Source organism: Polyodon spathula, chromosome 2, assembly GCF_017654505.1.
Source record: "Polyodon spathula isolate WHYD16114869_AA chromosome 2, ASM1765450v1, whole genome shotgun sequence".
Lineage (NCBI taxonomy): Eukaryota > Metazoa > Chordata > Actinopteri > Acipenseriformes > Polyodontidae > Polyodon > Polyodon spathula.
Window position 1 is genome coordinate 85546184 of NC_054535.1, and position 133726 is coordinate 85679909.

Below are 133726 nucleotides of genomic sequence, written 5' to 3' on the forward strand. Positions count from 1 at the left end.
TAATTGTTCTATCGCCATTTTGTTTATATCTTGATTTGTCTACTTTTGGGATGTAATTGTGTTGAAAGCATCCTTTTTCTGTGGATGTTTTCTCTATTTTTCTCCAGTCTACTTCTATTAGTCTCTGTTTCATTCCTTCCTAAAATTGTAAACCTTAGCTTTAGTTACTACTTTTGGAGTTTTAACTAGCACTTCAAATGAGACCATGTTGTGATCTGAGTTTGCCAATTGTTCTCTAACCTCTGTTTTAGTTATTCTGTCTTCGTTATTTGAAAAGACTAAATCAAGGCAAGCCTCCCCTCTAGTTGGTGCATTGACAAATTGAGTTAGGAAGCAGCCATTTATCATTTCTACCATTTGAATTTCATTTGTCGTTCTCCCCACCAGGTTTTCTCATTTTACATAGGGGAAGTTCAAATCCCCCATTAGTATGGCTTCTCCTTTGCTACATGCATTTCTAACGTCATTGTATAACAGATTATTTTGTTTGTCTCTGAATTTGCCAGTCTATAGCATGCTTCTATTATTATGCCCTTTAAATTTTTACCCATATTGATTCTGGGTCGTTTATTTCTTCCAAATTTTTCTTCCTGGGCTTCAAGACTACTTTTGTTGTTAAATGCTACCCCTCCACCTCTTCTGTACTGCCTGTCTTTCCTATGCAGTGTATACCCACTAATATTATATTCGTCACTCTCAGATAACTAAGTTTCTGTAACACCTATCACATTGTTCTAACATTTTGTTTTTGAGACTTCTAACATTTAGATAAATACATTTAATTCTGTCTTACCTGAGTTGTTGCCCTTGTTTTGATGTAGTCTCCCTTCTGTTTTTTTGTTGATTCCTTCCCCCTTCCTTTCTACTTTAAAAGCTTTTGAACCTCCTCGAAGATCCTTTTTCCGAGTAGATTTTCCCCATTTTATTTAAGTGATGTCTGCCCTGCCTATATAGCTAGTCCTTGTTGTAGAATGTGGTCCAATGTTCAGAAGGTGAAGCCTTCCTGTGTGCACCACGATTACAGCCATGCCTTTAGATTATTTACTTCCAGCTGTTCGTATTGTCTTTTGCAAAGTACCGGCAGTATCCAAGAAAATAACACAGTTTTGGTCTTGTCTTTTAATTTCCTTCCTAGCTCTCTGAATTTGTTTTGCAGGGAACAGATGTGGATGACTACTACCGGGCTGTCTCCTGTTCTTTCTAAGGTCTTCAGTTTTCAGTGATGTGCGTGACAAAGGCTCCTGGAAGGCAGCACACTGTGTTGTAAAGGGGTCCAGACTGCACTCTGAACTTGCTGTGTTTCTCAATATGGAGTCCCCCACAATCATGACCTCCTTTTTTTTGCTGCCTGGCCAGCACCGTTTATGGGGTTGCATTAACTTTTATTACTATATGCAGCTAACTTCTGTAAAACATATAACATGAAAATAATGTAATAGGGCTATTCCTATCCCCGGTAACACTGTAGCACATATTTTATATTGTTGAAAATGAAAAGTACTAAAACTATGGTTTGAATGTTTTATTTTTTGTTTCTTTGTTTGTTTGTTTTAATTGAGTCATTCCAACTGAGTTAGGAATAGTCAATGCTGTGCATTACTTTAATGCAGAGTGAAAAGACTGGGGCAGCCAGATTACATTTTTGTTTTATTCATGAGCAGTGAAAACTAGCAGTAGGATCAACAAAGATTAGAAATATGCACATTTACATGAATGCTGGTAGATTTTTAAATAATGCTGATTAAAATTCTGTAATTTTGACAAGACAAATGTGGCTTCATAATGTGTTACAGTTATTTAGTTAGTATTTATTGCACATTAGAAAGCTATTTCAGTTGATGGCAAGATGGTGCTTGGCATTGCATAAAAGGGAACTGTGATACATATTAATTTATATAAACACACCCGTAATAAAAGAAAACAGATAAAGGGGGAAAATGCAGACTATATACATGTCTTATAATTATATATAATGTGGTGAAAGCTGTTTGTTGTGTTGCTTAGTAATACATATTGTAGTTGCACAATGTGTGATTGTGTAGAAATTAGTTCTGGTTCATGTCGTATGTACTTCTCAAACACAAGTGGCAATTTAATTGCCATATTGTAATCTCAAAACACACCTCATTTAGAAGTATTGTGGGGTGCATCTTATGAAGTAGGATGCTCAGACATTAATTGACATTTATTTGGAAGGTATAACATTGTCCCAAAGTATGTTAACAAAAGCATGCCCAAATTATTATTCAGCCACCAATGGCCTGGACAGCTTAAAGAACAAAACAAAGTCAAGACAAAGGGATCTATGACTACTTTCATACTTTGTAATTAATCGTAAACAAGGTCAATTCATCAAACCACATAATGCTTTTACAGTCATCTGAAATCCATTGATGCTGTCCTTTGCACCACTGAAGACTATAACTGCCAAGTAATGTTCTGTTACAAGAGGTTACCTGAGTGGTTTACAGCTATGAATATTCATCCTGCCTAATTTTCCATGTACTGTTCTGTTGGATATTGGCAGTTCATTCCTTTCATTAATAGAACGTGTCAATGTTTGTAATGTCTGGCGCCAATCAAACCTGAACAATTATCTGGAGATATTGTTTTACTGTTGGTTAAGTGCTGCTTCTGCAAAACATATACAGACCACTCAGCAGCAGATATGTGTTTAGAGGTGTGCACAGGAGTACGTCTGATAGAATCCCAGCAGATTGATGTGCTCGCTGCACTTCATTATAAACCAGCTTGTCATTAGCTGAAAGTCAGTGAGGGATTAGTGCTTTGAACAACAAAAGGCATAGCATAGAGAAACCTTATTTTAGATAGGAAAACATTAAAAAAAAAACAGGAAGGGGGAAATAAAGCCTGGTCAAATTAGAGGACTTGTAATATAAGATATTAATTTACAGAAAGAACAATATAATAACTTCTTTGAAGCGCTGTCATTTTCTGAAACTGAAGTACCACTGCTAAAGCTCCAAGTGACAGCCCTTGCATGAAATGCCATTGAAGAGCAGCTTCAGACTGTAATATTGTAAGTAAAGGCTATTAAGCCTTGGGAACAGGTGGTTGTTACAAAGAGATAAAGCACTTTGAAGTCAACCTTCAGGCACAGTCCAAAGTGGCTTTGAGAAGTTTTCTGATACAGAGTTCAGGATCTTGTAATCTGGCTTTAATTACTCTGTGTATTTAAGCAACTGCTGAGCACAGCACAAAAGTCATTTTTTATTAAAAAAAAAGTGTCAGTAATGGCACTAAACCATTAATTCAATCAATCTTTGGCTGATGTGTTAAGTTGCATTGAGAATGGCCCTTCATGTGTCTTGGTCTGTGCATTACGGAGCGAAGTTAATTGTCATGCATAGTGCAGTTGTCTGGTTTAATAAGGTAATGTTAAGTGCAATGTTAAATGTTCTGGTTCAAGGCTAATATGTGAGAAATCCAAAATTTATGGACAATTCATTTTAAAAAAGATAATAACGGGCAAAAAATAAAGTGAAGTCGACAGACTATTTTCTTTGGCATTGGCGCTGTCTACAGTAATCTAACTGTTTTGATTTACTGATGCCACTAAATGTACTGTTAATCTACCTAAGCTTGGTTATGCTGTCTGGTTGTAATAAAAAAACAAACAAAAATAAAAGCAAGGCACCCACATAAAAGACTTTGATTTGAAAGTCTGAAATACCTGAAAAGAGCAATAACACCCGAGCAATGCAAAATCCCAGAGGTGCCTTCATCCTTTAAAAAAATGTTGAAGGAATGGATGCCATGGCCCCTAAATAGACTTCAGAAACTTTAGAAACTTCTACTGTCGCTAAACTGCTTTGTGTCTGCATTTCAAGGGTGTGGGTCTCTGTTAAAAAATTAGGAATATCTGTTGAAACAATCAAATATAGTTTTTAGGGTTGTGGAACCTATATTATGGAAAAACACATATGAACAGTGTCAGCAGTGGATAAATATTTTATTGGTGGTAGGTTTTTTAAAAGTGAACAGTAAATAAAAGATTATATCAAACCCCTAGTCATTTTATAACCCACATTGTATAATTTAATATCATATGCTTATTCACAGGAATGTTTCCAAAGGTATTGTTACGCCATCACAATATAAGTACAAAATGAGTACCTGTCTGGCTAAGTAAATCCAACTTGGTAGGAACAGACCTTGCCCCAGAATTATTTGTAGAAGAGATGGGTGTTGCCAGCAAGCATAGGGATGTTCTGATGTGCTGGTTAACAAACTGAGCTTTTAATCAACAACAATCTTGTAACTTTTATACAATTTGAGTATCTTAACCACTTCAGTTGTTTTACAAGAGATTAACAACTGAAACAAAGTCATATGTCATAAACTCTTGAATAAATCGAGTTATGGGAGAAAAGGCATTTTAGTCTGGTCCTCATCCAATCTGTGTAAAGTTGCACTATTGTTTGTAACTAATACATTTAAGCATGACATTAAATGAGAGTACTGGATGACAAATGATCTAAATAATATTTCAAGCTGGCATGCCAATATGCAATCTATTATGTACATGACGTTCATACTGTGCTTGTAATTTCTAAAAGGATTGATGTCTTGTTATTTAACTGCTCTGATTAATGGGTATGATACCAACTATAATCTGTGTTCCTGTGATTCTGCCAACCTGATCGTTCCAAAGGTTGGCACATGTTTGGGTAAAACTTCGAACTCTTTTAACTGCAATATAAGGAGTACATTTGATAGTATCTATTTTAAATGTTTTAAAAATGATCTCTGTGAATTGTTTAGGGCCTCATGTAAATGTTTTGATCCTGATTAAGGATCTGCACATGTTTGGGTGAGCGTCCTTTGCTTATGGCTCCTATAATGATGAAGTCAGCACCTCACATGATATTGTGTTGTTTTATTGTATGTTTGTTGACAGGATCTCCTTGTAAATGAGATCTAGGTCATAATGGGTTAAATTCCTGTAGAAATAAATACATAAAAAAAAAACATTGCTATTATAGGATAACAGGCTTTTTTTTTTTTTTTATCAATCTGATGCACAAACATTATGAGAGATATTAGACATAGCAGTTTTGTAATCAAACCCAAAGAGATGTTATTCAGCTACTGACAAACTAAACAGAATACCACCTCTCATTCCATGGTAAAAAAAAGCCATTTGTACCATTGTGGTACATATATAATTATAATTATGAATTATTTTTCATTTTCACAAAGTATTTCTAATGATTAATGAGGATTCTGTTGGATTCTGATTCTGATATAGAGCTATTTCTGTTTTGAATCCTTTCTAGATTTCCATGGGTTGTACTTACTGTCATCAGTGTTTTCTGAAGTACAATACATGGCTGAAAAATCATTTATCAGATGATCCACTGCAGTTCCTTTGTGCATCTGTATTTTAAACCGCCTCTGCGCTCTTCATTGGTGCATTAGGAGAAACAGTAGAAAGTGAGATGATACCTCGTCAACGGTACTGCAACGATTAAAAGGATGTATCTACTGTAGACCATTATCAATTTGGATTCTTCTCACATTGCATGAAATAAACATTCACATTGGAGAAATGCACCCCTGTAAAGAAGGTATTTCATGAATGTACTTTCCATACAGTATGTTCACTTTTTGCCAGGAACTGGAAAGGCAGGTTTGAATTAGACAAGGTCATACAAAACATTTTGTGCGGTTAAAGTGTGTTATATTACTCCACAAGAGTGCATCATCTTTTTTTCAGTTTGAAATGTTCTGCCCGTGCAGACTCATTGTCCCTTCAAGTTCCTTCCCTTGATGTGAGAACCTCATCAGACATACCGTAACAGGAAGGTCATCTGAAGTAAGACTTTCAATAGATGCTACTGTAGTAACACAGATCATTGGTATGGCACTGAATAGTTGGCTTTGCAAGAAACAAAAGTATACCGAAATGGAAACAACTGTGTAATGTACACTATAAGATATATCTTTTTGTTAATCAAAGTACAAAGGTTCTTGCACATGGACATATGGACTTCTTATGATAATATGGACCAAATCAGCCTAAGATTTCCTATTCAAATAGTGTTGTTTAAATACAGTATTTATGTTACTCAATTGTAGTTGTAGAAATATGGAGGAGACGTGTACACTATTTTATACAAAATATAAAGCAAAGAATATGATTACAGTACAGGGAGTTTTTGGGGATTTGTACTGTTTCATGCAACATGATAAAAACAAACAACTTCAAATTAGAACAAAAATTCTAAAACATGTTTTCATATTTCAACATTTGAAATCGGTGAAAGCACAGGTGATAACAGAGTACAATTTATTTCTGCTAAAATATAAATTAATTCTGTTACTTCCGCTTAATTATCAGTCACTGTACTTTGGCATTAGAGACATGTTTGAATCAGGTGTGTCACACAGGTAGCTGGCTGCTGTGAATCATCACTCCATTAAAATGCAGACTGGAGTGTTCAGGGGGATTCCATTTCACTTTCTGTTGGCTTGTTGATATTTAATTGGTACACTAATACTTTCTGATATTTGAATTTTTATAAGCAGCTATTTAATTTCCCATGAGTTAAAATTGCAGCTATGAAAAAAGAAAGAAAATACAGATAAGATGCATTATGGTCAGTTTTGTCCACTTTTGTGTTCGGTCAACCTAAGAATGTTAAATGCATTTTTAAATGATCACTACCACTACACTTAACTAAATTTATAGAAAAAAAAAAGTTTAATTCCTTATTACTTAAAGGGGAAACTTCAAATGGTATAATAAACATAGTACAATATTAGTGTCTAATACTATGTTCTACCACATGTTAAAACTTTGAGAAAAAATAATACACACAAGTCATTTTTTATCTTTAATATCTGAAGTTCTTCTCCTGAAGAAAAATATAAGTACGGTAAAATAAACACAATAAGAATAAGTGCCGTGGTGGAAGGGAAACATGGAGGAAATACAGAAACGGGACAACTAAATCCCGACAAATAAATACTCCTAATACCCTACATTATTAAACAGGGCCATCCCATGAAGCGCCCCCTTTAATAGAAGAAGAAACAGGTGGCTAGGCAAGTTGCTTGTTGGTAATTGTGAGTTCAGGTGATGAATTCCAAACAGGGATTGGGTCTGGCAGTATAAAATACACACACAAGGCTGGCAATGGCATGTAAATTCTCATTTACAATAAGAACAGCCATTCCTACTGGTGTTAATTGCTCAGAAAGCCGCATTTTCCCCCCATTGAGGACTAAATGACACCCGTCAGGTTCTAACCGGGACAGTTTTGTTTATGTAAAAATGGCGAACGTTAGGGTCTGACAGAAAAAAAACCCACAAAAAACATTTTGAATTTCAATTACAGATAGCGGGTGTTGTAGACTTCAAAGGTAAATAGAAACCCTGTCCTTGAAAAAGTTGGGGTTAATAAGATTTATGCCTTATTGTTGAGAATGATTACTGATTTGATGCAAGGTTATGGAAGTAGGTAGCAGATCAGACAGAACCAAGTCACAATTCTTAAGGAGACTTTGGGGTCAGAGTTATAATACTTACAAATAAAGTCAAAAGCAACAAGGTATGCCAATAACATATCCCCAACCAAGGATATAAATAACTCATTAAAGGCGTCAGGATGACATCTCATAAGCCAGGTATAGTTTCATGACAAGTGTTTCCAAGACATCAATAGCTTACAAAGCTTGGTTAATCAGGAGTTCTGAAAAAACTATTACCATGACCTACATTAAAGGACATGGAATAAATGTTACAGTGCATCAGATGTAGGCAAGTAAAATCATAATATCATCACCTAGCTTAGCCAGTCAGATGTGAGCGCCAGGAAAATGTACGGTCATCACGACCTACATTTATGGTATGTGGAATAAATACCAAACACCACTTTCATATCATTGTTATTATTTTGTTAACATATTTTTTAAATCATATGCTTCATATCATACAGTACTGTGATAATGACTACATTTAGATTAATTATTTGGAGATTCTTCTTTGCACTTTCTTTTAATGATCTATTTACTGAAAATGTCTAAGGGAATAAAAGCTATGGATGTTATCACCAGTAAGTTACCATAGTGAAAAAAGCAGCACTTCACATCAATGTAAACCTGTTACAGTATTCATAGAACAGCAAGTTTGCATCATCTTGAACTGTGTAACATAACACTTGAAGCAAATCGATATTTTTTCAGTTAAGGCAAAGTCATTCTTTGTTTTTGGTTTAAGAGAAGAACCAGTACTTAAACGATTAAATCCTTCTGCTTACTTTTACAGCTGTATTTAAACAAAACAGTGGCAGATTTTTGGCTCACATGTAAAAGCACTGACAATCCAATGACAAATTAAGGCCAGACATTGGTCTGGTGTAAGATTTTTGTTTAAACTTCAAAGTTGAAACAGTTTGAAAACTGAACAGGCTAATATTGGTGTGGCAGAAAATAAACTAAGGCCCAGGTTTATAAAAAGATTGCACATGTTTTACGACCGTAAAACGGACGTTGAGGGTTCTGAATTCTTGGATGGGATTTATAAAACTCACGCAATGGCATAAACATGCAATTAAGATGTGATTTGCAGGGGGCAATGTCTCTGTGCACTTTAACCCTTCATGCGTACGTAATTCTGTGTATAACCTCTAAAATTGGGAGGGGATTGTGCAAATGAGGTCTATTAAATGTTCTGTCTAATTTATTAAAGCTGCCAGTAATTGTTGGCCTCGTATTTGTGTTATTATTAAAAGCACGTGTTAATTTACCGCAGTCAGACAGTATGCTATATACAAGCCAAGGTGATGTGGGAGACTTGTCTGCAGCAAAAACATCATTTTCAAGAACGAAGAAACATTTAATAACATTTTGCAAATCGTTAATTTTAACCCTTCTGATCAAGTCAGTTTGTAAATTACGGTTTATAATACCAGGACTGTATTGTTTTGCAAACTCCAATTTTCAATACATGTTTCACAGCTTACATGACAAAACAGAAAGTCTGCAAATAGAAAATATAGAATCCACGTAAAAAAGGTCCTTAGAAGCACCTAAAAAGGTCTCCCCATATTGGCAAAGCAAGGTTCTAATGAGAGCCTTTACTTCTAGCGTGTAGGAGGAGATTAAGAATAGATGGAAGGATATTCCAAGGCGCACTAAAGTAAACGTCTCATATACAATGAGGGCTCATCCTCCACCGTTATTTTAGTAATGTCTACAGAATGTATTTTTTTGTAATATGGCATTCTGGTATTTAACAATACTGGTTCTGGTAGAATTATTATTAAATTTGAGTTGGAAAAAAAACGGTAAAAAAAAGGACAGAGGGACAGATGACGCAGTTAGTTTGTAGCTTGAGCAACTACAGTTTTTCGACCATATATACCATACAGATATGCTTTAAAATCATAGAGTAAGAAATAAAGACAAACATAAGAAATAGAAGAGTTGTAACTGCATAAGTATGCAGCTGTAGTGTTGCTGAACATACTGCTGTACAACAATGGAAGGATTATCCAACTGTTTGACTGCCATGGACGAAAGTAAATAAAACCTATTGTTTCTAAAGTTTGAAATGTCTATATGCCTGGAATTATTCAATACGAAAGAAGAAGTTGAACTAACATGCGAAGTACAGGAACTGGATGATGCGTTGTATTGTATAAGAAACCTAGACTACAAACTCTTAAGTGGTGCATTTGTTTATTAAGAAGCCACCGCACATTCCATATTTTATTCACTTGTCCTGGTGATGTATTTGAAGCTTGTAACACATCTTCATGTGTTACAAGTACTGCTTGTACCAAAATCTCCAATTCCATATTGGTAAATTTCAGTTTTTGCTTCTGAGCATCCTCATCACCATGGCTAGTAAAGGTTGAGGTCTTTCTGTGCCATTCATTTTCTTTTGGAATGTGTAGCTTACATAAGCAGGTTTGATCCAAACCCGCTATTTATTGTGCAAGGTGTGTAATTCTCCACCACTAATTGCGGTGAGGGGTATTTAAATTGGTTGATTGCGGAATCGCCTGCTTTACCTAATTAGCCTTATAAAAAATAGGTTGTTATTTTGATGATGAGTGAGGGTATACGGAACACGCACATTAAGTGGCTTTTTGTGGTCTAAGAGTTTACATATTCAGTTTTACTAACCATATAAATAAGATTACAAGTCTGCGCCGCTTTATCGTGACGCCTCGGGAGATTTAACAATACTCGGAATAAGTGACTGTCCAAATTAAACGAGAGGCATTTGAGAGGACCTCAGTCACACCTGTATTCATAATTTAACACATGCACAAAAAAGAAGTAATTTTTTTACCATTTTTTTTTATTTCTAAATGAAAAATAATGCAATTACATCACATTATGAACAAATGTTAAATGTGTCATTTGAAATACAAGTCGTTTCCGTTTTTATTCATAAACAAAATGAAATCCACTCGTTTTCTCTCGTCAGCCATGATGACAACTCGCAAATGACAGGTGAGGCAAAAAAGCATTGGTTTACGCAATTTACCTGAACCTGCTACGTGAACTTGTCTTGCTCTAAAAAAAACTATCTCTGTTCATCATTTGAAAAGAATGTATCCCAATTAAACAAAGTGATGGCCCAATTAAACAACATAATGAGCACTGGGAAGAACTGTCTCCCTGAGTTCTGAACTCCCGATTATCAGTATCCCAATTAAGTGGCACCAACTGTATATATATATTTTTTTATTTTATATTTTTTATAATCTAATGTACTGACCTTAGTAAAGTTGTAATAAAAATGCATCTATTATTTTGGTTACAAGTAGTGGTAGTGGTCTGAGGAAAAGTTTTGGATACATTGATGTACAGCAGTGGTTCCCAAACTTTTTCAATGTAGGGACCACCTTGGTGTTTGGATTTTTCCCACGGACCACTTGCCATTAATTTTTTCACAGCAGTATTTTGAAAATAATTTTTATGTATATATGTATAAGTACATGTAGAAAGTAACATATTTATATAATGTTCCAAACTTAATGAGATTGCTGGGCTTGAATCTTCGGTACGGTCAGCAAGGAATGTCGTCATTTTGAGCATTGAAACTTGCTGATGACAAAGTTCCTGTTTCTTTTGTTTAAAATGGTTTACTATTTCATATTCCGAATGCTTTGTAGGATTAAGAGCTTTTTTTTTTGACAAAATCTCCTGACAAATAACGCCCTGAGGCGTGGGTCGACCGCAGATCCAGGAAATGTAAATATGTGCTGGTCTCCTCAACCGTTACATCGTGAAGCAAAGGGATCAATTCATTTCTAATGCAATTTATTGCACTCAGTGATCGCCAAATTCGCTCGATGTACATATAAAAAACACACCAGAATATGAAGACGAGGTGGGTGGGAAGCAATCTGAAAAATAAAAAAAATATTGGAGAGTGTGCAGGATTTTACATACCACTTCTGGTGGCTGAAACGGGATTGGTGGCACACCGTCCATAGGATTTATAGCATTTTGTTTAAATATGACAGCATCAGGAACACAATGTACATATTATTTCCAGATGTAGTGTTAAGAGAATTTCCTTTTGGCATATAGTCTTGTGAGATATTAAACCTGGCTGAATATACCCATATAATAGCATGGAGCTGAATGCATTCACACTAGTACAGTTCACAAATCAAGATACAAATATAGCCTATTTGTGTTTCACATTAACTTCTGTTACTATATGTAACTAACCTCTCCAAAAACGTATTGAAATAATGTTATACTGTATTCCTATAGCTCTGGCAAGACTGTAGCACAAAGATTGTTGAAAATGAAAAGTACTAAAACTGTGGTTTTAAAGATTATTATTATTATTATTATTATTATTATTATTATTATTATTAATTAATTTTTTTTTTTTTTTTTTTTTTTTGCGTTATTCAAACCAAGTTGGGAATATTCAACGCAGTGCGGCACTTTTATGCCGAGTCAAAAGTCTGGGACAGACAGATTAGATTTTCTTTTTTTAGTTGTAATATATATTAATTTATATAAACACACACCCGTAATAAAAGAAAACAGATAAAGGACGAAAATACAAACTATATACATGTCTTGTAATTATATATAATGTGGTGAAAGCTGTTTGGTGTGTTGCTTAGTAATATATGTTGTAGTTACACAATGTTTGATTGTGTAGAAATTAGTTCTGGTTCATGTTGCATGTACTTCTCAAACACAGGTAGCAATTGAACTGCCACATTTTAATCTCAAAACACACCTCACCCAGAATTTAAGTATTGGGGAAAAATGCAGACTGCATACATATCTTATAATTATATATCTCGTGGTTAAAGCTATTTGTGTGTTGCTTAGTAATATTAGTAGCACAGGGTGTGATTGTGTAATTTTTGCAAGAATTGCGTAACCGAATTCTGGGGGTTGTTTGCGGACCACCTGGAGTTTACTCATGGACCACATGTTGGGAACCACTGGTCTACAGCCATAAACACTTGGAGTAAATGAGTTTCAGTAAGCTTGAAAGCCATTAGGGGTAAGAATATAGTACTTTACTATTTACTACTTTACCTTGTGTGTTGTGGATAACAAAAGTATACACTATAAGCTGTAGCTAAAGGCTGTGTTGATCCCTTTTTTGAAAATAATTTTGAAAAACAAAATAATTATTGCAATGGGGTTTTTTAAGCTCCTAACGAGCAGGGATGCAGGCAGTTTTATTTTCTCCTGGGAAGCAACGATTTCTAAAACAGGATTAGCAATTATGCTAAAGATGTTGGCGGGGGCGATGAGAGGCCTCCATTTAAATAATTTGAAGGAGCAGTGTCCACTCAAGAGATTTTTTTTCAGTCCTTTGCAGTTTTTGAAAAAACAGACAAAAGGAAATGGCTAGAGGAGGCTTCTCTAAAGCACAAACCATTTAATTTGGCTCACCTTTCCAATTTCAAAATCTCCTTTCAAATAAAAGCCGGGCTAAGCTTATTCTTTTCTATGGAGATCTTTATTTCAAATGACTAGTGAAAAGCAGGTCAAGGACTGAATGAACAGATTTTGTTCCTGGACATATTTGCAAAAATAAATGGCAGGTGGTGGCAGTATGTGTGTGGTTAAAAATATCCCTCTGCCCATATGGCCTTAATGGGACCAGGTTTAAAAACAAATGAAAGCCACCAAAAGAATGGTCTGAATAGGATCGTAAATTCACGAATAATATTCAGTGCTCCGAATATATATATAAATTATATATATATATATATATATATATATAGATATATATTATATATATACCGATTCTCTTCTACTTGTGGAGAGCCCTATGTTCATACAAGTAAAGTGTTCTTATAGCTGTAGAGTTGTCTTATGACGGAGTTAGCCACCAGACACAATATGAATCAATCAATAAATAAATACATAAATATGTATTACTTGTTATGACGCACGTGCATCAACATATGAAATTAACTGAATAAGTAAAAGAAAAGCAATAGTTAAGTTAATAAACTATAATAATAAAGTAACAGACAAACTAACGTTAATAAACTGTCAAACTAAATTAACACAGCACCCCTACACACATTAAAAAATGCAGCAGCTCTAGATTCAATATGAATACCTGTACAGGAGCAATAATCAAGACATGCACAACATTATTTAACAGAATGGTGAAGCAACTCACCAGAACTGGAAACACAAATTGCTCGGTGACTTGTGACTGATTTAGGTTTTTATTTTTTCGAACAATTTCCAACTTTTTGCAGCAAGATAAACAGCGGTGCATTTGCTGTTTGTTTACATGCCATTTTGTAGTGATGAGGTGCACTGTGACCAGTGTTTTATATCGCTTGCTATATGATGTGTGTGGAGTAAATTCAGAGGCTGTTGCACAGGATTAAATCTGGGCCACACATCAAAGACCACAGTACCTGGTATTGGCTGAAGTCAACAGCCCATTCTGATACTGTGATGAGATGTGGTGAGCTGGGTTATATGGTAGGAAGTTATGTATGGTCTAAATTCGCAGAAAGACTTTTAAGGTTGCCATGGCTATGGGCCTCAAGTGTTGCTTTGTTATCCTGGTACCATGGTAATACAATTCTGTCTTAATTTTAAATGATATTGTTTTCTTTTAGGCAGCTATAGTTTTCAACAATTGGTTTGTACGGGAAACACAAAAAAAAAAAAACATACAAAAAAAAAAAACCTTTCTGTTGAATTGGAACTTTGTGCAAAAAACATCTTGCATGTCTGAAAGCCATTAAAAAGCAAGATAATTTATCACACTTTTGCATCTGCCTACATCTTTGATTCTAGGGAGTTTAAGTCTAATTCAATGTCCTAGTGACAAATAGTTGCAGAATAAAGAGTGATCTTTTAAACATCTATTATTTTTATGTTAAGTGTTATGTGTAGGAATGTGTAGGATACATATGAATGTTCTGAACATGGCTTAGGCATCTACAGCATATTCCAAGTTTAATATTAACAATTTTGCTTCCAGCTGTTTAAAGTGACACATGAAGTAGGGTACATCACTATGAAAGGTGTATCATTAAAAGACTAAATAACTAATCAAGATTGGTTTCAAACTGTCTCTTGTTTGACAGCCTGGGAAACAAACCCAATGGCTCAAGGCTAGAAGATCACTAGGTCTGGTGCAGTATGGACAGTATCAACATTAAGTACTTCCTGTGCACTCTCACCAATAATCCCACAATACCATCTGTGGCATCAGATGTTTCTCATTGAGCTAAAATAGTGTAAATTAAAAGATTGTAAATTATTTTTTATTCCTATAAAGACCTTTGCTTCTGGAATAGTAGGGCAATATTACTCCAAGTCACCACGAATGCACAGTCAAAACGAGAAAAAATGTTTTATATATATATATATATATATATATATACACACACACACACACACACACACACACACACACACACACATACACTACCAGTCAAAAGTTTTAGAACACCTCCATTTTTCCAGTTTTTATAGAAATTTACGCAGTTTAATGTCTCAATGTACTCTGAAATTAAAGCATAGAACAAATAAACAATTGGAGATAAAAAAAGAAATCATGGAATCGTTTTGTTTAACAAAATTTAATCTAAATTTTTGACTCACCAAAGTAGCCACATTTTGCAGATATAACAGCCGAACACACTCGTGGCATTCTTTCTACAATGGAAATCAAATATTGTTCGGAAAGTTCTTCCCAACACTGTTGCAGAAGTTCCCACAAATGTGTTGCACTTCTAGGTTGCTTTGGTTTCACCCTTCTGTCCAGTTCATCCCAAACCAGCTCGATGGGGTTTAAGTCTGGAGACTGTGCTGGCCATTCCATGATTTGAAGCCTACCGTCTTGTTCTTTTCTTCTAAGGTAGTTCTGACATAGCCTGGAGGTATATCTTGCTGTAGGATGAACCCATGACCAACTAGGTGTATACCAGAGGGTATTGCATGGCGCTGCAAAATGCTGTGGTAGCCGTTTTGGTTCAGGGTGCCACTCTGTGCAAGTCGCCGATTCTAGATCCAGCAAAAGAGCCCCAGACCATCACGCTTCCTCCTCCATGTTTCACAGTTGGTGTTGCACACCGAGGAACCATCTTTTCGTCTACTCGACGGCGTACAAAAACCTTGTGTGATGAACCGAAGATTTCAAATTTTGATTCATCGGTCCATAAAACCTTCTTCCAGTCTTCAGTAGTCCACTGGCGGTGCTTCATGGCCCAGGCAAGCCTCTTTTTCTTATTTTGCCATCTTAGCAATGGCTTTCTTACTGCCACTCAACCTGTCAAACCTGCAGCTCGAAGTCTTCTCTTCACAATTAAAACTGAGACTTGCTTACTTCGACCAGTGTTAAGCTGTGCTTGAAGCTGCTGTCCTGTGAGCCGCCTATCATGCAAGCTGTTGACTCTCAGAAACTTGTCTTCTGATTCTGTTGTGGCTTTGGGTCTACCAGACCTTTTCCTGTCAGAGTTTTCTCCAGTTTCCAAGTGACTTTTGATGGTGTAGAAAACTGTACTCACTGACACCTTGGCTTTCTTTACAATTTCTCTAAAGACCTACACTTTTAAAGGTTATAATGGTCTGTCTGTCTTCCTTTGTTAATTGCCTTTTTCTCGCCATTATGATAGCAATATACTTCTTCCTGCAGTACAATACTGTCCAAATAATGGCTAAGAGGGTGTAGTAACACAGTTAGTTCCACCACTGCTTTTATACAGACAAAGGGTTTGTAAGTAATCAACAAAAGTTGGGACACCTGTAGGAATTGTTAACATCAACTTTCAAGACTTAATTTACTTCCATTACTGCAGAACAGCTGTAAGTTGTTAACCCATTACTTGTTCCCTGAAAAAGGCCTTTTTGTATAACTCTGAAATGTACATTATTTTTCAGTTTTTGGTATCCTAAACATTTTTTTTAAAACTGCTGCTTACCTTTGTATCATTTCAGGTTATTTACTGGACTTGAACTCCTTAAATTTCAATAAAATCTGGAAAAATGGGGGTGTTCTAAAAATTTTGACCGGTAGTGTATATATATAATCTAGCGTGCAAGGGGAAAGGCAGCAGCTGGTAGGTGACGTTATCACAATCTGAAAAGACATAAGCCCGATATATGCTTCAAGAGAACCGGCTCTTTTGTACAGCTGTATCAGCGCTATGCTTCAGTGTGAGAGGTCCCGGGTTCAGGCCCGCCCTCTGTCTTTCTGTGGATTGTCTCGCCCTCTGTGATGCGCCTGCCTGAGTTAACTGAGATTGCTACTATATATATATATATATATATATATATATATATATATATATATATATATATATATATATATATAGACACACACACACACACAGTGCTCCCTCGCTATAATGTGGGTCTCGGGGGACACACAATATGAGCGTTATAATCAAAAAGCATTATAAACGGTGGGGGGGTGCCGCAGGACACAAAACAACACACATCTGACTAAAATACAAAATAACTCCCTCTGTATAATGCACATATAGTGAAGCAAAAATGTAACTTTTTTTCTGTGTTATAAAGTGCCAGCGCAGTTTTTCTTCAGTTCAGATACTGTATCAAAAGAGAGAGACAGGAACGGAAGTTAGCCTGAGAAGTTGTTTACAGTTTGAACAACACCGGTACTGTATTTACTGTAGAAATAATGCATTAATCACTAGTATAGGGAACTGGGGGACATGCTGTAGGAGCGTTTTATCCGAAGAGCATTATAATCGAGAGCCTTACAGTGAGGGAGCACTGTATATAATATGTATTTTAGCTGGCCCAGTTGAGGCATGTTGTCTTTTAAAAAAATATTTTTCAACTAACTGTTTAAGAAAATACATTTGTAAAACTACTAACGTTCCTATTCAAAGGGCTTTTGCCAATGAATCAATGGTTGAGTTTACATGTGTTGTTATTGACAGGTGAAGTAGTGATGCATTTGGCAGGAAAATTCGATAGAATCAGGTTTGTGGCTGACAAAAACGGCCACAGAGAGGGATAGGGTCAATCTCATTTACCCATGAGCATGGTGTAAAACAAGGGAAATCAACACACATTTGCACATCCAATCTAGACAGCCTTGGGAGCATATGTGAAAGGTGTCTGGCACAGATCTTTATAATCCTATGTCTTAGCTGGTTTTCAGCCATGGTGATCTGCAATACCTGGGCTGGATAGCTGCATTTTCTACACAAATTAATTACCTAATGCACCTTAATGAAATAGGAGATAAAGTATTTTAAATTATATTCACTGCTAACTAATTAACAATTCGGGTAAGATCAGTAAAGCAAAGTATAAAACGATCAGACACAAGGCATTTACAAACAACAGCTTTACTACACCAATTTAACACTGCACCTTTAAACAGTTTAATTAAATAAGATGTCACATGGCACACAACCATGGCTAATTTGCATATGAGCTCCGTCCTTTCCCCTTCATTTGCTTGATGTCAGGTTGACAGCTGCTCTTGTCGAGTAAAATATACTGAGCCCATGTAAACCGCAAGAGGAACAGGGTCATTTCTTCTTTGGCTTGAGCAAACTGTCTTGAGTAAAACTAGAACACACATGTAAACTCTGCCAATGTTGTTCTACAGAATCTCCCTTAAGCTTGACATACTTGTAACTGATTTTTTAAAACCCAATCAAAGTGAAACACAAAATGTGTGCACTATTTGTTATCCAACTCATTCAGGTTAAAATTTTATATTGTATATAAAAAATAAATTAAAAAAAAGTGACAAAAAATAAAGGAATAATACTCGGAAATCCAAAGCTGTCATGTTATGTTTTGTTCTATTCTGCTATTGTGAGTAACATTTTCTGGCAAAACCCATGCTTAAATTAGATAAAGGAAAGCTGGGCATTGCTCTTGTTTAAACAAGACAGACAGGAAATCTTACTAGCATCAGTTCAGCATCATCACTCTGCATTGCATTTTTTGCCCTGCTGGAATGTTTGAGTACACCAAAAAGCAATGGGCTTTTAAGCCTAGCAGAGGAAGAGCTCATCAGCGATTGTCTGCACATGCATGGCTATCGTAATATGCATCTGACTGTACAAGGTACAGACTGTCTGCAAAGAGATACTTTGAGTACTTTACTCTTGAAATGTTAACCCTGAAAGAGCTTGATACAAAGGCACTGTCTACATTGCTTAAGGTGAAATTGGAAACTTAAACAAAATGTAGGTTGATGGGACAGTGACTATTGTTTCAGTGTCCCCAGGGGACAGTAATGCCAGTGTCACACCCAACTGCCTGAGACCTTTCTGACATTACATCACATATCCAGTAACAGTTGGTTGACTGATTAAAGTGGTTCACCATATGAGAAATTAAGCTTGACCGACTCAAACCCATCTAGCCTTTGAACATTTGCTGAATTAATCCAATCCACTGTCAAATCATTAACAATGCAGATGGTTTTGTTCAATTGCAGTAATGCCTGTGCAAGCCCACTGTACCCTTGGGATGTGGCACCAGCAATAATAGAATAAAATAAAACCCTGTGTCGTGGCCATGGACAGAAATTCCTACCAGCCTATTTTAATGGGCCAATAATGAGTGGTATTTGTGGTGGATCTTCTTTGCTTCCTGTCTGGAGTCTGGGATCTAAACAAGGGTTAAACCACCTCAATCATAAATAGAATCTGTTTGACTTTAAAGTGGGAGAACAGTAGCAAAAGCAGCCTCAGGTTATGTTAGACTGTTTGAAGACAATTTCTGGGTTGTCAGGCTGTCAAACTGTCAGTTTCCATAGTTATTAGATGTTGACGACATACACTAATGGTATCTTTGAGGCCCTTCCCTTTTAAGGACAACATTTCTCCTGACCTCAAATTGATTCTTTAATGACCCTCTTGGTTAAGCTTTTACTAACCCTGTTGACAATGCCAAATATGTATTAATTTTCACTTAAGTTTGTTCCTGTTATACATGCTATTTTAAATTTCAAAAGGCATCTCAGCTAAATAGAGACATCACAACACACCAGAAGGTACACATTAACATAAAACCTACTGAATCAATGACTTTCTTTAGGCAGTCAATTATCAGTCTGGTAATGGCCATGCTTTTAACCCCTTTGTATTTATGTGCTATTTATTTTGCAATGTTAATTTACTGGCTATGGGAACATAAAGCTACCAATGAAAAGGTATTCAGTATTTAATGATACTGCTTTAACCCAACAGCCTTTTTTGCTGTGTTTATATTGTCAAGTTGTTACTCTAATGTCCTTTTCAAAGTGGTGTATCTCTTTATAAAGATTCTTAAAAAATAGCTAGTTAATTATTTTTCTTTTAAAGTTTTCAATTGTTTTATTTTAAGAATTTCAACTTTTCTTTCTGCAGTTTAGAAATTACAATCTGCTATTATTAATTCCACCAAACAGTACAGCCAATCTTAGCTATATACTTTTCATGATCATACCAGTACATACCACTTAACCCTTTACAATGACATTCTTATCTTACGTTTAATCTAAGAGATTGTAGAAGCACTAAATCTAAAATGGAGGTGGATAATGACTCATTTTCTAAATAAATATTGAATGTCTGAAATGACCTTGGCTGCCATTCTTTGTTAATTGGAGAACTGTTTTGGTTGATTTAGCAGACCAGGTAGTAACAAGATGAGTAACTTGAGCTTCAGCCCCATTATAAATGGCTTTAGTTGGCCTTCTTAAATCATTAGAAGACAACACCCCATGTCCAGCTGTACAACACCTGGTTGCCAACAGCAGAGCTTGATCAGTGGTTAATATAAAGGATAACAATTTGTACCCTCCCCTTTCCCATGCCACAATGCCATTTCTATCAAAAGGTTATGTCAAAGAACAATTACGAGAAAACTAAAACCTAGACGTAAGAAATAATACCCCTGAAAAAAAGAAATAGCACCATTCTTCTTCTAAATTGCTATCTTTAGAAACCACAGGAACCCTGGGAATCAGCAGTCTATATGATGACCCAGAAGGGCAAAATCTTTGAAGAAGGACTACAAATAATGCAATTTTATTACAAGAAATGTATATTTCCTGAAACAATACTTCAGATCACATGACAAACAATTATGTACAAATGTCATGAGGTTTATAATACTTAGCTAACATTAAACTAAACATGACTGACTTTACTATGCATAATCAAGCAAAAAATACTACCATGTAATATCAATAAGGGAATACAGATCTTCTTTAACAAAAAAAACAAACAAAAAAAAAACTGGGTCAACACTGTTTTGTATTAAGAATGATCGACACAATAATTCAAATATATTTATTTAAAAAAAAATCAAAAACAAAGTGTGACTTGTATGAAAAATGCCAATGTGAAAGGAGCTTGTGGGTCAGTCAGCTCAATGCAGGTTAAAACAGTTTGGACTGATACCACACTAGCACACAAAAAGATACAAACATGAAATCATGACATGCATTTCCAATACAATTTCTGTGTTGTACAGTAGTTTTCAATAGATGAAAACCTTGGGTTTTAGACTAAATAATCAGTCTAATGTTATGGAACTGGTTTTGACATTGAGAAAGAAATGAAGATAAGGTCTGAAAAAGGAAGAAACACTACAGTTGAATTCTCACACTATGATAAAGGTTGTTACTTCCATTTTTTAAGATAAAGGTTATATTCAGCATATGTGTTTTTCCAGGCCTTCAATTAATAACATCACACATTCAGGAATTAATTGCTCAGATCAATTGTACTGACATCATGTGAGAGAGTCCAGCTGTGCTTGTATAGTTTCTAGCTGTAAGATAAAATCACATTCTATAATTAAACAATAAACAGAATGACATCATTTGGGGCAGGGGGGATTATTGAAGAATGAAAGCCATTACCAACCTTGTTGTAAAAGTCAAGAAGTTCCTCATGGCTAAACTCCACAAACATTTTCTCAGAGTTCTAGATGGGGGGGAAAGGGAAAATTTTATATGAGGTAATAAATATATCTATATATATATTATAATATATATATATATATATATCTATATATATATATATATATATATATATAATAGATAGATATATAGATATATATAGATATCTATATATATATATTATATATATATACTTCAATAGTATACTTCAATTTCAAAACTTAGTTGTCTTCAATCTTCCAATCAAGTTCGCTCAGATCTGCCTAGTTCTAAAAACAAATGCAGACACGTCTTTCCACTGTTGAAACCTGTTATTAAAATAGAATCTGCTGCAAGTTATTAACAAACCACACAAACAAACATGTATTAGTAGACAGATTTTCATAGGAAGTTCACATCCTACCACATTGACCACTACTGTGCAGATAGATACCAAGACGACAGACATGTATTTTCTTCCACGGGGTAGTTGGGATACTTTAATTTCAACCAAACATATTCCCTTCCTTTTTTATCGTTTCCGATTGTGCCTTGGTTGTAAAAAGGCATGTTGTCCTCTTTCTCAACTAACTGTTTATAGGAAATACATTTTTAAAACTGCTAACGTTCCTATTCAAAGGGCTTTTGCCAATGAGCCAATACGTCTTTCTACAGAATTTCCCTTAAGATTAACATATTTGTAACTTAAGCACAGAAGTCATTTGAAAAGCATTAAACAAAGATGTGAAGAGCACTGCCAATGGTGCTTAGGCAGCCGCTTGGGGCCTGGTCGGAACTGTAATAAGACATGATGGGCCAGATTAGCTATAAGGACAATTTTGGGGCATTACATTATCATTCTGGGTAATGCATTCTGTGGACAAATATAATCTAATCATCTAGAGGAACGAGATTCGTTAGGAACTTGGCAGTCTTTTAAACACAGTTGCCTGCAGCGTGATACTTTAGGCTGAATAAAACAGCAGTGTAATTTGCTCCCCAATCAGATTTCACTTTCTGAAATACAGGTATCTAGATGTAGTATATAATATAGAAGATTAATACAGTATTAATACTATATACATATATATATATATATATATATATATATATATATATATATATATATATATATATATATATATATATACACACACACACATATATATATATATATATATATATATATATATATATATATATATATATATATATATATATATATATATATATATAAGCTTTGAATCAGCTTTATCATAACTAGTTTTTCAGGGTAAATACAGTATAATCACAATCTATAGCAAATGTAACCATTACTGGACATATGAAATGTTTAACGCAGGGCATGGGAGACAAGCTATGAATTAACCTTCAATATTACACATATTGATGGCTCTACCATGGTACTCAAATTGACAGTCTTTGAGAGCTCTTGGTGAAGCACAGATGCTGCTGTTATTTGTCCAAGGCTTGGGTTCATGCTTGCTTTGTTACAAAAGGAAAAGGGTTAAAAAAAGCTTTCAATGCAATGACAGCCACAGTCCTGACAGGCGTGACATTTCTAGTTAAACATGACGAGGCAACGCCAAAGCCCACCAATGAAGACAAGAGGCAGGAAATAACTAGACTAATATAATATTTATAATGATTTTTTTTCCCTTTTTACTATTACCTGCCATGAATCTCTAAAAAGCACTAAAGGCACCAAATGTTTTGTATGTCGCATCCAAGCCAGTGAGCAACTTTATATGTAACTTATGACTCATGGTCATGTAATCCTACACCCTTAAACTGGGGTATCAATAACAGAGTATGTTTTTAATTTAAACATTGCAGACATGAACTCAATATTTCAGAGGGTAATCCTTCTTATAAGACTTTCGCAATAATTGTACTGATATAGAGTGTTTATCATAATAAAAAGCGCTTCTCGTTAATTATTTGTTATCTTGCAGCAATACTGATAGCTTGCTTCAGTTTAAATAATTAAAGTAAAATGCTGTCACATTACTCAAGGTTTTCTCAAGAAACAGCAGGCCCTCATCACAGATTTAAAGCAGCTGGATATTCAGCTGGTTAGAGGTGTTTCATTTAGATAAGGAACACAGAATCTAAAAGAGAAAACTACAGTACACCCTTTCTTATCTCAGACTTCTCACAAAATATTTTCCCTCTGCTAAACCAAAAAAGTGGAAATGGTTTTAAAAATGCTTTTTAAATCACAGACAAGAGGAGGCCAATGTGTGGCCTAAATGTTTGATTGAAACTTTTTTTTTTTTTATTCTCCTTGCATGGACATTTAAAACACTGGTACAGTTTAAATTCAAGAGAACATTTCAAATTCTCTCTCACAATATGCTTATGGATGGATTATCAGATTTTAAGGTTAAAATCAACAAAGAAAAAACAACAAAAGAGTCTGATCTCTATAAAAAGTTTAGGTTCACAATTTAAGAACACAAAGTATTGATCCCTACCCCTTCACTACTCCTCACACACCAATGGAATAGAGAGACACCTGCTGGGAGAGACAGGGCAGTTGCAATTATTCCACAGAGCTAATACCCGTCAGGGGCTCCTCTCGGTTCAGCACTGCTTCCTGGCACAATTGTATCTCTCTCAAGTGGACCATCTTCCACACTACTCCAACATCACAGTCTCATTCCATTTGTCTTAGTAATTCTTTGATGAGCTGAGTCACTTCCCCTTAAAAATATACCAGAAAAATGTGTATGTCTCAGAAGATTGGAACTATGATACAAAGCCACTATGTCACCAGATCAGAAGTGGTTTTCAGTTTTGGAATGTTATGTGAAATACATTTAAATGGTTTCAGTACAAGTACTTGTGTAACAGCCTCCAAGGATTACAGCACATACACATGGACACCACTGTAACAGTGATTACAAGTCCGTTTTGGTCCAATTGTCTACCTGAGCCATAACAGTAACTGTAATACCATATATGCTTGATACAGCATCCAGTCAACCCTTATTCATATTTGCAGCCAGATTTACTGGCCAGTGGTTAATAAGCACCCCCCATTCATTTTGCTGAAATATTTTAAAATATTATGTTCCTTGCAAAATGTGTTTTACCAAGGTGAATCAAGCCTGCAAATAAATCTTGTCTTCTTCGATAGGTTAAAAAAAAAAAAAGTCCATGTCTCAGCCTTCCTGTTTCATGGCAAAAAAAAAAAGAAAAAAAAGCTTTTTTTCATGGAAATGTACTGATGTTGCATTACTTGAGGAAAAAAATAGACTAGACAGCAGATAGGTGACTCCCTAAGCTCATTCTATCAGTGTATCCCTGCTCTGGAAAGTCAGGTCTCTTCTTCAGATGAAAGCTTGTGATTAATTATTGTTTAGTTAGTCCAATAAAAGGTATCACATCTCCTTCTCTTTGTCTCACATCACTGGACTGATATGGCTACCATTTCATCTAGTAAATCTATATCTATATAAGTTTATTTTTGTTAAATCTCCTTACAAAAACGGTTGAAAGCACTGCAATGAATGAATTAATTACAGTATACAGTTTTATACAAACTCAGTACATCTCTGTGGCAGAATGGGCCGTGTTATTCAGCATACAGAACTCTGAAATGTGGGGCTGAAAACTGCCACAGCAGTATGTTTATTAAATAAAAACAAAAGACTTTTCAAACAAAACAAAAGGACACATGGGCCAAAACAAAAGGTTCACAAAACCAAATACGAAAAGTTGAATCAAATGAGTACCTGAGCTCTGTCTCCGAGTCTTTCTCCTTCTCCAACCAACCCCTAATGAACCCAGAGTAGGTCATTTTATCCTGTGGCTGGAGCCTTAACTACCCATCAATCAAGCAATTACCTCATTAAGGCTCCAGCCACATTCTTCACAAGGATTTTATGGATGGGGAAGTAACCCCATCATTGCCACAATACACAATTCAAAATAATAATGCATAATGCAAATACATACACAAAATAACAATAATAATAATAGACCCATAGTGCCGAAGGACAACACAGATCTGAATGGCTCCTCTGCAGACCTGCAGGAGCCCTATCAGCCACAGGGGTCTCTGGTACATGGTGAACTGTGGATTGCCCTGCCGACCTAATCCCTCCCTACCCAGGCAGCGCTCGGCCAATTGTGTGCTGCCCCCTAGGGGCCCCAGGTCATGGTCTGCAATGACATAACCTAGATTTGAACCTGCGATCTCCAGGCTATAGGGCGCATCTTGTACTCCACACGGAGCACCTTTCCTGGATGCGCCACTTGGGAGCCTCTAAATACAAGCTTAGGATAGTGACCCCAAACATTAAACTTCAAGCAAGTTTTAAATAACATTCGTAATGTTCTCGCCTGTTATTTATAAAATACAGTTTTAGAGGAAAAAACAATCACAATTAAATTGATTGTTTTATTCATATTATAAGACTACTGTATACACTGTATTTAATCAAAAGTCAATCACATTTGTCTAATCACTGTATTTTGAAAGAAAGAAAGTATGCTTCTAAACATTTAATATTCTCATAAATCATAGGAAGGGGTGAACTACTACTTTTTAGAAAACAGGTTTTGCAGACCCGATCAGCACCTGACAGTGCCATGCCTGTGGAATAAACAGAGATTGCTGTTTGACAGCAAGAAACCCTTCTTAAAGGTTTTTATTTTAATTGACAATTTCAAAAGAAACCATACTGAGAGTTCCACTGGGCTAAGCCTCATGTTAAAACACTGTTTTGACTGTTTAGATAATAAGAGTCAGGTCAAATTAAAGAAGTTCAATCAAATTAGATGCATATAAAGAAACCGTAATGAGAGCTCATTTAAAAAAATATATCACAATTTAGATTTATATAAAGTAATTTCTGCTATGCTGAGATTACTTTATAGATTGAAATGTATTCGTACTAGCATTTTAACCATACTTTTCAAGAGTGGACATGGTGACTGACAATTGATATTCCTAATCTCCATAACACCCCACTGTGAAGAATACCTTAACTATTCCAGTTGCTTGGTACACTTTTCTAGTAGGTCCTGGTGTCCCTGTCTCTTTGTATTCAGTTTGTTAATGTCACTGCTTTCCTGAGCTCACTAAAAAGACTGCATGGGGTGTTGACAATAGGAATCCATCTAGATCCTGTTCTATTTGTGCATAACAGTCTGGCTTTCTGAGTGTCTCAGCGCAACATCTTTTTTTTCTCCCCACGTCAATGTCATTCATGCGTCAAGCTCAAATATCAGTGCCATTTACTCTGACCTTACTGGGGGCATGGCTTCTGCAGCTTTGTGTCTGTGTGTGAAAAGTCTTAGCTAGCATGTTAACAAGAGAAATGGGAATGTTTGTAGGAAACAAGAGTTTTGTGTCAAAGAGCGCACTCGCGCAGGTCTAATGTTTGGTCAGAGTATGGTTCAACCCAGCAAAAAAAACACATAAAAGCTACAGTTAAAAGTAACAGAATGAATTATTGGTACAAGCTAATAACACCTTTGCCTATATATATATATATATATATATATATATATATATATATATAATATATATATATATATAGATATATATTATATATAATATATATATTATATATATATTAGCAATGAGAAACACTGAAACTTGCATGAAGACCACATGCAGGACCAGCAAAATGATGTCTTGGATATCTTGGGCAACACATGCCAAAAAAACATCAATGCCTCTTAGTTAAAAAATTAAAAGTTAAGGAGAAGGCAGTTCTTAAACAAATAGCAGATCAGTCTGGAGAGATCTAATCATCATTCCCTAAGGGATCTAATCATGTTTCTCCAAAATAGTTGTTATACTACTGGTGTACTATCCCTACTGCCAGTGAAATGTACACGCAGTTCATTCTAAGCGTAATGTGTCTCTACCAACATCCGTGAAAGAAAAACATAAAATAACACACAGTTAAATATCCCCTAGCACTCCCTGAAAACAGTCAACATAGAAAAAGAAGTTACAAATTACCTCTAATCACCTGGTTTAAACAGCTGGGAAAGGGCTATTTTATTTCCTCTCCACAACTGAATTAGCAACAATATAACAGATACAGCATTCAAGAAGCCTCAAGCCATTTGTCTAAAGCAACCTTATTTGGTTTCCACAGAAACCATCCAATTCAAACTGCATCAAGCTTGGATCAGTGTTAATACTACTATGACTACTACTACTACTACTACTAATAATAATAATAATAATAATAATAATAATAATAATAATAATAATAATAATAATAATAATAATGTTTCTTAAATAGTTTTTCAACAACCAAAATGTTCACTCAAACCTAACACCACACGTTTTATACAAAGCAGGTCTGAGTGCTTTTAAACAAGCCGAAGAGTTACCAACCAGAATTAATGTCACACGCTTGCAGCCTAATATTCAGTATGGCTGTTTTTTCATTTAATTCACCATCACGGTTTATGGATCTATTTTGGACACTGACATGTAGCTAGTAATAATATCATACCGGTACTAGGGACAGTAAACAATTTAAATGAACTGGACCACTGCAGATGAGATGAGGTAATGACATACAAAGCTTCTACTGCAAGGGCTGAATACATATTACTGTATTAGGTAATAACATGCAAATACAACACCAATTATACTGAAAGGATAAAAACTGTATCAAAAGAAAACTTGAAAAAGTCAAATAGGATGTATGTGTAAAACCAAGAACAAAATAACTGTTAAGTCAGTTATTACAGCAATCCATTACTGTTATTAGTGGCACCACTTACAGAAACACAATCATCACTGGAAGACTATAATCCTTAAATAAAACAAGTGCACAGACCTTAAAACAAACCCGCCAGGAACTGAATAAACACCATTAATATTGTAGGCAGGATGAACAAAGCAACCTCTGTAATTTAAGAACATGAATCCCAATTAAAATGGAAAACAACGAATGTGTACAGTGTAATCTGAGTAAAGAATGCCACACCAAAGGGAAGGTTTAGGGTTACATGAGCAGGCTTTTCCTTTGCTACAATAACCATCTTCTGTTGTGGCTTAACTTTCAAAATTGCACCACACTTTACATCAGACAACATGCAGCCTACACCTCTGCCTTCAGACAAGCGGAATCTGGTTTAGTTTAGAACAACAAAACACCATTAGCCTGGCCTGTCTGTCTGTCCGTCCATGTCCATACAAAAAAATATATACAATATAGAGTACAACAAAAACTGTAAGACAGGCCCCAAAGTGCTCTAGAGTGCTAATGTATTGTCTACATTCAGACATGTCAGTATCAATCAATTTGCATTAATAATTAATCATATCACTATTATATTATCATTAACCCCCCCCCCCCCCCCCCCAGCCTTAAAAACGAATAGTGATTTCAAATTAAAATAAGTATAACATGTTTTTGATTTGTTTTAGGAGGGTTAATAAATCAGTATGTTTGCTATAATGAAATTAATAATAATAATAATAATGAAAATAATAATAATAATAATAATAAGTTTCATCACAATAGGGTAAATGTTGTGTAATTCCTTCGCATTACAAAAAAATGGCATAATTAAAAAAACAGGATTAATTTAATCTGTTTCATAAAAGCATTCCAATTTACACTGTCCATCTCTGAATTATGACATACTGTATGTATGCATGTACACACGTATGTCTGCCTCCACTTTATCCCTAGTGGGGATAATGTCATTTTTATCCTGCAGTTTCTTTTAATCTGTGAGCTTGAAGTGTGTATGACCTTGGTACTGCATTAGCCACTGCATTTTGTGTTGAGATTTTACAATTTTTTTTACATGCAATTACAACCTGCACTGTCCTTCTTAATTATCTTTCTTTTTCAATTCAACACTTTAGCATGCAGATTATTTCTGATAAGGCAGAACTGTTCAATCAAAGTTGAACTTCTACACACATTACCGCTAACAGAGCTTTTTAAATTTTTTTTAATTGAAACAAAATATTTACTCAAATCAATTCCCAGTCAAAGAAAGACCTCTGATCCAACCTCCTTTATTTTTTTTCAGTTTCCATGACTTCTTGCCTCCTCTAGATTTAATAACGAGTGCCTGGGTTTTAAGAACCATTTCAACAAGGCTTTGAAAGATCATTGACTCAGTTGTACTGTTCTGTATCTGCTGATTCTCATCTAGAGGTCATATTTGTTAACCAGCTTTGTTTTTATATGTCTGGAGAGCATACTTTGTGCTTCCAAAGTGAAGTGGCTCTTTTAAAGCCACTCGGGAGCCTCTAAATACAAGCTTTTTAATACAATTTTTTTAATTATTTTTTATTGAATGAACATAAAATCAGAACATTATATTTATAAGATACACATCATTGATTCATTATTTATGTATTTATTATTTATGCAAAAAGTTAACCAGTTGAGACCGTGGCTTCATTGGCAAGGGGGAGGTGGTAAGCAATTTAAGAGGATAGTGACCCCAAACATTAAACTTCAAGCAAGTTTTAAATAACATTCGTAACGTTCTCGCCTGTTATTTATAAAATACAGTTTTAGAGGAAAAAACGATCACAATTAATATTTATGTTAACCAGCTTTGTTTTTATATGTCTGGAGAGCATACTTTGTGCTTCCAAAGTGAAGTGGCTCTTTTAAAGTGCTAACCTAGGCCTTTCTTGTGGTATGAAGCAAGCGATGTCTGAAAGAGCCGACCACAAGACAGACAACAGGACTGTCTCTGGAACTCCTCTTTTTAAAGCAATTATAAAAAAAAGTCAATTTCTATTCTGTTACTGACTCATACGGTGTATCTAATAACCATTTAAAGATTGCCAAATGAGTTTACATCAACCTATTGAAGTCTTCAGAAATACTGTAAACAAAGCAACCTTGAGGAACTAGGACAGTAAAATCAGAACACTGCAACATGTGATGCCAAGGTATTTAACACCAGTAAATAAAGGTTGAAGGGTGGATCAAGGGATTATTTCATGCAGTAAAATGTCCTGAGCTGAAGGCAGGGGAATTTAATATAATGTGAGGGTTCTATTGCTATTAGAAAATGTTTGCTAAAAAAAAGTTTAAAAACTACATTTAAAGTTTTTGTTTGTTTTTTTTCACGGTTTTATGCTGCACTAGTTTTAGTTACTCATGAATACAAACGTTTTCCTCAATATTTCATGAGTAATGCAGTTTGCTCAGAATGTGTGGTTGTAGCTTCCAGGCTTCATTATCCCAGTTAAAATGGTGAATTAAGAGGCTTAAATATTAAATTGAGTTCCTCAGTATTTTTACTGTTTTTTTTTTGGTTTTTTTTTAAAGCTGCCATGTTTGTGTGCTGTATCAAGCTTTAAATTATCAGTAGTAGGCAATATTGCATCGTGGCAATTTCCAATAACCTAAACAACAGCTTTATACTAAAATAAATAAATAAATAAATGATAATCTTCTACTTATATGGAGCTGTTCTTCAGTCAGGCACCTTGTGCACAAAAGTGAACATGGTTTGTGATTGTTTTGTTTTTATCTACTTCTTTAAAAAAAAAATGTAAAAGAATAAAACTATCAGTAACGTTTTAATTTTTTTATTAGGATCTGTGTGCAGGTTTGTGCATATCTGTACATTTTAGCATTTACGGTACTGTTAGGTCCCAATACTAATTTATTAGCCAAGTATAAAACAAAAACAAACCAAAAAAACAAGTTTGGTAACAAAAAAAAAAAAACATGGTGATCGTGCTCTTTGTTCAGTATTTATTCACACTGTGTTCATAAAGTTTATTCAAATACTCCTGTCGTTGTTAGAGAAGCATATTATGATATGTTGAAATAAAATTACCGAAAGTAATCAGTCTGCAGCCAGTAGTTTGATTTCTACGACTTTCAAACCAGAGACTATAATAAACTCTAGTAATATATTTGCTATTATTGTGGTTACTGTATTGCCGCTGACTGACCAAATACCATTTTCAATTATTTTGTTGTTCTTTATTTGCTAAACTAAATTGAAATAGACAGATTGAACTATAGGACAGCGAATAAGCAGCCTTTACTCTACATGATTTGAAAGACACCATTCAAAGGTACTAGAATGGAGATTTTCCTTCATCAAGTAGAAAAAAGGCAAATTACATAAATGAATATTTAGATATTTGCTGGTGAACTGATTTGCAACAGAGATTAAACAGTGCTTGAAATAAAACACTTGTGGTCCTTTATTAGCTGCTAGAGAGCTTATATTGACCAATTGTAGTTGTGCAAAGGAATTGTCACTGTTTAACTGGCTGTTGACCAGCACTGTGCCCTCTTCACAAATCTTTAAGGACTGTGATAAGGATTTGGGTCTAAAATAACAACTGTCCTTATCTTCAGACCTTTTCTCACATTTTTGAAATTACTGATTAACCTAAGAGAATGTTTTTAAAGACTTCAAAAACAGCCAATAAAAAAAAAAAAAAAAAAAAAAAAAAAAATCTTAAAACTTTTTAAAAACGTTTTGTGAATAGCGACCATCTTCATATAATAATCTTGGTTTTTTTATGCTTCGGAGTGGTCTAGTTACCTTTGGCTGATACTGATATTGATATTGTATTTTTTGTGGCTCAAAGTAAAATTGTTGCCACAGGCTATAGATTTTTGTTTTCTGGTGCACCTTATAATAAGTAAACTCATAGGACTAAAATTCACAGACTTAGTACGGAAGTAATTTGTCATCGAAGAGCTTTCTGTGGTATCTTAAGTACACTTGACTGTAGCATCATGGGAGTGGAAGGATTTTTTTTTAATTGAATCACAGGTACACTTTACCTGCAGTGTCTCCAGGGTAGAAGTGTTTCTCAGGAAGTACGGCACACATTCTTACAGGCACAATTTCTGTAGGTCCTCAAGCGTTATTAGACATTGACTTCTCACTGCTGTCTTTATACAAATAATACTTAGGGCAGTGTGTACTTTCAAAATAGTACATCGTGTGACCTATGTAACCAATGGAAGCATTGTGACATGAATCCACTTTTGTTTGTAATTCTATAAAACCTTAAAGGTTTAATATCTTATGTTGCAACAATGAAAAAATCACACTTTTATACAGGTTTAAAACGTAATATGAGTTTCTCAATAATTTACTTACAACAGCACTTCTGGCAAAAACAACCAATAACCTTGCCAAGGTTACCACATCTAACGTGAGACCTGAAAATAATACTGCAAGGGTAGCATACATATTTCATCCTACAGATTCTGCAGTTAAAGCTGAAAATGCAAAGCAAAGTCATTTTCTTGATTAAAAATAATACATTCCAAAGGAAACAAATTATCAGTGGCATGCAGGCATTTTGACAGATTCTGGCTGCACCAATAGGCATAGCACATGAGAATACAATTTAGTGGAAAAAATCATGGAATTATCATATTGCACATATTGTACAGTAAATACTAAACAGACAATCCTCTTTTAACTTTCAACAAAACATGATAATTAAAATATGCTCACAGCATGCCAATACATGCCAGTTAGAACCAATTAGTAGCTAACATATTTAATGAAACTGAATTAGATTTTTTTTTTTTTCTGTATTCAAACTATATCACAATATAAGCATTTGTTTGACTGTAAAAAAATAAATAAAATACAAATACAATTCTTCTACAGAAAAAAAGCCTACAGTTTCACATGCAATAAGGATACTGGGACACATTTAATCAACATTCACATTATCCTGTATCATTTAGGAAAGATAACTAATTTCTTTCTTTAGGCTTTCTTCTTAATCCAGGAAATAGGCTTTTTTGGCCTGTCATCATCACTCTAGCTTTAAAAAAAACGTTAATACATTTTTCACGGTAGGTTCATCCTCCCCCTTCCACCTCAAACAAAGATGAGCCAGTTGCAAAAATAATATTGTTGCTAAGCACAAGATGTACTTTATCCAGCAGTTAGAGGGTTAACACATCAGCAGAATTTACATAAATACATACATATATATATATATATATATATATATATATATATATATATATATATATATATATATATATATATATGAGACACATCTCATTTAATAAATCTCTGGGATAGGCAAATTACCCTTTTAATGTGCCAATATAAATCACATTAACACAGCAAACTATAAAGAACTCTTCCCATCAATTACACAAAATTTCATTTTGTCTGCCCTTCTAAGTATCTGGGGTCCCTTTTGCATTCCTGAGCACATATTTGATTTGGCATACCTGATTTTAGTCATGTGTCTGTTTAAAACATTTTGGAAAACAAAGAAAAACATTATTCTGTAAACTGGACTCTAAACATGAAGGACTAGGTACAGGGATTTGACTAAATAAAATTTAAAAAATCCTGCACCAGGACTGCACATATTTGACGTGACAAGTCATCAAGGTGTTTAATGCTTCTCATTAAAATCTGTTCTCCAGAATGGCCCATAAAGTAATGACATTTGAGAATCATTGCCATGAAACATCAGTCATTTACAGTCTTGAATATGAAAGCAAAGGCAGAGGGCCTACTGTCAGCAATTGGTCAACAGATCTGCCTTTCCCATTGAGACACTATTTCTTCTTTGTGCAATCCCCTTTATATAGAACTCCCCACCCTCCCAAAAAAATGACAAGGAGCTGACAAAAGAAAAATAACGATACCTGGTTTTTATATGAAAAAAGAAGCAATTTAATAGTAATTAATGCATTTATTCCAACATATTTCTAACCTTTTCTGTTCAAAAGCAATCCAAACGCATTACATCCTCACTTTAGGCTGTAGCCTGGACGTCGCCGGTGCGAGTCTGGGCTATTCCACAGCCGACCGTGGATGGGAGTTCCCAGGAGGCGGCGCTCAATTGGCTGAGCGTCGCTGGGGGGGGGGGGGGGTCTAGGTCGGCCAGGGTGTCCTCGGCTCACCGCGCACCAGCGACCCCTGTAGTCTGGCCGTGCGCCTGTGTGCTTGCCTGTTAGCTGCCCGGGAGCTGCGTTGTCCTCCTACACTGTAGCTCCTGGGCGGCTGCATGGTGAATCCGCAGTGTGTAAAGAAGCAGTCTGCAGACGGCGCACACTTCAGAGGACAGTGTGTGTTTTCACTGCTCCCGAGTCAGCGCAGGGGTGGTAGTGGTGAGGTGAGCCTAAATAATAATTGGCCATTCCCAAATTGGGAGAAAATAAAAATATTTGGCAACGACTAAATTAAAAAAAAAAAAAAGCAGTCACAAGCTATTACTTAGCAGGGATCCACAGTAAACCTGTTATAGTAAATTCACAGATGCCACAGCCAAAACAATCTGTGCTACGCTAGCTTTTATCGTTCTGGAGACTGTCTAACACAACAGTAGCTGATGGTGCTGTTCTGCCCATCCTGCAATATTGTTAAAAAAACAGGTAAGTTCTAAAAAATAATACATTCATATATCAAAACATAATTGTTATGATCACATTTTTAACAATTTAATAGTGTCACCAACCGTGCCAATGCACTCATTCACTTTATCATTTAACTATATAATGGAATAATGACTATGAAAATGATACATTGCATTTACCTCAAACACATGATAACTGTTGGATTTGTGATTTCTTTCTGTATAGAAATGCTCCAATGTGAAACAATGAACATGCCATTTTCTTGCAGGTGGGTTATATACCTGTAGCAAAATAATATTTGATGCAAACAACCAAGTGATTCCTAAATACCAGTAATTGAGCACATAAAAACAAACCTCATAAGAAATAAGTTGGATTTGTATAATATAGTAGAATTTGTCTACTTTAGATTTCAATATTCTTAAGATGAACGCAGTAGAGAGCTTGCTTTTATAAACATCCAGAACGTAACTACTGATAGAACTAACGGCATAGCCCAACAGTCAATAAGATAGATTTATTGACCGATCCTGAGTAGCATGGAAGGTTTCAAGAAAGCAGTATATATTGTTCAGGCAGTTCTGAGTTATTTCATATATTACTGTCTGAAGACAGAAATAAACAAGGCAAAATGGAATTGTGAGAAACAAAGTATGGGCTGCAAACAACAGAGAATGAATTGCCAAGGATTTACATCAGTGACAGCACGTCATACGAGCCTACAGAGCTAAGCCTACATGTACTTTTGTAAAAGTAAAAAAAAAAAAAAGCTTACCTTATGTCATGCTTTCCAAGGTCTACTGTATTGCTACTGGCTGATGTCACCTCAAAATGGGTGGGATTCTGTGTCTTCAACCTGCAAGCTTTCTTCTGTCTGTCAAGTTTTAATGTATTTGTATGGGTTACACGACGCGAGTTTGAGGCTAGCCTCTACCACTCATAATTAGATTTAATCTTGTCGTGTCTGTTGGGAGGCAGGTTAAGGATCACATGTGACGACTCGCTTAAGTTTCAATTTCCACAGAGTACGTTGTAGATTCTCTTTTTTTTTTTTTATTTATTTATAAGCCATTTTCCTTGCTTTCAATTGAGAAAAAAATAATAAAAAATAACAATAAAGGTGTATATATTTAGCCTCCCCACTTATTATTATTACTTATTGTACTTATAGTGTGTGAACTATGCATCAGCTGCAGAGCCAGTTACAACAACATCTCACCCGAAAGACGGAGCACAAGGAAGTTAAATGACTTGGGGGCAAGGTCACTAGCTGAGCTGGGATTTAAACCAGGGACCTCCTGGTTACAAGCCCTTTTCTTTAACCACTGGACAACAGCCTCCTATTAAAGTCATGAGCTAATACTAATTTACATTTATCTACAAGATAGTTCAAGCAGTCCCATTTTTTCAATGTTCAAATAGTTCTAACACTGATTACCAAAATACTCAAGAATACATGTTTAGTGACCAATAATAGTTCCACGCCTAAAACTGTTCTGCACTACAAGTAAGACATGTACAAAATATCAGTACTAACAGACTAATAAAATAATGGTCTGTGGGGAAGAAAAAAAAAAACCTCTAAAGGGAAAGGTTTGGAACAAATGCCTGACAGTGTCTTCCCCACAGAGTCGGCTTGCTGTTGGGAAGCGATGATGAGAATGAAGGCCTGGATGAATGACCACCTGAAACTGCGCTTTTCATTTTTTCTATGTCTGATCTTTACACTCAGTTTCACTTCAGTGACATTTTACGGTTCACAGAATCTGGCTTATCCAGAATTCACAGGAATCATTCTGACAGTACACATTTATGTCTGCTGAAGGATGTCACAATGCCTTTTACTTAACAGGTTGTTTGTTTTTTTTGTATCTACATCTATAAGGTTTTGGTCCACCATGAAGTAATTTGTCAGTGTTTTCTAAAACTGGGTATATATTTCTAATGAGCAGGTGCATGGGTTAATTTATTTCAGTGCAGCCTACAAATGCCGTTCTGCATGATTCACTTAGCTAGTATAGAAATTGTGACAACCTACATTGCAATGTACTAAAGACAGTTTATCAAATTGCTTATGGAACTCGTTTTTTGTGATATAGAAGAAAATAAAATGTGCTTTAGAATACAGTAAAGGAGCCCGATTATGAAGAAAGTTCCTTCATTAAACATAGTTCACACGACTCCCTTATGGCATCTATCTTAAGTCACAGGTCAAAGTGAATACAGCCATTAAGTTTTTTCCCTGAGGAATTTCTATAACACTGAAAATATAAAGTTGCTTGATGGTTTAACAGATATTAGTAGTTGTAGTGGCAGCGGCGTATTTTCAAATTCATACAAGTTCAGGGGGTGCTTTATTGAAAATGATAGAATTATTAACTAATAAGTTAAATATATCACAAATGTAATTGTTCCTACTGTTGCAGAACAAAGAGCATTATACCTTAAAGCAAAAACATGTACATAAAACACTCAATGAGCCATAATGTTATAGGTTAAAATCTTCCAAGTGCAAACTAGATTAACACCACCTGCCAATTTCATAACCTGGTGAGGGGACAAGCTGTGTCTTCAGGAGGAGGTAAACAATTCATGTAGGTACGATCTCATGACACAACCTATGATGATAACATATTCAGCAGAGCATGGGTGGATACTGAGTTTTAAAAAAAAGAGCTTGGCAAGAAGAATATCCGTGTTAATAACAAAGCCAACGGACACATAGAAATCAGGAAACTAATGGTGCATTAACGCTATAAGGATGCATTTGTGGCCATAATTCATTTATTTTTTAACCGCTGAATTAGCCGATTTATTGGCAACATCTCACTGATTTAACAAGAGCAAGCTAGAAAAAAGCATTGTTATTGGTTGATTTTGTGACAATACGTTTACATAATCATTTCTCACAAATATAAGGCAGGTGTGTGAGATAAAGTTTTTGGTTTTGGAAAAAATAGAAAGCTGTAAAATAAAAAAAAATAAATACTGTAAATGGAAAGTAAAAAATCTCATACAACAGATGTAGGAGTAAGTTTCCAGTGACCTGTACACTTATCTCAGCTGAACAAACATTACAATATTAAAGGTGGACCACTGTTTTGCATCTCTTCTCGGAAGAGGAACCATGGGGTTTGCTCATGAGGTTATCATTCTCTGGCACTAGTATATTTGCAAAGCCTCAAAGAAATGGGAGTCTGAAGAGGGACTGAAAGTAAAGACACCACGCAAACCGCAGCAACACTGGAAAAGCTCTGTTCAACACACCTGCAGGATGTATCATCCTTGAACTTCCTGTCCCAGGACATGTTGATGGAAACAGCATGCAAACATCCAAGACTCTCTCATACATAATGTACCTCGCCCTTTTCCTCCAGTGCACAGTAGTAAGGACAAGTGATTCCCAGACAATGGGAATTAATAAAATGCTTCCTGTACCAGCTCTTGTTCTAATAAACAAGAGTGCTCAAACATCTGTGTTAACACTACTCTCAGCATAATTCTTGGAACAAATCAATTAAGGACAGTAAAATGCATTCTCATTGGTGTTAACAGGAAGCTATAATAGAGGCCTTCTCAACTTGCAGGACCTTGAATGATTATCTTGGCAACCACGGACAAGCAGCTACTAGCCCTATGCTTACTTCATACATGTCATGCATATTTCAGTAATACATTACAAATACGTGTTATGGTAAAGTGTATTCCTATGCACTCATTCAATTTCAAAGACATTCCCTGACAATAAATTAATAAGAAACCTATAGCAATACTCAAAACACAATTTGATGATACGGTTATAATGGTGCCAACTTCCTGATTGATAAGAACCATATTTACTGTAAAATGGACAAGGATTGTTTGAATCATTTGTAACCATAGAGAATAAAGAACTACTCTGCACATAGTACACAAACATTACTTCCTGTGTGTGGTGAGTCATCATGGAGATATGACATGTCTGGGCATGCACTTTGAGTATTGACTTGCATATATAGGATGACCAGATTTTCAAAGTTCAAAACCTGAACACATTGTTAATAATTGATAAGACTAATTAAGCTACTTAAATGTAGGCTGTTTTTATGGTTATTTAACTAGCCATTCTTTCACTCTTAGTATTATCTTTTTTTAAACCAACTAGCTAATTTCAGTACACTCCTGGGTGCATAATTTGTGGCTAATTAGGTTAACTAGCCACCCCACGTATAAACACCATTTGGGGTTGTATCGGTACTGCTACTTTTATATTGGGTTTTATTATTATTAACCCAAATAATAATAATAATTATAATTCTTATTTAATACATTTAATGTTTGTAAATATTAATAATAATAATAATAATAATAATAATAATAATAATAATAATAATAATACATTCAATCATTACAAATACGTTTACGTTTTGGCATTTTTCTTTTTTGGGTGCTTGCAACCTCTTGCTGCTCTGCCTAGTGTCTGGGATAAATCACGGCAGAACTGCATAGCTGCACAATTACCATCTTACACATACAGTGGTTTGCAGAAGTATTCACCCCCTGCAAAGTTTTCACATTTTGTTGGTCTCTGAGCATACTCCACGTCTCTTTCAAATTAGACTTTACATGTAGAATCTACACAAACTACTCCACATTGATAAAGTTAAAAAATGCATATAGAACATAAATAAGTAAGATTTACATAGAAAAAACAGAGTAATCTCAGTTGCATAAGTATTCAACCCATTTGCTACTGCAGCCCTATATCAGCTCAAATTCAAATGATTTGTTTGAAAGGTCACAAAATTAGTGAAATGGTTTCAGCCTGTGTGTACTTAAAGTGGTTTAACTTGTAGATTATTTCCCTCAGGTATATAAAGACTTTCAAGCTGCAACTCATCTAGTCATCCAACAAAGCAACCATGAAGACCAAGGAGCTTTCAAAACAAGTCAGGGATAAAGTGGTAGAGAGGCACAGAGCAGGAGATGGGTCCAAGAAATTTTCAAAGGTGCTGATTATCCCTCTCAGCATAGTGAAGTCCATCATTAAGAAGTGGTAGTTGCATCATATCACCCAGACACTACCTAGATCAGGTTGCCCTCCCAAATTGAACAGCCGGGCAAGTAGGAAACTGGTTCGGGGTGTCACTCTGAAGCCAACAATGACCTTGAGAGATTAGCAAAGTTCTGTGTCTAAGATGGGAGTCAGTGTTCACACATCAACAATAAGCCGGTCCCTACACAAAGCTGGCCTGTATAGATAGGTGGCAAGAAAGAAGCCATTACTCAAAAAGCCTCATCTTAAAGCACGTATGGAGTTGCATGTAGATGATACTGCAGACATGTGGAAAAAGGTTTTGTGGTCAGACGAGACAAAAATTGTACTTTTCGGTCTAAATTCCAAGCGTTACGTCTCAAGCAAGCCCAACACTGCACATCACTCAGTCAACACCATCCCAACTGTCAAGCATAGTGGTGGCAGCATCATGTTATGGGGATGCTTCCCTTCAGCAGGGACTGGGAAGCTTGTCAAGATAGAGGGGAGAATGGATGGTGCAAAGTACAGGCGAAGCCTTGAGGAAAACCTGTTTGAGTCGGCCAAACTGGGGAGGAAATTCACATTTCCGTAGGACAATGACCCAAAGCACAAAACACTGGAGTGGTTGAAATAGAGAATTAATGTTCTTGAGTGGCCCAGTCAAAGTCCTGACTTGAATCCAATTGAAAATTTATAGTGAGACTTAAAGATTGCAGTCCATCGACTACCCCCAACAAACTTATCAGAACTGGAGCAATTTTCCTGTGAAGAATGGGAAAAAATTTCACCATTCTACTATGAAAAGCTAGTAGAGACCTATCCAAAAAAGAATAGTAGTAATTGCTGAAACAGGTGCTTCTACCAAGTACTGACTTACGGGGCTGAATACTTATGCAACCAGTAATTTTTTTGCTGACATTTAACCTCCTCCTCATATAATAGTGTTCAATTTAACCACTACAGCTTTGAATTAAAAAAAGTTCATTTGAAAAACTGTGCATAATTATTTGTAATTCAACAAAATGTGACCTTATTGGTAGGCTGAGAATACTTCTGCAAACCACTGTAACTGAGATTCATATAGAATATAAACTAAATGAAAACGCATGGTACACTGAGGAATAAGGATGTATGTCTGTGTTAATCACTTTGTAAAAATAATGTTCTTGATTACCCTAGTACCTTGTTTTTCATTTTATTTTCACTGCAGGTGCCATAAACTAAAAGCGGTTGTTTACGTTATTTTGACAAAAGGTATTTTTAGTGTGTTGTGCTACAGGAAGTGGCTGAAAACCAGGACTTTTTAAAGATTTTGAGCAAAATGTTGGGACAACAGGGCCTTTGATGAAAAACCGGGACTGTCCTGGCTAAACTGGGATGTCTGGTCACCCTATGCATATAGGACCAAGGTTGAGTTTTTGAAGGTCTTGATTTATATACAGTATGTTTAAAAAAAAAAAGTAAATAAAAAAAACCCTAAACAGTTGCAGGAGATACTAGCAAGATCCAAATTATACAAACATTAGCAACCAGGTATTTTGTGTCCTGCTAAAGACATGCTACGTTCATAATGTTAATGTCCTTGTGGCAAGGTAACCCTGCCGCTGTGCGTATTATGTATTATTGTGTTGTATTATTATTTAAATGTACTGTCTTGTGTTAAAAACACGCTGTTTTATTGTTATTGTTTACCACCTAGATGTGGTTAAAATGCCCCATCTAGATAAAATTTTGAGAATGCATGGTCAACAGTGAGTGATTATTGACAAATTGGCTGTTGACCATGCATATGAGAAACCCCGTGCCAAATGTGGTCGATAAACTAGGTAATTGATAGCTAGTTAATCCCTCGGCCACAATATAAAAACAAGCAGCTTTGGCTGAAAAGGGGTTGAGTGTGTTCAGAGGTGGAACATGAGTCGTGAGTAGGAGAGAAAAGCATAAAGAGAAAACAATTGCTACCCTAAAATACTTGATGGTTCCGTGTCTGTTTGTTTTGGACACTGTGCTGTTTTGTTTTCTACCAGTGTTTTGTTTATTTGTTATTAAACGGTGCATCAGCGCTTGTATACCCCAGTACTGTGTCTGTCTCCTCCCTGGTCTGACGTCACCCGCAAGGCATTGTGCCAGAGTCCTTCATATTTAAAATGAAAATATCAAAACTATAAAGCATGATACATGTCAACAAAACATGAAGTGGCCAAGCAAAGACTATTTGCGGATGATTAAAAAAAAATTGGAATGATGAACAAAACCTCTTAAAAATAATATAGATCATACAAGTTCACAGACTTTGTCTGATGTAGAATTATTCTAGTTATGGTATTTGGCTTTGAATAGGTAACTAAAGAAAACTTTCTTCTATTCCAGAAACCACATTACTGTGACCACAAGAAGGGAATAGTGAATGCTGGAAACTGCATGTTAATGCATATTTAAGTTAATTTCCTTTGATTTATGTTAATGTAAATGTGCTGGAATCATCACAGTGTCATGCACTCTGTGTTAAATTATTTCAATTCAGTGTTAGTGTGACCACACATATCTGCAAACCTGAAATGTTCACTTGTGGACGCCCCAAATGGTTACATCTATCTGAAGTTCATGCCACCTTTGGTTTTACCTAGCACTTGCCAGCCCAGCATCTTAAGCACTGTAAAAAAAGAGCCAAAGTCAATTAAATAGAATATTACCTCCTCACTGTCTGTATCTTTTACCCTGAATGATCAATCATTTGCTGTGAAGAATAATGCCTTACTTTGAACAGTGTCTCTTTGCAACATGTTGATTTCAGCCTGTAATCTTGTAGCAGCTAAATCTGTTTCTTTATGAGATGCAATCAACAGGACAAATTGTGCTCACACGTGGATTACCCCTAGCAATGCTTTCAGAGTATGAAAATTAACATCAGAAGCTACTGACCTTTCCAAATCTCTACTTAAAAGAAATACTTCTTCCCAAGCGAAGAAATGCAATATTACAAGCATATTTCGTATTCTACCTTCCTGGCTTGTTTTGTACAATTTATTTTATCACACCTGCCGGTTACATTTATAAAAGCAGACTTTGCGAGACCATGGGAAAAGGCTATTGACTTTTCTTATAGGTTTCCAGGTTCCAGGTTTCCATCATTTAACATCATCAAATATATTAATATTGGGTTTGTCTAAGGTTCGATGAGTCTAGGAGAAAATATGCATTTATTGACCCTCATTCATGTCAATATTCCTCACTTTTGCTTTATCAAAGGCTCTACTACTCAATTCACTTCACAGACCAAATAATATAATCTATATAGGACACAGTGTTTTTTTTACAACATGACATTGTTAGATATTGGGTTATCCTAAACTAGTGTAGAAAACAAAGTCTCCTGGCCATCCTTGAAAATGTTTTGTCTAAAAAGTGCCAATCCGGATATGTGGAATTTTTAAACAAAAGATGAATGGGGAATAATATGTGGAATAAGATCAGGGGCTGTAACAGGGCAAGTAGCCCTTTACAATTGTTTATGTTTAGAAAGGGGTCTTCCCCTCCGCCCCTGTGTTATTTTGTGTTTGTTTATTTATTATTTATGTTTATAAATGACGGCGAAAGCCGTGTGGTTTGTTTATTATGATTTATTTAAAGTTAAGTGTATTTGTATATATGACGGCGATGTGCCGTGTGTTTTGTTATTGTCTTGAAAATGTATTGGATTTAAAAATGACGACGAGAAGCCGTAGCTTGTTTATGTTTTGTAGCATGGATGGGTAGCACCATCCATGATAAAATCTTGTGCAGAAGGTGGTCATCTCTCAAGTCTAATTAGTTAATTTATTAATTGCGAGATGACCACCAAGATAAATACCAACAGCCCTCTGCACTCCAGGTGGGTGTTCAGAGAATGAGAGTGAGCGAGGAGCCAGAGAAAAATTTAAAAATAACTTACAGGATCCGTGAAGGCTACTGCCCAGCCGGACTTGTATTTTTGTGTTCGAGATTTATTTTGTTTAATTATTTTATTTGTGTGCTCTGTGAGCAGTGTTTTTTGTTTAAATATTTTATTTATTTTTTGTATTTAAATAAACGGCGCACAGCGCGTCTTCTGCCTGCAGTATCTTGCTGTGTTGTTCTTCCTACATATGGCCTGACGACACCAGTCGTCATCCTGTGACAGGGACTATGAAGCATACTTAAAAATCCCTGGTGTTCAAAACAAAGTCAAACAGTGAGGCATGTTGCCATCTTCAAAATGTATAATTAATTTTGCACAGAAAAACATACTCTCTCTCTATCTCACTGGGTGGCTTATGCATGCAATTTCGGTCGGCTCCAGGAGCACATATGAACCAGAAAAGTAAAACAACATTATATACTTTAGAGTTTCTGTCATCATGATCAATCTACTGCGTAGCGTATTCTTTAAGTTTTCCACTCAAGAGATTTGGATTTAAAAAAAAAAAAAAAAAAAGATTTTGTGGGTATTCTAAAATGCTTGTGTGCTTTGTTGCTTCCCACTTCAAGCCCTTGTTGCTTAATGAAGCTGAAAGCCAATCCATTAGGAGTGTCTTAAGAACTGGCATATGGGATCCTGGAATTAAAAAGCAAGCATATGCTCGAGCTCCCTTTTGAAAGTGACTCACTATACACAATTTTATTGTGCTACTATTTATAAAGAAAGTAGGTCACTTGTAGCGGTTACTGCCAAACGAGGAAGCCTCATGTGAAACATCTTAAACCCTCTGAAATGTTTTGTATTTGCAGTCTCTTAGTTACTCTTCAGTTAGCTTATAAACAGTTTCCGATATGTAATCAGGACAACTGTTAACTGTGTTTTTCCAAGAGGAGGAAGAGAAGAATTAAAATAGATTTAAACCACTAAACCATGTACATTTCCTTGTGGAAAACCTGGACAGCGAAATGTAAGGAGAAAGCCTACTGTAACTTCAACTTCCAAAGCACAGACTTTTTAAATTAAAGCATTAAAAACAGAGGCCAGTAATAACTTTCAAGATTGTATTTTTTGTTGCTGAGCTAGCCTGTGTGAGCTTAACAATACGATGCGGATACAATTTTTACTTTGTGGGATCACACAAAACCCTGGTGTTCTAGCCAATGTCCTTCAGAGCTAGATCACATTTGAACGGCATCATTAAATCAATTCCATATTCAATAAGGGGTCATATGCAGCAGTGGTAAATCATTTGTAAGCAAAAACTTTTCATACAAATGAGCTGAAAATCCCTTAACACTAGAACGACCATGGCAGACATTTTGACGGTTTTCAAATTTAAATTACTCTGCGTGTCTGAAAGTTGTGCAGTTGTCCGTTTATGACTTTTCTTAAATACACGTATCAAATACCCTGACGGCATCTGAAAGGCAGGATCACGAAAATAAGGATGTTATAATCCTGCCCACCTAGAACTGCCAAAGCAGTAATTTTGACTGCCTTTTACAATACATGTTTTTATTTTGAATATAACCTAGATTTTATTTTATTTTTTTTGTTTATACAAGCCTGTTGTTATCCCTACTGGACCTAGCAACCATCAATCCCTTTGTTTTGTACAAGGAATGCACCAGGGAAAATATCAGTAGGAGAGATTTTATCTTGAAGCTAGCCACAGCGCTTCTGCAGAAACATTTCAATCAGAAAACTGCAAAGCTGCAGCTGCAGGCTGCAGGCTACAGCAGCTCAACCTGGATTCAGTGCTGCACTGAGTGACACATGCAAGGGAAAACATGTTACTTTAGTTTTAAATTAAAAAAATAATTTAGGTTTTTACAAGTTTCTTTTGAAATGTTTATTTTATTATAGTTTTTCATTTTTTAAAGTAGTGCTTTATATGTGGTAACTTTTAAAATAACCCCTTTTATGTGTAATTGTTCATTTAAATACAGTGTTTCGGCTGGGCAGATGTTTGATATGATGTGCTTGAATAAAACTTGTTGTAGCCGATAGTTTGGCTTTCATTTTAATATGTTGTTTAAAATGTAACCATCATAATGACTGCCGGCGGTGGTTTTAGGTGTGAGTATAACCGCGGCGGTTCTGGTGTTAAAGTCAAGTCCAGCAGCAAGAAAAAACATTCAAAAGTGTATCACATTAAATCAGATAAACCATTAAAACACTTGAGCAATTAAACATGGTTCCCTGTTGAAAGTGCCTGCAATATGGCAAAACTGAAGTTCCGCATTAGGGTTCATAATGTATTTCATTCACATCAGATGGACATCATGACAGCTTTGAAACTAATACACTATGCTAATTATTCTTACCTTATGTCCATTGTACAACAGACATTTGTAGGCAATTTATTATCGTGGCTGTCTTTTAGTCCACAATGGTCTCATCTACGACAATACACAGTATATAGGTGTCTCACTTGTTTTGTGTATATCATTTGCATTGTAATTGTTGTTTTAACACATGCTGTACTGGCACTAATAAAAACAAAACTCAATTGTGTATAGACTGAACACTAACATAAATCACACTTTATCACAAGGAAGACCTATATAAAGAAAGAGTGAAAGCCAGAGCTACTTTAAACACAAGAGATAGACATATCACTATGTCAAAACAAACAGTATGCAGCTCATCTTTTATTTAGGTTGCCACAGGCTACCAGTCTGCTGGGGTTCTCAACCAAGTCACATGACATTTCCATTGGGTTTTGGCTAATAACTGACACTAACCTATCTGTTAATGACTGTAAATATCTGTTCGGTTTACCTCAGAAAACCAAATGAAAGATTTGTAATTAACAGAATAATTTATTTTCTTAAATTAAATCATTAAATTTATAATTAGATTAGATTTTTTTTGTCTGTTCATTGAAGAATAAAATAAAATAAAAATGTATATAAATATTTTTTCCATTATAATTACCATTCTATGATCAGTAACAGCTAACAGGCAAAAACATGCAAGTATGATATAGACAGACACTCGCCAATAAATCAGAGTAATTTCAATTTTGTGACAAATGTGCCTGCAAAGTTTTATCAAAATTCAGGCACACCGTTCTTAGACAGCCTTCATTAGAACTAACTACAAGCCCAAGGCCGGTAGGTCATGACCTACCGGCTTTGGGCTTGTAGTTAGTTAATTACTCATTATGACCTAAGATCTGACATTCTCAAGAACACACACCCAAGCAGAGCACATCCACTGTTGTTGCTGCCAGGTATAATCAATGAAAATGGTAATGGTTCACTTAAATTGCAAAGTCATTATCAGCAGGCTTCATGTTCAGCATTCACAATGCTGAAACTGTAAAATAAAAAGCTTCAAATCCTCCAACTTTGCTCAGAGCAGGGTCAGCTGCCAGATTCAATTAGTCAACAAACCACAACCACATTTTTCAAAACAGAACATAGAGGTAGAACACTGCGTTAATAACAATAGCAAAACGCTTTTTTTATGCATCAATTGCTCCTTAAACAATGCAAGGATACAATCAAAACCATGTCTTTTAGCATCTGCAGCTCATTTCCTTTTATATCTTCACTGTCACAGCTATCCATGAAAATCAAATTAATACCTGCACCAACTGCTTCAAAATGGCTAAATACTTGAAGAACAACTTGCAAAATTAGCTTTTACAGACACACTGCAACCAAAGAGCACAAAAAAACAAATGTAGGGGGTATTTAAATTACCATAAAGTCAGGGATGAAGATCAAATAATAACAAATAATGAATAAAAAAGAAAAATAGGTAGACAGATTTAAGGGCAAGCACTGTACCTAATTCAATAATATATTTCTTTTGAGAAAGTAGAATGCTTCCCAATGTGTTAATCACTGGCAATCTTTAAAAGGATAATTTATAAACATTATTTATTTTTTATTTTATTTTTAATAAATAAAAAGCCTTGAGTTTGACAGCTCTGGATAAAAATAATTATCATCTATTCACTTTTGGCCACCATCTCACAAACCATACACTCTGACTGTTTGATGATCTGTGTAAATTGCAAGACAGCAAATGCCCAGACCTAATGGGATTACCTGCATTATTAATACTCACCAGCAGTGGTGGTTGCGGCAGATGTAATCTAACTAAAAAGAGACTTCATTACTGAATGTATCACTCAGCAAATTGTGGAAAGCTTTTAAAAATAACCTTCCATCCTTTGCCAAGGAGTTAACATGGCCTACTGAAAAATAGGTTTAAATCACAGAACTGAAAATTCCACTTCAGGTTATTCAACCTTATTTGATCTTCTTACGTTGTAATTCCAAGTGTAAAACATATTATATTGTAGTAACATGTAAAATACTTACAAATGTGAGTTTGCCTGTACTTATTATAGCAATTTGCATGCTCAGACTGCTATACTGCAAGTAACTGGCATGTTGGGCACTTGATATCTCGGTTTACAAGATAAATGATGTTGCAGAGCTCTAAGAGCAATTAAGAATGTGTAAAGGCCCACCTTAAAAAAGCATGCACAGCTGAAATGCAAGTATTGCGCCTGGATAACATAGCAGGTCTTCTGAAGGCTGACCTGGATGGCATCTTGCGCTCGGCACTCCTCCCTGAACCAGTAGCTTCAGAACTGAGCTTAGTCTCGAGTATGTTGCTGCAAATTTCAGGTTTCCAAGGGCAAACCCTGGGGAGAAGCCTGGCAGGCCTGGTAGTGGCGCGCAGACAACTTTGTCACAGGCTAGGGTCCCGGATGTGGACAAGTCGTCCTTACTGGACACGCCTATCCACTTTCGGGCCAGTAGTGGAGGAGATTCTGCAACACTCCCACCGAGAACAGGAGCCGTCTCGCAGGTGGCTGCAATGCTCCGGCACCAGAGATGATGAGGCGTTGGCGTCCGCCCATGACACAAACGGTGACCTGAATGGTTCCAATCCAGACTGCACATAGTGGCAACCTGAGGCATCTCCTTCAGGCTTCTGCACCAGCTAATATCCAGGGCCACCCGCAAGGATGGGGGAATGCCGGATGTGGGGCAACAGCGTAATTGCACCTCAGACTCTTGGGTGCTCGCCACCATACACACCGATTACGCGCTGCAGTTCTGCGCAGGCCCTCCTCCCTTTCGAGGGATTACGGTTACATCTGTGAGCGACCCTCTCCAGGTATTTGTGTATAGGACAAGGGCGCTGTGTCAGTATGACCAGCTCTTCGTTTTGTCAAGTTGAAAAGACTCTGGGTATAGCCCTCTCGAAGCAGTGACTGTCCCACTGGATTGTGGACACAGTTTCGACTGCATATACTAATGCCAGCCTACCCCCACCTGGGAGGGTGACCATGCATTCTACCAGAGGAGTGCCTACTTCACGGGCCCTCTTTAGAGGTGCCTCCTTGACTGATATTTGTACTGTGGCTAGCTGGGCTACTCCGCATACATTCACCAGGTTCTATAGACTGAATGTGGTAGATCCCTCTATGCCCTCCTTAGGCACTAGGGTCCTTAAGGTTGCAGATCACACCACACAGATTAGTTTGGTGGTAGCGAGACGTCCCTCATCTGCTGTCCGCTCATGCTCCCCCGCGACAGCTTTGATATACTTTCCCAAAAGCATTGTTGTTGGTCATCTTTAAATTAAAAGGGAACGATAGGTTACAGCTGTAACTCCATTTTCCTAAACCTTGCGAGGTCGCATCACTCGCATTTGCGGTTTCGATGCAAAAGAGAACGCGATCTCCGCAGAGTGACTACTTATTCCTTCGCTAGGCGGAACCGAGGATGTTACTCCCTGGAGGGGCCTATCGGGAGCTGTGACATAATCTTTCTTTTTTTGTTTCTATTGCAATTTATCCTAGCATAACTCACAATAACATCACTAAGATCACTTAAAGTATCTGGAACGTTTACCAAAAGTTTGTGAGTCAAATTGCATTATGGGGGGAAAGTCACAACCTTACCATGTTTCGCACTATAACAGGTTGTGTTATAACGGGGTATCACTATAGTTTGTTTCAGCTTAGCACACGTCTGATTCTCCCACTAATGCTAAATGAGGACTTGTTTAGTTTGCTGCAAGGAAATTAATGTGTTTACTTTGTGGCAATTTGTAAAAATAAATAAATAAATAAAGAATCCAATTCAAATTTAATTTTAGAACAAATCAAACTACTAGTAATAAAAGGAAATCAAACTTCTGTTATGTGCAATTCCAATGTCTCTTCCATTCTGCTTAATGGCAGAAAAAAAAATGCATTATCACTACAGGCTTTGATTTCATTTATAAATTACTTTCCATAATTGCCCTTCCAGATGAAATAAGGAGAGGATTGAGGATTTGATAAGCAAGAATTGAGCAAACAGAGCTATTCCACCACTCATGACAGCAAAGAAACTTCTCTTAATGCCTGATAAGTGCTTCTTAGTGTCGCAACAAATGCATCATATTATCAATAATCTATAAGCCAGGCCACAGAATTCTTACTATACATTCATTTTGTGTACTGAGCAAATAGAGTCCCATCTGTACACAGTATATGATGCACTTTTCGTTGTGTTCACCAAAACAAAGTAAATTATGCAAAAACAAAGTAAATTATGCAAAACATCACTATGAAAAATATACATTTCATCCCAACTAGTACTTGTGTGTGAGACAGCAGGTACTGCTTATTATTTCAGTAACTACAACTACAACAGTGTTAGTACACTTTTCACCTTGAGCCAGTGGTGAGTACAGAAACCAAAAGGCAATCCATTATTTTATTCTTTCTGTTTTTCATAAAGAAAGTGTATCGACCTGAATCTCACAGGTAACCAAGGCAACCAACATTTACTTCATGGATTTCATATGTGCCTATGTTTTTAAATAAGTTAAACAGTAATGACATTGGTGTATCTGATATCCCCAATATCTGCCACTCTTATCTAGATTCATTTTCACATTTAGGGATCTGCAGGTTTCCTTTTCAATACACAGCTGTTAATTAAATATAATGTCCCCATTAATTGGACTACATCTATTTTTAAATAACTTAATGAAAGTGTAACAGCATCAGTGGACTTTAAATAACATTTGGGATGTGGCGCACATTCTACAGCAGCTAGTACTTTGAAGAGGAAGTGAATCTCTAATGTAGAGATTGGTTATTGCAGTGGTGGTTTATTTTACAGCTATTTTCTTTAGTACCAGTTTTACAAATAGAATAAGGCACAGTTGTGAGAATCACCACGTAAAAATAAAGTAACCAGACGTCCCCTTATAAGGTGTTTTATAAGTATTTTATTTTTTTATTAATTTTACTCAAATTTGTCAAGAAGATATTCACCAGCGAGAAAAATGGCACACTAAAATCATCTATGTTTGAGCTGGAGAGATATTTGGAGGAAACACATACAGATTAAAAAAGGCAGGAGCCTATGTCAATTCCTTCAGATATTCCACCTATCAATCCACCCGAATATCAAATGGAGGACTGTGCACCTAAGTGGAAAGAAGTAGAGCAAGGCATCATCAACAAAAAAAGCAAGGGCATCATCACCTCCAGGGCCTAATGGAGTTCCATACAGAGTATACAAGAGTGCTTCTGGAGTTCTACGAATCCTGTGGAAATTGATGAAAGTGGCATGGGAAAAACAGGTTGTACCAAGAGCATGGCGCCGGGCAGGTGGAGTCTTTATACCAAAAGAAAAGGATTCTACAAGCATCGGTGAGTTTCGTCCTGTTTCCCTATTAAACGTAGAAGGCAAGATTCAGCATTATTGCTCAGAGACTGTCAACCTACCTATTAAAGAACTGCTTCATTGACACTTCAGTACAAAAAGCAGGCATTCCAGTTTTCCCAGGATGCTTAGAACACATCAGCGTAATCTGGCAACAAATTCAATCAGTAAAAAAGGAGAGGAAGGAGCTCCATGTGACATTTCTGGATTTGGCTAATGCATATGGTTCAGTGCCACATGAACTTCTTTGGGCAGCATTTGATTTTTTCAGCGTACCGATGACAATAACAAATTTACTGAAAGCCTACTTTGGAGATTTGAAATTTTGTTTTTCAACTTCAGAATTCAGCACTACATGGCACTATTTCTCCACTGGCTTTTACCATGGCAATGGAAGTAATTATAAGGGCATCAAAATGGGTAGTGGGAGGAGAGCGCTTGGCTTCTGGAATGCGACTACCACCAATTCGAGCATATATGGATGACATGACAACAATGACTACAACAGTAGCCTGCACTAATCGGTTATTGGGCAAATTAACCAATAACATTGAATGACAATGAATGCAATTCAAGCCCATTAAATCAAGGAGCATCTCTATAATTAAAGGTAAAGTAGTAAATAAAAGGTTCTACATTAATGGTGAGGCAATACCAACAGTATCCGAGAAGCCAGTGAAAAGTCTAGGGAGATGGTACAACGGGGATCTAAAGGACACAGTTCGTGTGGGAGAGGTTAGATAACAAGCAGTGGAAGGGTTGAAGAGCATAGACAGCAGCGCTTTACCAGGCAAACTGAAACATTGGTGCTTTCAGTTTGGTCTACTGCCAAGACTGCTGTGGCCACTGACTGTGTACGAGGTTTCCTTGACAACAGTTGAGAAGCTGGAAGCTTTAATCAGTTCATACGTCAGGAAATGGTTGGGAGTTCCACGCTGCCTCAGCAGAGTGGGACTTTATGGTAAAGGAATACTGTAGCTACCAATCTCTGCTCTAACCGAGGAGTTTAAGTGCGCCAAAGTCAGACTAGAAATTATATTAGTAGATTCACGTGACAAATGCGTAAGGGAGGCAGCAACTGTGTTGAAAACTGGAAGAAAATGGATGGCAAAGAAAGCTGTGGAAGATGCTACGGCTGCCCTTCGAATCGGAGATATTATGGGGCAAGTTCAGCATGGAAAAGGAGGTTTTGGTCTCAGTTCAGCTCCTCCTACATGGCAGAAGGCAACCCCGGCTCAACGGAGGAAGCTGGTAGTCAATGAGGTGCAAAAGCGGGAGGAGAGGATCAGGTGTGTAAAGGCTGTTTCCCAGGGAGAATGGATGAGATGGGAGAGTGTGGAACAACGCAAGATCGGCTGGCAAGACCCATGGACAACAACAGAGCAGGATCTGTTTCCTCATCAAATCAGCATATGATGTTCTCCCATCACCACAGAACCTAAACCTCTGGGTTGGTGAGGATCCCTCATGTCCTTTGTGTTCATTACCTGCAACACTAAGGCACATTTTAACAGGATGTAAGGTGGGTCTTAGCCAAGGACAGTTTACTTGGCGCCATGACCAGGTGCTGCGATGTCTGGCCTTAGCATTGGAAGACAAGCGTAACCTGACCAATAAGTTGCCACCAGTTCCATCAAAGCAATACACACAAAAGACAATATTCCTCCATCCAGGAGAGCAACCACCAAGAAAAGGTGTAAAATCAAGCCTCGCTCAGGACAACTGGAAGCTGCTAGAGACTGGAAGATGCTGGCAGATGTTGGTCAATGGCTTATTTTTCCACCTGAGAGTGCCACCACTAACCTTCGACCAGACATTGTCTTGTGGTCTGGATCAGCACGCCTTGTTCATCTGGTAGAGTTAACGGTGCCATGGGAAGATGCTGTGCATGAGGCGTATGAGAGGAAGAAACTTTGGTATGCTCAATTAGTTGCTGAAGCGGAACAGCGAGGATGGAGAGTCTGAGTTTACCCAGTAGAGGTGGGTTGTCAAGGATTTGTGGCACACTCTACAACCCGGTTTCTCAGAGACGTCGGGTTCAGTAGCCAAGAGTTGCGTCACAGAATGAAGAACTTACCTGAAGCAGTAGAAAGGAGCAGCAACTGGCTGTGGTTGAGATGGAAAGATTCTGGATGGGGATCTCAAGCACAATAGAAAGAAAGCAACACTGATGTACAGGTAAGTAAGCTGGGCTGAACTGAGTGGTGGATGGAGGGGGTGATGCTGGGACGCCAGAATCACTGTTGAGCCCTCTTGAGGTGTCGTGGGCTAGTCAACGAAACACTGAGGATGGAAGGTGCCCATTTGAAGACCCCAGATATGTACCCTACTCAGATCAATCCAGACGGTTGTCAAGCTGATGCGCTGGGGAGACCGCACTGGGTTGATCCCCAGAGCCAGCATTGCAACCGTTGAGTGTGCTGATGCGCTGGGGAGGCAAAATGAGCTGATCCCTGGAGCCAGCAGTACACTTCAGCAATCAACACCAGACAGAAGGATATCTACATCATCAGATGGAAAACGACGCAAATGGATGGAGATGCAGATGGATCATATTAGTTTACTGCAAAGCTACGTCTTAGTTGGTGCTTATCTTGGCGAGAGCCAAGATCAAATCAGCATGAAGTTCAACATCTACTCTCATGTAATGGAAATCATTTATCACCACTTTTAGTTTAATAGAGAAAAAACAACACATTGATAAAAACATGTATTTGTCCTTCAGCAAAAGAGGCAAGTGTCAAGTTTCTCCAAATAGTTGTATTTCCAAATTTCCTTTTTAATATGTTTTAAGCTGACAGGTATCACTTAAAACATAAAGCAACCTGTTAAAAGTGTGTTCATTGTATGATAACATTTCCTGCCTTGTCTATGCAGTTTGTCAGTACCAATCAATGATAATGAGAATGTGACTAGGCAGGAAATTTGATCATGCAATCAACAGGTTTTTAAGAGGTTCCCTGTCGTTTTAAGTGATGCCTGTCAGCTTACAGCATGTTAAAGGGGGAATTTGGAAAAACAACTACTCTGAGAAAATTAAGGTTTGCCTATGTGGATTACTGTTCACCATACCTAATAACTACTTCAGAAGGAAATTCCTGTTTTTGTAATCAGTGCAGCTTCTAAACAAAACTCAGAAAAGCTGATTAATGGGCACCATTTATTGCACACAGTCAACACAGTATTTAACAGATTTCCTAACCTTTAATAGTAATAGTTTAATAGTAGAAAGTGGCTGAAAAAAAATAATACTATCTATTAATCACAGCACAGTAAAATCCAAGCAGAAACTGCAGCAGAAAAAATATATATACAGAACAAATACCATGTCATATTAAATGGTAAGAAATTCTATATTTTGAGAAAAACAGATTTTATGAAGTAACCGTTTAATAAATAGAAATATTGAGATATGTAATGTTTTTATATAGGAAGGGCCTGGTTTGAAGATTGGACACTGCAGGATAGAAATAAAGATAGAGAGAAAGGTTTAAAGTGGAAATAAAAGAGAGAAAATGCAGTTTCTCAGGCAGAAAAGGGAGTAGATTAGCAGCAGTAATCAGCAATAAAATAGAATCTCTGAATTTGATATTATTGACTTGCTACTGTGTAATGTAATAACTATACCTGTTGAGCAGAAATGACATTACAAAGATAATAGGATCATTTATTCACAAAGAAGTTTTTGCAAGTAAAAGATTCCACTTTGCATTCATTTTCAATGTGATATTAGATCAAACACTGCCAATGTGAAAATAAAAACCCTAGCTCTTCCCTGTAGCTTTGACATTGGAGGTTCTTTACAATATTTCCATACAGTCCCAGTTTAAGGACTTGATGTGACAAATGTGATCACCTTACATAAAAAAAAACAATAAATAATAAAAAAAAAAATCTATACAATAGTGTGATAGAGAGAAAAAGAATCGATGTTGCAAATCTCCCTCCCAACTAGAAAGGACGTCGTGTAAGGACAGTGGTACGCTGCCTCCTAGATGGACCGTCTTGATGGTAGGTGGAAACCGGAAGGTAACCATATTAGGAGGGGTGCGAAGTTGCAAGTATTCGGAACGACTCCATTGCAAGCAGCTGCGGCACGGCCCTTTATTGGAGAAACCATGGCGATGGGTTGTTTGCAGGGAGGAGTGTACAAAGGGTACAAAGGGGAAGCAGCTATGTCGGTACACTGCCTTGCGCTGAGAACGTAAACTACCGGCCAGAGGATTGCGTTTGTTGTGATACGTGTTTGTTTTGTTACGTGTTTGTTTGTTTGTTGTCTGCAGAGGAAGAATACAGAGCCAGCGGCTGCAGCCACTGAGCCAGTCCGCATCATCAGAGCACTACCCTCACCACATGACACCAGCATCACCCGGCAGATTAAGAGCGCACTTTCGTGCACAGGATTATTGTGGAGTGTTGTGTTTATTATTTGGGACTGCAAACCAGCCGTGTTCCTCCCGATATCATTGCTGGTAGAGGGGTGGTTCTTTTTGTTCTTTTATTAAAAACACAGACATTTTTGGGGAAAAGAACTTTTTGGACATTGTTTTCTTCACAACACCACTCGCATAGTTAACAAACAGAGACAAATTATGTAAAACATGAATGATTTACAGCAAGACTAGGGGTGTGGATTTTATTGCCCTTTTTATCTCACCCAGACCCTTTACTACCTAAATACCTTGGTATCTTTGAAAATACAACTATCTAAATGCAAAAGACTTTAAGGAGCAATTCATCTCATAAGTACAATGGTACCCCAACATGTTTTCCTGTTTAAAGGAAAGTTGTAAAACTGGGAATGGGGTGGTTGTTCTGGGATAACCTCACTCAAACTACAAACTGAATACATAATCGTCTCCTCTTTAAAAATGTGCAAGAGATTTTAATGTGATGTCTGTCCATAAGTGCAGTGCTAACCCAAATATGAACCAAATACAACCAATGCGGAAATACTCGGCAAGGCAATTTCTCTTAATTTTACTGTCAACAATATGTTTCTGGATAAACAATATTGTATACTACACATTGAATATTGTACCAGTTTTGGAACTCTCCACTCATTGTTGGGGTAAAATAGAGAACAAATGCACCACCCAGTCATTCAGCATTGGCAGTAAACTGAACTGAACTTGAGAGACAGATAGCTCTTAAAATCGTTAGAATATTTTTAAAGAGGACACAGTTTCCTATTCAAGGATACCAAGATATTTAGTGAGCAGATAGTCTGAGTGAAGTTATCTGGTAGCAAGCTCTTAGTTGCACTGTTTTCATAGAAAAACGAGAACATGTTGGTTTACCATTCTACTTGTGATTTTTTGTGATTAACTTGTTTATTCAAATATTTTGTATAATTTTAAAAACGATTATGGGACACCAAGATATTTAGTAAGTAAGGTTTCAGTAAGGTTTCAGTAGGTAAGGTTTCAGTGAGTAAAAATGGGCAGTCGAGGAGGGAGGCCTGCTCTGGAGGCGATGGCGGAGAGCAGGGAGATCTGCGAGGAGGCGAGGGTGGAGTCGAGGGGTGAGGCCTGCTCTGGAGGTGAGGGTGGAGAGGAGGGAGGCCTGCTCGGAGGCGAGGGTGGAGGAATGGAGGGAGGTCTGCTCGGAGGCAAGGGTGAAGGTGAGTGATGCTAGAAGTGAGAGGAATCAATGAGTGAGAGGAATCAATGAAGAGGGGGGGGTAAATTGTCTTGAACTGAGAAGAGAGGGCAAGGGACGGGGACTGGGTTGAAGAGAGTATAAATAGGTGGAGTGCGCTGTGGAGGTGCACGTGCTGCAGGCATTGGCGCGAATGCCGCTGAAGATACGGGTGAAGAGATCTGGGTCGGAACGGGACCAGTCCGTGATATGGTTGTCAGCTGAAAGGGTGGCAGCAGCTTTGGCTGAGAATGCGCGGTAGTATTGATAGAATAGAGTGCCCCCATAGCGCACAGATAATTCAGTTACAAGAAAGAGATACCGATTTAGCTCCTGCAATCTGTGTGGATAAACGGAACAGAGAATGTCACAAAGGTTGAGGAGGAGGGGGACTCCTGCGAATCCCTTGGAGTGACAACAAACTGCAGGAATGTATAGAAAAGCTGGAGCGTGCAAGCTTCACAGTGATAGCAACCAGCTTAGAGACTGTATAAAATTTGTGGTGTTATACTGCCATCTAGCAGTTATGATTAGAATTAACCACTGGCTTGAGTGAAGCCAGGTAGAATATATTTGGTTATTGTGATTAAAATCCTTGTCAGTGTAGAACAACAACTGTGTTTTCTTTTAGATTTGAATATCTTTGTTACATGTTTTAGGACAGTTAGTCATGTATATAAATACGTTATCACAGTATTTAGATGTCACAATTCGGCGAGTTGAACGAGCCCTCACAGATTGTAAAAGCGCAGCAGCAGCAAGCCAGAAGATTGCAGTACTGAGGCACAGAGCTCGCAGTGCCGGATGAAGCTGCCTGGTCACCATGGCGACTTACCACTCCCCGAAGTCACGCAATGAGGGCGTTGCCGTGGTAGCCATGGACTGAGAGGCACCGGTGGAAAAGTTGCAGAACAGCAGTGTTGTTGGAGCATGTTGTGACCAGTCGAAAGCTCAAGCCGCCACACGTTGAAATGGAGTATGAAATTGACTGGATAGGTCTTTAAAACGTTGAACGTAGCTAACAGAAATCCAGGGCAGGATCTTATGAAGGAACGGTAATTTGTGCTGGCTCTGGGAGCGGAGGAGGGGCGCTTGATTGCAAGCGAAGAGTAAAGGAATGTTCAGGTGACAGATCTTTGTGGTGGATTAAAAAGAGGACTTATGGCAAGGCAATGTCGATGTCTTGTTGAAGGAGGTTTTAGTGGAGGGCCAGTCTGTCTAATAAAGACGCAGACAAGTTGAGAAATGAAGCTGCGGTTTGGACAGTGCTGTTGCTGGGCTGGAGGCTGGAAAGAGCAGGAAAGACTAACGCTGGAGCTCCTGCAGCCGAATGGAGAAGCTGAATGATGAGAAGCAGCACCTGAGCAGGTAGGAAAATATTTGATAATATCTTGGGAGCACTGCGCAGAGAATTGACCTCCAGTGAAAGGCAACGAAGTGTAGATTAGTGGTGAAGCACGAAAAGACGGCATCTGAGCGTTTGCTACAAAAATGAAACGCTATACAGCGAAGGTGCAAGTGATCAGGGCTTAAATAGAAACTAGGTACTAATTGACAGGAAATTTGAAGCCCCCTGCTGCACGCCCCCTGAACTACGCTAGCTAACATTTAAATTCCCACCTCCAGTCTTTCTGTATATCATTTGTTGCTTCCATAATTTGTGTCAGTACTGTGTGTGTGTGTGTCTATATAATATATATGTACAGTGCCTTGCAAAAGTATTCAGACCCCTGACCAATTCTCTCATATTACTGAATTACAAAAAGTACACTGAAATTTCGTTCTGCTTGATATTTTATTTTTAAACACTGAAACTCAGGATCAATTATTGTAAGGTGACACTGGTTTTATGTTGGGAAATATTTTTAAGAAAAATTAAAAACTGAAATATCTTGCTTGCATAAGTATTCAACCCCTGTGCTGTGGAAGCTACCAGTTTGCACCAATGAAAGAAATTGCCCTAACGAGGACACAACTACCTTACCATTGGCCGCCACCTGTGAACCATTAAAGTTGCTGTCACATTTTCTGGATAAAAACCCTACTGTTGAAGGATCATTGGTAAGGCTGTGAATATGATGGAAAATGAAGACCAAAGAGCATTCTATAGAAGTTAGAGATAAAGTAATACAAATGCATAGATTAGGGAAAGGGTACAAAATAATATCCAAGTGTTTGGATATCCCAGTGAGCACAGGGATCAATAATCAGGAAGTGGAAGCTGCATCACACCACCCAGGAACTGCCAAGAAAAGGCCGTCCCTCAAAACTCAGTGCTCAAACAAGAAGGAGAAGCCACAGAGAGGCCAACAATCACTTTGAAGGAGCTACAGAGTTCAGTGGCTGGGAGTGGAGTAATTGTGCACCAGTCAACCATATCAAGAGCTCTGCATAACACTGGCCTGTATGGCAGGGTGGCAAGAAAGAAGCCGTTACTCAAAAAGTACGATCTGAAAGCACGTCTGGAGTTTACCAGAAAGCACGAGAGTGACCCAGCTGTGATGTGGAAAAAGGTTTTGTGGTCAGATGAGACCAAGATAGAGCTTTTTGGCCAAAACTCAAAGTGCTATGTGTGGCGCAAACCTAACACTGCTCATGCCTCAAGACACACCATCCCTACAGTGAAGTATGGTGGTGGCAGCTGTGGGGATGCTTCTCATCAGCAGGGACTGGGCATCTTGTTACAATTGAATGAAGAATGGATGGAGCAAAATACAGAAAAATACTGCAAGAGAATCTGCTTCAGTCTACCAAAAAACTGAAGCTTGGGAGGAAATTCACCTTTTAGCAGGACAATGATCCAAAGCACAAGGCTAAAGCAACATTGGAGTGGCTCAAGAACAAAAAGGTGAATGTCCTACAGTGGCCAAGTCAAAGTCCTGATCTCAATCCCATCGAGAATCTGTGGCACTATTTGGAAATTGCAGTCCACAAGCATTGTCCAACCAACCTGAACAGCCTGAATGGGCCAAAATGACTCTGACACTGTGTGCAAAGCTGGTACATACTTACCCCAAAAGACTTAAAGCTGTTATTGCAGCGAAAGGTGGCTCTACCAAATATTAATGTGTGGGGGTTGAATACTTATGCAAGCAAGCTATTTCAGTTTTTTATTTTTCTTAAAAATATTTCCCAACATAAAATCACCTTACAATAACTGATTTTGAGTTTAAGTGTTTTAAAATAAAATATCGAACAGAACAAAATTTCAATGTACTATTTGTAATTCAGTAATATGAGAGAATTGGTCAGGGGTCTGAATACTTTTGCAAGGCACTGTATATAGATATATATGTATACACAGTGCCGTGAAAAAGTATTTGCCCCTGTCTGATTTTCTGCATTTTTGCACATTTTTCACATTGAATTTGGGCAGAACTTTTTGTGGGTTGTAGTAGTATATAGAGGGAGTCTGAGAGAAAAAATGACACCAAAGTTTGGTGCCTTTCATTTGTTTGGTGTGCAAGGTAATCAAACATGCAATCTTCTGGTGTGCAAAAGTTATTGCCCCCCCTAGTTAACTCAAACCAATTAAAGGGATAATTAGGGTCAGCTGTTTGAATACTTTGGTTAACAGTCAGGCCTGATTTGGGCCAGCCCTGCCCAAAATAAAGCTGACAAACTTTGGCCCTTACCATCTGAGTGAAGTTGTCAGCACACAGGTTCTAGAGGCACACTGTGCCATGATCAAAAGAAATTCCTGAAGACCTCCAGAAAAAAATGTTGTTGATGCCTATTAGTCTGGAAAGGGTTACAAAGTCATTCCTAAGGCTCTGGGGCTCCACCAAACCACAATCAGAGCCATACTGTCCAAATGGAAAAAGTTTGGGAATCTACCCAGAAGTGGCCGTCCTGCCAATATCTCTCCAAGAGCAAGGCGTAAAATCGTCCAGGAAGTCACAAAGAACCCTAGAACAACATCCAGGGATCTGCAGGCCTCTCTCGCCTCAGCTAAGGTCAGTGTTCATGACTCCACCATCAGAAAGGCACGGGGCAAAAATGGGTTTCATGGCAGAGTAGCATGGTGGAAACCACTGCTCACTAAGAAGAACATGAATGCTCGACTCAAGTTTGCCAAAAAGCACCTGGATGATCCTCAAGAGTTCTGGAACAATGTTGTATGGACAGATGAGTCAAAAGTAGAACGTTCTGGCCAACATGGGTCCCGTTATGTCTGGTGAAAACCAAACACTGCATTCCACAGTAAGAACCTTGTACCAACAGTCAAGCACGGTGGTGGTAGTGTCATGATTTAGGGATGCTTTGCTGCATCAGGACCTGAACAACTTCCCATCATTGAAGGAACCATGAATTCTGCTCTGTATCAGAGAATTCTACAGGAGAATGTCAAGCAATCCGTCCGTGAGCTGAAGCTGAAGCGCAGCTGAGTCATGCAGCAAGACAAAGATCTGAAACACACAAGCAAGTCTAAATCAGAATGTTTGATGAACAAGAAATTTCAAGTTTTGGAACGGCCTTGTCAAAGCCCAGACATAAACTCCATTGAGATGTTGTGGCAGGACCTGAAACGAACAGTTTATGCTGGAAAACCCACAAATGTCACTACATATATATATATATATATATATATATATATATATATATATATATATATATATATATATATATATATAGGATTAAGTAGGATTCAATTAGATTCAAGTTAGGTTTTAAAAATATGATGAACAATAGTGCAAATTCCTGAATTTGATGGTGGAGAAATAAAAAGGAGATTATATCCTAGGAGTCAACAGGGCAGCACATGAACACGACTTGCCCGAGTTTCTTTGGTATTCAAATTTTGAGGGGATGGGAGTATTGTGGATGTGGTTTATGTACTTGACATCAGATCATACACTGGACTACATCTCAAACAACATTAATTAATTACTACTTTTACGTTCTTTGTAACAGGGTCAAGGTCAAAAGGCTCTACAGTCATCAAGACAAAAGCTAGAAAAACATGAGCCCTATGTTTTGCATAAACAACAGTCATACCAATCACTTTATCCTGACAATACTGAAAGAGAGTTCATAGTGTATTCGCACAATGTTTTTTATGTAATCAGCTTAACCACACACGCATGCTGGGAAGTTGATATTTACTGATCGAAATTGCATGCAACTCATAAGATGAATGTTGTTCTTGGTTTTTTAATTTTTTTAATTTAACTTATCAGGAATATTTACATTTTTCATTGGATGGGTACACAACAAATCAATTAACAATCTGAATCCAAGTTTTAAATGCATTTAAATTAATTAATAAATAAAAAAAGAGTGAAAATCTTTTCTCTATTGCAGGCTCTATTGTCTGGTTGCTGATCATGACCAGAGTAAGGCTTCCCATGCTAAAGACTGTAAACCTTATGACTTGCACAGCTAATCCAGTTCTGCAAAGAGCATTCTTTATCCCTGTGGTAGATGCCCGATAAAGCTAACATTGATTTAGAACCTTGAAACTCACTTAAAACATCAACAAAAATTCAGGCTGCCTAAGCAATCCAAAATGTAGTGTAAAAACACATAAAGAAATGATCTGCACACTAAAACATGCTATTACTGCTCTGCAGAGGTCATTACCTAGCTCGGGACATTTAACTAGCATGGTCCACTGAGGTGTTGCAGTCACATGACTCCAGCAGGCTACACCGCTATACTGGTGGTCAAAACAACCATGACGGCTAATGCAAAAACAGAATCTTCTGCCCAAACATGTAATGTATTTGCAACCACAGAGCACACCTCTCACCTCAGTCATAGGATTAGAAAGATATAATGATAGGTGCCAGAAACTACCATGGAACACAGCAATAAACAAATTTATTTTTTCCTTTTAATTAGAGTATCATAACTTTGTATCATGACTTTGGATGGGGATTAAAAAAGGTAATAATAATAATAATTTTGTCCTACAAAGCAGCAGTAACTGGAATCTGTAGATTTTCTGTTCCTGTAAAATTAACTTCAGTGAGTGACAGCTAAACGGTTAAGCTAAGAGACAGCATTCTCAATATGTTAAGGTAGGTGCATAACGATGTCTGTTCAGTTTTCAAATAGCCTAAAATTACATGTAGATGCATGCAGTTTACACTATGGTACATTTAAACATTACAAACTGATGGTTCTGTAATTTCATATTGAAGTTCAGTAAAATAATGAATGTAGCATAATGTATTCTGTTAACAGTACAATAATATTTTATGTAAGGACTGAGAATCACCAACCTGCCTAAGTGTAATCTCTGTTAACTTTAACTGTATAAATATTTCAGAAAAATCAGTTATATAATTAAGTGTGTTACACTTAATAACAATAATAATACTACTACGACTACTAATAATAATACTAATACAACTACTACTACTACTACTAATAATAATAATAATAATAATAAATGTAAGACCGTAACTAACTACCAATACATTGCTGATACTAACCTTTTATGAAGTGCTCACTACACAAACGTGTGTACTGAGTTGGAGTCCAGTTTGTCTTCTTCGACTTTAGGTTAGCAGGTTCTGTTTTTTGCTGCACTGTTAATGGCTGAAATCCACTTTGCCTTCCTGCCTGGCTCAGCAGACAGGAGGACAAAGTTGTTCTGCTCTACTGTTGGTGCACCCAACAGCACAATACCCACCTGGCATTGGAAAAACGAAAGTATAATGACTGCTCTTAGTTAAATTGTTATTGCCCGCCACTGCTTTTTGATCGTGCTGTGATGACATCATGTAAAAAACTCAATTGTCTACATGAGGTTGTCCTAGAGTGCAAATTACATCTACAACTGAAACAACGTATCTTAAGCAGAAAAGGGGAAAAAAGAATATTTGATATAGGACTTAAAGCTCAACTCTCAAACTAGTTCTAATGAACTATGCTTATAGGATTGTAAATTAGTAATAAGGCATTCTTTTGATCAACTTATATCTTGCTGGGATAAGCCATCCCAGGATTAGAGAATTTTACTGAACTGGGAATCTCCCTACATTTTTTAGGGGAAACACCAGGATAACCATAGACAGGTGATTGAAGCAATCCTGGATAATTCCCCAATAATCAATACAATGATTATTATACTGTAACTGGCCCAATTTACCAGTTATTATTAAAAACTGCCCAATGTAAATGAACATCATTTAGTGGACTGTCTAAAGCAAACTGGAAGCGAAGAACTTATTCACAGTCAGCTGAAAACACTAGAAATGGGTATTTATTTCAGAGATGGAATATTACTTACGGTATATTGTGCGTGCATACAGGATGTACAACACTCAGTCAGCACTGATGCCTGACAAGGGTAAGCTTCAGTGATCCTAAGATAAAATTCCTATAATGCTTTTTTTTAAACACATTTTCTGAATACTCGTTGGAGGTTCAATGCAAACAGGAGTTTCTAGCTCTGATTGCAAAAACCCAGATGACAGGCAGACACCACCATGGCTCAACAAGAAACTAAAACCAGATAACCTTCCATTAGATGCCTGACAGAAAGCAGAAAGCTGTGTTTGACATGAAGTTTATAGTCAGATTCATTTTTAAAGTACTTTATGTAGTTTTTTCTTTTTTTTCCCCCAAAGTAGCTCAGAAACTATTTTGGATCTGTTTTACTGCTTAACGTTTCCTCAAAAACATGTTTTCATTGTTAGTTGTAGTGAAGGTAATTCAACACAGGGTAAAACTTTTTTTTTTTTTTTGTAAAGCTTACTGCTATCATATTTGTCTCTCACAAGTCACTGAATTTGGTTAAACAGTTTTATAGTATCTGTACAAGTTTTTAGGTGAAATGTATAATTTATTTATTGCATTTGCTTATGGGAAATTGTGTTCTTTCTTTTAAAAAATGGTCTGTTTAAAATGCATATTTAGTTACCTTTTCAAAGTTTTGCTTTTTTCCATTTATTTATTTATTTATTTTTAAAGATAGATACTCTCTGAATGTTCTATCGGCAACTGTGTGGTAGTGCCTGGGAATGGAGTTTCCTGATTGGTGGATGAAAGTTCTTTCTTTGTTACATACATGAATCAAATAAAGTTGAGCGAATCCAAAATAATTGAAGAGAGAGTAAATTGAAAATGCAGTAACAACCCTCCTCCCTCCTCAACTCCTCCCTCTATCTTCTCTGATGACTTTGCCTCTTTCTTCTCCTCTAAAATCTCTGATATCTACAAACTCTTTAACACCTCTCCCTCCCCCCATCCCCTCCCGCTTCAACCCCAACACCCTCCGTCTCCCCTACTAACTCACCCTCCCTCTCTCCCCTCTCAGACGTTGACCTATCCTCCCTCCTCCAGGGCCACAAACCCACCACGTGTGCCCTGGACCCCCTCCCCACTCACATCTTTCAAGCTGCTGTTCCTGCTCTACTCCCCTTCATCTCCTCCCTTCTCAACAACTCTCTCCATTCTGGCCTCTTTCCCTCTAACTTAAAACAAGCCTCTATCACCCCCATCAAAAAACCTACCCTCCACCTCACCTCCTTCCAGAACTACCATCCTGTCTCCCTCTTCCCTTCCTCTCTAAAACCCTAGAGTGGACAGTACACCACCAGCTCTCTGCTTTCCTGTCTAACCACTCTCTGCTCGACCCTCTCCAATCTGGTTTCTGCTCTGCTCACTCCACTGAAACTGTTCTCCTGTCTGTTACTAACCTGCTAAACACTGCCCATGCTGCCTCTCTCACCTCTGTCCTAATTCTCCTCGATCTCTGCTGCCTTTGACACTGTCGATCACTCTATTATCCTATCCTCTCTCACTGACCTGAGAATCTCCAGCACTGCTCTGACCTGGTTCTCCTCCTACGTCTCCGACCACACCTACCAGGTAACCTGGCGCAGCATAACCTCCACACTTCACCCTCTCTCAACAGGAGTCCCCCAGGGATCAGTCTTGGGTCGTCTCCTATTCTCTCTCTTCACCCGCTACCTTGGCCCCCTAATCGCATCCTATGGTTTCTCATACAATTTCTATGCTGATGATGCTCAGATCTTCCGCTCCTTACCTCCTCGGACCCCACCATCGCCACCTGTATCTTTGCTTGTCTTTCTGCTATCTCCTCCTGTATGTACTCGCATAACCTCAAACTCAACCTCTCTAAATCTGACCTCCTTTTCTTCCCCTCCTCTGATCTCTCTATCTCCATTCCTCTGGAATCTACCATGATCTCCCCCTCCTCCTCCTCAGCCAAGAACCTTGGAGTAACCCTGGAACCCTGTCTCTCCTACTCCCAGCACATCTCCACTCTAGCATGCACCTGCCAATTTTTCCTGAGCAATATATGAAGAATCCAACCCTTCCTCACCAACTACTCCACGCAACTCCTCGTCCAGGCCCTGCAACTCCCTCCTGGCCGGCCTCCCTGCATCCGTCACCTGTCCACTGCAGCTCATCCAGAACTCCACTGTTCGCCTGTTCTCTCAAGCTACTCCACTGCTTCGCTCACTCCACTGGCTCCCGATCACCGCTCACATCCAGTTCAAGACTCTTGTACTCGCCTATGAATGCCTTGACCAGACTGCACCCAGCTATATCCAGACCCTCATCTCGCACTACATCCCCACTCGACCTCTCCACTCCGCCTGCAGCAGAAGACTGGCTGCAACTCAGCTACACCCCTGCCTCCACAGCCAGCACCTTCTCCACCCTCGCCCCACAGTGGTAGAATGACCTTCCTACGGGTGTCAGGATTGCCCAGTCCCTGACCACCTTCCAGCGCCTCCTCGAGACATACCTCTTCAGACAACACCTGTAAAACTCAACTTTTCCCTTCTGGACAATATAGCACTCTGCCTTTAATGCACGTTAACTTGAACTTATCTGCTCCCTATATTACTGTATTTAATCCTGAACTTAAAACCAATCTGTAGTATTTTGTTTTTCACTTGCACTCTTATCGAACCCTGATGTAGCTATCAACACTATTATCTGCTCTTGAACTGCCCTGATATCAAATCGTACTGTGTTTTGTATTTACTCTTATTAGGGCTGAAGTCAATGTATTTTATATCTTGCTATTAATTGTACTGTAATTCTTGATATGTATTTTTGTATACAACTAAGTCGCCCTGGATAAAGGCGTGTACTAAAAAATTAATTTAATTAAATAAATAATAATAATAATAATAATGCAGTACTTTAGCAGCACAAATCTGTAACATTGGACCCTGTGTTCTTAATCATTCAATTTAGCTGAATTCTGTTTTAGATCACCACTGCGTGAGTATTGTAGATTCAAAAGCCTTCTTGGAAATGCAATAAATAGATATGATTATTTTCCTAATTATAGTGTGAAAATCAATATCCTCTTGCTACCTTAATACAGAATACAGTAAAATACATAAAGCATTGCTTAGGCACCTGGGACTGCAGTAGGATATAAGGCATGAAAGAACTATAAAAAACTAAAAACAAAAAAAATACACACACAAAAAATACAAGAGCTGTAGGAACAATCTTGAAGAACACAAATCGACGGTTTATTGGGATGATTATTTCTCGCCTCTGTCAGCCTGGGCCATGTTAATGTGGGTTTTTATGTCCCCGCCTACCCGGACGTCAATCAATCGGGGATGAGGCAAGGTTACCGCTTCCCTAAACGCACGCACACACACACACACAGGGTCCGTAGACCGGTCCTGCAACAGTATAAATCCTGGGTCGTTACAATATATACAGTATAATAGAAACTGCTATTCCACCAGTTACACCACTTGTATTTAAATTGTATATTTTTTTATAATAAATGTTGTAAACTGTAAATAAATAACACAGAATCAAAGGACGTTTATACACACTTGTATTGTTTCGTACTTGTTTTGTAACATTAACAGACAAGTTTGTTTTTACTTTTAGAAAGAAAAATACAGTGCAAGCACAGGAGTTTAAATATGGTAATGTAAACAACAATAAAACCCAACGTTTGTGAGTCAGATTGCATTGTGGGGGAAATGGGAGCCACGACCTTCCTGTGTTATAACCGATTCCGCACTATAATGGGTCGTGTTATAACAGGGTATAAATGTGATTTTTTTTTGTGATGGGAGGTTCATACAATTGGTCCTCGTGTGTACCTATTTTTAAAAAGGGAATAAGGTGTTCTGAGGGCCTAATTTTACTGTATTTTGTTGTATGTAGCACATTAAATAATTCAAATAGACCCCAGTGGAGTAAACATCAAAAACTGTTACTACACTTTATTACTCTGTACAATTTTAGCTATTCTACAAAATCAGTTATTTTCGTCTACTAAATTTCTGTTAAATGGCACATGAAAGTAAAAAATATTTTCCCCATTATAAACTATCTATCGGATACAGTTACTAATTCAACTTATTTGCTGTGTATTTTCTCAAGCCTTTTATGACCCAAACTGAAAAAATATGGAACAATTGTTTTAGCAAAGAAACTAATTTCAATAAAAATATAACATTTCTGTCTTCATTTCAAAATATAAAACCCTTCAGACACAGCAAAAGACCAGAACAAAGATTTGTCTCCAGGCACTATCAACTTGGCCAATTTGAGCTTTCCGAACCATCTAAAACACCTATGCAACATCCAAGGGATCCATTTTTAACCACAATACATTGCTGACATTTACTGCTTGACCCTGCCTTGTTGTTTATGTTGATATAGATGTATAATAATTTACATTTATAACTCAAGAAAATGGCTTTAGTGTGGTAACTTTAATTATTGCCAAGACACCCTAGTTGATCTTTCTGGTATGCAGACACTACAGCCACCGAGAGTGAAAGCGTCTCTTCTATTTTACAGTGTGCCTGTGGGAAACAGGCACCCAGCCGTCCAAATACTCACAGCTGAGCTCCAACTTCTCAACTCAATACAAACAACTAATTCAGTGCTTTTACACTGCGTTAAACGAGCATAGTGACGAATCATGCATACATTAATAGTCTGATATGCAAAGAATCTCACAGTATTGCTCCAAATATAATCATAATCAGCCGTGAGACGCAATACGTCTTAAGCAATTGTCCTAGGTCTTTCAGTATGCATAACTGTCAAGGCAACTGCCGTCTGATGACTGTTGTTATACATCAAGAAAGTGAAAAGATAAGGACAACTCAGGATTAACACCTTGCCACTTTCAATATAAGTGATCTGCCTACCCCTCAATGTCTTTTGAAGTTGCAGGCAGCAACCCGCTATAAAGTCTTCTGACAACCTATGACTCAACCACCAATTACAACTAACAACAGCTCCACAGTGCAGGCTAATGGTTTCTCATGGTCTTTTGATAATGTGACTGTAAACAGCTGTCATTTCCAAGACACTTTTCTTTTCTTGCAGCAGTTTCTAAGGGTGGGGCGGGGGGTGGTAAAGGTTACATTTAACTAGACATTCAGCAACTTTATTATCAAACAAACGCCCACTTTCACACGGTTTCTAATACAAACTTTTCTGTCTGTACACTGGTTGAAAATCCAGTTTCGCAAAGATATCATACTTCTTTGTTAACCTGGATGGACTCGCTGTTTCTTGTGAAATAAACACAAATTATGTCAGGATATGCTTTGATTAACCCATTAAGTACCAAATTATTATTACTATTTTTAAATCAGAACACAATGTGATGTGTAATGTAAGACATTACATTTAAACTTAACTTTTGCAGTTAACAAAAATTTGAGTAAGTCATCAAAACAATATATTTAAAGTGAAAATTTAAATAACACGTTTCGGCATAACTTGACTATATGATCAATGCAATAAAGGATACCCACAAAAATACCAAAAAAAAATTAATTCCCAAATGAATACAAACACATCAAACTGTTTAACTATTTTTCAAAAGACTGAAAGTACATGGTAACATTAAATTGCTAACACGTTTCCTCCACCTTCCAAATATTTGTTTTGTAAGATTACCAGACACTAATGCCCTACATTTAGTATGGTCTATTCAAGTATCAAAGATAATCAGTAGCCAATGCTGTAACATTTAAAGCTAGAAATGCAAAGCCTGCTTTTAATAGATCTTAATGGGAACCAGGAGCTGACAAATTCAACAGCAAGATAAGAAATACATAAGAAATAAAGCAAGCGGAGAGTGGCCTTTCTGTTTGGGGCTCCGAATAGGTTTATTTTAAAATATACTTAAACTATATATTCCAACTGGTTTTTATACCTTTTTGTATTTTTCAAAGCTAAAATAAAATAACATTAAAACATCATTTTTCAGTGTGCTTTCAATGCAAGTTAAACAATGTGGGAAATATATCAGGTGTATAATGGGAGGGTGACCTTGGTAGTAGATTTGAATATAACAGTGTCAGCATCATAGTGTCAGCATTTTTCTTTCTATGAAACATTGTTCATATTTACAAAAGAACACACAATAATACTGTGCGTACTGTATGATATTTCAAAAGCTCCGGGCAACATCAAACCTCCTTTTTTTCACAAGCGTAACTGCTTTTCTTACATTCAGATTACATCTCAGATAGATCATACATAATTAAACCTAAAGAAAAAGTAAGCGAAACTATATAAGACTATATAAGATGTTACAATGACGCAACTACACTTCAGAGTAGTACAAGAACTGTTTATTTAATTAACCTCATTATTTTTTAACACAGTTTGTGAGTGGGGATGTAATGTCATCCTTTTACTCATTGGTCCCAGAATCTTACTTTTCCCTTCAGTCTTGGATCAAAAAACTGCATTTACCTAAATTAGTTCCTCTAGAGTTTCTAGACTATCAGGAAGGCTGCTGTAATCATAAACAGTTAATGTGGTGGAAATATTTACAAACCCGACTTCAGGTTACACTATATCCTTACTACACATGTATACTGCAATACCAGTGCAAAATGTAAACATCTAATTCACAGTTTAAAAGAAAAAAAACAACACTACAACACCCCTCAATTTCTGTTCTTGAATGTATTAACAAAACAGAGATTACTTGAACAGGTTTAGCATTGCTGTTTACTGTTTTGTATGTATTCCTGCATAAGAGTCTAATAACCTTTCCCTTAAATAAACAATAACAACAAACTTATTACAATCACTGTAAAATGTTAGCGAAAATGTTACTAGTTTTTTTGTGCAACGCTTCTTAGAAACAGATTTTATTCTGCCTTTTCTTCAGCAGGAGGGTATTATAATGCTTCACATAACAACATTAAACTTAATCTCAGATCAGAAGAGTTTACGCAGTTCAGGCCTATTCATTATCGTAAACAGTGCCTCCAGTTTGCTAACATGAAAGCAACCTTGTATGAACCACTTTGGTGATACATCATCTACAGTCTCTGTTTCCTAAGTCACAAGCGGGTGAAAGCTTCAGTAATCTGTCAAGATGTCATGGAAGAGTTATTCTTTACAACGCAGCCAAGAGTACAGGGAAAACTCTACAAGACACACAATGATCCCCAGAGAAACCAAAGATTCCCCTTAAAACTATACTCCCTAAAGACAAATAATAAATGTCTGAAAGATCAAAAACGTTTTTTTCTTTCTAAGTGGTGTGCTTTTTTTTTTTATCATCCTGAAAGACTACACATGGCAAGCTAATTGATATGGGGATGGCAATGAATCCACTGTACAGATAATTGTGTAAGACACCTTTGTTGACCAGAATGCAATATTTTTCTTTTAATAGTCTGCAAATGAATCTTTACTCTACATTTCATTTTTCTTGTGACAGTCACACTGCATGTTAGTGTTTTATTTTTTTTTTTCCCCCTGGCCCCCTGTATCTTTCTACCTAGGTTATGGAGCTTTTATAAATATTTCACTAATGCAGGGTTTTCCCCATTTTGTTGTCCAAGCTTTGTATAGTACTGTACATTAACTGTTATTATTTAGCTATGTCTGTTCTCCATCAGTAATAGTGAAAATTCTGATTGATTATTTTTCGAGCCTTGCATAGTGTACCAGTCTAGCTAACAGCAATCTAAGATCCAAGTCATGTGGAAGAGTATACAAATGACTTTGCACAAGTTAAAATCTGTCAAACTGCAAACCGCTAAAATTCACTAAGCTTAAAACACCCATGAGCACTCACACTCTACACCTGTTGGTGTTGTTTAGCAGGAGTGATGGCAACATTGGCAAAGATTGGATGTAAACCCTGATTAGACTCCTTTCAGATCTTCAGAGGGTGACAAACAAGCTAATTGCTGCTCAAAGTGGAGTTAGGTATCATTTTTATATTTTGTATCTCTGTGATGATAATAAATGAGTTCACAGCCTACTATGTAATTCAAAGGCACTCTGTTGGGAAAATACATTATACATCATCTTGCTTTAAAGGTGAGCCTTTGAAGTCGTTTTACGAGCAAGAAACAAACAATAATCTCACTTCATGAAACTGAGAAAACAGACAGATCAAGACTGGAGGTAGGAACTCAAAAAGCTTTCATCTTATTCTGCAACTTTCCTTTTTTTGTTCTATTTATTCACTAGAATGCAACAAGCTTGTGGTAACATGTTCGCAATCAAGGCAATTATGTTAAGAGTTAAATGCAGGAGCATTACAAAACAATCCCCATTATATTTTAGCCCTGGAACTGTATTTGACATAAATGAGGCTACAGGGGGATTCTGAAGTTCAACCCATAGTATAAGCACTTATCCAGCTTGCAATTAAGTTACACATTAAAACTGAGGCTGCAACAGCGACAACACATATAAACATTTGCTCCCCGTAGCATTCAGATACTGAAATGGATGCAAAAAATGTAATTATTTTGGCAATCTAAATCAGAAGAAATGGAGCGGAGAGGCTTACAAGTACGGATTATCTACTGATTCCTAATATGTCACTGTTGACTTCAATCTGCGGCTGACAGCAGAGAGATCCATTATTTTCTGATTGAAAACATTTACAGTAGGTCAGAATAAGTGACTCACACAGTTTGTGCACTTTTTTAATGATGTAATACAGATGTGATTATATTAGGTGGCCAGATAGTATGTTAACAACAGCTGCCCAGGTAATGGTAACAGAAAATTACAATTACAAGCTGTGGCAGAGCAAAGCTCTGCCCTTTAAATTGGCAGGGATGGGGTTAATTTCCCCTGCCTGCCTGGGTTTATTATGTTCAGGTGGCTGGGGTTGATTAGTTGATTAGGTTGATTAACGATCAATCAGTGCCCAGCCACCTGACATAAAAGGAGGCCTCTGCTTCTCATTTAAAAAGAGGGAGCTGAGGAAGCAGGTTGGTGTTTGTGGTTTTTTGTATTTGTGAATCCAGTGAAGGCATTGCCCAGCCTGGAAACCTTAATTTTGCAAGTTTTGTTTTTGTATTGCTTTATTTGTGTTTAAATCCCTTTATTTTGCCCTTGTGCACGTTTATTTTGTGTTTATTTATAATAAAAGTATATTTGTTTGAACTGCAGTCTGTCTCTGGGCCTCTATCCACTCGCCAGCCTGCCACACAAGCATACAGAAAAATATTTTACAATCTATGTATTATTGTAGTTACTTTACATTAAATGCAATGAAAGGGTTTTACATTTATAACTTTTTTTTTTAAAGAAACATATATTGAATAAAATATTAACATTACACATACATTAACATCTTAGGAGACATGTACAAAGATTTTTACTCCAGGCATCTTCCTAGTGTCAGTCTCATTGTTGGTTTTATGGAGTTCAAACAAGTAGCTTTTACAATTAATCTTTACAGTTCTGCTTCACTCATTATCAGAGACCATGACACTTTGAACTGCATCAATTTAATGATCTGCAGTTTAATATATTATGTTAATTTTGAAAGAAGTCAGTTCACAGCTACCAAATCCCTGGTGTTTAAGGGTGACTGGATTGTCATGATAAAATACAAGCTTAGAAATACCTTTAACTTCAACAATAATGTAAAACAAGCCCAACTTTTACAGACCTGTTAATGAAAGGCTGGAGTGGCTTAACCTGTATTCAGTCACTAGTTCTTTGAGCAAGGGGCACATCCAGCATAATAACTTCAGGCTGTATTTTCCCTGAAGGGTTGTACTTATATTTAAGATAATAGCCTTTACTCATTAGTGTAAAAGCCTGTAAAGACAACACAATGGTACCATAAATCATAGCTGTTGTATAAAGCCAATTTCTACATAAGAGAGATGGAAAGCAAAACAAGTGTATAAACATATAATATATAACAAGTACTTCTTTGTGCAGTGGTACTTGACTACCAGATTCTGCCGAGCCAACACCCCTGAAAGTAACGTTTTCACAATTAATTAGCATTTTTTAATAACCATGCATAAATAATGCCTGAGGGGAAGACTCGCAGATGAAGACTCAGACGACGAAGACGTGGAGTTCCGTGGTTTCAGTCTGATTGATTACGCTTTCCTGTTGTTACACTACAATGCATATTTTACCTTAATGACAACTTTACCCCCCACGGGCGTTGACTGGGCAGAATCCGGTAATAATTAACATGCCATGTGTTGGTGTTACTATACCTTCAGTTGCCTACTTTGTTTGATATTGACAATTTTCTACAACTTTTTATTTGATATTGACAATTTTCTACAACTTGGTAGGATTGATATACTTTATCTACAGAAATCTCAACACCCATTATTCAGCCAAGAGAATAATTAAATCTTGCACAATTTTATGAGCCAAGAACAAGCGGTCTTATGTTCCAGTTTTTCCATCGCCTAATGTCAAGCGCTCTCATCCTTTTCAATGTTGTCAGCATTTTGTACTTAACGCAAAAAAAAGGACTCAGACCTTGACAGACAAAACAATTCTCACTGGAACAATCAAGGTTAGAGGAATAATCCCTACCCCATCAAAAACACACAGTTTGGTTCCCGGTAGTCTGACCCTGCAATGACTGCAGTTATTAAGAATGGAACCTCACAAAAGTGTATTATAAAAATGCATTTTAAATGCAGCCAATTGATAGACCTGGCAAAAATAACTGGATCTTTCCTTGAAGGAAAAAAAAAAAAACTCACACTACTGTAATGATTTACAAGCCTAAATGTGGAAATAGCTGTCAGTTAATGTATAAACCATGTAAACTTTGTCTGGTTTCCATGAACCTTGATGTAAAAACAAGCCTGCATGCCCTATGCTGAAGCTCAGATGTTGAAACCTGCTGTATGACACACTCCCTCTCTGTTTCAGTCCAGCTAAGATTGTAATAAAACGTATGTCTCCTAAGGATCATAAGGAGACCATTATTTGTACCAATATCAAGTTCTGACAGAGAGCATTTGTGGTTTTCTACACATTTATAAGTATTCTTTTGTTAAAACTGTGGTATTGTCTAAATTCAAACACCTGTTTTACATTTTGCTTATAGGATATTACATTCGGCAAATCACATCAAAACTACAGGTTTACAACAGGTCAGTAGAAGAAAAGTGTGGTTTCTTACCCTTAGTCAATATATTTGATAATTGAAAAAATACTGTACCTCAAACTCAATTACAGTAAATTGCTATTCCCCTGGTAGAGGCAGAATTGGAATCTTTTTTTTTTTGCAACCTCTATTTTTGCTGAACACATCTGCTTGAGATCAAATAGTCACTGTTCTTGACATTTTTAAATGCACAAAACAAAATTAGCTAATGACAAGAAATTATATTTAAAAAAAAATACAGGAGTAAGATTGAATCTTGTTTTACAGTTCAACTGCAGTTATCTGCAAAATGAGTAGTTGGAATAGCGCAGCAGTCACCTCTCTCCTTTGCTATTTATTCATTGTGCCCAGTTAAACAAGTCACCTTTTGTAAGTAACTAGGGGTGTTGTGTGACGCACTATCATTATGGATTCTGAAACTGAACAGTGAGATTAGGTCAAAAATATGTATTGGCTGGTTTCACAGATCCTAATTAGCTCTACTCTTTGACTACTGTAACAGAGTGAGGTTACATATGTGGGTAGTCACTGAATAACACTGAGGCAGACACAGATCACTGGGTGTTGACATGGCACACAGGCGCAGATTTAATAACACAAGTGCTGACACTAGGGTACCAGCAATGGTAGCCCTAGTGTCACATTTAATAAAGAAAAGAAAGCAAAAATAAACAAAGCTAAAATTAAAAATCTATAAAGTTGTCCATGAACCTAAATTAGGCAAGATTTACAAAAGACATTTGCCTAAACAGCTACTTGGACAAGCTGGAGGGGCACATCTTATACTTACTCAGAATCTGTACTTAAATGCAGGTTGGCAATTTGTCAGAAGCAACATATTCCCAAATAGGGGAATATACATCCAGTCACTATAGGGTCATTCTAGCTCAGGTGGACCAAATTCTCAGGAGGTGGTAGTTCTTCTTGTTGTGGTTATAATGGAGAAAGGGATTCGAGAGTGCATGTGTTATGAATGCAAAAGAACAGATGTGTAACTCAAGGTGATAAAAACACCTGTTTTAATGGACTTTGACCCAATGTTTCTCCACGTGAGGATTGACTAAAATTAGTGCAGTTTTAAAGCTTGTATAATTAAAAAAAAATTGGCACAAGTCACTGCAATTCAATGCAGTTCACCCATATGCCAATGAGTAGAGTGCAAATAACTGACGGACAGAAAGACTGTCAGACAAAAGGTGAAACAGAGACAGTGATCGGGCCAATTTCTGTTATCTGTTTTCACAGATGCACAACATTTGGGAGGGTTTTGATTCTAGACAGACTTTTAAACTTCGGATTTGAGTTTCCTAAAATAAACGTCTGTCTGTTACCAGCCAGTTGAACTCTATTGAACTCTACTGCTTTCTGAAGCTCTCTGGAGAACAGAAACAGAATCTTGCTGGAATGGTTGCATTTCAAATCAATAAACATAAAACATTTTTTTTTTTATGATGCAGTTTGTTTCCTTCAGTTTTGCTGAAGTAGTGACTCTCATGCCTTGTAACCTCATAGCTAGCTACCTTGCAAGTTTTTCTGTGTACTTCATGAAGATCATTAATGCCATTGATTAGATTCTGTAGCTTCAGGGAACTCACTGGCTATAGTCCCATACAGTCCCATTTTTATATTAAGCTGGGTTGCTTTTGTTGTTGTTGTTTGTTTTTTATGAGTTTATTCATTTAAATCAATTGAAGAACTTGTCTTTGTGACTTGTACAGACTGCTGAATATGCCTTTTTTAAGTATTACACACCTTAAACACTGGTATTATATTCAGATTTATTTCATTTTTCTTCAAATTACCAGCTTATATCTGATGCATTTATTAAACTGGCATCTACTGAACATAGACAGGCAGATGAATTTGCAGCCTCAAATAGCTGGAAAGCATTAGAAATGAACCACTTTAATTTCTGCTGACATTTTTTGTCATAAAATGTATTTGCTACTGACTGACACTACTTTTAACTTGGATGTGTTTTATTATTTTGTCAATTTTATTAAAATAGTTTGTGTGGGTTTTTGCTTCTTCACACATAGTATATGTGAAGATACATTTTGCATTCGTTTTTTTAATAGAAAGATATTATTTCAATGCCAGCATACTTGAAATATCTCAAACTGAAGAATGTACATTTCTTTTGAATCACAAAACACTGCCTACAAGAAAAATAGCAGTGCAATGTTGAGAATATTTTAAAGGGTGGTTTGAAATGCACATGAACACAAACATGTCACTCCACCTCTCTTTCAATTAACTGCCAATACTGTCAGAAAAACAGATTTTAGTTTCAGTGCATTACAAGAAAAACACTGGTGAAGGAAAAAGCTGCAGTAGGAAATTGTTGAAAAAGTCACTATTAATTCAGAATTAGATTTTAAAAAAACTGGCCCTTTTTATTATTAAATTAGCTTTTCACATAGACAAGGCAGTAATACTGTTGCAAAGGCAAATGGTTCTCTGAATATTTTCATCACTTTAGGCTTCTCATTTATTTATTTTCTTATTACTGTGCTGAAGCATATCCAATCTTAAAAACTTTATAATGGATTAACATGCAGAACGTATTTCAACTCAGTCCTCAATCTAAGTAGCAATCATTAGCAACTTGTTTATTAGCAACTTCTTCATAAATATGCATTAGGTATAGCTAATGTACTAGGTGTACTAGTTTAGGTGTAGTAACACTGCCACCAGCTGTACAGTTGCACAATTACAATAGCAAGCAATGTCCTTTTTACCAACACATGCACACCAGTGTTGGTTCTCAGCAGGGAATATATCAGCAGGCCTAAATTAAGTACTTTTGTTAGTAGGTAAATTAAATGTGCCTATGGGAAAAAAAAAGTTTTCTATGTAATTGGCCAGACCATGCTAGAGACAACATAAATGCCCTAATAACCACACTGAAACACAGCATGCAAAATACAAGCTACAATCATGGTTCACTAAAATGTGCATTGGGCTGCATGATAACCTTTCACAGATTACCTTAAAAACTGATTTGCATTTTTCATTGAATGCAATAGTTTTGTAAAAAAAAAAAAAAAAATGGAAGGGGGGGAAATAGCTAAAGTAACAAAGTAACACCTAACATTATTTTTTAGTTAGTTCTGAAGATTAAATTTCTGAAATTATATTTGCTTCTATTGCCCAACCATTAAGCAAATAAATCTACCCTTACTCCAAAAACACAACCCAATCCCTTCCCAGAACTGCCATTCACTGCACCTCTTTCACAACAGTGTTAACCACCAACACCAGCATTACCCAGCTACTCACTCATCCCACTGTAAAACAGTCTTGCACATGTTGCACCTACTATAATGACGAAGGTCCTAATCTGAAGCATGAGTAGTGTATGAAATCCTGATCTTTGGATGAGCTGTAATCGAGATCCTACCTACTTTACAAATGCTAAAAATCATACACCATTTTCTTGACACCTATGCCCTTGCCAGTTTCCTTAAAAAAAACTTGGGCCATGGTTTATTTGGCAAACAACTCAATAAGCAACCAATGGAACATTTATAGAGCTACAAAGCTATAAAGATAACGTTTTCTGTTTCAAGCTTATTTAAAACTGTTGTTGACTGAAGTCCATCCTGCTAATGCTGACACAACCTAGCCTTAAAGTTCCCTTTCAATTTGAAGATGACCATTACCCAATACTTTTGGGATATGCCTGCCACAGGTCAGGAATTTATTGAGCATTTTCTGTGAGACATGCCGAAACGTCCCTCTGGGGAGTGAGGTCCTTGGTCCTGCCTCCCGAGGGAACAGCCACTGAACGAAGCTCACTTCCTCTTTTGCTTCTCACATCAGGTAAGTAAGGTAGGTATAAAAATCTTTCCAGTTCCTGTAATTGAGTCTGTGTGAAACAGCTCTCACTCGAGTTGTTCTGGAATTCTCCTGCAATATTTACATCAGAAACTCAACATGAGCTAAAACGCTGCTCAACTGCACTTTGTTTGAAATATTTTTGTTTTTGTTTTCAACGGCCTGCATTGCTTGCCAATTGTAGTTTGCTTTCTAACTCTGCAGCATCTGCTGTTGTGTGTGTTTTGCATTTGTTATTGCAGCTAAAAAAAAAAAAGAGAGATGTGTTATTTCAGCCTCCCACATGCGCAAAGGTGTAACGATGGGGGGGTGATCCACAGCTGTGAGGTGACGACAGACACATCCAACTCAGGCTGGGATGCAGTCTGGGCAGCCAGAGGAGTTTGCAGGTCCTGGATGGGCCGCTACACATCCCTGCATATAAATGCGCTGGAGCTGCGAGCAGTTCACCATGCTCTCCAGCATTTTCTTCCCGTGCTCCAAGGGAGACATGTCCTTGTCCGGATGGACAACATGTCCCCGGGGTTGCATCACATAGCCTTCCAGCTACTAACCTAGGCACAATGGAACCTGTTAACCCTCCAGGCTGTTCACCTTCGTGGAGTGGTGAATTGAGCGGCGGACCTCCTCTCAAGGGAGAGTCCTCACCCATTAGAATGGTGACTCCACCCTCAAGTGGTACAGAGCATATGGGAACACTTCGGGAAGGCCAGGATCAATCTGTGTGCCACAGCAGAGACGACTCACTGCCCCCTATGGTTCTCCCTCCATCACTGCGGCGGTCCACTAGGCATCAACGCCCTAGCCCATGAGTGACCAAGGACATTACATATTCCCACCAATACCGTTGCTCTCGGCCTTCTTAGAGAAGGTCCAGAGAGAGAAGGCAACAGTTCTCCTGGTGGCCCCCAGCTGGCCCAGGAGAATCTGGTTTTCGAACCTTTGCCAGTTACTGCAAGGCCAGCCCTGGGAGATCCCGCTACACCTGGATCTCCTCAGTCTGGCGAGAGGCACTCTCTGGCACTTAGATCCAGGCAGACTCCAACTATGGGTCTGTCCGCCTTAGTTCTCTCAGACGCAGTCGTTAGTACACTGCAGAAAAATAGGGCCTCTTCCACAAGGTAGTTGTACGTGTACAAATGGAGGTATTTTTAGGATTGGTCTGACCAGGACTCATGTCTTTCCCAATTTCCCGGTGACCTGTTTTCTCAAGGGTGTTTGGCAGTTACGTACTCCAAGTGGAGTCTAGATGTGGTTTTGGAGGCTCTCACTGAGGCCCCATTTGAGCCTATGCATTCCATAAAGTTGAAGTATCTCTCTATGAAGTCAGCCTTCTTGTTAGCCATCACCTCAGCTAACAGGGTCAGTGAGCTACAAGCTCTGTCGGTGCACAGTTCCTGTATTCGTGTTTGGGACGATGGAAGCAGGGTGTCTGTACGAATGAACCCACCTTTCTTCCCTCTGATGGTCACGGTTTTCCACTTAAATCAGTCAGTGGAATTAAAGGCTTTCCACCAACCCCCACCCCAATTTTCCTCGGAGGAGGACTGTAGATTAAACTCCCTCTGCCCGGTTCGGGCATTGAGAAGCTATGCTAGCAGAACGATAGCTCTGCCTCAGTCTGACCAGCTCTTCATCTGTTATGGTGTAAGGACCCTGGGTCAGGCCCTCTCAAAGCAGCGGTGGTCTCACACAGTTTCGACTGCGTATACTAATGCCGGCCTACCCCCACTTGGGCCGGTGGCGGTGCACTCTACCCGAGGAGTGGCTATGTCATGGTCCCTCTTTAGAGGAACCTCATTGGCCGATATATGTACTGCGGCTAGCTGGGCTGCTCCGCATACTTTTATATCAGGTTCTAGCAACTTAATTTGGTAGATCTCTCTATGCCTTCTTTAGGCACAAGGGTCCTGAGGTTGCACGCTCGCACCACAAGCACTAGTTTTTGCGGCTTCGGTATACTTTTTCCAAAATATTGGTTGGTGGTCGTTTTCGAATTGAAAGGGAACGTTAGGTTACGGATTTAACAGTGGTTCCCTAAAAGAGAAGACGACCACCAAATCTTGCAAGGTCGCATCGGTCAATTTCGTGGGTTCGATACAAAACAGGAAGTGAGCTCCGTGGAGTGACTGTTTGTTCCCTCGGGAGGTGGGACTGAGGACATCACTCCCCAGAGGGGTCTATCGGAAACTCTGACATAAAATGCTCGGAAATACCTGACCTGTGCAGGCATATCCCAAAAGTATTGGTTGGTGGTCATCTTCTCTTTCAGGGAACCAGGGTTACAGCCGTAACCTAACGTTATGAAGAAGCTCTAGAAGGAGATATAAATGACTCTTAATGAACACATGTTCCTAGTGTGGATCACTGTGCCTTCAAAACCGTGCACATTTACTTTGTATACTTAAATTCTAGCATAAGTTTATGGAAACCACACAGGATATACCTAAAAATGTAAATTCTAAATGGTCTCACTGGTAGATGTTTACCTCTGAATCTTCACTGCCGACCCCAAGCTCTAAAACAGCACGGGGTGACTTCATTTTGGCTTGTGTGGATTGTGCCATTTGTAGGCTAAGCTGCCATCCAGCGCTCTCGAGCTTAAAACAAAAGAAACAGTGCTAAACAGAACAAAGAATGTATATATTCATAAAAGAAAAACATTTTAATTGAATGTCCTTAAATAATAATACTTCCCCTGCCATGCTGTAAATCTAAAATAAGAACGATTGCTGTTAAAAAAGACGAAAAACTAGTCATCTTAAACTGCATGTACTGTCTACAGAACAATACAGAGCATTGAATATGAAAAGAATAAAAAACACCACCAGCATAGAGAAATCCCATTAAAATGTACCATCAAACATTTCACCATGACCGCCCCCCCAAACACACACACAAACGAGTCTCAGTATAAACAGCTGACAAAACCTTAGCAGCTGACAATGTTCAAAAGCAAATCCCAATCCTCAAAACATTTCATTCTATCTAATTAAAACCTTGAAAACATCCACCTCCTCAGCCCTTTGTTCTCTTTCTGCCTTTCCCTTATTTGTTCTTCCTCTGCTTTTTAATCAAACAATTTTTCTCATCCTTTTTTATCCCAGCAACTGTAATACAACTTGCTGTGAACATCCTTTAGCAGAGGTTGTTGGTAGTATCAGAATGGGGCTATATGGAGGGATCGGGCTGTCCTGTGTGTATTTCACTTTGTCATGATACAGGTAAATGTTATTTTTTACAGCTGTGGTGTTGTCCCCGTTCCCCCCAAGAGCCCCCCTCAATAACATCCCACCCTGTCAGTTGGACCCATGGCTTTATTGCCCAATGAAACAATCTGTATTTACATAGCTGACAGCATAGCTGAACACAGCAGGCTTTCAGAAGATTAAAATGCACATTTTCATCAACTTATTACTGTTTTTTTTTTAACTACAGAACTATAGAAGGTGATGGTTTGGATAGACAGTAATTAATGAAGCCAGGGTAATGAGTAAGGACTTTTCTATTAGACACATAATGGCCCATGGGTACACTACCTAATTTATAATCCCACAGCCTGGCTGAACACTTAAAAATGACTGCTGCACTGTCGAGAGGTCTTTTTTTTGTTTTACTAAATTAACTGTATAAATACTAGTATAAAAAATAAATCCATAATATTATGTGCTTTAAATACATTTTGCATACCGCTGCTATTATAATATTAGCTATTCTATTGCACATTGTACTATTATAACACATTTGCATTTAATATAATTTTATTATTACCTTCTTTGGCACAAACACACTCTGTCTGAATTTCTCAATAGTTTCTTGGCCAGTAGTGGCCCATGCCTGGGCAAAGGCCTCTGCTTTCTCAGGGTTAAGGTGAACATTTTCTAACTGTTGCTGGAGAGAAGCTGGCTTTACATTGTGGTAGATGGCCTGCAGAGATAAAAAGATACATCAAATACCTTAAAATACTGCGATGGTTTATCCTACTACAGCACACCGGTGAACCAGGACGAAGCAAATCCAGGCACAACAGTTGTGTATAGCTTGCTCATTACAACTTCTTGAAATGGGTTTGAATAGTACAGTAGGTTATTGACAAATTAGGAGAATCAAAGCATCACCTTTAATATATAGGGCTGATTACAAAGCCAGTTGCCTGCTTTGCGCTGCTGCAGTGGGAAAAAAATGTACCCCAGAGCCTGAAACTTGGCAGGAGGCGGTACCACTTCAAAAGATGGGCCACACACTTCTAGGATTACCACCGTGGTCATAAAGGTTGTTGTTGTAGCTAATATGTATTAGTGGTGCTGAGTGAACTGATTAATATGAGACCCTTTTGTGTCAATCAGGGTTCCTTCATGAAGTAGTTGTCTACTGTTTGACAGTGTTGTGGTAAGAGTAGGAGGCGTGGGAATACCGAGTATGAAGCCAAGCTCTCTAAGCGTTAGGCATTCATCATCTTCACATCAAAAAGTCACATGACCATAATATGGCCGGCATCTTCACAGGTCAATGTGAAGAGCCGTGTTGGGTTGTGTAACAGGGAGGGATCTGTGCTGACTCTGCTGGCATGTTCACGGGCTGCAGGAAGAGGGCGGCAGTCGCCCAACAGCCGCCTGTGAGTCATGGAGCAGTGCAGCACCTTTTATTTGTAGTTTTATTACTGTTTTATTTTCCCTTGTTCTTTTCGCCTTCTGTTTTCATTATTATTTCTTTGAGCACCTGCGAGTGCCTTTGCGGTTCGTGTACCAACTGTGGTATTTCCGTGGTGCTGTCTATCATCGTTGATAGGCAGCCCACGGTCAACAGTGCCCTCTGCCGGAGAGAAAAAAAAGAACCGGTCTAAAATAAAACTGGGCACCTGTGTGGTGTTTCCCAAATACACCTGTCTGTCTCCTGGTCAGTGAATTACCCACACCCCTTCCACAGGTTGTTAAAGCAAACTTTCCAGAACACTGAAAATATGAAGTCACAGTCTAAAGTGGTTTATGAGATATTAGCAGTTGAAACCGCAGTGGCTGCTGCTTAGTAAAACCAGTACTTTAAATCTGTCTGTTGATGGAACCATGCTTGAGTTCAGATCTAAGATGAAAAATTTGGGTGTGATTTTCAATCCTGGGTTAACTTTTGAATCGCATGTGCTGAGTACTGTCAAGGTTTCTTTTTTTCACCTCAGAAATATTGTCAGACTTCGTGCCATGCTTTCTCTACCTGCAGCTGAAAAACTGGTTCATGCTTTTGTTTTCTCCAGGATCGATTACTGTAATGCCTTGCTCGCTGGGGTGTCTAATAGCATCCTCACTAAAATTTGATTTGTTCAAAATTCTGCAACCTCCTGTCTTGGAGGCCTTGCACTGGCTGCCTATCAGGTTTAGAATTGATTTTAAAATTTTAATGCTGACATATACAGCTCTTCATGGGCTAGCTCCGACCTATCTGTCAGATCTCTGTTATTTTTTTACACTCCCACTCGCAACCTCCGCTCTGCTGATCTCAGACTGCTGTGTGTCCTTTGAGTGTTTTTAAAGTTAATATAAAGACTTACTTTTTTAGAAAGGTGTTTTTCTGATTGTTCTGATTGTTTTATTTCCTTGTGTTTCTTTTATGCATAATCTGTTTATTTATTGCAGTACTATTAATTGTGAAGCGCTCTGAGATGACTGCTTTTAAGGGTGCTATACAAAATAAAGTTGGATTTATTGGATATATATATATAGAGGATGTACCATGAATTAAAGAGTTGTGATTGCATTGTTTAAATGTTCCACTTCGGTTTAAAAGTCCAAAAGATACATGGAGTCCACATCTTAATGATCATTCTACATAGCGGTGAGTATAAATACCATCACTGAGTAAATAAATAAAACCGGGTCCTCCCTGATGTTTTAAATACCTACACTTTCAGAGACAAAACTCACATTACAAAGACTCCCATACACTACACAGTTAGAGCTGGCAGCCTTCATAGCAAACATTTCCATTACAATCATCTAAACAGCAGTGCTATTAGGAGCCCCAGCTGTTTAGACCCTTAAATAGACATTTAATGTACAGTGTAATTATTCCGAATGGCATACTAGAACAGAAAGATTGTCTGACAGACACAGAATGGAGGATAAACACTGATGCATAAATAAATAAACAGATAGTCCCACATTATGTGTAGTTTATTGTGAGAAATGAACAGAAGTCATGGGGAATCTGAGCAGTTGAGAAGTTAAATTCTTATAACGGTAGCAAGAAAACAGAATAAGATCCAGCAGCTTTTTAAAGTGTTTGGCTTAACAGGGAGAAAGGAGCCCATCTGCTGATCTTCAGTTCTCCTGATCAGCAGTGAGGTAACATTCAAACTGAATAGAAAAAAACAGGGGTTAAAAATTAACTAGAATCTACAGATGGTAAAAATGTTACCTGTTCTAGAATAAACGACACAGTTTCTAGGATTAGTTGAAGATCTTGCTTTTCCAGTGAGAAAGCAGACTGTAGTTTCTCCTCTTCCTCCTCACTAAAGGAACGTTCTGCCTGCAATATGAAGTGTTAGTGTAAGTTGCATGCACAATTATTATCAACAATACAATATTAACTGCATAAAATGCTTTTTTAAATTTTTCTAGAATAAAAAAACTGGGATGTAAAGTACACATATAATGTATTGTTCTGACATTAGGCCAAATAAAGTAAAAAAAAAACGATTAACAATCCGTGCAGCATAGCCATATACTGTACAACAGTGGTGGCCAATACGTGGATCATGATTCAATAGTGGATCTCAAGAGATTTTGATCTGAAATCTGAACAAGAATCAACACATAAGAATAGCATAATTTTAACAGGGTTGATTGCATATTTATAATATATAATTCCTGACAATGAATACATACAAAGAACATTAATTCCAAACAATAGATGCTGCAAATTTGCTTTTTTTGTATTTTTGTATTTACTGCATCATGTAAAGCGCTTTGTGATGGTGATCCACTATGAATTGCGCTATATAAAATAAAGATTGATTGATTGATTATAACTGTACTCTTGCTTCCATAACTCAGTAACCTGAGCAAAAAGCTTCCTCAACACGTTGGTTCGTAGTGTACAATTGTGAGTTTGTGTTTGGTGGTTTCAATGGATCTCTTTGTGGTGTGAGTTACAAAAGATGGGGGAGAGCCTTCTGTGCCTTATGAGGAAAGGGTGAAGTGCAAGTCACAGGAAATGTAGTATTTTAAAATTCATGACTAAGTCGATGCACTCAATCGTCAAGTATATATATATATATATATATATATATATATATATATATATATATATATATATATATAGTAATATGGCAGGGAGGGGGTTAAAAGCTTCCCTGCCTCAAAACATGTGAGAATACACATTGGTGTGTGGGTCTTAATTGAATTAGATTTGTGTTAATTGTTTTATTATTCATTATCCCCTGCACCTGGTGTTAATTGTAAATTAGAGCCAGGTGCTGAGTATTTAAAGCAAGCAGGCAGTGTCCTCAGGGCTGCTGGTGTGTGAGGAGTCTGGTTGATGGTGATTTCAACAGGGGGAAAAAAAAAAAGGTACTGTGATGAAGCCTTTTTGGTGTGTTTTTGTTTCATTAATTTGCGTTACATGTAAACGGCTTAGCTGTCCTGCGTATTAGTTAGGTTCCTGTGTATGTTAGTTAGTGCTCTAGTAAAAGCTAGGTGTTTTTGTTTGTTTATTTTTGTATTTATTAAAAATAGCGCGTAAGTAAACTTCCATTTGTGTGTCCTGGGTCCTGCTTGAAAGGGGCAAAGAACTGTGGAGAGTTGCAATTTTACCCCTATATATACAATAGTGCTTACAGAAAGTCTACACCCCCTTTCACAATGTTTACCTTTTGTTGTCTTATAGTGTGGAGAATGTATATATATATCCTACCCCACAACTTCCAAGTGAAATATTCTAGAAATTTGTAGAAAATTAATTCAAAATAAAAACTGAAATAGCTTGGTTGGATGAGTGTCCACTCTCCTTGTAATAGCAATCCTAAATTAGCTCAGGTGTAACCAATCGCCTTCAAAATCACATACCAAGTTAAGCGGCCTCCACCTGTGTTAAATTATAGTGATTCACATGATTTCAGGATCAATTCAGCAGTTCCTGTAGGGTATTGCATTTCAAAGCAAAGACTCAACCAACTTTGGGACAAAATGTTGTTGAAAGGCACAGATCAGGGGATGGGTATAAAAAAACTATTAAAGGCCTTGACTATCCCTTGGAGCATGGTCAAGACAATTAAGAAGTGGAAGGTGTATTGCACCACCAAGACCCTGCCTAGATCAGGCCGTCGTTCCAAACTGGATGACCACGCAAGAAGGAGAATGATCAGAGAGGCTACCAAGAAGCCAATGGCAAATTTGCAACAGCTACAGGCTTTTATGGCCAAGACTGGTCAAACTGTGCATGTGAAAACAATATCCCAAGCACTGCACAAATCTGGCCTGTATAGTTGGGTAGCAAGAAGGAAGCTATTACTCAAGAAAGCCCACCTTGAATCCCATTTTGAAGTCTGCAAAAAAAACACTATCGGTAGCCATGTAGCAAAGTTTTGTGGACTGACAAAACTAAATTGGAACTTTATATATACATATATAGAACTGTGTGTATGTATGTGTGTGTATATATATATATATATATATATATATATATATATATATATATATATATATATATATATATATATATATATATAGAAAATCTGCAAAAATTAGTCAGCAAAAACAAACAGAGCAGGTACATGCAAAGCTTTGTTTGGCGCAAACCCAACACAGCGCATCACCCAAAGAACACCATCCCTATTGTGAAGCAGGGTGGTGGCAGCATCATGTTATGGGGATGTTTCTCATAGGCAGGGACTGGGGCACTTGTCAGGATAGAAGGGAAAATGAATGGAGCAAAGTACAGAGAAGTCCTTGAGGAAAACCTGCTGCCCTCTGCAAGAAAGCTGAAACTGGGATGGAAGTTCACCTTTCAGCATGATAACGACCAAAAGCACACAGCCAAAGCGCACAGGAGTGGCTAAGGAACAAAAAGGTAAATGTCCTTGAGTGGCCCAGTCAGAACCATGACCTAAATCCAATCAAAAATTTGTGGCATGACTTGAAGATTACTGTCCATCAACAATCCCCAAGAAACCCTACAGAGCTTAAACAGTTTTGTAAAGAAGGATGGTCAAATATTGCCAAATCTAGGTGTGCAAAGTTGGTAGAGACCTATCCCAACAGACTCACAGCTGTAATTGCTGCCAAAGGTGCTTCCACCAAGTATTAACTCAGGGGGGTGGAGACTTATCCAATTATGATCTTTCAGTTTTGTATTTTAATATTTTTTTTTTTCTTTTTTTTTTTTTTTTTTTTCCCTCAACAGTGTGGAGTATAGTGTGTAGATAAGTGGAAAAAAATCTTAATTTAAATACATGAAACTTTGAGGCAATGACAACAAAACGTAAAAAAAAGTTCAAGGGGGTGTAGACTTTCTATAGACACTGTGTGTGTGTATTTTCACGGTATCTTTAATACTGTGAAAGTATTTGCCCCGTCTGATTTTCTGCATATTTTTGACACTGAATTATCAGATCTTCAACCAAAATCTAATATTAGATAAAAGGGACCCTGAGTGAACGAATAACACATGTTGATACTTATTTCATTTATTTATTAAAGAAAGTTATGCAACACCCAATGCCCCCGTGTGAAAAAGTAATTGCCCCCTTATACTCTAATTGGTTACAACACCTTTAGCAGCAATAACTGCAACCAAACGCTTCCTGTAGTTATGGCTCTGTCTCTCACAGCACCGTGGAGGAATTATGGCCCACTCCTTCTTGCAGAACTGCTTCAACTCTGTGACATTTGTAGGTTTTTTAGCATAAACTAATCATTTCAGGTCCTGCCATAACATCTCAATGGGGTTTAGGTCTGGACTTTGACTAAACCATTCCAAAACTTTAAATTTATTGTTCTTCAACCTGTCATGCTGCATGACCCAGCTGCTCTTCAGCTCCAGCTCACGGATGGATGGCCTGACATTCTCCTGTAGAATTCTCTGTTACAGAGCAGAATTCATGGTTCCATCAATGATGGTAAGTCGTCCAGGACCTGATGCAGCAAAGCATCCCCAAATCATGACACTGCTTGACTGTTAGTATGAGGATCTTACTGTGGAATGCAGTGTTTGGTTTTCACCAGACATAACAAGGCCCACGTTGGCCAAAAAGTTCCAGAACAATGTTTCAGAATTCTTGAGAATCATCCAGGTGCTTTTTGGCAAACTTGAGACCAGCATTCATGTTGTTCTTAGTGAGCAGTGATTTCCACCTTGCTATTCTGCCATGAAACCCATTTTTTCCCAGTGTCTTTCTGATGGTGAACTCACGAACACTAACCTTAGCCGAGGCGAGAGAGGCCTGCAGAACCCTCTGTTGTTCTAGTTCTTTGTGACTTCCTGGACGATTTTACGTCTTGCTCTTGGAGAGATTTTGGTAGGACGGCCACTCCTGGGAAAATTCACTACTGTCCCAAACTTTCTCCATTTGGACAGTATGGCTCTGACTGAGGTTTGGTGAAGCCCCAGAGCCTCAGAAATGGCTTTGGAACCCTTTCCAGACTGACAGGCATCAACAACTTTTTTTCCGGAGGTCTTCAGGAATTTCTTTTGATTGTGGCAAGATGTACCTCTAGAATCTGTGTGCTGACAAGTTCACTCTGATGGTAAGGGCCAAAGGTAGTCCGCTTTATATTGGGCAGGGCTGGCCCAAATCAGGCCTGACTGTTAACCAAAGTATTCAAACAGCTGACCCTAATTATCCCTTTAGTTAACTGGTGGGGGTGGGGGGGCAATAACTTTTTCACACCTGAAGATTGCATGTTTGATTACCTTGCACACCAAACAAATGAAAGGCACCAAACTTTGGTGTCATTTTTTTTCTCAGACTCCCTCTATATACTACTACAACCCATAAAATGTGCAAAAATGCAGGAAATCAGACAGGTGCAAATACACACACACACACAGTGCCGTGAAAAGTGTGGTGTGTGTGTGTGTGTGTGTGTATATATATGTATCTAAATATATTATATATTATATATAATATATATACACACACTTCAGGTGTTAGTAAACATTCATTTGTAATCATTGGTTCATAACCAACTGATTAACGATATTTAATTAAGCAATAAATTTATTAAAGGTTATTGTTTTTTAGGACAGTTACTTGTTTTCCAACCTAACACTTCCTACCGGCTTCATAAACTTTAGTGCTGATCTACAATGTTGAAGGTTTGTAAAAAAAAAAAAAAAAATAAATACATACATACATAAATGCTTTTTTAAAATAATACGAAGCCCATATTTTATACCTGTGTTTAGTAATTTATTCCAGATCATTTTATATTTTTTAATGCACCATTTATTTGTATAGAGTTTGAAACATAGAGATATTTGGAAGACTGACTGCAAAATAGTAAGCTCATATCAAAATATAAAATGTGTTGAACTAAATTACTTCATCATTTCTGGAAGTATCTGCTGTAGACCTATGTAAGTAAAAAAAAAAAAAAAAAAAAAAAAAAAAGTTTCTTAGAAATCTTTATTTTTCACAGAAGCATTAAAGTTAATGAAACCATGTTACAAACCACAGTTCCCATATACATCTTAAATAAGCCCTTCATTTCAAAGGCTAAAATAATATATATATATATATATATATATATATATATATATATATATATATATATATATATATATATAAGATTAACCTTCTAGCCTTTGAAATGTGTGGTTTTGTGTGTGGTATATATATATATATATATATATATATAAGAGTAATACACGTTTCAGTTGTTTAAGTATTTCCTAAATACTTAAGTGCAATGAATTCAAAGACTGTTATTTCTTCATCAAATCACAGGGCTTTCTTAAAGGGAATGTCAGTTGCTCCAATTTGGTACTTGCACTTTAGTACTTGCTTTATGAACGAAATTCGAACCTACGTTAAATCTCCATGGCTGGTGTTGCCTATCCCAGCACTGTGCCAGCGGTCCAACTCAAGAGTTTGAGATAACTACCTTCTGGCCATGAGATGGCACGGCACTTACCGTGCCGTGTACATTGGCTACACTAAGTACAGACAGATTATATATATATATATATATATATATATATATATATATATATATATATATATAATATATATATGTACACACACCACTTACTGAACTACTCCTGTAGACATGAACTTTACTTGACAAGACATCGGACCTTTCTGCATTGCTGAGGACGACTCCATGTCTACAAGAGTGTTCTCATCATGTGTTCACATATATGTGTGACATATATATATATATATATATATTCCAACTTGAAGTATGGCGACATTATTTACTACTACCCATTTCTATTGTTACTTGTTCTCTTAATTACATTTCTATTTAACTGACTTCTTAAATCTCAATCTGAAGACGCAAATTACCTGGTGTCCGCTCCTGCCGAATATTGGGATTCTCCCGACGGGGAAGGGACTCCCTCTATCCAGCACAGTGCTGTTACTAGGCAGTGGTAAACATACTAAATTCATGCATTCTACTCAGAACAGCTTTCGATGGAAGATTTGTGCAGCTCTTACTCTGATAAAATGATTTTAGGGAAGCCTTCAAACCAGCTACAAATATTGTGCAGTTCAGTTCAGGAGATACTCCGAAAGAGCACACCACATGTATACATATAATGGTTGCTAGTAATTCAATACAATACCTTTAAATGAAGCTTCTGGAAGATGCGGTAAAGCAGTCTGGGGAATTTACCAGGGTCTATGCCATTGATAAGAGTCACTGCTTGTCTTATGCTATATAAAAAAAAAAAAAAAAAAATTAAAAAATGTTTCATTCCTCTGTAAATCTTAATATAAAAGTGCACCCGGGTGTACTTAAAATATAATAAACAGTAAAAGAAACAACTACAAACTGTGTGGATAACAAGTGTGGTTATTTTACGTTTTGTTTGTTATGATTTGTGGTATAAAAAAGGTATGACGTGTCGCTTGAAAATACACAGAACTGAATCAAGAAAGACTTCACTCCTTTTTTTTTTTTTTTAATAGGTCGTGTCACTGCAGTAATGTGATACAACTTCATTCTGTGAATAAAGCAAACTAAAAAATAAAATAAAAAAGTTTCATCAGCAGACCGTTTTGTTTATATCAGCCATCGCAAATTATAAAGCGATCACAAACAATTCTTAAAAGTAAAATGTAATTGTAGAGGGAGAGATTTGTTCAGAAAACAAACATCCTTTTACAACCCAATTCAATGTTAGTACCCATTTCCTACATTCAATTAATGTTTAGGTAACAGAAATACTTTCTTAAACAAAAAACCTTTACAGACAAATGATCAACATAATCACAATAAATCATGAACCGTTACCTCTGAGTTTCTTTAATTATCGCGGTCATCCTCTGTCTGTGCTCAATGTTTTTCTTCCGGGGAGTCACGTGCTCTCAGTCAGTTGTATGAATTGTTGTGACAGAAGCCCAAGAGGGTCAAATAAGACTGATACTGTCAAACACGTTTTCGGCTCTCACCTCAAACACTACCTCACACATTGGTACAAAGAAACCAAAATACAAAACAAAGCTGAATGCTATCTGGCCTTAACAATAGACTTTACCCTGGCAGATTACCTGATCAGGGCTAAAGACACAAAGCAGAGGCAGACCCTGACTAAGTACAGACTGAGTGACCACCTGGTCCAGTATGTCTGTGCCTGTCACAGCCCGGGGGACACAATGAACACTCTGCACAGGGGCACTGACTACCTCTTTATTTAATTATTCCTTTTAATTGATTTACTTGCATTGGTGTTAATAATATTTATATTGTATACTGTACTGCTAATGTTGTCATGCTAATAAAGCACCTTGCAATTGGGTATACTGTATACAGACCTGTCAATACTTGTTTTGACCAGGACCCTCATGTTTTGAAGACCAATCTCCCGGTCAGAAAAAAATCTCACGACCGGGAACCGTTTAATAATATTATTAGTTTCTGTTTTTTAGCGTCATTACTGTGCAAAATCAAAGCGAACAACTGCATATACATCTATTCAATTTAACTATAATTCAGCCTTTTTATAATGTTTAGCCTTTCTTTCTTCAGTGATCTACATGGCCAAGCAGTTCCCTCACATTGTGGAAGAACATGATCTGGGTGCTCTGAGAGAAGAGTTCACTGATTACCAGCGCACTGAGCCTAAAGATCTTCCATCTGAAGAGAAGCTGGACAAGTACTGGGGAAAGGTTGCACAGATGACAACTGCAGGTCAGCCAAGATTCCCTACTTTGTGCAGATTAATGAAGGCTCTACTCGTCCCCATTCTAGTGCCAGAGGTGAGAGAACATTTGACATGCTTAGGAAACCTGACAGAGTCCAGGGATGACTTGGGAAAGTACACCATTCAAAGCCTGATGTCCCGCAAACTAAACAGTGACAGCTGCTGTTCCCTTTCAATTCGAAGACTACCACCACTGACATTGGTATGGGATATTCCTGCCCTTCGGGTAGGTATTGCTGAGATCTCTATACCAGAGCTGCTGAAAGGCCCCCTCCTGTGATGACGCACAGGCCTGCCACCTCAGTGAGTCGGGCCTTGTAAACAGTGTACTCTTGCTCCTTTATTTTCTTCTTGGAGTACACGTGGTCTCCTCGGGGCTAGGCCTTGCCATATCCTCGCTGTCGAGTAGACCCTGCTGGCCGCACAGGCCCGCCACCTCAGTGAGTCGGGCCTTGTAAACAGTGTACTCTCTCTCTCTCTCTCTCTCTCTCTCTCTCTCGCCTATGAGCACACGTGTCCTCCTCGAGGCTAGGCCTTGCCGTACCCTCGTTGTTGAGTGACTTTCCCAGCCACGCCCTGCTCCACAAGGCTAGGCCTTGCCGTACCCCTGCTGTTGAGTAGACCCTGCTGGCTGCACAGGCCCGCTACCTTGGTGAGTCGGGCCTTGTAAACAAACTGTATTTCACCATGTTATTGTCTGCTTAAACTCGCTGCCGCGGCTTCGGCCTGCGTCCCCCATCCCGTGGTGCACGCTACGAGCTGACCGGGTGTGTGTGTGTGTGTGTGTGTGGGCTGGCATATTGCGTAGCAGCCTCCCCGATATTGCGGTACCGCGGCGCATGCATAACCCGTGATACTATTATCTCAGAGCACAGGTGCTTAGTATAAGTGACACACGGTGCCCAGCGCCTCAGTGGAAGTGCACAACAACGCTTCACAGTACGAGGTGCCCTCAGTACTCGGTGTGTACGGTGCTCGGTTTGCATTGTAAATGTGCTGATACCTCTGCCACTCTAGTGCGATTACGCACGGTACGCAGTTCACGTAGTGTACGATACCTGATACGCACGTTGCTTGGGATGCACAGTGCAAACAGTGCACGTGGTGCATGTTGCACTAATTGTGTAGGCACTAGTCACCCTACACACAGTGCTGAGCAGTACCCAGTGTAACAGGTGTAACACAAGGTGCGCAAGGTTAATACCCTTGCTGCAACACCAGTGGTTGTACACACTAAGCTGACACTTCCAGTGTTCGACGCAGTGTAGACAGTGCCCCAGTACTGATGTGCAAGGCCAGGCCTATGTCAGGGTCTCATCCCTGCACGGCCTGCAACATTAGCATCCCACAGGACGACAAGCACACCCTCTGCATGCGCTGCTTGGGCGTGCCACATGCCACCATGGCCCTCAAGAGGGATGGGGCATGTAGCATCTGTGCAGCCCTTCAGCCCCGACTGAAGGAGGCCCGGCCAGAGAGCCAAAAGGGTGAGCTCCGTGTCCTCTACGGCTGGATCGCGCCCCAGATGATCTATCCCAAGGACCCCTGTCGTCGGGTTTTCCCAATGCACAGGCCACCCCCAGTCACTCCCCATCTCCTCAAGTGAGACTGGTGAAGCGCTCAAGGCCCAGCTGACGCAGGTCCTGGAGCTCTTGGCTAGACATGCTCCACATGCCCCTGCCCAGGTCCCGCAGCCCATAAACAATGAAAAGAGTCTGCTTACGCCAGTGCAGTGCACCACGTACCTGGGGCTCCAGCTGGACTCCACTACGATCGGACGACAGGGTTGCAGCTATACAGGAGTGCCTCTCCCTGTTTCAACAGGGATCGCAGGTCACCCTCAGATTGTGCCAAAAACTGCTGGGTCTGATGGCCGCAGCTATCTTGGCCATTCAGCTGGGTCTACTTCGCTGCAAGCGTGGCTCAATGCATTTCACCTCAATGCCAAACATGACAGACACCGTCGGCTGACCATGTCTTACGCATGCTCAGCAGCCCTACTGAGTTGCAAACGGTGTCCATTGCTCTCCACCACTTCCTCCCAGTGCTGAGCGGTACACATGTGCTGATCCGGATGGACAGCACAACAGTCCTATGGTCCCCAGGGTTGCATCGCATGGCTTTCAAGCTGCTCATATGGGCACAGAGGAATTTACTGTCCCTACAGGGGATGCACATTCCCGGAGCAGTGACCTGGGCATCTCCCGCATCCATCAGAGTGGCGACTCCACCCTCAGATGGTGGAGCACATTTGGGAACGGTTCGGAAAGGCGCAGGTTGATTTCTTCGCTTCGGCAAAGACTCCTCCACCGCTTGGCGTAGACGCCCTAGCACACGAATGGCCCAAAGCGTTTTTGTACGCTTTCCCGCCTATACCGCTTCTCCAGGACTTTCTCAAGAAAGTCCGGGAGAATATGGTTTTCGACCCTGCGCCAGCTGTTGCACGGCCAACCCTGGGAGATTCCACTTTGTTTGGATCTCCTCAGTCAGGCGAAAGGCTCTCTTTGACACCCGGAACCAGGCAGGTTCCAGTTATGGGTCTGGCCCCCTGAAAAGGATCGCTGGTTAACCCTAGGGCAATCAGACACTGTTATGGAAATGATGCAGAGCGCTAGGGCAGACTTCACTAGGTCTTTGTATACCTGCAAGTGGAAGTATTTTCAAACTTGGTGTCTGGCAGGGAACCATGACCCAATTACTTGCCCTATGTTTCTGCAAGAACTGCTCGATGCTGGAAGAACGCCTTTCACGTTGAAAGTGTATTTAGCAGCTATCTCTGCTTGCCATGCCCCTGTAGATTCTATATCTCCGGGTGCCTATTTTTTGGCTAACCGCTTCCTTAAAGGCGCACAGTGATTACGTCCTCCTAAGAGGACTGTTCTCCCTGAATGGAGCCTTAGTATTGTAGTAAAGGCTCTCACGAAGGCCCTGTTACACTCCATAGAGCTGAGGTTTATGTCTATGAAGACAGCCTTCCTCTTGGCTATCACCTCCGCTAAGCGGATCAGTAAGCTGCAGGCGCTGTCTGTACACAGCTCCTGCATGTGTATTTGGGAAGATGGCAGTAGGGTGTCACTGCGCACCAACCCCGCTTTCCTCCCCAAGGTGATTACAGCCTTCCACACCAGTCAATCTGTGGAACTGGGGTCTTTTCATCCCCCTCCGTTTACTTCGACGGAGGATGAGAGATTGAATTTCCGCTGCCCAGTACGGGCATTGAGATGCTACATGCATAGGACAAGAGCTATGCGTCAATCTGACCAGCTGTTTGTCTGTCACGGAACACGGACCCTAGGACAGCCCCTCGCTAAGCAACGTCTGTCACACTTTATTGTGGACACAGTCTCAACTGCGTATGATGGTGCTGGCTTACCCCCACCTGGTAGGGTACCCACACACTCCACTAGAGGTTTGGCTACATCTTGGGCCCTTTTCAGAGGTGCCTCGATGTCTGACATTTGTACTGCAGCTACCTGGTCTACGCCGCATACTTTCTCCAGGTTCTACCTTATTAATGTTGTAGACCCTGCTGTGCCTTCTGTAGGCACAAGGTTCCTTGAGGGTATAAGTTCTCACCGCTAACCTCTGGGTTAGACATTGTTGTGCGTGCCTCATATGCTGACATTCCTTCTCCCTCACGACAGCTTTGGTATACGTTATCCCATACCAATGTCAGTGGTGGTCGTCTTCGAACTGAAAGGGAACGTTATGTTACTTACCGTAACCCTTGTTCCCTGAAAGAGAATAAATATCACATGTTATTGCTATATGTGCAATCCTCTCTGTATAATCCTGTATAAAAAGGAAAGTAAGAAATGGACTTGTACTTCGTAATTTCATACACTATAGCTGTTACTTTTTTTTTTTTTTTTTTTTTGTAGATTGCAGGTTATTAAATAGGTTGCAGTTAAAGCTGAATAGCATAAAATAAATAGTTAATATTCTATAAAGACACTGTTGCTGATGTAACATTATTTGGCATGTTTCAATACAATACATTTAATCCACTCAGACACAGTGTTGTTTGAATTTGTTTTATTAAGATTAGCTTATTTAGCAAATATTTAAAAAATACTATGAAAGTTACAGTAATAATTTATACAAAGAATGAATTTAATATAGAAATTAGAACATAATATAATGGGATGTATAACAAATACAAAAACAAACACAACAGTAGAACGTGTGTTTCATATTTGGTATTGTAGAAGTCTGTATTTAGGCACATTTTGATATGTTAGGCCCTTTATTGATTAACTTCTGCAGCATTTCCATCTGCTACTAGAACTGATTTGAAAGCTCTTTGAAATGGGTCCTGTTCGTTTCTATCAACAATAAGCCAAAACCAAATTAGTTAGGACAACCTCAGTTAGGATTGTGGCCAATGCAAATGTAGATGTTAAACTCCAAATAGCAGAAAGGAGGACTGTAGGTTAATTATGTTATCAGGAAAATATTAGAATTACTGTAGGTGAATAATTTTAAAAGGTAATATAATCTGACATCGCAATCGTTGACCTTTGTGTTGTAGATTGGTCTACAGGAGGAACTGGTGGCAGCCATACAGTAGTTTGATGTTTTACAGGCTGGTTTCATGGGAAGATTGAAAAGTAGCAGTTAATTCTATTATTTTATACTGACAGAAGGGCTGGACAAAACTCATACAAACCCTGATGGTAATTCCAGCTTTGAACAGCAAAGGTCTTTCCTGGTCTGAACTGTTAGCTTCCTGGTTTTCAACTAGTGAAACTGATCAAAGAGGCTTTATGCTGGTTAAAGAATCTGTTATGCTGATTTAGGAAAAATATAATTTTAAATCCCTTTACTGCAGAATTATTAAACTATTGTTGTCTACACTCTAAGTAATCAAATTATAGCTAACCCAGGTCATGGAAGACCCTCAATATTTGATATTCCCTAACACTTGTTGGCCACCAACTTACCAGCAGTTCCTGGAATTTCCAGCGTTTACGCTACATGACCAGCACAGATTAATTGGCATAACTAACTTGAACATGACATTTTACATATTCTACAGAGGTAAGCCTACATTTCTTTCAATAAGACAAGACCCTCTTTTACTACTATAGTACCTTTTCTTTATATTTTAGTTTTTTTTTTTTTCAGTACAAGTGAAGGACTGAGAATTAGCAGCCACTTACTTTTTCTATATCAGTCATCTATGTGTAATCCCTTTGGTGACCGTTCAGGTTGAATAGTAAAACCACATTAACTTAAATGGCTTACATTTTGTAACTGCTAGCACAGTGCTACTTTCTTGTTGTTTTAAATAGTTTCTTAATGTAAGTATTTTCTTCCAGTTGTGTTTTTTAGATAACTAAATCTATTCATTTCAAAAACATGGATTTGCAGAAAACAGTCAACAACTGAATTAAATGGCACATGGTAGCAGTTGCTATTGTGCAAGGTTAAAAGTTAATTTGTATTAACTGACATTGATAGAATATTATGTGTAATACAGCAGTTGTTGGGTATTTTTTTTGTTGTTATCAGTTACATTAAGAAAATACAGATTTAACAAAATCACAGGCTGATTTCTTCAGGACAGCCGAACTAACCTGTGTTACGTAAATTCTCTTTTAACCAGTTATAAATCCTGGAATAATATTTGGTTTTAAAAGCGTTTCGGGATTTTTTCATTTCCTCTATGTGTTCAATAGCCTCATCTTGCTGGTATTCATCCATAGTGCTAGTAATAAACTTCACCAGCTGAAAAGAAAAACAGAATGATTTCAATGTCACTTAGTCATTCACCACATTTATAAGCATATGTTAAAAGATCCAAGAAAAAAGCTCTCCCAGTGAATTCAGCCCAACAGTGTGATTAACCTTTACTTTTTCTTTTTTAACCAGATCTTATTTGGCATTCATTCAAATTAAACGTTAGAATAATTACACAATGATGCAGATACAGAGCTTGATATAAAGAAAATTAGCGCCCAGATTCAGCTTTTAAATGTAGGTTTAAACATGCTATTTTCCTTACATTGTGCTTGCTGTATAAAGATAATAACACTAACATGTTGCATTATTTCATTTATGAGGATGGCTGTAAACAGGAACAAAGCAGAATTGTAATACATAATCGATATGGGAGATTCCATTTAAATACATATGGGAGATTACATTTCACTTATATTTCTGCATATGAAACAGAGTTCAATGTAGCAGGTAAGACTATAGTTTCAAAGGGCTTTGGTTCAGTTCAGTTGCAATGAATTACATGTGAAAAGCCTCTTCAGGGTAAACATTCAATGAGGTGCAAACAGCACATGAAAGGTCACCTTCAAAACTACAGTAATGGTATCATTTTCACACCTGGTCTAGCTGGAATTCACTTGAAAACCTCTCAGCCAAGTCTCCTAGTACATGTGTAAATTGGCTTCCATGCCTGAAAAGTAAGAAACAGATAAAGTTTCCTCCCGGTTGCCTCCCTGTGTTTGGAGTTGTTAGTTGCTTGTTTAGTAACCAGCTCAATACAACAATGTAACTGCTTCTATTTACAGACAAGTCATAGTTTTCTATAGATGTTTCTGTTTTTACCCTTTTTTGCTATGTTTATTAACTATTCCAGCAAATAAATGTCTCTTAAAGCACTCCACAATGCTTACTGTAGGGCAGTGACGTGGGGAAGCCTATTAGTGTTAGGGTCCTCACTGGAAAAATATCTCCTCTAGCTATCACTATTTTTTTTTTCTCATTACAATATTACTTTTGTTTTACAAGACATTCAAATTCAATATTCAAATAAAGAAGTTTACACTGTATTTAGTCATTATATGTTCATTTATCTACACATACTACCCCACAACTTCCAAGTGAAAAAAATATTCTAGAAATTTGTAGAAAATGAATTAAAAATAAAAACTGAAATCCCATTTGAAGTATACAAAAGAACACTCAGAAGATTCTGTAGCCATGTGGCAAAAAGTTTTGTGGTCTGACGAAACTAAAATGGAACTTTATACATACATGTATAGAACTGTATATATACAGAACATTTGCAAGAATTAACCGCAAAAACACAAACAAAACAAATAGAGCGTACACTTACTCTGTTTGAAAATGTTTCCAGTTTTCTTGGATGAATTCCCATGCTAATGATTGACCAATGTCATTTTCTATCACATAGCTCAATAAAGATCCTGTATATCGCCTCTGGACTAATGAGCTGTCCAATGAATACTGTAGGTACCTTCAAGAATAAAGTTGAAATTTAAATAAAGGTTGTGACAATGGTAAGATGAGAAATATACTCTCTATTATAGAACATGCAGGTCCACCTGCCATATTGACAGCAGGCTCATCCTTAATCAGTTCTGAACTGTGCTGAATAACCCAGTCATTTTGATTTGTAATGTTTTCTGAGTGCTCTACGTTAACTGACTCCCTGTGCACTGGACTCACTCAGGGGTGCTCCAGGCAAACAGTTCTTTCACCAAACAGTGTAATAAGTCATGATTTTGCCCAGTTGTGAAACAGCATTAGAATGAGGAATTTGACCTGTTCAAAAGCCATGGTTCTCTACTGCAGCTCAAGGCAAAGAGTAAATGTTGATCTTGTCCTGTGCCGTTCTGACTCTGAAACATCTCCCAAGCAAACTCCCATTCCTTAACACCCCCAGAGGCAATTCCATAACAATAAATATCATATCTTAAATATGATGGGATTCTGAAAAAAAAGAAAGAAAAAAGCACTAGATTTGGGTTGTAAAAAAAAATGGTACCATAATTTCATACTCAAATGTCATATTCTAAAATGCGTATCATGTATACAGAGTTCTTTTTGCAACAACAAAACAGTGTTGTTTTTTCCATGCAGTACATTAATGGAAAACAGTCACAGAAAAAAGGTACCATTTATCGTTTGTATCGCCAAATCCAGCTGTGACATAAATACAGTAATTAACAGTTTTTCATGACATATCCTCTATTTATATTGAAACTACAGTAGGTCACCCATAAGCACTGGAAGCTACATGGAATTGTTTACAAACATTTTTTAGTTCTGGTTGCAGTTCATTGCCTTGATCTTACACTAACTAGAAACAAAATAAATATTTATTTTCTCATAAATTATTGTTGGTTTGTGTTATATGACTACAAGATTTTAGCAGCTTTTCATTTTAGATCCCACTTCTGAAGTACAGTAATTTTTTTTACTAGGACAAAAAAAAATCATCACCTTGAGTAAAATGGCAGTATTTTCGACATGATACAGTACTAAGTGGAACCTGAACAATCTGCCACTGGGATCGACCCTGGTAGCGATTTTAAATAGGACTTTACTTTCATCAGCAGCAGACTGACATCAAATCAATTTCCATTGGAATTCTCTGAGCCCCAGTTAAGCTGGCGGGCAGGCAGAACTCCATCTCTCCAACTCGCGATGATGGTGGAAGTTATCTAATGAGCATTTAATGCACTGGAGCAGGTTTTAAATCTCAAGACTGCAGAAAAAAACATATGTTGGCTAAACTGTGAATATATTATAATGTCAGGAAAATATTGGAGGTTGGTGAATTCATAAATAATAATAATATTGATACAGGCTATGCAATTTGTAAATGACTGAATTATAAACTATCAACTGTACTGCATATGCAAGTTTACAAACAAACGTGCACAATGTAAGCAGCTGATAAAACCATACAAGAAAACAACTTGGGTACTTTTTCAGCTACTCACAGCAATAAGTATCTCATAGACTTTCCATCTTTGCTGTCTAAAAATCATACTTACTTGTTTTCAGTAGAATTGCTCATCCATCTTGCATAAAGTGAAGCTGCTAACTGTAGACATTCTTTAAGACCCAGCCAGCATGCTGTTTTCACTGATCTGTGCACTGATAACCTTCAAGGGAAGAAATGATACAAACTGTGCAAAAAACAAACAAACAAACACACACACACATACACACACACATACACTACACAATGTATTTTGAGCAAAGCAATATCTACCTTCAACTTTATTGGTTTAGTTGAAATTCAGAGTTTTAATGCTTTGAGCAGTCAACTCAACAACCAATAAACCTCCCCATTTTGCATTGATAACCCCCCCCCCCCCAAAAAAAAAACAGTATTGCACCATCTATTATGCTGAAGCCTGTGCATTGAAATTGTCAGTTAACTAGAACACTACTTGGAACCACATGACTTTAAATCTGTTAGACCCCGTTCACACTACTGAGCTGGCCCAGGGCCACCGCATATTTAGGTCTGCAACCCCGTTCACATCTGCGGTTTAAGGAGCCTTTGCTCTTTTTTTTTTCTGCAGCACAGTAGCAATTTTATGTTATATATTTAAAAACAACTATATATATATATATATATATATATATATATATATATATATATATAATTGACTATTTTGACAATGTGTGACGGAAAGATGAGTTCTGGTGATGAATCTTCCTCCCGACCTGTGAGGGCGCTAAAGAACGGGAGGAGAAGTATCTGGAAGGGCTGGCCTGACAGTTCGTTTCCGGGTCAGGGAAGTGGGTCAGCCTGGAGGGAAGCGCGACTCTGTTGTAAGACCGTATTGATTTGAAAGGTAAACGAGAGGCAGCTGCAAGTAATAAGGCAGCTGCAACCGTTTATCTCGATATCATGCGGGATTACATATAGGGGCCAGGGTAACGCTGATCTTCTCCTTCGTTTGGGTTAACGTTAGGAGAGAAGGACTGAGAGAGGAGCTCTCAGAGTATTTGTGAAGAGTGTTGTACGTGCTGTGTGTTATTTTCTGTCTGTCTTTGTCGCACTAATAGACAGTTAACGCACATCTCTGGAGCTGTCGAAAGGAGAGCACTATCCGCAGCACCACTGCACTGAGCACCTGCACGTTTTTGATCACCCAGGACTGGTAACCGTACCGTTGTTTTTGTTCGGGACTGTGCCCTTGTTTTCATTATCCCCGTGCTTTACACATTGTTGTGTATTGCCGGGGATTTATTATTTTTGACGGTCGCCAGACCTGGAAAAGATCAATAAAGCACTTATTCACTGAATCACTGTTGTCTGTTCATCACTCCTGCACCGCATCACCGCGACATCTGTTCCCCTTACCAACCACTTTGCCACACAATGTTATGGTCGATCAACGATCTTAATATTTGTGGATGAGAACACCGTTTTATGTTTGTGTGTAAAAGCAAGCAGCTAAAATAAATGATCAACATTTTAATGTAAAGACACATACTTCTGTAGCTATGTATATCGTTGCATGTAAAATAAACAATGGTGGCTGAATTGCCAAGTCGCCAGCATTATTGATCATTAAAGGACCACCTTTAATCGCAAGTGTGAATGTGGTCTTAGACATTGGTTTTGGCAGACTATAAAGGTTAATAACTGTCCTTGTTTTTAATGCATGCAAAGCTAGGAGCTTGCTGTAGTTTTTGGTCTTGGCATTGGTCAGTAACCCAGAAAATCAATAATACTACTTACACCCCCATTAGTCTGGTTATTTTACATTGCACTGTATATGCAGTTCAAATTATATATGATGTAAATATCAAATAATTTGAAATAACAGGTAATACAATATGGCAACACTGTACAGTACTAAATAACAATTGTTTTATGATACTTACTGCATAAACGCATCATCCTTCACTTTATAGACATCTCCTCCTATTAAATCCATATGATATTTATAAAGTGGAGAAAATATTCTTAACAAATATTGCTAAAAGGAAGAAAAAAAAACAATTATTTAAAAAATGCTAAACGTTGTTTAATTTGATGGACATGTGAACTATATTTAGTTTTTAAATACCTTGAATAATCCATACAAATGAGTGTTTGACAGAAAGTTCAGATGCAAATCTATGATGTCTAGCGCTGTACTCCATACTATAAATTCTGTCTCCTTGGAGAGATATTTAGTTGTGCTTAGAGCAGTTTCAACATCTAAATACCCAGACCTAAATTGAAATGGAAAACAGGTATTAAAACAGGCATGTTTAAACATTAATTTATCAAATACAATCTATAAATATCTACTATTGATTTCAAACAAGGAGACACTAGTGTTTTAAGAGGGGGCACAAATAGTAAAACACAGTAGACAATCGAATAAAATGAGACAGAAAATGGGATTTATGATGAACTGGACTATCAAGCTGGTCAGAAAGGATGACGTTTACTGTATTGGTCACTTTCAGGAAAAATCTTCTATTTCACCCCCTCTATATGGGATAACAAAAAACAGTAGATCTGTATTATTACCACCACTTTGTAGGTTACATATTTTTCCAAAATGAAAGGCACAAACATTATGGTGAATGTTTAATTGATTTTTTAAATTTATTTTTGTAGCAGTTACTGATGAAAAATAATAGCGTGCTTCGCTCACTTATTTGAAAGCTGCACTCAATTCATTTTTCAAGTGGTCACATAAAGGAAAGCACAGACACTGAAAACACATGATTACAGAAAAGCTGCAATTACAATGTTACTCTCAAGAACAGAACTGTTATCCCCTTTTATATTTGGTTCTGCTTCTAAGTAACAAATCATTGCTTTTCCTATGAAATGTGTTTTTATTAAGGTCTGGATGTGGAGGTGCAGCACTGAATATCAAAGGAAAGCTTGGCAATTTTTTTCTTTACTGATTCCTACAAGAAAAATACTATTAATAAAAAAGCACATACATGTTTACCAGGAAAATATGTAGTGTTGATGGTGAGCTATATTTTTGCTGGCTATATTTGGTCATTTAAAATCAGCATACTTTTTCAAAATATACATCACAATATGCTGTAATCTACTGCACAATAAAAGATCGCCTCAGTGAAAGGTAATCTAATTGAATACTCACAATGCTAATTTAAAGGCATCATCAATTATCTGTGCTCTGTTTTTCACTGGTATTACCTGTGAGAGATAAGGAAAGAGAGTTAGCCAAAGACAAAACAGCAACTATAAAGCCAACAGAAGTTTACAATAAAGAGTTAGCAGGCTATTTTTTTAATTTTTTTTTTTCTTTCTTTTTCTGAAATCCATTTAACCCTGCCCTTGTTTTACCACAACATGTAAAAAAGTGCTGTGCCAATGGATGTCATTTTATGGTACTTAAGGGTGGGCTATGCTAATATTTTATAATAATATTATATTACACAAACATTCAAATGTTACTGACCTCACAATGGCCACACCATGGTTTACAGCAGATGTATTTAAGCATTACACTTTTTCATATTTTTTCTCTCCGAGAATGGTTACTATATTGTACATGTTATTATTTAACAAAGGCATTCCTTAAGGTGACCCCAAAATGTATGTAAATGTGGTGTGCTAAAGCTGTGTCAACTCTAATAACTCCAATAAAAATTTCTAGTTTTATCTACTCTCTGTACTCTCTCTCTCTCTCTCTCTCTCTCTCTCTCTCTCTCTCTCTCTCTCTCTCTCTCTCTCTCTATATATATATATATATATATATATATATATATTAGTTTTATGAAAAATGCCATTTTTAAAGAAAGTCTGTCACAAATACATGCTAAGTAATATTTATTAAAATACCTTCTTACATTATCGCTTCTCTAACTCTGCTTTAATAGTGAGATTTCAGTGTTTTTATCAGCAGTGTCGTCTGGATGTGTGTTGCACATGTTGTAAATAACGTATTTTTAAACATAGCCAAGAACATGTCACTTCCTTTCTTCTCCTTTGCAAGGGTGAAACTTCATCTCTATTTTCCATCTTGTACTATTTAGACCTTTCCATACTTTTGTGTGCATTTGGCAACAGTGAAAATCATTAAACTGTTTGAACTGTTATGGACCCATCACTGGAATGTCTTCATGTATGGTGCAATAATAATAATAATAATAATAATAATAATAATAATACTGGGAGGGGCTTGTGCAGACTTATTTTAAGTTTTATGACCAATTCAGTTAAAGCTTAAATGCAAATGTACTTTTTTGTACTTAGGATTCTGGTTATATTGTTGTAATCACTTAATAATGACAGTAATGGACAGAGTAGCCAATCAGCTGGAGAAATGTAGTGTTGACAATCGCAGTCTAGTTTGTAGGCTGAAGCAAAATGTTTTATAAAACATAAAAACAAAAATACAAACTATTCGTGAAATAAAAAGTGCATATTCCCTTTAAGGAAGTCATTTGCAGGTATTATGCAGATTATTTGCAATTGATTTAATAATCTGAATTAGAACACATTTATTTAACACATGTATTAAACAGCTTATTTTTGACCTGCTTTCTTTCCATAGAAACACATAGCCCTAAAACTTACATTTGGGTCTTTCATTAGTTGGTGCAGCACTCTCTCCCAATTTGAATGGTCATAGTTCACTCTGTAATACCCTGAAACATTCACATTCAACAGGATCCAGTCCTGGTCTGAGGTAGCCTTCATCTCTGGGAATAGACCTAAAATAACAACATATATTTAAATACAGAGCATTCCTCTTCATAAACTACATATTCCAATCCAGATTGCAAAGTAGTAATACTAAATTCATCTTTTTAAATTCAATGACAAACATTTTGACCATACATCTTTCTCAGTGACTTCAGATTATAAATATGTTTTAGAAACATGTTTCAACTTACTGTTATTTCCTTCAAGCCACTTCATTGGTTGCACAAATCCATTCTTTATCCAATTTACAGGAACAAACCAACTACAAATAATATAAAATGAAAATCTTATGATTTATGCGGTGTGCTGTTTTAAAATGTTACACCACTTTAATGCTGCTTGTAGTTTTTGAAGTGCATTAAGACATTACTCATTTGAAAGGCTCTATAAGAATATTTGTTTCGCTCTTTTTCCAAAAATTAAAATCGAACATGACATCATTCCCAAACAAACACTGCAAAGGTTTTTCTTTTGCCAATAAAAGCAAACAGCAATCCAGATGTCAGAAAGCTTTGATGAAAGTACAAGTTGAAGGAGATTAACTGCACTGAAGCATGATCTCTAAGTCAAAGACTACAGACCCTTTTGACTGGAGGAGGAGCAGTGAGGGTTGAGTCAATACAGCCCTTGACTCCATTTAATACAGCTTCGGACAAGTAGCACAAAGTCTAAAAATTGAAATGAAGTGAATCGAAATACTGTTGGGCTCCACTATACTTTTGCGTGTCATATGAGGACATGCTTGCTCTTTGGTTATAAATACTGTGCCTGTTTACACTAAAACAAAGTTAGATTAAAAAAGAAAGAGTACACATACCTGCCATGTGAGGTTTGATTATCTGGTTTTGTTAAGAAACACTTTTCCTGAGTAATTGTACCCGAAGATGTATTCAGTGTAATAAGAGGATATCCAATTTGTAATGTCCAGGAGTCCATTATATCTTTTACAGGGGCTGGCAACTGGACTTCACTCTGACTGTCTACAGCCTTTTTAAAACACAAAAAAGACCTTTATTACACTGGGATTTTGAATAACTTTAATATAGTAATTATCATTTTACAGGGGAATAGTTTACTTTGAACAGAGATTAAAATGTTTTAGATTTTGGTGTTAATTGTATTTGACATTAGCACTATAACAACAGAATTATGGGCCCTATTCACAAAGCTTTAAGGACTTTTGGGGCTATTTTTAACGTTCTATTACGTTTGTTAATGTTCTATTACGTCAATGAGAATGAAAATAAACAAATGAATCCCCCTTACAATTGAAAAGGATTTAATGAACTGCAAACTCTTTAAGAATGAAAGTGAGCTTTAAAAAAAAAAAAACACACACTACACGTGCAATGACACTGTTATTACAATAAGCAATTCTTAGCTTGAAAACATAATTTTTTTAATTACACATGCAAACAAACAGTAGCCTCTCTATGTGTGTTGTTAACTACATGTGCCATTACAATGTTATGAATCCACTAATTTCCAGCCATTTGAATTACAATCTAAAATGCAAAGCCCATTTGTGGATTGTCTGTCCTGTAGTGTTCAGCACGACTGCATTTGAAACCTAAAAAATAATCGACACAGTAACCTACTTTTTGCCAGTGATTCCACAGGTTATCCTGCTCAACGGTCATGTAGGAGAACTTCTGAAGATAGGACTGTAAAGAAACAAGCGTTACTACAGTTTATTATGTTTAAAAAAATGTTATAAAATATAGCTTTTTTTTATTATGCCTTGTTAATCTATATATGGAAAGCCTGCTAACTAAAGGAAAGACCTTTTTAAACTCACGCTGAGACCTTTTTGGAACACTTTCTTAGTCAGGAAACTGGCAGCCATTCTCACAATGGAAGCCCCCTAAGGATTACAAAAATGAGAACATCTGAATTATTAATGAAAAAAAGGGTAAAATAAAGGGTAAAAAAGCCATCAACATACTTTTCATGTGCCACAATGAGTCACTCATTTGACCTTTTAATATGTACTGCTTCAAATGCTCATGCTGTTCAGAGAAAGTCAGTGGGCACTTGTTATCAGCTCTTTGAAACAAATGTAACATTTTAAATCATAGGGTTGTAAAGTAGATTCATAAGTACATTATATCCAGATAGCTTACTGTAAGTCTTGTGTTTAGGTTCAATAAAAACTAAGCAGTATTATTATTATTATTATTATTATTATTATTATTATTATTTATTTTTTAAGTATTGTTGCCATCAAAAACTGTGTTAAAATATCTCCACAATATAGTAACAACTTGACTGGTCTTTAAAATCTTAAAAAGAGTTAACATTGTTAACTCTGGCCAGTACTTTAGGCACAGCACAGAAACAGGACCAGAGGACACAGTTGGAAATTAAGTAGAGAAAGACTCCACAGAGGAGACACTTCTTCACATAGGGTGTGGAATTGGTCAAATAGCCAATGTTGCATCTTAATGATCCTTTAAGAACTTGAAAATAAACCTGATACTACGAACTGGACAAGAACAATGAATAAGAATCAAGTGGGGATGGTGGGGATCTGGATGCATGAGTGGAAATCTAAGCTAACCATTACTGTAATGCATTGGGCAGTCTTCCCAGTAACATTTCTTTTTTGGTTTGTAAATGATTTAGTTGAGACATTCCATACCCCCGATTCACTGCAATGTAGAACGATTTTGCAGCAGATACTATACCTTATTGTAAGTCACCAAATCAAACATAGGAAGTATTTGATGAGATCTTATTTCTTCTTCTTGTACAGTAAGAGGCCGAGACATCAGAAATGAATCGGTTGAAAACATCTCCTGCATGTTTGCGAAAGCATGTAGTTCATTCTTGAAAAGCAATTACAATAAAAAATAAGAATAACCCACAGTTTTATAATGAAATGGTTTTATAATAATGTTGCCTCAATAATATTAATAACTTACCAACTTCATTTGAGGTTCCACATAATGAGGGACTAAGTACTCAACAAATGTTGCCAAACCCTCATTTAGCCACAAATGATTCCACCAGTTCATAGTCACCAGATTTCCAAACCACTATAAAGTAAATACACAACACATGTTTAAATATATATAATAATAAATACTGTATATACAAACTCATAAAAAATGTGTTGCAGTTTTGTTGGATTCCTAGTCCCTGCAGAACTGTAAGACAATGAGAAAAACATAGTGAATAGAAAGAGTGTAAAGGCATTTCCTTACAGTTGTTCCCAAACATAAAGATGTTTACCTCTGTTGGTGTCAGAACAAGGATTGTTACTCTAAACTTGTAGAATATGTGGCATACACTATATGAGAATGCTAACCACTAATTGTATTTAAGTTCCATCAGTACCTATACCCTGTTGATATCCCGGGTTCCTTGTGCTGATATTTTCCAACTAATTACCGAATTACCTTTAAGAAGGAAACTGAGATATGCATTTCTTTTGAGTTTAATCACAGATAACACCTTGCCCAGGGCTACGTCCCACAATCCAATGTAGAGATTATGCATTTCTAAGGAAATTAAGGAAACTGAAAAAAAAAAAAGATTTCATATCAAAAGGCTAAAAGAAACGTTAGACATAATTGCTTATAAAATACAACTGAGTTTTAGTTAGTTTGATCACGACAGGTTATACATTAAATAACACTGTCAGGTTGTTATTGATTGATACTCAGTAATTGTGCAAACAAGGGAAACAATTAACACATTTTATTCCATTTAATTAATACTTAACAACTTCAAATTTCTTAAAGGTAATTATTTAAAAAAATACGAGTTTCGACACACCCCTACTAGAGACGATTTCATTGTGTACAATATACTTCATGATAAGATGATACAAATGATGATGTAGTAAGTTGAAAGACGTTGCTATAACCTGCCTGATGTCCAAGCTCATGTGCAATAACAGTGCAAATGACTGCTCTTTGATCCAGAGAATCTTTCATTTGGTTATGTAGCAGAGAATCCTCCCTGTAAATCATGAGTCCCCAGTTTTCCATTGCATTGGCAGTAAAATCAGGCAGGGCAACAAGATCTAAAATACACAGAATCGATGTAATGGTCAAAGTGAGTAATTGCCAGAGAATAAGCAATTTTGCATTGTTCCCAAGCATCATCAAAATATACATAGATTGATTATATTTTTTATACATACTATTACAGCTGAACACCATAGTAGGGACCTAGCAACTATGTAAAAAACAAAATCGAACAATTCATATCTTCAAATTGAATTATAGGGTTTAGAAAAGTCATCTTTATGATTGCAATATACACAAATAAAATACAGTACCATTGATAAGCTTTTAATGTCTACATTCAATACAGTATGGAATGTGTTTATTTAAAAAATTGACTTACCTGTTTTTGACAGTGGGTAACTCACATTAAAGAAATTTTCCAAATGTGTTAGGATTGGCCCTGTGACATTTAAAGCATAATCAGCCTCGCCATTCTGAATAGAGCTTTTACGGGCCCAAACACGTATCTGTGAGGAAAAATGGTAAATAACACATCTGTCTGTTAAAAAGACTCCTGGGCCACTGGTCAGTCATTTTTGGTCAGCCAGGAGACCATATTGGATGCATAACCAAAAAGGTCTAAGGCACATAACCAAAATCTCCAAGGTAGTTTGTTGTAAATGCAACAGCTATTCTCTAAAATATGGAACCTGATTGATGACTTTACTAAGTACTGTAAAGCTATGGTTACATCACAAACTTGTATTTAATTTAGGCTGCAATTCACTTGGTGGCAAAATCAGTTTTTGTCATGTACCCAGTGGTTAAAAGACTATACCCAACTTCCTATACCATAGAACAGACAAAATGCCAGCCATTAGATGCCTACTCAAGTTTAAGTATTAAGAAAATATATAGTTTTAAGTTTTATATTCTTTTAGAAGTCATATAGGCCTGTAAGTTATTATGTCATGTGTATGCTGTCTCTTATTGTTATAGAGGTCATCATATGCACTTCGGGCAAGAGGAGCATGAAGCAAAGCTAAGCTGCTCAAAACTGAACTCAATAACAGAAATTCCAGTGCTGCTTTCTTTGTGGTGTTTTTGGCTCCAAAATACATAATTTTTTTGAAGATATAAGTACTGTGGTGCATATACTTGGTGTTTATATATATATATTCTACTGGGAATAGTATGAAGGTCAGTGTTTTTGATATTGTTGCATAAATGCAGTTTAGCACACAATAAAGGCTGTGTCAAACAACATTCTTTCACATTATATATATTCAATACTTCTGGGGAACACAAGGAAGGTCATTTTTGTGCTTCTGAATATATTTAAAGCTATGTTTGCTTAAAGTATTGTCCTAATGTTTGTTTGCCAGTATTGATATTTGCTCTACAGAAAAACATCCTGCAAATTATATGTGTTAATATGCAGTATATTTACCTGCAAAGCACCTAATTAGACCTTCCATTGCAGATTTACTTTCATGCATAAAATATAATATTTTCATGATATCAGGGCGGAAACAAGTACTGCTGCACAGTAAATTCAATCTTAACAGGGTGAATGTTTACCTCGTTACTTCCTTCAAACTTGCTAACATAATCAAATTCACAAACTACAAAAGCTGTTATATAAGTGGACATCTTTGGTGTCGTACTAAATGTTGTGACATTCCATTTATGTCCATTCTCATCTTCTCTTATTGTTACATCTGAAACAAAACAATAAATAATTAAAACATAATAATTTACTAAAACTGGCAAACAATGGAGGACACAACACAAACAGATACATTTAAAACAAATACAATAATGAAAACATGATATAATTTTTTTTTAGAGTTTTTGCCACTGACCAACACAAAAAATTGTTCTAAATTAATTACAAATACAAATCAGAAAATAATTGATTGCATAAGTATTCACCCCCTTGAGTCAAGAGGCACCTTTGGCAGCAAATACAGCCATGGGTCTATTTGGATAAGTCTCTACCAGCTTTGCACATCTGGACACTGCAATTTTTACTCATTCTTCTTTGCAAAATTGCTCAAGCTCCGTCAATTTGGATGGGGACCTTTGGTGAACAGCAATTTTCAACTCTTTCCACATGTTCTCTATTGGACTGAGGTCCGGGCTTTGACTGGGCCACTCCAGGACATTGACTTTTTTGTTTTCAAGCCACTCCAGTGTGGCTTTGGCTGTATGTTTTGGGTCATTGTCCTGCTGGAAGATGAATCTTCTCCCAAGTCCCAGGTCTCTTGCAAACTTCAGCAGGTTTTCATCCAGGATTTCTCTGTACTTTGCTGCATCCATTTTGCCCTCTATCTTCACAAGCTTTCCAGGCCCTGACGCAGAGTAGCATCCCCATAGCATGAAGCTGTCACCACCATGCTTCACGGTAGGGATGGTGTTCTCAGGATGACGTGCGATGTTAGGCTTGCGCCAAACATAGCATTTAACGTTGAGGCCAAAAACCTTTATTTTGGTCTCATCAGACCATAGAATCTACTTCCACTTGGTCTCAGAGTCTCCCACATGCCTTCTGGCAAACTCTAGCCGAGTATTTTTCAACAATGGCTTTCTTTTTGCCACTCTCCCATAAAGGGCAGTTTTGTGAAGCACCCGGGCTATTGTTGCCCTATGCACAGTGTCTCCCAGCTCAGCCGTGGAAGACTGTAACTCCTTTAGAGTTGCCATAGGCCTCTTGGTGGACTCCGATACTCAGTTTTTGAGGACGGCCTGTTCTAGACAGATTCACAGTTGTGCCATATTCTCTTCATTTCTTAATAATGGACTTTACTGTGCTCCGGGGGATATTCAATGCCTTGGAAATGTTTTTATATCCTACCCGATTGGTGCTTTTGAAGAATCTTATTTCGGAGTTGCTTTGAATGTTCCTTCATCTTCATGATGTAGTTTTTGTTAGGAAATGTACTAACCAACTGTGGGACCTCCCAGAGATAGGTGTATTTAACCTGAAATCATGTGAAACACCTTAATTGCACACATGTGGACTCCATTCAACTAATTATGTGACTTCTAAAGACAATTGGTTGCACCAGAGCTTATTTAGGTGTGTCATAGCAAAAGGGGTGAATACTTATGTTATGCAATCAATTATTTTCTGTTTTATATTTATAATTAATTTAGAACAAGTTGTAAATTTTATTTTTCACTTTGACATTATGTACTTTTTTGCATTGTTCAGTGGTAAAAACTCCTAATTAAATCCATTCTGACTCCATGTTGTAACACAATAAAATGTGGAAAAGTTCAGGGGGTGAATACTTTTGAGAGCCACTGAATATATTACTTTTGACAGTCTAGTCTCTTTGCTTTTATTATCCTACAAAACATCTACCTCTTACAACCTAGACATTAAGACATTGCAATTCACGGTATAGTCATAAAACACTTTTATGGAGATAAACCCTGTATGCCATCTGTAAGGGATCCTATATTTAGACATTCTAATTATTACTTTTCACTCATTTAAGGTTCATATAGATATTGGATTCACTATTAGAGTGGTTTACAAAGTGTTTCTGAAGCGTAAGTAACCATTCTCTCAAGTTAAACAGTGCTTTGAAAATTAGAATAAACTTTTAACCATCTCTTAAACAAGGGTTTCCCGAACTGCAAACCTGATTTAATTTAACAAAACGGCATTAGAATAAACCGGTCCTTCACTAACATTCGCCTGAGTTTTGTGAATAGGGCCTTTTTTTTTCACCCTCACATTTCTGTAAATTTTAATAAAACGCCATATTAGTCAAACAGTATTGTACTTTACAGCTTCTTGGCTGTTACTCTGATAATACTCACCAACAGCAGGCATATTTGAAAGCGCAACATAATTGTAAAGATGGACGATCCTGACATCGAAAGTGGCTTTCATTGCAGGTTCGTCAAAACAGGGGAAAACAGATCTTGCGTAGGTGGGTTCCATTTGGGATGAAACCACAGACCTGAAAGTATTGTCAATAAATAAGACTGATGCAACGTTTGGTAATAAGACTATTCAAGCTAAAATACTGTACAAGCAGTATGTCCTGATGGTACAGTACAAACGGTTTGTGTCTATTTAAAATAAATAAATAAGTTTCGTGACTTCAGTCAGTAAGACCTTTCATTGAGAAAATCTGTCTCCCATTTTGGGCAGTATTGGAATGCAGTGAGTTCTATTCAATTGATCAAAACAGGAGCAAAGCTAGGTTTTAAAATTCTTGAAAAAGATGTCTCAAATCTGGACATTTGCAGAAACTCGCACATGGAATCCATTCTAACCCCCTATGTATATGGGTTTGATTAGGAAAACATTACTACACACAACAGATTACCTGAAAAAATGGTGTGAAGGGGAACACCCTGCCCCTGGGTGTATTTCATTTATTTGATATTATTATTATTATTATTATTATTATTATTATTATTATTATTATTATTTAAATGTAGCCTATTGTTTAATATTTAAATAAGTATATTTTGTTATTGTTGTTTTACAGCATGGATGGGGTTCAAATTTTCTATCCATGCTAAACCCGTGCAGAATGTGACCGTCTCCATATGTAGTAATTTATTGCTAACCTGGAGACGGGCACATGTATAAAAACCCACAGGTGTGGTTGAGCAAGGTTAGTGTGTTCATTGGCGGAACGAGAGACGTGAGTCGTGAGATAAAGAGAATAATATAGAAAACAATCGCTACCCGTGCTGGTTTTCTTGTCTGTTTATTTTAGCCACTGTGTGGTTTTGTTAAAGTGTTAAATCTTTTGTTTACTTTATAAGAAACTAGCACATCAGCCCATTCAACCCCAGCACTGTGTGGCCTGCTTCTCCTGGTCTGACCTCATCATCAGCTATCCAGTTATCAGCTATGTTCCCACCTGGAGATTAAAATTTAAATCAAAATACTGTCACAGCTTCATCTTTAACTACATTTGTATTTGTATTAAACATTAGCACAGTATGATCCACACATTTGTGTCTTACAACACACCAACATTTAATATTTATTTAAATTTCAACAGTTCAATTTTAAGGGCAAGCTTCCTTCTGATATAAGTGTTGGTAACACACTGCAGCGTACATCAGTACTATGAAAAAAGTAGATCAGCAAGACCTACATCCTCCAAATGTCTTATATATGAAATAAAAAGTGAGTCTAAAAAACGTAATAAAAGAACGTGTTTAAATATAGATGCTCAGAAATCCTGCGAAGGAGTAAATTACAACAACAACAAAATAATAATAATAATTTGAAATAATGTCAAGAAATACAGAGTAAGATTATTTAATATAATTTGTAATAAGGTACCTTACTGTTCCCGGTTTCTTTGAGCTCCTGGTTGCTTGAATGTGTGAGTTCTTTAACGTCGCGTTGCCTTTCTCTCCCTGTAGTCCCAACACTGCACGCACAAGTGAATGTTTTATGTATGTAAATGTCACCTTGAGAGTGGGGTAGTGCTCTAGGGTGGGGTAAGGGTGGGGTAAGGGTGGGGTGGATGGATGGATAGATGGATGGTGCTGACTGACTCAGTGTTGTCAACTCCACAAGCCGGAAGTCGACAGATGTCGCTATTTAGACATTCTAAATTCGCCAAAAGTTCAGCTAGACAATGTATCACAATCGCTTAACCATTAAGAGAAAACATAAACAATCTTAAATGTTTTAATGGTGGTTGATCACTTTTAAACATTTTATATTTGTCTGGATTATCTACCTATACAGAGTAATGTAATTGATTAATATTAACTTTATTGTAAAATTATGCAGCACCTATCACAGATTTAGTACGTTATGTGTGCTTAAATAATTGATGTAGTTCGAGTCCATTATTTACGTTACGATTAGCTGTTCACTCGTGATGTATTTGGTTCACAGCCTCAACCAGTCTCCGCAGCAACTTTTCAAACCTGCGCTGGGCTGTGCAGGATCTGCGCAGATTTCTGCCTGTGGAGTTGAGTGACGTCACGCAGCATCCCTCGAAGAACGTGCATCACCGCGATTCTGCCCAGATCTGTGGAAATCTGCGCTACAAGAACGCCACCACTGTACTACAGGACGGGAGAAGCGTGGTGTACTATGCTGCTTGTGACTGTTGTTGTGATGATACAATTCGTTGGTTTCTTTCCCTGAAAATCGTTGTTGTCTGCAGTGAAAGTCGCTAGATTTGTCGCTATTCGCTTTGACAATGTTTTTCTCGCTAGTGGAACCCAGAAGTAGCTAAATTGGCAACACTGTGCTGACTTGGTGCTGGCTTTCTAAATAAACCATCTGTCTTTGAGCCTTGGTGTGTGTCTCCCCGATTATTCCCTTGATCGTTACAATATTTTAATTTACCTTTGTGGCAATGAAACAATATTTGACAAATGGTGAAGATATTAGTTCACAGTTGTCAAGTGTACATAGTTTATATAGATGGAGTACAACTGGTACTCATATGAGTTAAATTCTCACTACAGCAGTGTTACTATCACTCTCCCAGTGTTATTTCCGAACACTTACGTAGTTAATTTTACAGTAAAGGGGGTCTAGTTACACACTAAAAGAGACGTACATTTAACTCTCATTGTGTTAAATGTTTTACACTATGAAAGTGTTTGAAAAGAGTTGATTACCAGAGTGTTGATTTAACACTGGCCAATTTGCTGTTGATTTCTAAAAGCTGCCTCTCTAACTAAAACTACATCTGGGGTGTAAACAAACGTGACTGTCAACAAGTTCCATCAAAGCTGTACAGACAAGGCTAAACAATGGATTCTACACCTAGTTTGCATTTATTACTTTATGTATCCCAGCAAAGTAATAAACATGTGTTTCGTACTTGCCCAAACAGAAAAGCATGATTATTTTATTCACAACTTTTTTTTTTTTTCTAAAACAAAGACATGTTGTTTGAAATTGTGTACTAATGGAATAGTCGTTAAAAGTAAATTACATAAGCTTATATATAGTTGTTTTTAAAGTGTAGTAAATGTGATAAAAAATAATAAAATAAAGAAATAAATAACACCAGTAGAATTTCAATGCTATAGTTACACTACATAGAAACATATGGGCATGGCAGTTTTGTTTATGCAGTAAACGTCATATTCGAATTTAACCTTGTTGATATATATATATATATATATAATATATATATATATATTATTATATAATATATATATATATATATCAATATATATATAGTAGAGCCAGCTAACCAAATTATTATTCATTATTATTATTATTATTATTATTATTATTATTATTATTATTATTATTATTATTATTATTATTAATCTTTCATGTAGCTACCGGTACTTACATGTTCCGTCCTTCTTCTGTATAATGGATTATGAAGAGTCCGTACATGTGCATTTTCTCCCTGATTGCTCCAGTGAAAATACTCCTCAGAACATACACACTGTCTTTCTTCAAAGTTGTATTCAGTTCGATCACCATATACGCATTAACGTCGGCTTTCCAAACATCCAGGACCAAAGGAACCTCTGTACCTCCTGAAACGATTTCCAGTTGAACGACTGTGACATTCAAATGGGAAATATGAAGTAAAATGATATCCGTTTCTCCTTTGCACTGGAAAGTGATGTTGGCTTCACCGGTAAAGCGGTAAGTCCCATCTTGATCAGGATCTAGACGCGGCCAAAGCTCCAGCTGATAGTTCATTGGTACCAGGGTCTGAGGTAGTCGGTAGTGGTCCCAAATCCCAGGGCGACTGGGCTTTTGGGTGGTAACGGCAAAAGTGCTACTGAAAGGTAACGGTACTTGTGTTGGCTCTTCGAGTATAGTCGCATTGCTATGTTCCATTTTTGATAAGGCATAAAGAGCAACCAAAACGGTAAAGCTAATCAATAAAGCAGCAAATAGCATTGTGACCAGAACTCCCGCTGTTTTACTTACGTAAAAACCGGTTTTGCATTTGGGACCCATAATGCAGGATTAATGGTATTGATTTGGGGGTGACTTCAGCGCTCACTTGCCAGCTATATAATGTATATATGTATATACATATATGTAGTGAAAGCTTTCCTCTCCCGTAGTCACAGTCTTGGTTTACATTCACAGAGATGCGATGAAAACTAGGTTGTATATCAGTCAAAACCCAATTGCTTGAACTTTTCAGTAGAGTGGCTGGGAGCCGTCAAGTTAAAAGTTACTTTTTTTTTTTTTTTTTTTTAACTGAACTGAAGTACCATTCTCGGTAGTTGAGAAAACCACCAGGGCATTTTAAACACGCCTATTTAAAATGGTCAGAACACAAAAACTGAATAGTTATAAAAACTTTTTAAAACTTCAACTCTCCAGGCACACACTTAAAAAAAAAAAAAAAACCCTTTCAACATTTTTTTTTCCTCTGTTCAATTTAATGCCTTCCCATGCAGGTTTACTACAGGTTTTGAAATGCTTAACGCTTCTGTATCAACATACTGACGAAAAGAAAAAGAAAAAAGTATAATGTATTGTTTAGATGGTACATTTTGGATAAAGACATAAAATACATATGTTAATTGCATGTCTCTGTATTTTGTGAAGAGAGCTTGGGGGCTATTGAGATAAGAAAAAGTTTGTTATACATGGTTTGAATTTATATTCACACTTCTGTTGAACATCAAAGCTATGTTATCCCTGCACATTATTCACCAAACTTATCACTGATAATTAATTTTGATCTCTTACAGCCACCGAGAGCCATGCATTTTCAGTGTGTTAGACGTTTTAACAAACACATATTTGTTTGATTTAAATCTCAATATTGAAGCTACAGAACCAAGGTCCCCATAGAATACATGTAATTGTAAACACAAAAAGGCAAATATGCACAAATACATTCCTACATACCTAAATACCTACCTACATACATACATAAATAAATACAATTTAGTAAATGTTTTTCAAACTTATACTGTTTCATATGGTAGGCTTGGTGGTCCAGTGGTTACAAGGCTTGATACCAGGAGATTCCCGGTTTAAATCCTGGCTCAACCATTGACTCACTGTGTGTGACCCTGAGCAAGTCACTTAACCTCCTTGTGCTCCGTCCTTCGGATAAGACGTAAAACTGAGGTCCTATTGTAAGTGACTCCGCAGCAGCAGTTGTGATGCATAGTTAACCCCCTACTCTGTAAGTCGCTTTGGATAAAAGTGTATGTTAATTGGACAATTAATAATAATAATAATAATAATAATAATAATAATAATAATAATAATAATAATAATAATAATAATAATAATAGCATAATCTGGCAAATTACCTCAAAACTTTAATTTTATATTCACAAGGCGTGAGCTGGGGGTAGAGATAGGACAGAAGAAGCAGAAGGGAGCGGTTAGTAGGACAGAGTGCCGGCTAGAAGGACCGGACCTAGGATAGAAGAGCAGGCGAGGCCCACTCTAGTAGCAGACCAGTGAAGCTGGACATGGAAGCTAGGATAGAAAGTGGTCACTGACTGAGGGCAGCGATGCCGACACGAGCCCAGGGGCGAAGGACCTAGCAACCGAAAACATATGAGGGTTATGACTCGTGGAGCCGCAAATCAGAGGAAGATGGTCCCGGAAGCCTGGGACACAAAAAGAGATAGAGAGGGAGAGGTACCCAGCGTCTGAGACTTCTGTAAAGGGGCGCTCGTTAGACCCCTAATTGGCCGAGACTTCACGCTGCCTGGGACCTGAGATAAGAACAAGGCATAGAGGTTAGTATGGGACTCGAGCATGAGTAGCCACGTTCCGAACTGAGACAGAGGATAGAACAGCCTTGAGTGAGGCAAGATAAGCGCAGGAGCTGCGAAAGAACAGAGTGTGGCCGGGGGTCCGCTCTGACTCACACGGTGAGAACCCCCCTGAAGGTCAAGGGAGGCTGAAGCCTGCCCTGAGGTCGGGGAAGTGATGATCACTTGCCCCCCAGAGACGACCGATGCAAAGGCATGTATGAGAAGGTGGAGGAGGGGAGGAGGAGGAAAACGAAACGCTAGACAACAAAGGTGCAAGTGATCAGGGCTTAAATAGAAAATAGGTACTAATTGACAGGAAATTGGAAACCCTCTTGCTGCACGCCTCCTGAACTACGCAGGCTAACATGTCTACAACAGAATTTTCCAACAGAGATGCAGCTGTTTCACTTCTCCTTTGAAAAGTGGAACCTGGCTTGCACAGATGGATGGCAATGCTCGTCACTGCTTTGTTGTGCTTCCTGTTTGAATCCGCAGACACTGAGAGTACCTGCATGGTGATTACTGCTCCTACACGCAATTAAGCAAAAAGTTGGCATTTGCTTTTGTACTTACTTCAAACTATGGCCCGGTGTGTTTGTATGTATGTGAGGTACAATGTACATACAGTTCATACATGAGTAGGATTTAGGACAGTAGGCTATTGTGTGAGAAGTGGAAATTAATAAGAGAGGATGCAGGAGAAAGTCAACCCACATGCATAGTCTTATTCCAGATGTGCTTTGCATGTTGGATGACCTTATGATTACAGATATTTTGGCTGGAGTTTTGCTAATCGCACCTGCTCTGCTGTGGAAGCAGAATCTTGTACTGCACACAAACAAAGAAATCTCCTTTTCCTAGGTTTTTTTTTTTTTTTTGGGGGGGGGGGGGGGGGGTATTATTTGAAAAACTGTGAATAAACTTTTTACATGAATCAATGTGCCAAAAATGACTCTATAAATATTTGTACAGTGAGTGAGACTCAAAGGGATTAAAAAAAAAAATAGAAAAGAGTTCAAAGAGCGTGGTTTAATTAACCAAAAGATTTACTGCAGGTGATGGGCTTGTAATTACCTCATGCCGAGAGCCAAATAGACTGATGGATGTTACTGGTGGCAGTAAAAGGTCATTCATGGCATCCTAATGCCCCAGTAAAGATTTCCAATGGAAAGTATTGAGCAAAATTCCCTTGTCAGGGAGGAAAAAGTTACCGTTGCACACCCTTATACACTAGCCACTTTTAACATGGCTTTGAGGCGGCTTCTGTCTTCTTTTTTTTTGTAGTGCAAATACAGCCGTCCTAGGTCCATCCCAGGTCCAGCCGTCATAAAGGTGGCCTGTCCAGAGGGGGGCTCTGTGACGGCTTTGATGTATTTTTTGCTCTATTGTGAACGCACCAGTCCCTGAGACAGCTCATGTTTGACACATACACTCGTGGGCAACGCTCTCATTGTCAGTGCCAAACAGGCACAGACACCAGCAACAAGAAGTTTGGACTGTTACTCGGACAACAACGAAAAGATATCTTGACAGAACACTAATCTTATACACAATACAGTACAGGCTTGCTAAGACACCGTCTCAAGGTAAAATGTGCTGGTGACTGCATTACACTCATTAGTGCTGCCATCAAATGGTATTAGTACTGACAATGAATGAGTTATAAGAACACATATCATGGGGATAATAAGCAGACAAATGCAATATTATGCAAATTCATAAGGTATGAAGTATTTGTGAATACCACTGTATTTTCATTTGGAAGAAATTCTGATATTAAACTTTTGTAATTAAAAAAAAAAAAATTGCATTGAGTAGGATCATTTGTTCTTTGCTGTCTCCACACCAGCTGCACGTTCTAAATAAATAATTAGTTTTCTGAAACTTCCTTAAGAATTTACATATAAAGAAAGCTTAACAGTTCACATTGTGAATAATATTCCTTAATTTAGCATTGTTTTTTTTTTTCTGGAAGATGCTCTAAAGAAGAATAACAATTATTGAAAAAAAACATCCTAATATACCATTCTTAAATCTGGCACTGATACTTGTGGTACACATGGTTTTTGCAACAAATATAACATTTTTCCATGACTCATGATAAAGTTATTACATGCAGATGGTCTTTGGAAAAACCAAGATATAAAGTCATCTGAAAAAATATATGTTTCCGAGTTCTTTTACAAGACACTGTCACAGACCAGACAGTTGTCTACAAACACTTGCAAATGACTACCAGAAAATGTATTTATACTTTTATTACATATTTGAATGTTTTCCCTCGTTTCACCCCTTGGTTGTGAAATAGCTTTTTCTTACCGTTTTCATCCTTCCTCCATGTTTTAGTCTTGGGCTTTTCTGCTGCATCAAACCAATTTAAAATGTATTCAAGAACATGGTAAGAATTGAGGGGGGGAATCAGAAATGCCTATCTGCCACTCTTTAACTCCTTAATATCCAAGCATTTTTTAAATGAGAATATCTACTTTATTTATGTAACTAGATTCAGTTTCTGCACAAAGCGCTTTTTTTTCCCTGAACACAACACATAATGTACTGCATATGAAAAATTCTGGCTTGTGACTGGATTTGAAAAATAATAGTACAGAGGGGTGGCTAAGCATTGTATCGTATGTGATACAGAAAAGGGCATTACAGGGTTAGTATTGTTAAACCAACTGAGCTCCTTTAAAAAATACATTTAGGTTTGTGCATATGGTAATATTGCTACGGATTGTCCTGGAAATTCAGCAAATGCCATGCAAATCAGTGCCATTGAGGCCATGTGTGCTCCTCACAATCTCGTGGTATTCACACAGCACCTAAAAGGTTATTTTGTAATAGTTTATCTGATTATATAGGGAATACAAGTTATATAGGTGTGGCAATGTTGCCCCTCCTCTGTGTGTATTTCTGTGTTGTATGTTGCATGTAGTGTGTTAATGTTGGTGTTTAGTCATTGGTACACAGGATGTAATATGGGTAATATGCAGTTTTACTGAGACTCCAATTGAATTATTGATTAGCAATCGAGTTTCAGTACATCTGTATAAAAGCAGCATGTTTTCACTCACTCGGGGTTGTGTGTTTGGTGAACGGGATTGGAGAAGGATGTAACAGTAAAGTAATAGTTAAAATAATACCAGCTCACCGTGTTTGTCTGTGTAGTCCGTTTTTGTTTGTCTCTTTGTTTTGGCTACGAGTGCCGTGTCCTGCTGCTGTGTTTTGTTTGTCTTGCAACCTTTTATTTTCTGCTCTGTTTAATTATTAAATGCTGAGTGCAAGCAATCACTTAGCTTCACCAAAACTCCACGTCTCTCTGTCTATTCGGTGTTGGTTCCTGTTTCTGGTCTGACGTTATCAACTGCAGCCGTCTTTGTGACACGTGGTGTCATTGTAGGATTATGAGCACCTCGTAGACGCAGACCAGAGCAGGAACCGCTAACGCACCCTGTGTGTATTTCTGTGTTGTATGTTGCGTATAGTGTGTTAATGTGTATAGTCGTTGGTACATGGGATGTAATATGGGTTACGAGCACAAGTGTTTAAAATGTATATATGTATTTAGGCACGAGGATTGCACAGCACTTCACGTGCAGGTAAAATGTAATAATATGTGAGCACTGGGACTTGCACTTTATAAATTCACGTGCAGTTGTACCGAGACTCCAATTGAATGATTGATTAGCAGTCGAATCTCGGTACAGCTGCATAAAAGCAGCATGTTTTCACGCACTCGGGGTTGTGTGTTCGGTGAGTGGAGAACGGGATTGGAGACGGATGTAACAGTAAAGTAATAGTTAAAATAATACCAGCTCATCATGTTTGTCTCTTTGTTTTGGCTATGAGTGCCGTGTCCTGTGTTTTGTTTGTCTTGCAACCTTTAATTTTCTGCTCTGTTTAATTATTAAATGCTGAGCGAAAGCAAGCACTCAGCTTCACCAAAACTCCACGTGTCTCTCTGTCTATTCGATGTTGGTTCCTGTTTCTGGTCTGACGTCACCCACTGCAGCCGTTTTTGTGACAATAGGTCTATAGGAGGCTAGGAGTATAGGCTATGTAAATGAAGACTGGTACAAAATCAAGGACGTAATCATGTTCACCATATAGAGTGTGACAGACAGTCAGACAGACATGATCAGCGCATATGGATCCTCATTGTTTTTTAATAAGGACCTAAAAAGATAAGTTTAATAATAAATGTAGGCTACTATTCATGTGTCTCCAACAGCTCATGCTTATACATGTTTAACAATTATTGAATAAAGCAAAAACAAACAAACAAACAAAAAAAAACACATAGCACATGTGTGCTGTTGACGCTTCCAGAGTATTCACTATGGTTGGAAAAGTAATTATAGACTTGTAACTTCGGAATTAGTGTATTTGTCCTTCTGGGTTTCCTTTGTAGCTTTGTTCATCATTACTATTTACAGTTGGCACTACAAAGTTTTCTGATGGTATTATTATGACTAGTAATGATTATTATTATATTATTGATGATAATGAACAAGAGTGAAAAGAGTAGAACGATGCAGAATCATCTTGTGCTCGAAAATTAGCTTTGGCCCTTGTACGTAATGTAATAAAATAATGCACAGTATAGTGGATTAAAATAAAAACCAAACGTGTTATTAAATATCTGTTTTCAAGTATGAGAGACTCAGTGGGGCCTGTGTTCATTCTCCAATCCATTTATTCAATGTACACTTTACGAGCAATTTAAAATATGCAAATCACTTTACTGTAAAACAAAGACTTACTTAGCCTGACTGGTCACAAATGTACTTGTATCACAAGTTACTGATAAATGTATTAAGAATGGTGATGCTGACAGGGTGCCCCTGAAAACAAACCAACCAAAAACAATGTACAGTATGTGTACAGTTAGAGCTGATGATGATGACAACAAACCTTACCTTATATTGTTTTTGTTTGTCTAGTGGAAGTCTACTGCTGTGCAGAAAGAGACCAATATGTTTTGTTTTATGATTTCCATTAGTTACACTAATAGGGGGCTACAGTATATATGTAAATCACTTATGCTTATATGCATGACTATTTGAGTAGAGACTTGAAGAAACACATGAAAGTTAAACCAACTGTATAAAGCTATTTTATGGTCTGGTATCATTTTTACTAGTAATAGCATGTGCGTACTATTACAGCTTTTGCTACATGCTGAGGCACCCACTTGTTGAAGTTTTGTTTTTCAAAACTGCACTGGACAGATTGCATAAACATACTAAGCAGTATTCTCTCAGTCTAAGTGTGGTTTCCATGTGTTGTGCCTAAACCAGCGCCTATCACAAAGCTGTTTGAGCCTGTTGTTTCTTTAACAGTTTCATTCATTTGTTTTTTTTATTAGGATTTTCACTTGGCAGCAATGTGTTTCTGTAATTCGGCATGAACACAATTATTTTCTTACAGGTCAAATCAAATCATTTAACCTAATATTAGGAGGCAGTGTGGTCCAGTGGTTAAAGTCCAGGGGTTTATACCCAGAAGGTTGTTGGTTCAAATCCCAACTCTGCCACTGACTGCTCCATCCTGTGAATGAGATGTTAAATCAATGTCCTATTGTAAGTGACTGCATATAATGCACAGTTCACAACCTACCTCTGTAAAGTGCTTTGTGGTGCTATATAAAGATATTATTAATATCCAGCTCAAAGCAATTGGAAAGACAACAGCTGCTTGACCTTTCATCTTTTGTTGTTCCAAAATGTACAATTAAATAGTACACATGATAGCATTTTAAATTGCGGCTGTAGATTTATTATTCAGTCACTTGGATCTATTTTACATATTTCAAATTTGGAATTGATGCAGAATTTTCACAAAAGTGAATTGGTTTGGTCAAAATATCCTGCTGGAAAGGAAAGACCCTTGTATAGACTAGATGTAACACACTGTACTGTAGCATCCTACCTTAAGAAACACACATTTGGTAAACCACACTTTCACTTTTTTTTAGAAGACTACAAATGATTAATGGATATTGCACACTTCTGCATTGTTATTCCATGTGTGTTGGCTTCAAATCCAGTCTGTTCCAAACCATATGATTAACTGCAATAAGACAAAGGTTACATGAGGATTTGCAGTCTTTGATTCATTGTTCAGTACATTCACATATCTAACTACCCATGCTAGGGTTTTTATAAAATAGGTCTATCATTGTTTGTCAAGTATGAAATGCTCTAATCGTTTTGTGTGATATGATAGTCAAACCTTGTTTCAAATCAAAGAAATTGCACAACCGTCTGCTGTCGCTGCCATCAATCTGTCTAAAGTTGGCGTAAAACAAAACTGCCTTTAAATAGAACATATCTTCTGTTTACGTGGATAAATTGGCTCATGAGACCACTTGGCTGATGGCTATCTAATCCTGTAATTACTAAGAAATTACTAATGATCTAAATACTACCAACCATTAAATACTATAAACCACTAAAGTGATATTTTATACTAGCTACATATTCAAAATCTTTAACTGTTCATCTGTTTTATAGCCTATTGTGTGTGTTTAATATAATTCAGTGTTGCTATTTCTCCTTTAATCAAATAAACAGATGAATTTCAACCACGGGGTGCTGGTTCTCAGTTACAGGAAACAAACTGGATAGGTTTTTGCTGTCCTGAGGCCTTTGATGATATTGACAAACTGGTAACTCGATCCACCATTCCTGAATGGAAGACAGACATGATGAAACTTTATGTCGATGAGCTTCATCTGAAAGTATGTTCTTCTATGCTTCCATGCAGGACTGCAATGACTAGTTCCATACTTTGTGAGTCAGATGGTGTATGATTTTGTCATCCCAAAAATAATTGATGAGAAGAAAGCAATCTTTCAATTTATTTTTTTGCGGATTTGTTCAAAGGTAAAAAACAGGGAGTTCGTAAAATGAAGCCATTCATGTCCAAGGGTCACGTCACTTGTATTCTCAAATTTCTAGGGCAGTTACATCGCAGAATATGGAATGAACCACATGTATTATTTTTTGTGTTTTGTATGTAATTCAATAGTGGCACGTCACTAGCTACTCCAGTACCTTCCTAGTATGTGTCTTCATCCTTGAGAAACAGATTCTTCACGAATCTCAAATGAAGCCAAATGTTTTTGGATAGAATTTTTCCAAGTAGTTTTCCTCCTATTGTAATAAACAACAGTACCAAAACATAAAAAAAAATATGATCAAAAGACACCAAACACTCCAATCTGTTTACTGGAGCAGCGGGTGAAATACCACAAAACCCAGGACAGTTTCCTGTTACTGTGCAGCTGGTTCTCATATAACTGTCAGTAAAGAATCTTACTTGTATTTTCATCAAACATCTGGTTTGTCAGTTGCCAGCTCCAGATGGAGTAACTCAGGAAGGTTCTGAAGTTTCTATTGGGTTGTGTTCGGGGATAACCAAAAGAGGGGATGAACATTATAAACAGCATAGTTGAGGGAAAAGCATTTGTATCTCCGAGTGCTCAGGAGGCCCATCATCTATTGCCCAATTTTCTTCAGTAACAAAGTAAATAATCCCATATGTGTTGAACATGATGTCCTATAGCTGTAGCTATTCTCTGTGTACTATTTTTAAAATGGTATAATTTAAAATACTGTAATACTGTAGTTTGAACAAGTGTTTTTTTTTTTTTTTATTCCCTAAGAAAATTTTAAGAAAACAAAATCAGTCTTCTCATACTATCTTTTAGTTTTCTGCATCTAGTAAACAAATACATAATTGTCTTTCTTTACTGCTTATCACTCAATGATTGAACTTAAGACTTACATCTTGACGTAGATCTTGCTCTACGAAGGACGCAGTTTTTCCCTCATATACTGTGTTATACGTACCCGCATATACACCATCAGGATCAGTTTTGGCAAATATCTTCACTTCCAGCACATGGTTCTCTTTAGAAATGCTAAAAGAAACTTAGTAAATCCAATGAAAAACAGTTAGACCTAAAGTCTTTCTAAATGTCTAAAAGTTACTAAAACCACATTATTGTCTGACTGGACTTATGATTTCACCATTGACTTATGTCAGATTTCACATAGGTTGGAAATTACTTAAATCTGACAGTGCTTGAGCTATTGAATAGCTATTGTCATTCAACTGGAAGTAAGGCTGATTGGGTGGAGTGAGAGTGTGTCTGTTCCAGAAAGGTACAGTAATTATGCCTAAATCATTGTCACATTATTTGTTACCCAGAGTAGATTGGGAGTACCATCAGTGATGTCACATCTACATGAGTGACAACACCCCACATCTCCACATGAACCAAATTAGATTTATGAAAGTTAACTAAAATTATGTCCTTTTCCCAGCTATAAAAAAAAAAAAAAAAAAAAAAAAACATGGTTGCAACTATAGTACATAGTATAGTACATATACCTTCCAGAAGGTAGCAGGTGATACCGTGGGGATCACCCAGTCAGCCGTGTCCCGCCACCTCGACCGGTTCATAACCGCGTTACTGCTACATGCTGAGGAACATATTAAATTGCCCAGTACCAGCGCAAACAGTGAGGAGATAATGCTGGGTTTTTATGAGGTCGCGCACCTGCCGCGCGTGGTAGGTGCAATTGACTGTACCCATATTGCTATCTGGGCACCTGTTCTAGTTGTCCTGTTCCATCAGGATTCCAGTTGTATTCGGAATAGTGGGAAATTTGAATAGCTATTCCATGCCATGTAAACAGGGTATTCTGAATGAATCCGTCCATATTCTGGATACCAGTATTCCAAAAACGTGATACTGAATACCCACTTATTATTAGAATACTATCGGCATACTAGCCCTTCTAGACACCTTATTCAAAAACTTTTTTTTTTCTAGACACACGAGTCGTCGTTTTATAATCTATAATATATAAGACGACGACTTGTGCGCCCAACAAAGCCTTTGCAAAAACTGTGCACAAATATATTAGTACTTGTATGACCCCAAACTGGTTGCTGACTATGCAATCTTCCTATTTTAGTTATTTTTTTTAAGTTTTTTTAGTAGATCAACACTCAAAACCAGGATTATATATATATATATATATATATATATATATATATATATATATATATATATATATATATATATATATATATATATATAAAATCCTGGTAGTCACATTGAGATTAAAACCTCTTTTACAAGTGATACCTTACCAAGCAGGTAGCAGCAAGTCAATTGGATAACAAGAACAATTACACAATAAAATACAATTAAGAAACAGGCAAATCACATTTAAAACAATAATCAAAATACACAAAAAGTAGTCAACTATTTAAAACAATTACAACTCTCAGTCACGAAAGCATGCAGTTTACTCTTAAATTGCAATAAAGATATCTGGGTCTGTAGCTTTAATTTGGACTGGAACTCATTCTAGGACCATGGGGCATAATAAGCAAATGATCTTTTACCAGCCTCAGTATACACATTTGGGATTTTAAAATGCAAAAAAGAATGAGATCTGAGGTTATGGTTACTATGGGAAGCTAATGTATTCATTTAAATAAGTATATTCATATAATTTACACTGAATAGCCTTATATACCAGAATATACCAGTGCTTCAGCCTGAGTAAAGCCAAAGAAGTCCAGCCTACCAAATCGTAATAATATACAATGATGACATCAATGTTGCATGATATAGCGAGTCCAGTTTACCAAAAGCTGATGGTAATGCAAACCTATATACCATCATCAATTTGCGGCAAAAAACATACAAGCAATAAGCCTCTTTTTTTGTTTCCATAACATATATAACATGTTCATATCATAGTGACGTTTATAGCATATTCCCATGCCCAACAGACGAGTGTGGAAACATGCACTCACTTCTGTACAGCACGTTGTTTTCCTTCTGTTCCTTTAATACAGTCCTATTAGCATATAGTAATGCATCGGTAGGATGAAACATGTGACGCAAATGTATTCTAGGTGGATATTCAATATGCACATAGCGCAATCAAATTTGAATTGGGCGAAAGCCCTAATTCGTCTGAATATACCAATATTTGTGCGATAATTGCGATGCGCTAGTTCCAATAACTGCGCACCGCTGGCTCAAATAGTGTCAGGGTAACAGTTCACTCTGGTTGGGTACAATAGTACAAACGTACAATAGTACAGAACCTCTCCCATCCACACACACTGGATGGGCGGATCAGTTATGTGTTTTATCACTGTATTGCTATGATGGACAGCGGTAGTGTGTTTACATTTATATGTGTTCTTCACTGCTCCACAGACATATCCTCATCCAACGTGTCCAATCAAAGTATGGAAATGAAGATTGAGAGAAGGATGAAGAGTGGAGGGGGGTCCTGCCTGTCTTTGCTGTGTGTTGCCACACATCTGTAAATTAATTGTATAAATATGTCATACACCCATCTTGTGGCCCATTGCTTTATTTGGCTATTCCATAGGCTGCTGTGCATTATGGGTGAGGGGTGGGCAGCTGCAGTTTGGAGAGCCAAACCGCGACAGAGCACTCTTGCTGTGAAAACCATGCTAACATTTTCCTAAAGTCACACCGGTGATACGATCAACCAATCAAATACCTATATTTTCTCTGCAGCAGTCCAATCATAAGTTAGCTGAGGCGGGACAAACAACTCTGTTAACTAATTTCTGTCCATTTTTATGCAGCTGTCCAATCTGCTGAATGTCGGTGTTGCTAATTGTACAGAGACTGTTCATTTATTGAGAAATCATAGTAGGCTACAATTAACATTTTAGGAGCGTATTTCGAATTAATTATTATTCTTACAAAAAAATGGCATAACGAAAAAAAATCCATTCCGGCAACACACAAAACCTTACAAACTGGGCTTAATCATGATGTTCAAATGGGTGAGTAGAATGAATAACATAACGCATTTATGTGTATTGTGTATATAAAAATGTTTTGTGCAACTGCTTTGTGCCGTTTTGGAATATCTCTCATTTTGTGCCAAAGCATTATTTTTTTGTGAGGTGCAAATTTAGCGAGGGGATTGCGCGAAGATCAAAGATCAGGCCCTTAGTCTCTACGCACAGAGCACAATTCAAAACCCTCTCACAGCCTGCTTGCTTGATTCCCTGAATATAATAATACAACTGTGATTGGCGCTCAAGGCCCGAGTGAATGATTAATGCACCCCACAGTGGAGCACTGCCACCTACACCCAAAATATTGAAAAATGTATGAAAATGAGCAGCTGAGATACGGCCCGTCCCAAAGAGCATGAGTGTGCTGGGGGAAAGAGTCCAGCCTGACCACACAACCCGCAGAACTAAATACAAACCACTCAGCACTCAGGTAAGGAAAACCCCTACTCACATATGTTTAAATGTTGATGCAGGGGGAAACCTCAGGGGATCCGTGGCTGAGGGTAGCCCTTCTTCCAGGCTGTAAGTGGTCAACTCCTTTTTTGGCTTCCCAGCACTTGACTGAGTGGCCGAAACAAAAGAAGTGACATGGGGGAATAACACACATTGCCTTTATGCGCTTGCTGATGATATGTTGGTTAGGGGCGGAGTCTCCTTGCAGAAAAGCAACCAAGTTTATAATCGTTCTTACTGTATTTTTTATTTCTAATGTAACAGTGTTTACCGGTAATAGAAGTCATGGTTTGTGTTGTAAAATAAGTATAAACATTCCAGGTTCTCATATACTTAAACTACACTTAAAAACAAATTACATCTAAAATAATGGTTTGAAAATAGCCTGTGAGGCAGGATTCCGTTAATGTTGTGCTCTGCAAGTAAGTATTATCTATGAAAGTTCATGGTCACTGATAATTCCCAGCAGCACTTGAATTAGTAGTATTGTCCAAGTCCTTATTTGTATTGGCTGTATTTAAACATAGAACACAGTGTGAACCATTTACAATAATGAATGTAAGGCATTAGGGCTTGAAATTTGCCAGTAATAACTTGATAAAACAGTGCATTACTTTTGCAAATCAGTCGTCATTTACTGAGTACCCAAGTGCATGACTGAAAACCTTCTAACTGCTTTCTGCAGTCTTGATAAATAATTTGTTCTGAGATGATGCCAAAATTGGCAAATCTAATACAAAAGAAAAGCGAAAAAAGTTTTATGCTGAAATATATATATATATATATATATATATATATATATATATATATATATATATATATATATATATTATATATAGAATATATCCCATGGAAATGTATAATCTTTACATATTAGATAATTTCTAGAAATTTCTCGAAAACAAATAATTCTAGGAAAAATCTTTTGTAGCAAAAGTTTTGCTTTTGTGGATGAGGGAAAAAAATTAATAAATAAAAAATAAAAAAAATCACAATTATTTATTTATTTACATAATTATTTATTTCAGCATTTTATTTTTTTTACAAAACTCCAAAAATGCTAATTCAAAAGTATTCATACCCAGACAAGGAAAATGAAATTAAAAGCTAGTTGGGGCATCTTTAGCAATAATAACTTATTTTAAACAATTAGGATATTTGTGAATGAGCTTTTGGTATGATTCTTTAGTGATTTTTTATCATTCTTCAACACAAAATTGTTCCAGTTCATTCAAATTCTGAGGACTTCTCTTGTGCACAGCCTTTCTCAATCAGCTTTAGATCGGGACTTTGACTAGGCCATTCCAGAACCTTGACTGACTGTGTATCCTATGTGGCAGAGTAGGGGAAGGAGAGGTGTAGTCCTTAGAGATGAAAGTAGGAGAAGGAAAAAAAAAAAAAAAAAAAAAAACAAACCAAAAAAAAAATTTAAAAAAAAAGCTGAAAAGTGGCAGGAATCTGGGATCCGCTGCCGGGTTGAATTTTTTGCTCAGGAACCCAAATTGCATGAAGTTAAGATTCAGATTACACCTGAAATTAGAATGTATACCAAATAAGTGAACTTTAACTGCTGGTAGAGATGCCAAGTCAGAAGGATAGAATAGGGTCTGTGAAACTGTATGCAAGTATCCAGTCAAATAAAGTTGAACTAATTAGAATTTATATATATATATATATATATATATATATATATATATATATATATAGTTTTCAAATTAAATCTATTTTTTCTTACC

At 37.4% G+C, this 133726-nt stretch overlaps 2 protein-coding genes across 4 annotated transcripts; both read right to left on the reverse strand.

Annotated features, from left to right (window-relative positions):
* Positions 1 to 5270: 5270 nt before the first annotated feature.
* Positions 5271 to 92753, reverse strand: LOC121302724 (COMM domain-containing protein 10-like). Of its 3 annotated transcripts, none has more exons than XM_041232851.1 (7): positions 92657 to 92752; positions 91986 to 92076; positions 85614 to 85724; positions 82977 to 83132; positions 81695 to 81805; positions 21360 to 21419; positions 5271 to 5482 (listed from the first exon to the last, which is right to left on the reverse strand). In XM_041232851.1, the coding sequence occupies exons 1-7, from the start codon at positions 92683 to 92685 to the stop codon at positions 5474 to 5476; spliced, it is 567 nt and encodes a 188-aa protein (XP_041088785.1). In that variant the 5' UTR covers positions 92686 to 92752; the 3' UTR covers positions 5271 to 5473. The 3 variants fall into 3 exon arrangements, with proteins under 3 accessions (XP_041088785.1, XP_041088776.1, XP_041088767.1); XM_041232842.1 differs by lacking the exon at positions 5271 to 5482 and adding an exon at positions 20644 to 21284 and having other exon boundaries at positions 92657 to 92753; XM_041232833.1 differs by lacking the exon at positions 5271 to 5482 and adding an exon at positions 20649 to 21264.
* Positions 92754 to 97638: 4885 nt separating this feature from the next.
* LOC121302740 (aminopeptidase Q-like) lies at positions 97639 to 119118 on the reverse strand. Its single transcript, XM_041232864.1, has 20 exons — positions 118256 to 119118; positions 114771 to 114913; positions 112518 to 112657; positions 111337 to 111463; positions 110856 to 111010; positions 109905 to 110018; positions 109668 to 109808; positions 108779 to 108844; positions 108579 to 108644; positions 107798 to 107967; positions 107172 to 107242; positions 106852 to 106988; positions 105410 to 105465; positions 104366 to 104513; positions 104181 to 104275; positions 102329 to 102439; positions 101091 to 101258; positions 100642 to 100782; positions 99906 to 99978; positions 97639 to 99296 (listed from the first exon to the last, which is right to left on the reverse strand). The coding sequence occupies exons 1-20, from the start codon at positions 118879 to 118881 to the stop codon at positions 99141 to 99143; spliced, it is 2904 nt and encodes a 967-aa protein (XP_041088798.1). The 5' UTR covers positions 118882 to 119118; the 3' UTR covers positions 97639 to 99140.
* Between the last annotated feature and the right edge of the window lie 14608 nt (positions 119119 to 133726).

Bases quoted from the DNA above. Each gene is read 5' to 3' on its own strand.
- LOC121302724 (XM_041232833.1), bottom strand. From the start codon at position 92,685: ATGACCGCGATAATTAAAGAAACTCAGAG. The intron at 81,806-82,976 runs GTAATAATAAAA...TTTTGTTTTAAG, and splicing joins GTGTGTTTGTGCCAAAGAAG to CTCGAGAGCGCTGGATGGCA. The intron at 21,420-81,694 runs GTAAACATCTAC...CCCCCCATCTAG, and splicing joins TCGGCAGTGAAGATTCAGAG to AACTCTGAGAAAATGTTTGT.
- LOC121302740 (XM_041232864.1), bottom strand. From the start codon at position 118,881: ATGGGTCCCAAATGCAAAACCGGTTTTTACGTAAGTAAAACAGCGGGA. The intron at 108,845-109,667 runs GTATAGTATCTG...TGTAATCCTTAG, and splicing joins ATTTGGTGACTTACAATAAG to GGGGCTTCCATTGTGAGAAT. The intron at 101,259-102,328 runs GTAAGTATGATT...CTTTTTTTTCAG, and splicing joins AGCAATTCTACTGAAAACAA to AATCCCATCATATTTAAGAT.